Source organism: Tursiops truncatus, chromosome 12 (assembly GCF_011762595.2).
Source record: "Tursiops truncatus isolate mTurTru1 chromosome 12, mTurTru1.mat.Y, whole genome shotgun sequence".
In the NCBI taxonomy this organism is placed as follows: Eukaryota; Metazoa; Chordata; class Mammalia; order Artiodactyla; family Delphinidae; genus Tursiops; species Tursiops truncatus.
The window spans coordinates 74,755,399-74,899,577 of record NC_047045.1 but is presented as its reverse complement, the minus strand read 5'-3'; the positions used below and the strand labels follow the sequence as shown (position 1 = coordinate 74,899,577).

General features: G+C 43.5%; 2 protein-coding genes across 9 annotated transcripts; one reads left to right on the top strand and one right to left on the bottom strand.

Annotated features, from left to right (window-relative positions):
* The first annotated feature begins 1,042 nt into the window (after positions 1 to 1,042).
* Positions 1,043 to 24,804, top strand: ZBTB2 (zinc finger and BTB domain containing 2). 5 transcript variants are annotated; one of them, XM_019951836.3, is made up of 3 exons: positions 1,043 to 1,178; positions 15,502 to 15,686; positions 22,033 to 24,804. In XM_019951836.3, exons 2-3 carry the CDS (start codon positions 15,514 to 15,516, stop codon positions 23,402 to 23,404), a joined length of 1,545 nt encoding a protein of 514 aa, XP_019807395.1. In that variant the 5' UTR covers positions 1,043 to 1,178; positions 15,502 to 15,513; the 3' UTR covers positions 23,405 to 24,804. The 5 variants fall into 5 exon arrangements, with proteins under 5 accessions (XP_019807395.1, XP_073645844.1, XP_019807396.1 ...); XM_019951837.3 differs by lacking the exon at positions 1,043 to 1,178 and adding an exon at positions 1,587 to 1,716; XM_073789742.1 differs by lacking the exon at positions 1,043 to 1,178 and adding an exon at positions 10,967 to 11,381.
* A 9,875-nt stretch (positions 24,805 to 34,679) lies between these two features.
* On the bottom strand, positions 34,680 to 134,250 carry AKAP12 (A-kinase anchoring protein 12). Of its 4 annotated transcripts, XM_073789740.1 has the most exons (5): positions 59,347 to 59,735; positions 50,814 to 50,861; positions 49,598 to 49,637; positions 36,768 to 41,751; positions 34,680 to 35,787 (listed from the first exon to the last, which is right to left on the bottom strand). In XM_073789740.1, exons 1-4 carry the CDS (start codon positions 59,581 to 59,583, stop codon positions 36,776 to 36,778), a joined length of 5,301 nt encoding a protein of 1,766 aa, XP_073645841.1. In that variant the 5' UTR covers positions 59,584 to 59,735; the 3' UTR covers positions 34,680 to 35,787; positions 36,768 to 36,775. The 4 variants fall into 4 exon arrangements, with proteins under 4 accessions (XP_073645841.1, XP_033723735.1, XP_073645842.1 ...); XM_033867844.2 differs by lacking the exons at positions 49,598 to 49,637; positions 50,814 to 50,861; positions 59,347 to 59,735 and adding exons at positions 78,867 to 78,969; positions 133,929 to 134,250; XM_073789741.1 differs by lacking the exon at positions 50,814 to 50,861 and having other exon boundaries at positions 59,347 to 59,730.
* Between the last annotated feature and the right edge of the window lie 9,929 nt (positions 134,251 to 144,179).

The following is a 144,179-nucleotide window of genomic DNA, read 5'->3' as shown; positions in this document are numbered from 1 at the left end:
GACTAAATCATACTTCTAAAGATATAAATAAAATTCTAGCAAAATGGCAACGACGCAAAAGTAAACTTTAACATGTTAAGAATGACCATCAATGAATATTAAACCCCATGCTTGCCCTGTTACCATGTTTCAGGACCTCACCGTTAAAAGATTTCAGGACCTCTAAATTTAACAGAATGGCCAACTCTGGAAGCCACTCTAACAATATCTCAGAGACCAAAGCTTAAAAGGAGAGTAAATTGTTCGTAAGTAACAAACACGCTTTGCAGACTTCGACTTTTCTGGACCAAAGCTTCATAAGCTAAAACCCAATTACTGAAATAAGCACCAAATTCAATCCTAACAGAAACGTCTTACATCACACTCATCTGGTCTGTAAGGAAGCACTTCTACCTCTACACACAGCACCAACAAGCATGTCTACTCCAGTATGCCTTCTCAATTACCACTGGCGGTAAAAAAAAGTATTAGTAATTTCACAACTATCTCCCTGGTTCTCAAGTCCAATCCATTTCAAGTCTTTCAAGGTTAAAATTTATGCTAATACGGGAAGCAGAGGGACAAAGCTATAGGCCAGAGATGTCAAGCACAAGCTTGCAGAAGGATCCAAGCAGTAATTCTCCATCCCTTCCCCGAGCATCTCCAGGATTGTCCTACCTAACACTTCATGTAAACATGGGGCTTGTGACTCAAGCCTCCAGCCCCAATAGGTGGAGAGAAGTTTCCTCGCCTCGGCTGCACATGGTCTGCAGAAGTTTGGCTGGAGTAGAGCGCGGAGCCTGGGTGGGAGCGGCAGCGTACTTAGTGCTGCAGGCGGCGGCGGCTGCGGCGGCGGCAGAGCAGCAGGAGGCGGAGGCGGGCGGGGGGAGGGGAGGCGGCTGGGGGGGCGGAGGGGGCTCTTGCCGCCACAGCTCTCTCGCCGCCTCTCCCCCCCGGCGGGAGCCGCTCTCAGCCTCTTTGCACTAGTCGCTCCGCTCTCTCGGTCATGTGACCTTAACGTAACCGGACAGGAAAAGCCCCGCCGCCGCCGCCGCCGCCGCGCCGGAGACACCGACCGCGGCGGCAGCAGCAGCAGCAGCAGCAGCGAGAAGCAGAGGCGGCGGCGGCGGGGAGAGCACGGCCAAGGCTGCCCAGCGGTGCCTCCTCCACACCCCCCGCCGCAGCGACACCGGCGACAGGTAAGCGCGCACCGCCTCCTCCTCCCGGGGCCGGTGCCCACGTGCCGCCCCCGGCCCGGGCTCAGGGAAAGCGAAGGGGGGGGGGCGGGGGCCACCGGAGCTCGCAAACGGTTCCGGCAGCGACGGTGGCAACAAAGAAGACGAATGACCCCAGTCCCGGGGCTTCAGCTGAAGGCAGGCGGAGGGCCCGGACCACACGGGGACCCGGTTCTGGGAAGCGAGGGCACGGGCGCCCCGCAGGGGCGGGGGCGGCTGCGCCTGGCGCCGGGGCTCTGGCCGCCTGACAAAACCATCCCCCGGAGCCAGGCGGCGGCGAGTCGGCAGCAGCTCCATCCGGGGCTTTGCGCGAGGGGGAGGGGACGGAAGCCGAGAGGGCGGGCGGCGGAGAGGAGGAGGGAGGGAGAAAGGGGAGGGGGGCGATTCGCGTTCCGTTCCCCGTCGCCGGTCCCTCCCTTCCCGCCGCCACCGCGAAGCGCGTCCCGAGCGGCGGCGGCCGGTGAGCGTCCCGCGCTGGAGCCCCAAGAGGCCGGCCCGTCAGGTGCGTAATCCTTCCGTAATCGCCTCGCCGCCGCCTCCTGCTGCTACCGCCGCTGCTTCTTCGGCGGCAAGGCTGCGAGCTGCGGAAGTGGGTTTGGGGGAGGGGAGCGGAGAGGGAGGGGGAGGGGAGGGATCCGGTCCGACCGGAGCAGGCCCGGCCTCTCTGGCGCTTCTCCCAGCTGCAGCGGCTCCTACAGCTGCTGCCGCTACTGCTGCGGCTCCGCCTCCCCGCTCGCGGGCGGGGGCGCGCACGCGCGCTTCCGGCCTCCTCGGGTCTCGCGCTGTCTCCCGCTCTCGCGCGCGCTCTTCCCCTCGCCCTGTCTGGCCACCCCCCCCGCCCCCGGCGCCGGAGCTGTTGCGCCGGCCGGGGCGTTGCGCACGGCGTAGGCGTCGGCATTGTGTTAAACTCCGCGGGACTTGGGCGAGCGCGCGCGCGCACGCGGGACTGAGGAAAGCGGAGAGCGTGCGGCGCGGCCCAAGTGCGTCGCTCCTCCTCTCCCCTCAGCACCTCGGGGATGGGGGCGGGGCCGGGGTGTGCGGCGCCTGGCCCCGCCCCCGGCCTCGGCGCCCGCCCTTGGCGGGGCGAGGCTGGCGGGACTAGGCTGAGTAGGTGGACGTTGAGCCGCTTTCTGGCAGAGGGTGGGGGGAAACGCTGGCCCCCGCCCGTGCCGCGGGGGTGGGCGCGCTGAGCGGCGGCTTCCAGCTTCCGCTCCACGGGCGATCTACGCCTCCGGTAAGGCCGAGGCTAGCCCAGAGCTGCGCTGTGGTTGCTGGCTGCTTGGCCTTGAGGCCGGCCTCCGAGCCGCGCTCCCGGCCGATGCGGCCTTCACACCCGTGTAGGGCTTCGCGGAGGGGAGGTTGGGGCGCGGAGGCTGCTTCCTGGGGCCAGAGTCGTTTCCTCGGTGTAGCGAAACCCCCAAACCATTCTTTTTTTTTTTTTCTTTTTTTTTTTTCATTCATTTTTAAACAAGGCTGCAAAGAGACATGGTGATGCAAAAGGTGCTTAGGAAGCGAGGTTTTTGTTCCTTTTAGCTGGTAGTGAATTAAGACGGCAGTAAAGAAAGCAGGGGTAGCAGAGCGGGCAAGAAAGTGGTTGGGCAGAGTGAAAATGTAGTTATTGCTACGCCATTTACTGCGAGAACTTCAACTGCTGAACTCCTAATTATGCCGTAGGGAAATAACCCAGGCTCGTTGCCCCGCCCCCAGTTTGCGGTGTTCCTTAGCTCTTCATCATACAATGGGCCCCCTTGGCGTGTGAGTCTCAGGTCTATTCATTTTCATAGGTTATTGTTTTAGTAAAATAAAGCATTAAAAAGATCGGAATCACGGGCTCAAGCAGAATTCCAAGGTGCTCTGGGTTTCCTTAAACCCAGTCCTTCCTAGGACCGACCCTCTATGTTGACCCCTAATGGGTCACTGGAGCAGGGTATAAATATCACGAGCATTTTAGTCTGAGGGGCCTGAGATTTTATTAGGAAATCAGAACTAAGACATTTTAAACCCTAATTTCTCTGATTTATTACAAGCCAAAATTAATTGTTAAAGGAAATTTTTATTTTGCATTCTAAGTGATCTTGGTATGTGTCCAGGGCATTTCCAAACTGTTAAAAGTAATTTTGAAGAAGGAAGTTTACGACTAATAATACATTCCTGTAAACTGGGCGTTTCTCACTTAATAAATGTGTGGTTTATATAAGTTTATTTTCTAGCCAAAGACTTGACCTGTGTTGAAACCATCACCAGATCTCAAAGTACAAGAAGTGGCATACCAATGGTATCGGTGCCACAGATAGTCAACAGTGGAGGAACCCTGTTACGGGATGGCAGATAAACCACCCCTAAAGCTTTGCTGTACAGTCCAGCTGCTTACTTGCCAGTTTCAAAGCTTCTCTTCAGAGAGGACGTAAATACCCGGTGCTCCGCCACCTCTTCCCGTGGAATACACCAGCAACAGAGAATAAACACTAGATGTATTAGGTCATAGAATAAAAGCTATGACAGTTTCTTTCTTATCTTAATGGTTAATATGAACTTTGCACTGTCCTCCAAAATCTGCACTTTTGTGATATAAAATTTTTATTAAATTATATAAAATTGCATTTACCCCAGTTCCTCCAAGAAGATACATGTCCCTGTGTAAGGGGATATGCTTTTTCCCCGGCTTGAGAATCACCAACATAGAGGTGGGAAGTGAAGGAGATGTCTAGGGCTGACCTGTGGCATTGGCTTGGGGTCAGCTGCTTTGGAGTTGGGAGACTTTCCTACCATTTCTTACCTGTGGCTTGTGGCTTCATCCCTAGACCCACTCACCTTTCTGTGAAGTAACTTTTGAGACCGGGCAAGTAGTGTAGCGCCAGGCCATCACAGTAAGGGAGGAACTGCTGGTCAGCCGGAGACTTTACCATAAATTTCAAAATCCACCTGACAAAAGGGCATTGGTCACTTTTCCTACTTCCTTATGATCTTTGGGTCACAAAGCATGACCCTGAAAACCAAAAAGGGAATTGAGAATTTTTTTTCCTCCTAGAAAAAGAAATTTAACATTCTAAGCATTAGGTCAAGAATACTTCTTAACCTTTTTTATGCTCAAGTAGGTTGTAATTTTTATTAACAAATTAAACTTAAATAATTAAATATTTCTTTGAATCCATAGTAAATACGGTTGTGTTTTACAGTGCTGATATGCCCTTGGTGCAGTCAGTAGCCACAGAAAGAACACTTACAAGGAGTTGGCTGGCCAAGACGGTGAAGACTTTAGGCAAGTTTGAGGCTGGTATTTATGCTCAAATGCAGAATCCCCAGCTCACACGCATTGAGGTTTGCATCATGTGACATTCTCACATCAAGAAAGCTCAGTATGCAAAGATAGGAATTTGTAAAACACTTTACTGTATCTGGTTAAGTACTTATCAAACAAATCTTTTACTTTACAAGAGGCTTTCGTGTACAGTTTCTTTAAATATTGTGCACCCCTAAGTTCTGCATGAAGCAAGGGTGAACTTCAAAATAATGTGAGAACAATTTCAGAGCGTACACATGTTCTTCTATGCCCCGCCTAGTCATTTAGATTCTCCATGTCCCCAGAGTGATTCTGAACAGGGATTGTCTAAGTGTGGTCTACGGTCCCTTGTGAATCCCCAGGACCCTTTCAGGGTTCCATAAGGTCAAAGCTATTTTCCTAATGATACTAAGATGTTACTGGCCTTTTTCACTGTTGACCAAATGTGTCAACATTGGGGAGATCTGCATAACTCAATGAACTGACATTTTCCAAATAACCAATAGGCAGTGTTAAAAGTCATGAATGGGTAAACGATCCATTCAAAGTGTAAGAGACAGCAATGAATTTTACTGTAATTGAGCAGGTAAATTTCATTCATTGATGTATAAAACTTTTAGATCGCACAACTAACCTTTAAGAAACTACCACTTGTCAAGTTTTGGTGTAATATCAAAGAAGAATATCCACAATTACCTGAAAAGTCTACTTAAATGCTTTCTGTTTTTTTTTTAACTGCGTATATGGGTGAGACTAGATTTTCTTTAATACTCAACCAAAACAGACATCACAGCAGAGTAAATGGAGAAGCAGGGTGAATGCAGAATCCAGTTGTCTTCTATCAAAGAGATTTGTAAAAATATAAAAAGATGCCACTTCACTATTTTTTTGTTATTTTGGAAGATATAATTTTTTTTCACAAAAATGTGTTATTTATATTAACATGCAACGGGCTTGTTATTGCTATGTCTAATTGAACTAATAAATGTTTTTAAATTTCTCAGTTTTAATTTCTAATATAAATCTCAATAGTTATATTCCATATAAACAAAAGCTCTTGATATCATCAGTAATTGTAAAGAGTGTGAAGGGGTCCTAATACCAAAAAGTTTGAGAACCCTGAAATAAAATATTGAAGTGAATTAGTCAGTTAAGTCTTTGAGTTAAAATATATTTGGAGCTCCTCTCTGGCATACATGGAGCTGCACCTATAGGTGATTATGTTTTCTTCAGATTCATTTTACTAATCAATCATACAACATATGAAAAAGGAAGGCAATCTCTACTTTGGAGGGTTATTAGAAGCAAATTAGGTTAGGTTTTAAATTTTGCTGTGTGGTCACATCCACATCTACGTTTCCTTAAAGTTGGTTGTAGCATAATACCTTTCAAATTATCACTTAAATATCAACTCTTTTTAGCCATAAATCTCTGACCTGCTTCTCCTTGACATCTGAACTATCCCTGAACTCCCTCCTTCTGACCTCAACTTATACTCAGAAATTAAAAACTAATTTTAATGTTAACTTAAGCAAAATACAATTAAAAAGAAATCTTTTACAAATGCAATGCTTTCCAAAGTCAGAATAAGTGCCAGTGGTAAGTGTATGTCCCTCCTTTTCCTAATTACTATGGGGAGGATTGACTAAAGAAATGTTAAGAAAACTATGTCAACCTATCATCACAACTAAAGACATTTCCTAGCCTCGAAGTACGGTTTTAAAATATATTAAAATTCAAACAACCAGCCTCATTCAAGTTTACTTTATAGGCCCTCAAATATTAATTATTAATAATACTAATTGAAAAAGCAGTTTTTTCCTCCTGGTAAGTGGTCTAAACTACTACTTGAAAGAATCAATCTTACTTGTGGGTAGTGCTTTTTCTATTACTGAGGTGTCCTGTGCATTACAATATTCATTTATGTTTCACTTAAATAAAATCAAGGACTCCAGAGGACCCTTTTAGTGCCCTTGAAATGGGTAATCTAAGTGGTATTTAGTATCTTAGAAGGGCTATTATCTTTAAAAAGTGAATCATCAATTCCCAAAAGCTGTTTTGGTCTCCTGTTCTTATACCAAAAATGAAGGAGGAACTTGGGTTGTCAAAATATAATGTGATTACATACGTCCCATTCAGCTGTTCCTCCAGAAGATGAGTCATTTACTTAAGGATCAGCCCACCGTGTGCTGTGTGATGGCAGCTGACAGCACTCGACATCTAGGTAGTAGCCCATTTTCAGAGTGATACAGTGGTGAAGGCAAAACCCAAAGCATTAAATAATATAAATGATTCTTTGTATTTGGCTTTGGAAAGTGTTTTTAATTTATTTCAACATGTTACATCTTACAGTCTCTGAATTTGCTTAAGAAAAAAGCCACTTTGTACACCTGTACGTACATAAGAAGGCATTCTGTGCAATCTCACTTTTAACAATTGACTCCCCTCTTTATCTCTACTTGTCTTCAGTTCCTCTCTGCTCACTATTCTGATTTAGGAAAGACAAATGATTTTTTTTTTTAACGTTCCATTTATAGTGTTGAATGGGTGGGGGCTTTATATAGGTCTTCAGTTTTATGTCAGGTTGTTGGCCCTCTGTGACTACGACTGGTAAGAACTTTTAGGAATGACCTGTAGAGCAAGGTAGTGTCGTGGAAGGAGTGTGAAATTTACACCCAGAAGACCAGGGTTCAGTGGACTCCTGTTAGTTTTAACCTCTTTGAGCTATCATGTAATGATTTAAGGATGTGACTTCTAGAGTCAGACACACCTGGCTTCTCCAAAGACTCTCTGACATAAATTACAGACAAGACTTCGGAGTTCCAGACCAACATTACTGACCGACAAGTACCCTACATCCCTACCTGGCATGTCTCAAAAGCATCTCAATCCCAACGTGTCTGGACCTAACCTCATGATCTTCCCCCACAAAACTGGGTTTCTGCCTGTGCTCCCACCACTGGGGGGAGCCCCATGCTCTATCCAGTTACACAAGTTAGAAATCTGGGGATTACCTAGGACACCTTAATCTCCCCCACCCTCCTCCATTGAATCCACCAACAACCAGTTCTGCTGATTTTTTTATCTTCTGTTTTTCAAATTCTGTCCATCTTCATCGCCACCACCCGATCTGTCATCTCTCTTCTAAACCACTGGAAGACCTCCCCTCTCAACCACTTCTAACAGGCCTCCCCTTGCCCACCTCTTTGCCACCATCCCCTGTTTGGTTGGCCCTTCAGCTGCAGCCATCTGATCATGTAGATCAGCTCAGAATGATATTTATATCGTACACCTCTGGTCATGTCACCTTTCTTCAAATTCCCTTTGGGAGCTCCTCACTGCTCTTAAGATATGGACCAGAATCCTTAACAAAACCCGAGTCTTCAGCTTCACCTGCCTCATTCGTCTCTGGCTCTTTGCCCTTCAGCCACATTGACCTTCTTTTAGTTCCTCAGTTGCATCTTGTTCCCTCCTGCCTTAAGGCCTTTGCAAATGCTGATCCCTCTGCCTGGAATACTCTACCTTTGCCCAGTTAACTCTTCTCGTTCTTTAAATATCTTCTTAACTTGTATTTCTTCACAAACACCTTCCCTGACCCACAATCCCCAAATTAGACCCTAGTTTTATGACCTCATAGTTCCTTATATTTTTCTTTGATAGTTCTTATCAGAGTTGGCTATTAGAAATCTGTGCACTTACTTGATTATACCCTTGAACTCTGTGTATTCTTCATACTTGTATCCACTGCCCCTGGCACCTTAGGAAGCTCTCATCATGTGCATGACCACTTCCCAGGTCTGCTTCTTAAGAGCTGGCTCTGCATGTGGGCAAGTTACTTAACTTCCCTAAGTCTAAATTTCTTCTGGAAAAAGGCTAATTAATCCTTGACACACAAGTGGTCATTTATTATTAATGCTGTGGTTATTATTATAATTAATAATGAAACAAATAGTAAAAGACAATATACCATGGTATTGACCAGGATTAAATGATGTGTGTGAAGGGTTATTACAAACTATAAAGCACTATTAAGAACATAATTATTAGCATGAAGAAACACGAGGTGACATTTTAAAATTGAAAAATTGTTCCAAAGTATAGCACACATTAAATTGATGAGAATTTTGGAGTTAATCTAGGAAAAACAGAAACTGAACTTTTACCCCCAAATCACCCAACTAGTCAGGGGCCAACCGATGATTGGAACTCAACACTCTTCTCCTCTCTAAACATGTAGTTTTTAATTTATTTAACAAATATTGAACCTCAGACAGTATGCTTAGGCACATGGGATAAAGTAATAGATGATAAGTAGCACTCAATGCTGGCTTTCCAGAAGCATCAGGCAGGTTCGCAGAGGCTCTGGAGGTAAGAAGACCCTCCAGTCTTGAAGGTCAGGGAAATTTTGCAAAGGACAAGTGGAGCTGGGGGGGAGGGGCAGGCGGTCAGTGGTGGTCCCTCTGCAAGTGGCACATTCAAAGGTCCTGCACAGAAGTTCCAAGGCCCAGTTCAAACAGGCCCCGTCTCCTGACCATGTGAGTAGAAATCAGGTTGCTGAGCTGCTCAGCTTTGAGAGGGAGGCCCCTGAGCAGTGAGTGTTATGTTCTGTTAGGAGCCCAAGAATGGCCTGGGCATTCAGGACATTTTCTGGGCAAAGAAAACTGCAGTTTATCTGTTCACCCAGAATTTCCCAAGTGAGTGAAATACATCATTCTGTCTTCGTTATCGTCAACATACTCAGATAAAACTGGATTTGTGATCATACCTGGACTTCAGAACAATGGGACACTTGTTGATCGCTTGGTAAAGACCACCAAACGGACAGTCTTGTATCAAGAAAACAATTAGGCACAACTTAATGTCATAAAGTAAAACTTTATGTTGTAATTTTTTTTGCATTAGAAAAATTTTTTTTTCCATATGTTGAATGTAGTGCCACTGTACTTCCTCTAGAAGTATATTCTGAAGTTATGTCCTGTCTACCTTTTTATGTTGAAAAGCCCTCCATTCCTAGCAGGTATGTAAATATTTTATGTCTTTTCTTTCAAAATAAAGAGGGAGCACACTCTGTTGGACCCCCAGTTTCAAGGTTGCTTGGTTTGTTTTTAGTAGGTCTTGGCAGCCCAGAAGTCTGGAAACCAATAGTTTAGATTAGCACTAGAGCATGGAATGCAGAGTGAGCAGCGGTGAGGTCACCTGTAAGCCATGTTGAGGAATCTGGGATTCATCCTGAAGGCGGTGGGGAAACAAGAGGAGGATTTTCAGCAGGATGGTAACATCAGATTTGCCTTGAAAAGATGGTTCTAGCTGTTTCATACGGATAGGTTGGAGAGGCTAGAGCTGGAAACGGGGAGATGAGTAGGGAGGTAGAGTTAAGGCGTGGGGTGGGATAAAGAGTTTAAATTGGTGGCACGTGGGTGGCATATGGGGAGTGAGAGGTAGAGGGCTGAAAGGGGAGTCGGGGTTCCTGGCTTGGTCGAGGGGTAGATGATGGAGCCATGCGCTGAGCTGGGGATACAGATGGAACAGGTTTATGTCTATCGCTTTTATTGTCCCTTTGGGATCTGAGTTGTTTTGCCTAGACTGAATTTAAGGTTCCTTTGGGACAGCCAAGTGGGAGTGGACCAGATCACCGCAGAGAGTCTGCAGAGTGAGAAGTGGGCTGTGGACCAAAAGCAGAGGAGCAAAAGAGGAATCTTGATGGGGATTAAAATAGAATAGCCAGAGGTGAGATGAAAACCAAAGTGCGGCGGCCTGGAAGCAGGGCCCAAATATTTATGGAGCAGGAAGAAGGGTATTAAATGCGGCAGAGAGGTCGAATAAACTACTTTTCCATTGGGCTGGGGAGCAAGAGGCCATCAGTGACTTTGGTGGGCAGTGCAGGGCCATTTCAGTGCTCGCGGGCAGCAGCAATATGGTTGGGTGAGCAGTTGATGGCGGTGGGAAGAGCAGATGTCCATTTCCTCAAGGGGGGGGTAGCCTGGAGCAGAGCCAGCCCGTGAAGACGCTGCATCTTCAGCCTACGCAGCACTGTGCAAGCAAAGCCTCATGGAAATGATTATGAAGGGGGCCGTGACAAGGAAAGAAGATTGGTGAAAGGGCGGTACTGTCCGCTGGATGGGGGTGGGGCAGGAGCTCCCTGAGATGCTCCAAGCCCGGTACCCTCTCCTCCCTCTACCCTCTTACCCCGTTTTCTCAGGTTCACTTATATATGTGAGAATCTAGGGGGTTGTTTTTCTTTTTCCCACTGAGAAAGGCTTTTTGGTCTCTAGAGTAAAGAAGATTTTCAAAAATTGATCTGTATGGGATTTTCCCCCCATGTGAAATATGAACATATGACACATTTTCTTTGTTTCTCCTTTCATTTGGTTTTTCCACTTTTCAGAGACTCCAGACATGTGTTCCGCCTTCTGTATTTGAAAGACACATTCAGTTCATTTCCTATTCTAGATGCCCCTAAATTGAGATCCTAAAATAACTAGTAGACCCTCTTTAAAAATAAACGTTTTGCAGTTTTATCATAGTTTTATTCTTATGATCTGAATAAGATACTTACGTTAGTCCGTTTTGGAACAAGGGGAGAGCCATACATTTTGCTAAATCGAAGAGATGATATATAGCCATTCATGTAAAAATCCCAAACCTCAAAATCGTCCTATAAAATGCTGATAAATGTGATGAAAATTTTATATGTCAAAAATCTCTCTAAAACAAAAGAGAGAAAAATATTAGCAACATATGTGACAAAGGGCTCGTTTTCTTTATATACAAAGGGTTTTACAGATAAGAAAAAAGAACAAATAACCTGATAGAAAATGGGCAAAGCTCATGAAGAGAAGCAAGAGGACATAAAAATACACTTCAGCTCATCATTAAATCCATAGAAGGTAAAAAGCGATATTGGCAAAGATTCTTTAAAAAGTGATAATACCCAGTGTTGGCCAGAGTGTGGGGAAATGGGTGGGGTGGATGGACACTATTGTGTGTCCATAATATTTGAATCTCTTATAACAAGTATATACACTTTAAAGTAGACATTAAGAATCCCCTATTAATTTTAAACAGACATACTTGTATGTAGTGCGCTCCAAAAAATCAAATGAACCCCAGTTTAAACCCTACTTCTTGTTCTTAGGTATTCTATAATCTTGGGCAAGCTACCTGACTTCCCTAAGCCTGATTCCTCATTTGTAAAATGTGGTTAGCAAAACCTCAAATAGCTCAAGTCAGTGTGAAAGTAAATGAATGACATATAGGTATTATACTTTTTGTAGAGAAAGGCAAGTTAGTAAGATGGGAAAGGAAGTGTTCTGGCGCTTTTCAGAGAACAGCCTTGAAGGCAAGTTTCTAAAGTTATATCCTGGTGGAGGTCAGATGAGAGCGATATTTCTTAGTCATCCCGGTTACTTTGCCACCTGGCAATGTCCCTGTCTCTCCTTCCTGATCTTCATGCTTTCGCCTTCTCTGACATACGCAGAAAACACTGGGGAACTAAGTTCCCGATCCACGTCACTGATGTTCACCTGCAAGCAAGACTACAGTCCAGGTCTCTTCACACTCAAACTCCTGCAAACAGGGATGGCTCTCCTGCCCCTCATGCTTGGATATATAGCTCTTGGTAGAAAACACGGTACTTGACATTCTGGAGTCTTGCTCTGTGACCAGATCAGTCTCTTAAAGAATCATTCCACTTTGTTCGTTTACTTTAGGGCACACTTGTCAATTTCTGTATCTGCCAGCTCATCCCCAGAACCTAACCCTAACCCTAGAACAGGAGGGTGAGGCGTTGAGCACCAGCTGAGTAAGAATCGATGTGTTTCTGTTTCTATATTTGTTTTGAAGCTTACCGGTAATGCTCTCTCCACAGTCGCTTCCCTGATTCTGAAGTTAAGCATCGTGGTTATCCATTTTTAATCTAATTAATTAATGTGTGATGGGCTTTCCTTTTTTAACTTTTTATTTTGAGATAACTGTAGATTTACAAGAAATAATACAGAAAGATCTCATGTACCCTTTACCCAGTTTCCTCTAATGGAAACATCTTGCAAAATTCTGCTCCATCACAACCAGGGTATTGACATTGACACCGTTGAGCTGCAGAACATTTCTGTCACCACAGGGCTCCCTCCTGTTGCCCTTCTATACAGCCAAGCATCATTGTCCTCTCCCCTCGCCCCTCCACCACTAATCTGTTCTCTACTTCCATAATTTTCAAGAATGTTATGTAAATGGAATCATACAGTATGTAATCTTTGGGCACATAATTCACCCAGGTTGTTGCCTGTTTCTGTAGTTCATTTCGTCTTAAGGCTGAGTAGTTTCCTGTGGTTTGGGCATACCACATTGTTTTAACTGTTCAGCCATCGAAGGGCATCTGGGTCACTTCTGGTTTTTAACTGAGGAGTAAAGCTGCTGTGGATATACAGGTGCAGATTTTTGTGTGAACCTAAGTTTTCATTTCTCTGGGATAAACGTCCATGTGTGCAATTGCTGGGTAGTATGGTAGTTACATATTTAATTTTTAAAGAAACTGCTTACTTTTCCAGAGCGGCTGCACCGTTTCACCTTCCCACCAGCAATGGCATGAGCAGTCCATTTCTCCGCATCCTTGCCAGCACTTGATTGTTGTTCTTTTATATTTGGCCACCCTGCTAGGCATGTGGTGAATCTCACTGTGGTTTTAATCTGCTTTTCCCTAATCGCTACTGAACTGTCTTTTCATGTGTTTGTTTGCCATCTGCATATCCTCACTTCAGGTATTTTGCCCATTAGGTTTCTAATCCGATTGTTTTTGTACTGTTGACTTTTGAGAATTCTTTATATATTCTAGATACTAGTCCTTTATCACATTCTTTTCTCCTACTTTTTAGCTTGTCTTTTCATCCTCTTACCAGGGTCTTCCTCAGAACAAAAGTTTTTAATTTTTATGAAGTACAGTTTATCAATTTCTCCTTTTATGCTTTGTACTTTGGATGAATCCTAGATTCTCTAAGATTTTATCCCATTTTTTTCCCCAAAAATTATAGTTTTGGTGTTCTACATTTAAGTCTGTGATGCATTTTGAGTTAATTTTTATGTAAGATATGAGACTTAGAGATCAAAGTTCTTTTTCTTTTCTTTTTTCCTTTTCCTTTTTTTTTTTTTGTCTATGGAAGTCCAGTTGATCCAGCACCATTTGTTGAAAACTGTTCTTTCTCCAGTGAATTATTTTTGTGCCTTTGTCAAAAATCTACTGTACATAATTATGTGGGTTTCTCTATTCTGTTCCATTGATCTGTGTGTTTATCCCTCCGTCAGTACCATACAGCCTTGAATACTGTAGCTATATAATACATCTCGAAATTGGATAGACTGATTCCTCCCGCTTTATTACTCTTTTTTAAGAACTGTTTTAGCTATGCTAGTTTCTTTGCCTTTGCATAAACATTTTAGAATATTCTCGTCTGTATCTACAAAGAAAATCTTGCTGGGATTTTGAAAAGAATTATATCAAACCCATATATCAATTTAGAAAAAATTGATTTATCTTATGTGTTCCTAAACATAAATACAGTATGTCTCTTCATTTATTTAGATCTTCTTTGATTTCTTTCACCAGCATTTTGTAGTTTTCAGTATACAAGTCCTATATGTGTTTTGTTAGATTTAAATCTATGTATTTCATTTTTTGTATGATTATAAATGATATATTTCTAATTTCAGTGTCCACGTGTTCAGTGTTAGTATATAGAATTACGATTGGGTTTGTTTGTTTGTTTTTGGCTGCGTTGGGTCTTTGCTGCTGCGCGGCATGTGGGATCTTCCCGGACCAGGGGTCGAACCTGTGTCCCCTGCGTTGGCAGGTGGAGTCTTAACCACTGCACCACCATGGAAGCCCTACAATTGGTTTTTATATGTTTATCTTGTATCCTGTGGCATGGCCAAAGTCGTTTAGTAATTCCAGGAGGTTTTGTAGATACCTTGGGATTTTCTGTGTATATAAAAGTCATGTCATCCACAAATAGGGACAGTTTTATTTCTTCCTTTCCTGTCAGTGTGCGTTTTATTTCCTTTCTTGCTTTATTGCTCTAACTAGAATATCCAGTACTATATTGAATAGTGAGAATGGACATCCTTGCGTTGTTCTCAGTCTTAAGGAGAAAGCATTCGCTCTTTCTCCCCATTAAGTACACTGTTGAGTATAATGTTGATATTTGTGTGCTGGGCTTTTATAAATGCTGTTTGCCTGTGGGAAGGAACACATCAGGATTTGATACACCGGCTCCCCCAGAGGCAGTTCCCCTACTACAAATAGATTGAGGCCATGTGGTTTGCTGGAGTGAAGTATGAGGAATTAAAGAGGTTAGAACCTTGGAGTCAGAACATTCAGATTTAAGTTTTGACTCCCCCCACCTTCTGGCCAGATGGGCCAGGCTAACTACTTGCACCTCTCGAAGCCCATTTCCTCCTCCACAGAAGATGGAGAAGAGGACCAGTCCTGAGCCCTCACCCTTGAGGAGTAACCATGTGGGGTTATTATAGCCCTGCCGGCTGCAGCTCCTGTCCACGGCAGGAGCTGGAGGATTGTCCAGACTTGGTGAGATCTTGGCCCTACCCTGCTGTGGCCACACCCCAGCACCTCAATTTACTTCTCTCTCTGGAAGGTTGGACAACTTCTGATGGATCATTAGAATTTGCGTTTGGAATCTTAAACTCAAAGACAAAAGATCCAGGAATGTTTGCTGTCTGGCGGGCTGACGGCTCAGGCCCATTTCCTGGTTCCTCCACTTACCATCTGTATAAACTTGGGCAAAGCACGCAGTCCCCGAATTCACCATAAATTTCATCATCTGTAAAATGGGAGTAACAACAGAACTACTTCACAGGGCTGTTGTGAAGACTGAGTGAATTTATGTAACGTTTCTAGCAGTGCCTGACATATTAGCCGTGACCATTACTGTTGGTGACTATAAAGACACTACTTATTTGTGAATCATCTTTCTTAAAACAAAATTGTTTGCTTTGCAGATTTTTTAAAAAATGGATTTGGCCAACCATGGACTTATTCTTCTGCAACAGTTAAACGCTCAGCGAGAGTTTGGTTTCCTGTGTGACTGCACGGTTGCCATCGGCGATGTGTACTTCAAGGCACACAAATCAGTTCTTGCTTCATTCTCCAATTACTTTAAGATGTTGTTTGTCCATCAGACCAGGTAACTAACGTGGTTGATAATAATCTAATGACTGTAGACTCTGAACTTCCGTGGCCCTCTTTCCCGTGAACATGCGCTTCGCCCTCATCACCACCGGGGGTCTCGCCGCCTCTCCCCAGGTTCCAGTCCCTCATCACCTCGCTTGCCCAGAGCAGCCCCTCCACCTCCGGGTAGCCACGCTGGGGGTCACCTACACAGTCAGGAGCGGCAGGGTCGGGTCCACTACGAAGGCAGCTTCCTCTCACTCCTCCGGCCCCGTCCCGGCTGTCCCCCAGGCTTTGAGTATTTATCCTTGTCTCCTAATGAGAAGCTTGGCGGCCTGAATTCCCACAATTTCCTTCTTTTCTCTCTTAAAATGTCTCAGTCTCCTTATCTTTGCACAGTTTTTTTCTTCCCATCTCTCTGTCTTGGGGAAAAGGGCCCCTGGTTGTCTAAGGAAACAGTCTTCCTCCTGCCCTTATGCTCCCAGATCCTACCCTGTAGTTTTCATTCTGTACTTTCCATTTCATACTTGTGCCCCCATTGCCATCCCCAAGCCTGTGGAGGCTCAGCCCTTCCGCGACACGGCTGTCTACCTGAGAGATGGTGCTGCTTTTCCTTTGTTTCACTGTGAAAGTTCTACAAAGGATGACCGATGGCCTCGCTTCCGCTCTCCTCATCCCACACTCTTCCTCTCCGTTGGCACTGTGGTTTCCACCCATCGCTCCACTGGCATCATTTTTCCAAGGTCGCCTCTTCATCAGAATCACTGCCTCTTCCCAGTCTCTGTCGTCCCTGACCTCTGCAGCCTTTGCGACTGTTTTCTTCCTTCTGAAGGGCTGTCACCTGCATTTTGATGACTCTGAATCCCCCTTGTTTTTCTGCCTTCTCCACAGGCGCCTCCTGCACTTTTGGTGAGTGGGGTCTCCACGCTGCTTTCTCTCTGCCTCTCCTGATGGGCGCTCATCTTTTCCTGGGTCTTGCCTCTGCTGGAAACCCGTTGACAGCTCTGGGCTTGATCTTTCTCTGTCTCCAGAACTCTGTTTCCCAAGGCCACAGGCTGCCTGCTGGACATCTAGAATTGAATATCCTCTTTTATCTCATTTTGCAAGCCTAAAACTGAATTAAGTCTTCCCTGAAGTCCCTTCTGACTTCCCTATTTTTTTTTATCTTCAAGTAAACCATACTAAAAATCTCTCTAAAATCGTATCCTGTCGGTGCCCAAATCATGTTTTCTTCATAATTACCTCTCACATTAGTTCTTTCCTTCCCTTCTCACTTCCATTTCCTAATCATTTTCCACGTTACTGTCAGATTAATATTCCTAAGCATTGCTTTGATTGGAGTGTGCCTTTGATCCGAAACCTACCAGATTGTGTTACTCCTTTGATTGGAAACCAAGAGGACACCGATCACACATCAAAATAGCACACAGATTCCTCATTCTGTCTTTCAAAGCCCTGCAGGCATGAAGCCTGACCTCCTTCCAGCCTGTCTCCCGACCGCACGCCCCACCTGGACCACGCTTTGCTGGCCTTCTGCCCACTCCCTGAGTTCTAGTTTACACATCACCTCTTCCGTGACCTCCGCCCCCTCAACAGTCAAGTGAGCGGAAATGATGAAAAGCAGTCTCTTCCTCTCTCAATAGCGCTTTATTTATGCCGTTTTGTACGAGCAACGTATTTTCCCTTTGTTGTTGTTATTTGCGTACTTACTTACCACCCCTCCTCATTTGTAAGATGCTTGAGGGCAAAGACTGGGTTTTACAAATGTTTTTGAACATTTGCAGCCAATAGTTCGGGGATTTGTACATAATAGACACTTGATAAATGTCTAGAGGAGCAGAATGGGGGATTAGTAGGATTAATGGCAGGCGGAGCTTGCTTTATCTTGGGACACTAAGGATGCTTCTGTTTCCTTCATTGTCAGAGACATCACAGCTAATAGGCACTGGAAGTCTCTACGCAGTGAATGAAATTGTCTTGCAAAGGGACAGGTTTTCATTTTGAGGCATAAAAGAATATAATGTAACGAGTTTTAAATAGATGCAGGAAACTTAAGTGTAGAACAGTAAGCAAATACCTTTCTAACAAAGGAATGTGATGTTGGTGCAGAGAGGAGCCAAGTTTCAGCAACAGTGTGTTATTGCCCCAGAGCTGGCGCGTGCCATTTGGGCTGCCTGAGGCCTTGACCACCTCTGGTGAGAGGAGAATACTGCGCGAAGACCACAGCCATGCTTTTAACTGCTGGCTACTGTAGAGATAGACCAAGAATACAGTTTTTTCACACTTAAGAAGAATGTTTTATGTCTGCAGTTACCACTAGATGTCTCTGTCTTATGGACACTCTCTAAGTGAAAGTTGTAAATCATGTAGACTTGGAGCTCTCAAAAATAAAACAGAGACAGGCCTTGCTAAGTACAACCTCTGACAACATCTAACGTTATTTTAAAATCTTTACTTTCAAAGTTCTTTAAGCCCAACTTTTACTTGAAGGGTCTAGTGAAGGAAAGATTGAAAATGTAAATGACTGTGAAAGTTTACAGGAAGGGCTTGTAGCTGTGCTAAAACTATATTTTTCCTCCATAAAAGTGTTACGTCAAACAGACATCTGCAAATCAAACCACTTAGGTGTAAGCATATTGTAGAGAGCTGTGTCCTTCCCAGAGCACTTGCAAATGACCAGAGTGGCCCAGAGCAAGCTTGAGAGAATCGACAGGAGGTCTGGCTGACTGGGAGGGAGAGCCGTCAAGGACAGCAATGGCTGGAACGTAACATAAGGAGTTTTTGGGGTTTTTTTTAATTGGTTGCTAACTTTTTTTTTTTTTTTTTTTGGCTGCGTTGGGTCTTCGTTGCTGCGCACGGGCTCTCTCCAGTTGCGGCGAGCAGGTGGCCACTCCTCGCTGCAGTGTGCAGGCCTCTCATCGCGGTAGCCTCTCCCGCTGCGGAGCACGGGCTCCAGGCTCACGGGCTCTAGAGCGCACGCTCAGTAGTTGTGGCTCCGGGCCCAGCTGTTCCGCGGCATGCGAGACCCTCCCGGACCAGGGCTTGAACTCGTGTCCCCTGCATTGGCAGGTGGACTCCCAACCACTGCGCCACTAGGGAAGCCCTAAGGAGCTTTTAAAATAACTTCTGAAGTGTCTTGAGTGTGTCTATGTGCTTCTGCTTTAAGAAAAGAAAAAAAAGTGAACAAATCAGGATAAATTGGCATCTGGAAACCTCCCAGAGCCCTGGGCACTTGCAGTAAACCCCAGGGACACGCCCTTTCCTCTCCCTGGGGGCTCCTCACTAGCTCTGCGGCCCCTGGAGTCCTTCCTTCTCCCTCTAAGCCTGGCTGAAGTGTGGACGGGGCCTCCCCAGCCCCATCCCTTCTTTGCCATCAGAAACTGTATGAAGTTCTTTAAAATTTGAGAGATTTACTGTCCAGTCACCTCCATTCACAGTCGTAGACAGAGGACAACCTATACAATAACAAATAAGGGGAAATTATAAAACTTACAACAGAGTTTTTCTGGAAAGGGGCCCTGCTTTGTATTTACCTCTCATGGATGCTGAAAAATGTAGCCCTGCTTTGGATTTCTGCCCTTCCCTCTTCTCTGCCCTGGGGGCAGCGGGGCTCTCTCTCCCCTCCTCCTGCCCGGAGGAGCATTCCTACCCACAGAACAAAAGGTGCCCTATGGTCTCCTGGGGGTGATTTGCATCTCTGAAGGCCTGTGGCTTTCCGGTTCATTAGGCCTTTGCCTGGCCCTGGAAAGATCCCCAGTAGTTAAGTCTTCAATCAGGAGTTGACTGCTTACATTATGAAAGTGTCCTTCAGCACACCTAATCCCTGCAGCTTTATTTTGAATATTGAATTTCCCTAAAGCATCTAAATATGTTCTAGTATTCACATAATATTGTTGGCACTTACCTTGTGCTTAAAGGGAGGCCCACCCAATAAAGACACGAATGATCTGTGTGTCTTTTTTAAAAACAGAGTGACATAAACTCTTCCTCTTTCTACCGTCAAAGGGGTGCTGGTTTTTAGGCTTGATCTTTATTCTTTGGCTTCCATACTTTATAGTCAAACATTTTCCACATGATTATTTGTATGCCGTCATGTTGAAATATACACACATTGATAGCGATGCAGTAGTTATCCAAATCTATTTTGTCACAAATTGCTATTAAAGTCACTTCCCCCCCTTTTTTTAACAGAATAAAATATTAAATTTAGAAGAGCAGCATATACTGATACTATTTTAGCATATTGGAAAATATTTGTTAATAAGATAAATAGCTTAATAGTAATAGTAAATCATAATAGTAATAAGTGGTATAATAAAAAATGATTGTAAATTCTAAAGGAATTCAAGGAAGGTGTCTTTAAAGTTTAAAAATGCACTGTCGGGCTTCCCTGGTGGCGCAGTGGTTAAGAATCCGCTTGCCAATGCAGGGGACTCGGGTTCGAGCCCTGGTCCGGGAAGATCCCACGTGCTGTGGAGCAACTAAGCCCGTGCACCACAACTACTGAGCCTGCGCTCTACAGCCCATGAGCCACAACTACTGAGCCCTCGTGCTACAACGCCTGAAGCCCGGGTGCCTAGAGCCCGTGCTCCACAACAAGAGAAGTCACCGCAATGAGAAGCCCACGCACCACAACGAAGAGTTAGCCCCCGCTCGCCGCAACTAGAGAAAAGCCCGTGCACAGCAACAAAGACCCAACACAGCCAAAAATAAATTAATTAAATAAATAAAATTTTTTTTTTAAATTCACTGTCTATAGAATATATTCACTCAGTGTGTGATAGCACACATACCTCATAATATGTAGATATACATCTCACTGATTGATAATGATGCATTAGCGTTTCCCTAAGGGCCCAGGGAGAGTTCTTGGGACCTTTTTATTATTGTTGCTTGAATCAGAATGCTGTTTCTGGGATGATGCAAACACTAAAGTCTAAAAGTTCTAAAATCAATTTTGCCACAACTGCTTTAGCTACCTCAGATAAATCATTTAACTTTGGGGGACCTCAGTTTCCATGTCTGTCAGATGGGAATAGTCAGATCTGCCTCATCTACTCCACAGGGTTGTCTTCATGCTCCGAAGACTCTTGGTGCTTTGGCTTAGGAGTTAGACTCAAATTTAAATCCCAGTTCCGTTGCTTACTAACTCTGATACTGAGCAAGGTATAAATCCCTTTGAACCTTAACTCCTTATCTGTAAAATGAGAATTAATGGCAATTAAATGAGAAAATGCCTATAAATCCCAGCTGCAGGGACTTCCCTGGTGGCGCAGTGGTTAAGAATCCTCCTGCCGATGCAGGGGACACAGGTTCGATCCCAGGTCCGGGAAGATCCCACATGCCGCGGAGCAACTAAGCCCGTGCGCCACAACTACTGAGCCTGCGCTCTAGAGCCTGCAAGCCACAACTGTTGAGCCCATGTGCTGCAACTACTGAAGCTCACGCACCTAGAGCCCGTGTTCTGCAACTAGAGAAAGCCCACGCGCAGCAATGAAGACCCAAAGCAGCCAATAAATAATTATTAATTAATTCTTTTAAAGATAACTGGAGAATATTAGAAACAATTTTTTAAAAAAAATCCCAGCTACAGTTCTAATGATGAGGATGATTACATTTGTTAAGGAACTGAGTTGTCCCAGAGCTGCTTTTCATGCAATCTGGCAATGCTGGGGCAGTGATCTGACTCCATTCGAGCTAGAATGTGCTTTGCCGTTCCTGTTCTTCCCAGCTCTACAGCACCCCATCCCCATGCTGGCGAGAGCAGAGGGTTGCAGAGCGGGGGTAAAATGAGGTTTTCCTTTTTCTCGCTTTTGTTGTCTTGCTCTTAGGCACTAGTCCAGCTCCTCCATGTTATATTGTTTGACTCTTACCTTGAAAGATCTGCTGAGCTCTGGATGGCCCTGGATCAATACAGAGTCCTAGACATTTAGCTAAAAGATCTGCAGGTCAGTGGTTCTTAACCATCTACTGGGTCACAGGCCACTCTCAGATAGAAAGCAATGGATCCTCTCCATAAAACACAAAGTTTTTTATATATGATATAATTTTATGTAGATTACTAGGAGAAAAACTGCTTCAAGAGTCTATGAGTTAAGATACCACATTTGTTTAACATGAATTTTCCTTTCTCGGTCCTTTAAAATATCTTTATTGTATTTCTCTCTGTTCTTAATAGGATTAGAGTTAAATTATATAGGCTCCAGTATTCTAGTTCATGAAATGAACAGTAAGATATACGTGAGATGGTCTTGTTTCTTTTGCCTTTATAAGTACCGGGTTTTTCCCCCAGGCTTTATGTTGTCGTTTGAGTCATGAATTGACGTTCACTCACAGGCTTGTTTTTGGCCTGTTTCTTGCAGTGAGTGTGTCCGTTTGAAACCCACTGACATCCAGCCCGACATCTTCAGCTACCTCCTGCATCTGATGTACACAGGGAAGATGGCCCCTCAGCTGATCGACCCGGTGCGGTTAGAGCAGGGGATCAAGTTTCTCCACGCTTACCCGCTGATCCAGGAGGCCAGCCTGGCCAGTCAAGGAGCCTTTTCTCATCCTGACCAGGTCTTTCCGCTGGCGTCTTCCTTGTATGGCATTCAGATTGCAGACCATCAGTTGAGGCAAGCCACCAAGATTGCTTCAGCGCCGGAGAAACTGGGCCGAGAGCCACGGCCACAGGCGTCCAGGATGAGCCAGGAGCAGGTGCCTGAGGCCTCCCAGCTCTCCCAGCTGCCCTCGAACCTGACCCAGGTGAATCGGACACACATGACCCCCTCGGACCCGCTGCAGACCTCACTGTCGCCCGACCTCGTCTCCACTCCTGTTCCTCCCCCGCCCCCCGGGGAGGAGACCAACCTGGAAGCCTCTTCCTCGGACGAGCAGCCTGCGCCCCTCACCATAGCCCACGTCAAGCCCAGCATCATGAAGAGGAACGGAAGCTTCCCCAAGTACTACGCCTGCCACCTGTGTGGGCGGCGCTTCACCCTCCGGAGCAGTTTGCGGGAGCACCTCCAGATTCACACGGGGGTCCCCTTCACAGCCAGCCAGCCCGGAGAGAGCCGCGTGCCCCTGTCTCTCTGCAGCAACACGGCGGACCTAGGAAAAGACGCCATGGAGGTGCCTGAAGCGGGGATGATCAGCGACAGCGAGCTGCGGCACATCTCGGACTCGCCCATCATCGACGGGCAGCCGCACTCGGAGACGCCGCCGCCCTCAGACATCGCGGACATTGACAACCTGGAGCAGGCCGACCAGGAGAGGGAGGTCAAGAGGCGCAAGTACGAGTGCACGATCTGCGGTCGCAAGTTCATCCAGAAGAGCCACTGGCGGGAGCACATGTACATACACACCGGGAAGCCTTTCAAATGCAGCACTTGTGACAAGAGCTTCTGCAGGGCCAACCAGGCTGCCCGGCACGTGTGCCTCAACCAGAGCATCGACACGTACACCATGGTGGACAAACAGACTCTGGAACTCTGCACCTTTGAGGAAGGCAGTCAGATGGACAACATGTTGGTACAGACGAACAAACCCTACAAATGCAACCTGTGTGACAAAACGTTCTCAACTCCCAATGAGGTTGTTAAACATTCATGCCAAAACCAGAACTCAGACGTTTTCGCCCTAGACGAGGGGCGGTCCATTCTCCTGGGCAGTGGGGACTCTGAAGTGACGGAGCCCGACCGCCCAGTGTTAGCTTCCATCAAAAAGGAGCAGGAAACAGTGTTGTTAGACTGAATGTTACTTATCTTTTTAAAAAACTGTCATTTTTACAAAGACTATCTTCCTTCCCTTCCCCCAAGTCAGAACTCTTGTTCTCCGTGGCATGATACAAACAGGTCCCTGCCCCTCCCTCCCCCTCCCCCTGCCCCGTCCCCAGCGCCCCCTCCTCCGTAAAGGCTTTGTGCATTATAAACCTGGAACATATTTACTTTAATTCAGGGGATATTGGAAAGATAATGGTCAGTAGTACTTATAAGCTCAAATAGACTTCGAGAAGTTTTGGATGATTGGAACTAATGAAGGGTATATAACAAAACAAAACAATTCGAATGCAATTTGGTAAGCTAAAATTATGACTTTCCCTGGGTAATAAGTCTTCCTTCTCAGAAAGACAATGTCTGAAAATACAGCATGCTGCTTAGAGATACAGTGGGGCTCTGTGCTATGCAAAATCTAGAGGTGTGGGGAAACTTTAAGTCCAAGAAAACGTTGTTAGTATTTATCCTCCAGAGGTCTTATTTCAGAATGCATCCTTTGAGATTATGTCCAGTTAAGAAAAATTATTAGTTAAGAAATCTACTTGAACAAAACACAAAAGAGAAAAAGTAATAATGTGATGGCAATCTTAATTTTTGGATAAAACATGACAAGCTGTGAGTTTGTGTGTCTGGAAGAGAAAATGTGTGGATACTTGATGTAAACAGGTGAATTAATGCAAATGCCTTATCTAATTGCTGGCTTCTTTCAAAGTTGAACAACAAGAAAATACTGTGTTTTAGTTTCTGACAAATGTGTCAGTTGTTTTAAAAATCACATTTGAAAGTACTGTTCTATAGATTGTCTTTCTGAATAGAAAACAACATGCCATTCTAGCAGTTGCCAGTGGTAAATTTGTTTTTAGCACCAGTCAGCTGCTTTTAAATCAGTGTGTGTATGTGGGGAAAAGGATACAGGAATATGCATCTTACAGGGAAACTTGTGAGCAGATGTAGCAACTTCAATGACTTTAAATGTTACTGCTAATAGTTTACTGGCAACATTCACTGAAGCATCAAAAATGGCAAAGAGAAATCAGGACAAAACACTTAACTGTGCTGTTTGGGAAAAAACTTAATTTTGATGTTTAGTCTCCAGTTGTTTTTTTTTAAACACAAGTTTCCTCCATCTGCCTGAAAGCAGTAAAAGTTGTCCATTAATCTTCCTTTAGGCCAGTAACAGAATGGTCTCACAGGATAAAACAGGAGCCAGAAATAAGGACCGAAGGGGAAAGGGAAGAACAGTTAATAACTGTGCTGTACGTATATGTTAAAAACTGAATATCCCGTCATCCTATTTCATGTATAGTTGAGTTCTCAGATTTGTAAGTTTTTATACATACTTTCATTGAATAAACATTTGACTAAATGGGTACATGATTTTATCTATGCATTACTTTGTTTACCCAAAAAGATGCAGGAAGGCCAAGTAGAGAGCATTGCTCCAAGAGTCAATTTCTTGCTGTGTCTCCGCCTCTCTCTATCTGTTGAACTTTGGGCAATTCCCCTACCCTGAGTGGTACTGTCTCTACTTGTAAAATGAAGACAATAACTCCATTGGATCATAAGATTGTGCGAATCAGATGAGTCAACGATATAAGAAGATGCTATGAAGAATCAGGGTTTGACCACAAATGGGTCTAGATATTGTCTTATCCAACTTTTTTTACAAGGAGGTAGAAAAGAGGCTAAGGTGTTTACCTAAAGATGACACAAATACAGACTATATAAACCTAGATTATTAAATATTAAGAGGTTTCTACCAATTTCATCTTTTTTTAAAAAAACTACTGTAGTCTCCACTTATCTTCAGGGGATACGTTCCAAGAACCTGAAACTGTAGACAGTACCAAACCCCATATACCCTATGTTTTTTCCTATACATACATACTTAAGTTTAATTTACAAATTAGACACAGTAAGAGAATATCTAAATTGCCAGCATCACTGCTCTTGCGTTTTGGGGCTATTTTTAGTAAAATAAGAGTTATTTGAACACAAGCACCGCAATACCCTGACAGTCGATTTGATAACGCAGACGGCTACTAAATGACTAAGAAGGGGAATATGCTAGGCAAAGGGGTGATTGACGTCCCAGGAGAGATGGAGTTGACGGCACAGTATTTCATCCTGCTACTCAGACGGCCACAATTTAAAACTTATAAATTGTTTATTTCTGGAATTTTCCATTTATTCAGATGGAAGTTGACGGCAGAAAGTGAAACCTCGGATAAGGGTACTACTGTATATTCACATCTCCCAACTTAGATGAGAGTCTTGTGCCTCGTTAACTCCTCTGAATATCTGAAAGGGATAATCAAGGTGTGCCTCCACAGCCCTTCAGGCAGACGGGGTCTTGAAGACCAGAAAGTCATGGGAATCACAAAGGATCTGGTGGATGAAGAGAGAGGGGTGAGTGCCTGCACCCTGATGGAGAAGGAAGGGTAGGTGTTGTGTTCACCTACTCATGCTGGGGTGCAGGGGCTCTTAGCAGCTTGCGGCCACCTCCTCCATGTGGCAGACCTGGACAATGCCAGTTGCCTCCCCAAACCAAAAGCTGAGTACAGATAAGGAAGCCCACCCTACCCTGGGATACTCGGTACCTATTTAATCCCAAGAGGTTATAAACTAATAATTTATTCTGAATTTTTGATGGTACCAGTTTAAATAAGCTTTGGACATTTCAGTTGATGGTATCGTTCCTGGTGATTTTGAGCTTCTTGACGTCTCGTCGCAGAAAGAATTCAATGAGAGACAGAGTTACAGATAGGAAGTGGATTTATTTAGAGAAACACACTCCACAGACAGAGTGTGGGCCATCTCAGAAGGCAAGAGGGCCCTGAAATACAACGTCGTCAATTTTTATGGGCTGGGTAATTTTATAGGCTAATGAGTGGGAGGATTATTCCAATTATTTGGGGGAAGGGGCAGGGATTTCCATGAATGGGCCATCGCCCACTTTTTGGCCTTTTATGGTTGGCCTCAAAACTGTCATGACGTTGGTGGGTGTGTCATTTAGCATATGCTAATGTATTACAATGAGCGTATAATGAGGTACAAAGTCCTCTGGAAGTCAAATCTTCTGCCATCTTGGACCTAGTTTCTTCTAACCAGTTTTTGTCATGTCCTATGGCTATGTCATTCTTTTAAAGGTTGTGCCCTTCCCCCTTTCCTCCTGTTTCATTAGGAGCAATCTGAACACCTAAGCTTTAGAATTAATTCGAGTGTCCTTCTCCATGCTTTAGCCCTTATTAACCCCACTGGTTCTATTACTTTTCCTTTCTTAGGGAAAACAATAAACGACTCATTCAACCGATGTTGCTCAATGATAGATTCATAAAGAGCTGTAGGATTTTATTTTACCATAGGAAATACGGCTTTAATAGGAAGAAAGCATTCCATTAAAATATATTTATCAATTATTCTTCAATAAAGCTGAAAAATAAATAAACAAGGTAGCTGGATAATGATAGAAGAATGGAGAGTAGAGTGGACCCCAAACCTCCTTGTTAAAGTCATAAGAACTAGCCACCATTCTTGTTTGTAGTTTCACCTTGCAAGAGAGGGGAAGAGCTGAGACATCCAAAATAAACATTTCAAGTTCAAAACGTCAGACCTCAGTCACGCGTTTCAGCTAAAATACTAAATTGCTTCGTTTAAAAAGGTATAGGGGGCTTCCCTGGTGGTGCAGTGGTTGGGAATCCGCCTGCCAATGCAGGGGACGCGGGTTCGTGCCCCGGTCCGGGGAGATCCCGCGTGCTGCGGAGCGGCTGGGCCCGTGAGCCATGGCCGCTGAGCCTGCGCGTCTGGAGCCTGTGCTCCGCAACGGGAGAGGCCACAACAGTGAGAGGCCTGGGTACCGAAAAAACAAAACAAAACAAAAAAAGATATAGGCACTTAGAAGGATGATTGTGGAGGATGGTATGTGCGTGGTACCTCCTGAAATTTGGCTAGGAATTGAGATGGGCGAGGGGGAGCCCTCTCGTACTAATTCACTAGGAGTGAATTCTAAGACAAAATTATGTGTACAGTGAGTACAGTTTATTGTAATGAAATTTAACTTGCTCTTCGGGTTGACTTTGCATTTTTATGACAATTTTTGCTTTGGTTTAGTCCTCCATTTTGGTCTAGAACAAATTATTGCTATATATCACTTGCGGGTAAGCAAGATTTAGGCTTGGAAATCTTTAAGTAAATAAAAAACTAATTATCTTAAGATATGATCAATGAAACTCCTTTTTCTAGAACTAGCTCGTAAAACACAACTGGAAGACTATCACTAACCTGTGATAATCACTAAACTGTGTAATAGCTCTCTAAATAAAAGAAAGACTAGGGGCTTCCCTGGTGGTGCAGTGGTTAAGAATCCGCCTGCCAATACAGGGGACACGGGTTCGAGCCCTGGTCCAGGAAGATCCCACATGCCGCGGAGTAACTAAGCCCACGTGCCACAACTTGAGCCTGCGCTCTAGAGCCCACAAGCCACAACTATTGAAGCCCACGCACCACAGCTACTGAAGCCCCCGCGCCTAGAGCCCGTGCTCCGCAACAAGAGAAGCCACCGCAATGAGAAGCCCAGGCACCGCAAGAAGAGTAGCCCCTGCTCACCGCAACTAGAGAAAGCCCGCGCACAGCAACCAAAGACGCAATGCAGCCAAAAATAAAATATTTTTTTAAATTAAAAATAAATAAATAAAAAAAACTGAGACTGAGAATCTCAGTGTGGGAAAAAAATGGATCAGGATGAAATGATATTGTGGCTTCATTCTCCTCAGGCAGATCAAAAAAGAAATTTTTTTTTGGCGCCTTGTGCGGCATGCCGGATCTTAATTCCCCCACCAGGGATCGAACCCCGGCCCCCTGCCGTGGAAGTGCAGAGTCCTAACCACTGGACCACCAGGGAATTCCCAAAATATTTTTTAACGTAAGGAATAGTTATTAAATTTTTGACTCAAGCTTGTGCTATTCTCTGGAAAATATTCAAAACCTACCCTACCTAAATTCCCTGGTTGTTGTGAAGATCGATCCTTATGAAGAAGGCATTACAAACTGAAGGACTGAACCTGGGGAAGCAAGATCCTTATTTTTATTTTTATTTTTTTAACATCTTTATTGGAGTATAATTGCTTTACAATGGTGTGTTAGTTTCTGCTTTATAACAAAGTGAATCAGTTATACATATACATATATCCCGGTATCTCTTCCCTCTTGGCTCTCCCTCCCTCCCACCCTCCCTATCCCACCCCTCTAGCTGGTCACAAAGCACCGAGCTGATGGGGAAGCAAGATCCTTTATAGGGTGTCTGTGTGCTCCTCCCAACAACACTGTCAGACATGTGTCCCATGTTTACAGTTGAGGGAATTGAGGCCCAAAGAAATTAACTAAAATTTCTGAGGTCACCCAGACAGGATTCAAACTCCCATGTGGCTCAGATGCTATATTCCCCAATGTGCAAATATTTCTGTGGGCTAGAAGCAACTGGGGGGAAGGTATGTCAGGAGAGGGGTGGGAATCTGGAAGGGGAAACCTTTTCCACCTGTTAACCTATTCATTCTGCTATTGAGGCGATTAACTTAATTCTGTTTTATTGCCTTTACTACAGTAGTCCTAAAACTTCAGCACATCAGAATCTTTTGGCGTGCTCGATAAAACAGCCTGCAGAGTGTCTGATTCAGTCGGTTCAGGGTGGGGCTGAAGAATTTGCGCTTTAAACAGGTTCCCAAAAGATGATGATGGAGATGATGATGCCAGAAGCAACGTTTTGAGAACAACAGCATCGCTATACAATTTGTGTCGTAGTGTTACTGCCTTTTCTTGGTTCTACTTTCTTCTCAGAATTGAAATAACCAGGGGAGGGACTTCCCTGGTGGGCCAGTGGGTAAGACTCCACGCTCCCAATACAGGGGGTCCAGGTTCGATCCCTGGTCAAGGAACTAGATCCCGCATGCGTGCTGCAACTAAGAGTTCACATGCCGCAACTAAGAAGTCTGCGTGCCACAACTAAAGATCCTGCATGCTGCAACTAAGACCCGGCGCAGCCAAAATAAATAAATAAGTAACCAGGGGAGCTAATAAAGGGCCAGAAAGGGGTCTGTGCCATGTCTAGCATGCTTCTCTCTTTGAAGCAAAGTGCTCCTTAATGAGATGTGTGCAACGTACAGATTGGTGCATGAACCCTTAAAAATGCATGTTTGAGAGGCCCTAGAATTTATTTTAAACCTCCCTGTTCTCATTCTAGATGCCTTTGTAATCTCTGAGTACAGAAAAGATCATAGCCATAGTAACCAAATACCCTAACTAGCTTTTGAGGAGGTCACCTAGACCATCCTCCTTACTCTAAGAGAGGCAAGGATCTGGATGAGGAAACAAAATGGTGGTAATTACAGAGTCCACGTCTCCCAATCCAGGGCTCTTTCTGCTATCGTTACTCTGCCTAGGAAACCCTTCCTTGCCGTCAGTCATTTAAATTCATTTCTATAATTTTTTTGATTAGCAAAAGAAAAAAGACTAAAGAGTCCTTTTATCTTTCCATTCAGATTAAGATGCCCAGAAGCAGACAAAGGTCACAAGGTAGCCAGCCAGAGAGAAGTGGGCGCCAGGAGGATGCATGGTCTAGGGAGTCCCGGGAGTGACCGGGAAGAGACTGCAGGTTTGGTCCCCTCCCAGCCAGAGTCCCCTACCCCACGTTGCATGCGCCCCACCCCATGTTGCATGCCCCCCACCCCAGTCTCCCTGGGGAGATGTGCCAGCAGGCCACAAAAGCTGAAAAGGCAACAAGGAGAGGAGGAAAGTTAAGAAATGCAGATGACACACAAAGAGAGCATGTCTGAAAAAGACGTTTATGATATTTTTAGAAAGATCAGTATCATTACTCTGAATCTTCCAAAATACTCAAGGGCACAACAGTCATCAGGGTGGTTTTACTAAAACTTCTCCTCTAATTACTAATATTAATGTACTATGGTGGATTTTGCTTTTTACTTTGTCAAGCACCTTCACAAGAGGAAAATCTTGTGAAGCACCTTGTCATGGATTCTGAAATGAGGAAACGGCTGTGACAGGGTAAGTGAACGCAACAGCCTCACCTTTCTTAGTCACCAGTGTTGGTGCATGAGCTTTTAGGAAATGTCGTAGGGATCTGTGTAGGTTATCTCCCCCTCTGCGTCTCCAAGGACGTAGAGAGGACAGAAGAGCCATTGATGTCTCTGTTCTGAACCCTTTTCTGTTTATAAGACCCATATAGCCAGCTACTGGTCCTGCATTTTCCCTTGGGGATCTCACAGGCCTCTCAAATTGAACATTACCCAAACAAATATCATCACCTACCTCTACCCATGTCGGTACATGGCTCCACACCCAGGCTGTCAACATAGAAACTTCATTTAAAAAAAAAAAAAGTTTGTCATTTTATTGCTCGGGGGACGGCGGTGTGTGTTTTGGGGCGAGGGGTGGGGGTTGGTTGTTTATTTGGGGTTTTTGGCTGCACTTCGTGGCTTGCAGGATCTTAGTTCCCCAACCAGGGATTGAACCCAGGCTCCTGCAGTGAAAGCGCCGAGTCTTAACCACTGGACCACCAGGCAATTCCCCGGAAACGTCTTTCTTCAGGCCAAGCTGATCCTATGACAAATAATCAGGTATCCTGCCCTGAGGCCACCTCCTAACATCTGTCCACCCCCTCACACCCCTCCAGCCAAAGTGTCGCTACTTTAATGTAGGCCATTTTCAGCTCTTGCTAGGTTATCATAGTAACATGTTAGCTAGTCTCCTCCCAACCTCTGGTCTTTCATTCTCTAGAAGCAATTCTCTAGAATGCTTGGCATTTTAGGTAGAAACTCTCTTTTTAAGAAGGGCTGTTCTGGACCTTGCAGCATCACAAGCGTTTGGTCCCAACTCATTAAAATTCAGTAATACCCTAGCCATTGCGATAAGCAAAAACTCTACAGGGGAGTGGGGCAGAATCACAACCGCTAACACTGCCTTGGGAATGGCAGAAGGATAGCATCATTTCTCTACTAAAGTAATGATATCTTAGGATAAATCCCACTCCTTAAAATGGCCCGCTGGCCAACACTGTAGTACCCTTTCCAAAAGGCCTTTACAAAGAACCCTAACTGTATCCAGGCCTCAAGTCCTAGAGGCAACCCCACCTGCTTTTCCAGGAATCAGGTGAGCTCCTGAGGCTGACAGTGGTTAAGTAGCATCAAGCACAATGTGGGGTTTTTTGTTATTTTTTTCGGGGGATTGGGTACACGGGCCTCTCACTGCTGTGGCCTCTCCCGTTGCGGAGCACAGGCTCCGGACGCGCAGGCTCAGCAGCCATGGCTCACGGGCCCAGCCGCTCCACGGCATGTGGGATCTTCCCGGCCCGGGGCACGAACCCGCGTCCCCTGCATCGGCAGGCGGACTCTCAACCACTGCGCCACCAGGGAAGCCCCACAATGAGGTTTTTAAATTGGCCTAATTTAAAGGATTGTCGTTGTACTCACAATTATACCAAGTTATTTGGGATTATTAGAACAAACAAGAAAACGCACAGGGGTGAGTTAGAGCTAGGACTTAGCACTCAATATCCTGTTGTGGGAAAATAACACCTTGGGTCCTAATTTCATCATTTATGAAACGTTACTCTACCTCTGGTCTCCAAATATGAGTACTATCTATAAGGAAGCTTCTCTTAAGTTACATGTTATACTTCTCTTGTGTTAAAATTTTTCATGTCAACAAGAAATGGGAGAATACGCAAAGTCATGAGATTACCTCAGTCCTAAGTGTAGGATACTGTACAGATGGCCTGTTATATTTAAATATCAAAAAAGGGGGTTGATTTCTAAGCTGTGACAGCACTAAAAAAAAAAAAAGTCATGATTATCTTTATCTTCACCACCATGCCACCCCCACGTCCTGGTCACCTTAGCTAAAACCTGTGCTATCACATAAGGGCCGGTGATCTATAGCTCAACTTCCTCATTTATAAAAGGAGAGCCAGGTCATTTTCCTAATTGTAAGAGATGGTAAGGAATTCGGTGGTGAGGAGGAAACTTGCATTTGCACAAAAATTGTGCCAGGCTATCCATCAGATTCATCTCCAGTGTCACATTACAAATGAAGTCATGTGACATTGGTCACGTTCAGGTGCCAACTTCTTCCTGGGAATCCTTGGACTGTGTCCATTTCCTTTCTTGCAGTTGGATGAGGGGTTTCTAACTCTGGTTCTGGTTACCGTTGGGATTTCAGAGTGTGGCTATCCAAAAACGACCTGAAACTGTGTTCATTTTAGGGAGTTGGAGGTGAGCCAGAGCTTTAATGAGAGTCTAATTAAAGGGGCCCTGACCCAAAAAGGTGAAGAATCACTGATAGAGACTTCTGTGCACTCAGAATCCCAGATACATTCCAAACTCCCACGAAGCTTTGTGGCCAGTGTCTCAAAGGATGATTAAGTAGTTAAAAGTAGAAGTGAAATGTGTGATGAATCTCATAACAGTTAAGAGCAATCAAAACGGAATTATGGTGCAATTATAGAAAGAAAATCCATGGCATTTAATTAGGTTGCATTTTATTTAGATAAACGAAAATTTACCCCCCAAACAGAACTAGGAATCAAATACTGTCTCAGATTAAAAAGGAAACTGCTAAGCTTGAAGCTTACACTGAAAAGCTAAAATTTCCAGCCCTTCACTACCTGTAGTTCCAAACATCAAAGGAAAATACCGGAAAAAAGTATCTGTGTGACAGAGAGAGGCAACTTGGGTGTACCATTAGCAAAAGAACCTGAGGGGGAACATTTTATATTCTTCGATTACAAGAAATGGCGAGAGTTTACAAGTCTTGCATTGCTTTCTATTGAACATGTCTCCACAGTAATGCCAAAAATAGCAAAGTTTAGGCACTTGCTCCAACTTCTGCAGTTTGCATTTGATTATTATGTACTTCACAAATTAACAGCAGCTTTACAGTTATAATACAGAATTGTATTTCATGCTACTGTTAATAGCATTCCTCCTGTTAATAAAACAATGATGCTTAATGGACATAGGTCCAGAGCTTGTACGGAAGTAATCCAGGGCACATCGAGGGCACAATCATGAAGCAACCACTACTGGAAGACCAATCGTGATGGCCAGAATGACCTGGCCACGTGTAATAAGACAAGACCAAATACAAATGGGATGAAGTGGCAGGATGGAATTTAAACCCCCCAAAAATGATTACCACAAACTACACAAATCTTTAATCTGTTCAAAATAGCACGAAGTTACTTCCTGCCGTAGAAAGGAAGTTAGTTGATATTTAGAAGTGTAATGAACTCCTTAAAAACTGCTACCATCTCCAAATTTCAGTTGATCTTCAAAAATTGACACCAGCATTCGGATTTTTTTAAAGTATCAAGTTGGTGAAAAGAAATATCTTTAGATCAGAGGGTGATTTTTTTAATTTGGGGATTTTAAAGTTTAGTAATTAAGCACAAGTAAGTGGCTATTATATGTGTGAAAAACTCCCAAAAAGATACTAAATGTTTTCCAACTACAAGATACTAAATGTTTTCCAACTACCATATGCTCTTACCATGAGGGGGTCTTTCTAATAATGGCCAATTTTTTATCGTAGTCAGGTTTGTTGGTTTATGAGAAACTACTTTCCAGTTTTGACAGAAAACTGTCTTTCTGCTAAAAGACTGTTCTAGTTTTGCTAGAATGTTATACTTCAAAATAAGTTAATTGGCAGTTGAAATTTAAGTTCTCAAACTGGAGTACTGAGTGTGAGTACAATTTAAGAAGTGTGCACACCAGGCCAGTGCTACCCATGAAAAAGTGGGACTTTCAGGTAGATGGGGGACTGTCCTTTGTGTGGCACCTGTCTGACAGAATCCTTTAGGTGTTAACGTGAATCAGAAATCATTTTGACACTTAAAAATTTTTTTCCAAGATCACCTGTTAGGTAAGGCATTTTTACCACTAAGCCTTCTTAAAATGTCATTCTAGAGACATTTGTCATGAACAGATATAACAAAGAAAACTGACTTTTTCAGGAAGGCACCACCAGATGGTAGCATTGTTTCAGTACCGTCAATCTAAAACGCTCCTGGTTTATTCCAGCGGATCCCCCTCTGCCTTTGACTTCCTCTGATCCCCAACTCAAACTGGTGTAAAGTGGTGACAGCGTGTAGTGACTACGTTAGAAACTTCTAGCTTCTCTGCTTTTAGAATGCAGTAAACATATGTCCCAGGCTTCCTATTATCTAATAAATCCAACAAATCTAAGTGAAGCAAATGTTTTATTGAAATCAGTTGTCAAATCACAATTTATCCAAATGACAATGCTACATTGTTCTTAAAAGAGTGGGCACAAGTATGGCACGGACACAATCCAGCATCTATCAAAATACCATCTGTAAAGAACCTGACTTATTTCGTGCTGTGTGTGGATGTGGTCCAGCATAGAAGGTAGACTCAAAACCAGTCGTTTTTTTTCTTGATAACATGAAAAACATTTCACTATTCTGCCTCAAAACCAGTCGATTTGTTTCTTGATAACATGAAAAACATTTCACTACTTTGCCTCAAAATTAAGCACACTCATCTGTCCGTAACAACCGTATAACAATTAGCGGAGAAGACTTTAAATTAATCTGCTACTGAAGAAAACTTCCTTCCAACCTCCACTGGGGGATAGAAAGAAAAATTTCCCAGTAACAGTGGAACATTCTGTATGTTTCCCTCCAAAAAGCACTTTCTATTTTTAGTGCACTGTGCATAATAGGAAAGTGACCAATTGCAGAGTGATACTAAACACTCTGAAAGGACCTAATTCTTAGTGAATTTTAAAACAAGAAGTGTAGCTTCTGATCAGGAATGTTATTTCTAGGAAGCTCTGTTTTCAAAGGTTGTAACTGAGGCAGACAGCTTCCTGAGACTTCACCATGGTTGCATGCCCCGTCGTATATTGTGTGATACAGAAGGAATGCACTATACTGTAATTTCCTTAAACATTAAGAAAAAAAATATACAATAGATACAGGAGCATTACTTAAAACATACATATAAATACATAAAGAATGATACTCCAGTTTGAGAAGCAGAACTAGGTATTGCCAACTCCAGTTCCGGGCTAAGAATTAAGGACCTTGAATCAGAAACATTATATGGTACCGAGGGAAAATATCAGGGTGGTCTTGAAAGGAAGAAATGTTATCTGGCTACAGCTCCCGATGAAGCCTCAGGATTGTCAGGGGTTCTCTAGAAATGAGAGCAGTTGATGTGTCTGTTCTTCCGTTCCCAAAGTTCTGTAAGATTGGTCTCGTCAGCAGCATTCGTTTTCTTCTCCCACTCGTCTTCACATTCCGGTCTTGCAAATACACAACAGTAACTGTAGGAGGAAGCCAGAATCAAAAGTAAATAACATATCCTTCACCTCCCTCATTTATTCAACAACAGAAGAGCTGTGAAAGTGAGTTGCAGCCAATGGGAGCCCTAGTGAGAACCACGGTTTAACTGTGTGAGAAAGAAAGATGGTGAAGGTCCATAATACAGCATCCTTTGCTACTTGAACACCAGTAGGCAGGATCTCACATGCACTGGAAATTTTTTTAAATGCTTCTTACTACTGCGGGAAGAAATCCAATTTTTTCCCAGTGAGCTATAAACTATAAATTTCAAGCACTACTTTATAAACCTACTTTGGACTTCTAGTTATTAAAAAAAATGCAACAAAGCAGCTGTGAGCACAACGTATTTCTTATGTCTTTGAGCCAAACACACACACAGTCACACTGGGGGTAAAACGAAGTCATTACTTTCAGGACACCAGTAAGACTGAAGAGCATGTCAATGACAAAAAGGAAGCTAACCCTGGGGGCTTCCCTGGTGGTGCAGTGGTTAAGAATCTGCCTGCCAATGCAGCAGACATGGGTTCGAGCCCTGGTCCAGGAAGATCCCACATGCCATGGAGCAACTAAGCCCGTGCACCATGACTACTGAGCCTGCGCTCTGGAGCCCACGAGCCGCAACTACTGAGCCCGCGTGAAGCCCGCACGCCTAGAGCCTGTGCTCCGCAACAAGAGAAGCCCGCGCACCGCGACGAAGAGTAGCCCCATTCGCCGCAACTAGGGAAATCCCACGCGCAGCAACGAAACCCAATGCAGCCAATAAATAAATAAATAAATAAATAAATAAATTTTTAAAAAGGGAAACTAACCTGGATCTCCTAGTCTGGTTGATGGTTATTTCCCCAGATGTAGGTTCTGCATAAAATCCTAATTATTTGAATTCCTGCTTCCCTCAACAAATCTGCCACCAGATGACAGAAAAGAGGGCAAAATTACTTTTAAAGGAAAGGAAGTTACTTACGTGACATTTTAGGATTCTGTGGGCTCGGGTTTTGCCGGTGCTCTCTCTTGGTCCTGTGTCTCCTCCTGTGTTTGTGTTTTGATCTCTTTTTCTGACTCGCTCTGCACTTTTTCTTCCTGAAATTCTACTTCCTGGCCATCTCCCTTCTCTTTCAGTTTGGGTCCAATTGTATCTGGAGGCTCTTTGGTCGAGCCTCCTGATGCCTCAGCATCTTCCGGGGCTGAGGTTTGGTTCCCGGGGTCAACAGCAGCATCACCTTTTTCATCTTCTCGGGATTCAAACGGTGACTTCTCTGTTCTTTCTCCAAACCCGGCACCACCGTCGTCTTCTGGCACAGACTTTGTTTCAGGGGCTTCTCTCTTTTCCTTGGATGGGGAAGCTACCTCTTCAAGCTGCTGGCCATCTACCGGGGAACTTTCTACCCTAGTGGCCGCCATCTTCTCTAAAGCTTCATTCACATCTCCGGAAACATCTGGATGTGCGTGTTCCCCGGCACTTAGCGGGGACTCCTCTTTGGCTTCGACGGTTTGTGTTTCACCCAACGTGCAGGGCTGAAGTTTGCTTTCTTCTTTCTCGATTTTCTGCCCAGCTTCCTGGCTGTCCGCTTCCGTCAGTTGAGCCTGGGTCTGGAAAGCAGAGGCCGTTTCTTCTGTACTCCCCAACTGGTCAACAACTGTCTGAATTACGTTTTGTACAAGCTTGCAGCTCTCTGTCTCAAGTTTCAAAATCTCATCTTCAGCCTTTAAATCTTCCTCTCTTGTTTTGCTTACACCACCTTCCTGACAACCAGCCTGCTCACCGTCTCCATCTGACTCCCATTTCTGTGATGTGGTTTTATCTCCTTCCAGGTCTGCGCTGATGCCTTTTTCAGGCATAACAGATACTATTACCGGGATTGGTTTGGCCTGAGACTCAGTCCCTGTGTGCACCGCGTCTTCCCCTGGCTGAGCAGGAGAGCCTTCGTCTTTTTCTGAGGACTTTTCTTCCGGTACTAAACGTGCCTCTGCAGATTCCAAAGTTTCCGCTGTTTCTAAAATCTTGATAGCTTCTCCTAAGACCTTCTCCCCCACTGCTGCAGCTGTTAGAGCTAATGGTGCCTCAGAGCTCTGAACTTGAATTTCTGTGCATGCCTCTTCCTCGTGAACGGGCAGAGAACTTCCTTCAAAACTGATGACTTCCTTTTCCCCGTCTATGACGGTTACATTCACTGCCTGAACCAGTTGCTTACTGAGCTCTTCACATGTGGTAACAGCTGGTTTGCACTCAAGTTTCTCTTCATTTACTTGAGTTGGCTCTAATTCCGTTTTGTCCCTTTCCACTTGAACTACCCTCTCTCTCTCCACTGGGGTTGGAAGAGACTTAGCAGGTCTCTGGAGTTTGAGATCATCATTCTTTTGAAACTCAGCTTTTTTCGTAACTTCATCCTCAAGGGCAACTTCAGTTATCTTTTTCTCGGTTGTTTCTGTGTCAGCGGACACCACAAGTCCTTCGACAGATGGTTCCTCTTTGGCTTCCTCATCAGCACATCGGCCAGCCTCTTGAATCACCTCAGTCTTTGAAAGGATGGGTACAGTTTCCACTGTTACCTCTTTATCTGTACGTTCTAGAACCTCTTCCATTTTTGAACGCTTTTCTTCCTGGGATTGAAAATTGGAAGGTTCTGGAGGCATCTCTTTCAGTTCAGGAAGTGCCTCACCTTCTGTGACCTGGTATTGGGTACCGGATGGAACTTCACCATCTTCATCGATTTCCATGATCGTGGTCTGCTGGCTTACATTTGTAGCTTCAAAATCTGCTACTGGGGTGCTTCCATTGGTCTCACTGTCTGTGAGGGTTTCATTTGAGTCAGGAGCAACAGCCTCTTCTGGGACAGTCTCTGGTTTTACCGCAGTCACGGTTTCAGCTGGACAAGTGCTTGTAAGCTCCCTGGCCTCTGCACTCTCTGTGCCTGGAGGAATTTCTTCCAAGCTTTCCGGGGTGGCCTGTACCATGGCGGTCCCCTGTGTCAGAGTCTCAGTTTTCGTTTCTTGTACACGTACTCTGGGTGCTCCATCCATTGCTTCCTTCTGATCGAGTGCATGAGAATCCTCTTCTGCTTCCTCCACCTGCTCCAGTATTTTCGCTTGTCCTTTCTGGGTTGTCTGGATGGTGTCGTCTAGCCCTCTGGCGTCAGGCAGCTGTGATTCCTGTTTAACTTTTTCTGCAACGGCCTGCAGCACCTCTCGGGTCCTCTTCGCCTGGGCTTCCATGTCGGGCATGCTGCCCTCCACCTCCTGAACCGGTGTTGCTTCCTCGGTGGTATCTGGAAAGTCGGTTAACTGGGAAACAGCCGAAACCATGTCGGTGGTCTCTTCAGCACCAGAGGCTTCTGTGGCTTCTTCAGCACACAACGCCTCTGTGGTTTCTGCGGCCGTCAGAGCTTCAGGGGTCAATTCCACCTTGCTGGCGACTATGTCATCAGCGGCCTCCTGGCTCTCTGGCAGCGTTTTGGTATCGACGGGGATTTCCTCTGCAACGACTTCTTTTTCAAACACCTCCCCAGATGGTGGCTTGTCTTCGTCTTCTGCTTGTTCAAGAGGTTCTGTCACCGAAGCAGAGATCCAGGAAGGTGCCCTTTCTTCAATGCTAGTAACGGCCCTTGTCCCGTCCATGACAGCCACAGTCACGGTGTGAACCAGACTCTTACTGAGCTCCTCCGACACGTCGACAGCCACCTTCTGCTCGGGGCCCTCCTCGCTCTTCGGAGCCTGCTGTGCTTCTGTTTTCTCCCTTTCCACCGCATCGTACTCGGACAGAGGCACCACGGCTGGGACGTCTGAATCGTCCTCGTTGACCTCCGTTGGCCCCGTATCTTCCATCGCCGCTTGTTCTTGTTTCCCATCCAGCCTTTTCTTCCTTCGCCCAGGAATAAACTTCCTGATTGAAACCCAAGACTCTTCTTTCCCCAGCTCAGCATCTGAGGCTGAATATTCTAGGCTGGACCCAGCTACCAAGTCTTCGTTTTTCTCTTCCACTTTTGACTTCGGTTTTTTTCTTGAGGTGACTAATCTTTTAAATGACTCCCAGGTGGAGACCCCCTCCCCTTCGGAGGGGCTGCCGGCCTGCTCGGGTGAGGAACTTCCTGGGGGTTGGTCGTGGTCTTGGGAGCCGGCAGGGGGCGCGTCTGGGCCCGACTCCCTGTCTCTCCCTGCTTCCTCTGGTTTTTGGCTGTCTCCTCCCGGGGGTTTTGGTCCCCCTTCGTCGTCAGAAGAGGATGCTTTCCTTGCTCTTTTCTTGGATGACCCCACACAAATCAGAGCTTCCCAGGACACAGAGGTGTCAACCTTGCGCTTTGGCTCTTCCGGCTTCTGCTCCTCTCCGTTTCCTTTCCCCTCCTCCTGCATTTCAGAGGTGGTGCTCTCCGTGGAGGACAGAGTGGCGCTCTTAACCTTGTCCACTTCGTCCTCCTTGTCACTTTCAGAGAGCCTTCTCACGCGTTTCTTGGGTGTCACCATCTTTTTGAAAGATGCCCAGGGGGTAACACCTTCCCTCTTCTTCTCTCCGTCGGAAGTGGTCCCTTCCTCCGTCTCCCCGTCCTGGGGGGCCTCGGCCACACCTTTCTCCAGGCACGTGATCTCCTCGGGCTCTTCGGGGGACGAGGCCGAGCTCTCACCCTTGGGTTCGTCTGGGCTGTCGGGAGAATCCGCTGAGGCTGGATGCTGCTCCCCGGACTCCTCATCTCCTCCTCTTTTCCCTTTCTGTTTCTTTCCAGAGAGCTTTTTTAAGCCGCTGCTAGTGAACAGTTTCTTTAAAGGGCTTCCCTGCACCTTAGTTCTCTCCTGCGAGGACGGCACTTCCACCTCCCCCGCGACGCCCTCAGGGGGCGTGGGAGGCGCTTTCGCGGCTGCGCAGAGCTCCGGCTGGGCGTGGTCCCCGCTGGGGGCGCCCGCCTCTTCCTGCATCTTCAGCAGCGCCTCCGGGGGCTCGGCGTCCGGAAGGTCGGCGTCCGTTTCAAGCGATCGCTCAGGTGGCGAGGGCTCTACTGCCTCTTCTACCTCGGCTTTCTGCGCCTCCGTGCCCTTCTCTGCAGTGCTGACGTGGACCTCCGCGACAATCTCTACTTTTTCATCGAACACTTCTGTTGCTAACGGGGCGGGTTTCTCTTCGGGAGGTGCTTGCCCTTGGTCTTCGGGGGGCAGCTCCACCTTTTCATACTCGGCCGACAGCCTGGCATCCTGGGTGCTCTCGCGGGCCTCCTGTGAGGACGGCTGCTCGGAGAGATCTTCCGTCTTCTCGTTTTCTTCTGTGTCTGCCTTTTCTGCCTCTTGTTCCTTTTTCTTCTCTGAAGCCTCCAGCTCATCCTCCCGGGGCTTCCTGAAACTGGTCTTTTTTCGCCAGCCGGCCCAACCTTGAGTGAAGAATTTTTTGAAGGGCGATGCGGTTTCGCTGGCCACTGGACTAGTCGGGGAATCTGGAGATCTGGCGGGTTCTTTCTCTTGTTTTTCTTCTCCTTCATCTTTGCCTTCCTCGGCTGGTGGACCGGACTCCGCCTGAAGGGAGACTTCCGGGCGGCTCAGCTCGTGTCTGGGCGTCTCTTCAGGCTTCTCTGTGGACTGTTTGAGTTCAGTGTCTGTGGGTGTCGCGTCCCCCGTCTCCCGGCTGGGCTCCAGGCGGTCACCAGCCTCGTCGGACCCCCCTGGCCCTCCGCCTTCATCCTTTTTGACGGTGAGAAGCTGCACAGTGTCAGACTTCTCTGTCTTATCCTTTCTCACAGTGAATTTGAAGCCGACAAACTTAAACACCTTCTTAAATCCTACGTCGTTAGCCTGGGGCTCAGCGGGTTGCATCAGCTCGTCTACACTGCTTTCTGAGCCAGGGATCTGTTCCGTCATCTCAGGCATTTCCTCCTGCCCCTCCTTCGTGATGTCTTGAACCGCCGCTGAGTTAGCAGCCATGTCTTTGTCTGAGTCCCTTTCAGTCACATCTTCAGACTCTCTCTGTCCAACTATTAACAGAAAAAAAAAAAAAAGAGGGGGTGGGGGTGGGGAAGAAAAAGATTGAAAATGATTACAATTCAAGAAAATTAAATATTTAAAAAACACGGCCAATGAATACTTTCTTTAACATCAGGCAGTTCCAAGATCGGGTAACGGTCTTACCAGTATCTGTAAATCTCAATAGATTAGGCAAAAAATTAGTTATAGGTAAGTGGCCACAACATCACTAAGGGTAGGTCAACCAGACGGCGTATGCAAAATGGAATCACACATCACACCTAGGATCTAGAATCCATCAAGCTTTAAAGATGACTTCCACTTTATAGGAAATATAGGGTTAGAGAAACTAAGCTAAATAAATACCTAGACAAATCTAAAGGAGGGGCATTCTATGTGATAACTACCTGGCCTCTTCAACAAGTCCCCAAAGGCGACCAGAGCTCCTTGGGGAAATTCTGGACTAGGTCAGGGAAAGTACAAGGAACATTTTATTGCGACAAAAGGGGGTGCTCAAAAGCTTGTGTGTGTGTGTGGGGGGGCATATCCAAAGGACACAGGAGCCAGCTTGAAAGGGCTCCTGCTGGCCAAACATTGAAGCGTAAAAAAATAACAATGATAGGTTATAATACATTGACTAAAAATAGAATCTATGAACCAAGAGTGACACTACAAATACAACATTGTAAATCGACTATACTTCAATTATAAAAGAGTGATACCAAAAAATTAAGTGAGGAGTAGGGGATACTTCCTTATGAGAAAACGCCAATCAATGAATTTAGATATAACTTGCACTTTGATCCGTAGGGCTATTTCTTTAGAATTTAGAATTCTACCACATCAAGATTCATATTTATTAAGGACGAGAGTTAAGAAAAACGGTTCTTTTATAGACAGTTGTCCAGGCTCTTCCTAGGCCACAGCAAACAGCCGTTCAGCCTTGAAAACGCAGAGCATCACTGTCTCTAAACACGTATTTGTATCATTCATCAAACAATTAACTTAAAGGAAATAATATAAGTGGATTTTCGCTTGCAGTTAATTTGGAGAGGAGAAAGCCATGTTTTAATTCGCTTCAACTGTAGGGTCAACTGAACTGAACTTTTTCAATTGCTTAGAAAAATAAAAATAATTTCTCATTATATAAAATAAATGCAACACTGTTTCATGGCCAGTGAGGTTACTCTTTTGAATGTGGGCCTGACTGAAGGCATTTGGAACTAGTCATATCACTATTAAAATCAGCTATTCAGAAACACATTTTAAAAAGACAGGAATTAGGGGGAAAGTTTTTAATAGATGAGACTTGGAAGCAAAGCAAGGAAATTGGCTGTAGCTTAAGCGGTTGCCTTATTTGGTAAAGCCTAGTTGGCTGTTCATCAGTAGACTTAGAAAAACCACGTTTACTAATAACACCATTCTAATAACTCATTCAGTCAAGAATCAAGAGATGCTAAAACTTTGGGATGAAAGGTTTCCAGCACACTTACAGTTTTAGAGTATCAACACACAGATTACTTCGTTTCAAAAGCAACAACTCCCTTTATAATGCAGAAACCTGCCAGGCACCACCTTAACCAAGCGATCAGAATTAACATCTCCAATAATGGGACAAAACTGTCATCATGCTTCATGATGTGAGGCACTGAGAAGGCCAATAAGTCAGCTACACAGTACTCCTGACAAAAATGTTTAACAGAATTGAATCGTGTGGAAACAGTCAGACAACAGCCCACATGGAAGCCTGGCCTGAAATATAAATGTCGCAAAGGACAAAAATCAAACATAAATACAAATGGATTGTCTGCAAGTAACTTTCAAAAAGTTTAAGGGGAGAGAATGACGGGGTACGGCTAGAGGAGAAAGAAAATGTGGTAAAGTATCAGTGAATGGTGAATAAAGTCAAGTGTATATGGGTGTTCACTGTATTTTTCTTTAGGTTTGAATTTTTTTCTGTTTTTTTTTGCGGTATGCGGGCCTCTCCCGTTGCGGAGCACAGGCTCCAGACGTGCAGGCTCAGTGGCCACGGCTCATGGGCCCAGCCGCTCCGCGGCATGTGGGATCTTACCAGACCGGGGCACGAACCTGTGTCCCCTGCATCAGCAGGCGGACTCTCAACCACTGCGCCACCAGGGAAGCCCGGGTTTGAATTTTTTGTGTGTTTTTTTTTAACATGTTTATTGCAGTATAATTGCTTTACAATGGTGTGTTAGTTTCTGTTTTATAATTTAGGTTTGAATTTTAAAACTTGGGGGTTAAAGAATCAAGTCAATGTTATTTAATAAAGGGTGGGATTCTGTGCTAAATTTAAAAATTTAAGAAACATAACAACCAGAGACACCAGGCACGGTCCTGGGTTGGTATTTGTTAGGGCAAGGCAGCTTAATGACATTTTTGGGTCTACTTGGGATACTCGATGTCAGATTAGAGGAGATGAATTCTTACCAAAATGAAAGGGTAGAAATTTTGACTGAAGAAAAGCAGGTTACCAAACAGTGTATGTACTATGACCTCATTTTGGTTTAAAAACTCTCTCTCTCTCTCCCTCTCTCTCTAGGCTCCAGCAAACAGCCGTTCAGCCTTGAAAATGCAGAGCATCACTGTCTCTCTCTCTCTCTCTCTCTCTCTCTCTCTCACACACACACCCCTCACATACGACTTCTGGAGGATGGGACTGTGATATAGTTTAGTTTTGCTTATCTGAATTTTTTCATTTTCTATTTAGTATTGCTTTCTGTAATAAACAAAAAGGTCAATTAAAACTGACGCACAAAAAGGTCCCAATAATGTTGGAACAACATACTTAATGCCTGCTGCACAAAATGAAGCTTAATAATTATAACCAGTTCCAATACCAGTGCTTAGAACGTGGCAATAAGTATTTGAAATACAGAACAATGTGGAAATACAGAAACCATGTGCATATCCAAATCCATAAATTCCTCCAAGAAAATAATTTTATACTTTATGTGAAATATTACAAACCTATGTCTACAAATTTCCATTTTACTATTTATTGGGTTTCATTTTGAAAGCGAAGCCTAGAAAGTTCACTGAAAAGCTGTCCAAAGTACCACCCAAGTGAAGACCAGAGCCCGCGTGCAGAGCCCTGTTTGAACATGCCTTGTACTGTGCTAGAAATCAACCTAAAGTCCTTTGCCCCTTCCTTTTTCTTTTCTAACGTTACCAGATTTATGGATAATCACAGATAAAACCTGTGACCATCTGGACCTCCTTTTCTGCAGAGAGGAAGGAAGGATACTGAGGAGGCGCTCTAACGCTACCCACGTACTTACAGGGCTGGGCGGGGCCTCGGCTTTGGTGACAGTGCGTAGCTGTCTCTGTAAGAGTTTTGGGAGTTTCAGCCAATTTTCATTTTTTTCTAACTGATATCAGCATCTAAGGTAGCATTAAAAAATAATAATAATAAAACCGAACTGAACATTTATATACTTTTTTGGCCTCGCCACAAGGCTTGCGGGATCTCAGTTCCCCGACCAGGGATTGAACCCAGGCCACGCCAGTGAAAGCTCGGACTCCTAACCACTAGGCAACCAGGGAACTCCCCAAACTGAACATTTTTTTAAAAAATTCATTTATTAATTTATTTATTTTTGGCTGCGTTGGGTCTTCGTTGCTGCCCATGGCCTTTCTCTAGTTGCGGTGAGTGGGGGCTACTCTTCGTCGCAGTACACGGGCTTCTCATTGCAGTGGCTTCTCTTGTTGCGGAGCACAGGCTCTAGGAGCATGGGATTCAGTAGTTGTGGCACACGGGCTTCAGTAGTTGTGGCTTGCCGACTCTAGAGCGCAGGCTGAGTAGTTGTGGTGCACAGGCTTTAGTTGCTCCGCGGCATGTGGGCTCTTCCCAGACTAAGGTTAGAACCTACGTCTCCCACACTGGCAGGCAGATTCTTAACCACTGCGCCACCAGGGAAGCCCCCCAAACTGAACATTTTAGATAAAGAAGGTTTGAAGAAAAACCAACTTGATTACTTTCAAGTATGCTTCTTAAAGGGAAATTTTTCCTTTCCTTTTTTAAAAAAATCAATTTGAGAACCAAACACTGAACTCTAGTTAGTAACATGCATGGTGAAGTGTTTAGCGGTGAAGCATACTGATGCCTGCAGCTTACTTTGAAATGCATAAAAGAGAAGTAAGACGGACTCATGAACAGATACAAGGATGGATAGTTGAAGAGATATGTGAGAAGGCAATTATGGTAAAACATTAATTATACAATCTAGATAAATATACATGTCTAATATTCACTTTTCTTTCAACTTTTTCATATCTTAAAATTTTTCATAAATAAATTTGGGGGGAAAAGCTCCCCAGGTGATAAAAAAAAATCACTTTGAAATACACATTTGTGACCAACTTTAGACTTTATAAACAATAAAGGAGGACTTCCCTGGTGGTGCAGTGGTTAAGAATCCGCCTACCAATGCAGGGGACATGGGTTCGATCCCTGGTCCCGGAAGACCCCACATGCCGCGGAGCAACTAAGCCCTTGCACCACAACTACTGAGCCTGCGTGCCACAACTACTGAAACCTGCGCGGCTAGAGCCCGTGCTCCGCCACATGAAAAGCCACTGCAATGAGAAGCCCGCGCACTGCAAAGAAGAGTAGCCCCGCTCGCCACAACAAGAGAAAGCCCCTGCCCAGCAACGAAGACCCAATGCAGCCAAAATTAAATTAATTAATTTTAAAAAAAGACCCAACGCAGCCAAAACTAAATAAATTTATTTTTAAAAAATAAAGGAAAAATTACAACCCACATTAAATACTGAGGCAAATATCCCAAGAGAAAGAAAAATTCAGACATATGTGATAGACTGTTCAGAGTATCCAACCCTGACATTCCTTTCCTTCTGGGAACACTCTCTCCCCATTATTTATTTAAAAGTATGTATAATCTTCTGAAATAAGAATATGCTGTTTATTTATCTCTTGTAAAAATAAAATACAGTGTGTGTGAAAAAAATATGCTGTAAGTTTCCATTTGTTCCTATTATAATCCAGTTTATACAGTTAAGTCTAAGGGTTTCTTGAAGTTAAGTGCATTTCGATGAACTACTTTACAAATTTTCCCAATTATAAAAGCATACTCTTCAGAGAACTTTCTGCAAACACTTCTAATGCAACACAAGAGATGTGACCTTCTTTTTTTTAAAGATGGATGATATCATTGGAAATACACTAGAGGAAAAAGTCAAAGCCCAAAAGTAAACTCTATTCTACTATAAATTTACTAGTAATGCACACATATAAAAATTAAATTTCCTGCCAGCAAGCAGGAGGTAAAAACACTCATTAACTAACCTCTCTAGAAACCATTAGAAAATGCAGAGACATTTTGCTAACATAGTAGGAGAAAGTAGGTGTAACACACCATTTCCCCCATTTCCCCTCCAGGCTCCTAAATCTGTGTTTCAATTTGAAACACCTTTTATAAAACTCTGGGATGACTGGAATGTTTACAGTCAAAGCTCGGGACACAAAGCTGAACAGCTGCTAACCGGTATCACAAAACAACTACTGGTGGTTCCTTATAGCTTAGCAATATCCAGATGTTCTCTTTAGAGTGTTATACGGCTGAACCCATTAAAAAAGAAAAGTATTTAAGATCACAGGAAAATTTAAAATCCTAACTGGTCAACTGGTCTGCAGTCTCTTTTTACCTAAGTAATCCTAGGAGCTACTATTGTCAGAACAATCTTCCAGACTGGGCAAGGCCCCCGCGGGCCCAGATGGCGCCTTTGTGCTTTGTGCACAAGGCTGGACAAACCCAACTCAGCCCTGATTTCCACTTGCCTTCTGTACCAGCTAGACCTGTACAGACCTTACAGAGAGGCCCTGTTTCCTAAAATACCCCTTGGATCACACCATGCAGCTAGCTACCAAACATCCCTAAGCGTTCCAGCATCTAGGGGAGTGTCTTCTACACTACTAACCTGGCAGCCAAGGCTGTCTAAATTACATTCTAACATATAAGCCAACTTAAAAAAAAATTTTTTTTATCGGATATATGCATATGTATAACTGATTCACTTTGCTGTATACCTGAAACTAACACAACATTGTAAATCAACTATACTCCAATAAAAATAAGCCAACTTTGATCGCACACTTGCACTTTAGAGGTCTGTAACCTGCCTCAAACCACGTGCGACCACGTGGCTACCCACTCAGCTGGGAACCCGCAGGTAGTGAAACTTAGATCCTTTTTTTCCAGCCTCGTTTCCGATGACTGGGCCAGGCGCTCGGCGTGCTGCAGCCCGAGTAGCAAGGCCTGCTCCGTCCTGTTCTGCATCCCCCATTTTGCTCGCCTGTCTCTGGGCTCTTGGGGAGGGGTGGGGGGCGACTTTCTGGTCTTGGCTAAATCCTTGTGATTTTTCGAGGCCTGTATCGTTTTCTACCTCGCCCGCCTGCCGGGCAAAGACCTTCCCAGGTGACCCCAGCCCGCACAATCTCTATCCCAATCCTCACGCCCCTCCTTCTAGGTCATTGTCTTCCCGATGTGCCTCTTTCTGGCAAGAAGCGACGTGCAGCCTAGGGCCTCCCTTGAGCTGCGGTTCTGTTTTTCAGTTTCCGGGCGAGGTGCTGGCTCGGAGAGCGCAGGGTTCGGGCACATGCTCCACGGGCCTCAGCGAACCGTATGGAGCCCAGAGGGTGGCTCTGCAGCCCTGGGCATGGTGTCCTGTGGTGTCCCTCCCTAACACCCCCCCCACCCACCCTGCGCGCTCCTGTGCCGGCAGGGTGATGAAAGCAAGGGAAAGGAGGAAGGATGGAAACCCACACACCCATCTAACTGACACTTCAGGGGGCGCTCCCGGCGATCCGGCCCGCCAGGCCCCGGGGCGAACCGCCGCTGGGGGCGCACGCTACTCACAGCAGAGGATACTCCACCAGGGCCTGGCGCGCGCCGCTGGCCGGCAGGGGCAATCCGACAGAGGCCCCGGAGGCCCCAGCCTTCCTCTGCCGGCTGCCCCATCGCTGCATGGAGACGCCCCTGGGAGAGTCGCGCACGTCTCAGAGGGCTCAGCCTCCTCGTCAGCCTGCAAGGGAAAGCCAGGAGGCCCTGAACATCACCCCCAGGGGCCCCTCTTCCAGGCGAAGCACACTAGATGCCGGAAACCAACCAAACCTCCCTGGCCAAAGGCGGCCAAACCTCACTGCCGCAGCGTTCCTGTACTGCCTCTCTTATCCGCACAACATTCCATCGAGTAGTTGATCCAAAACCCGCATTGCCTATCAGTGGCCCAGGGCATGGCAGGCACCTGTGCCTGGGTGAGTTTGTTTGTAGGTACTTTAACTTCCTAAGTATTAGAATAAGAACTGGGTTCCCATTACGAAGCTATCATCTCCAATCATAGAGCCTTAGAGCTGGAAAGCAGAGGTCACCTGGTCCCCCCAGCTGGTTTACAGGGGAATAAACTGACTTCAAACATGGTTGTATGTGGGAAATGCAAAACGGTATAGCCACTTGGGAAGACAGTGGGGCAGTTTCTTGCAAAACCAAACACACTCTTACCATCTGATCCAGCAATTATGCTCCTTGGTTTTTCCCTAAATATTCTTGGTATTTACTCATACCCACATTTGGTATGAGTTGAAAACATGTCCACACAAGAACCCACACATGGATGTTTATAGCAGCTTTACTCACAATTGCAAAAACTCGGAAGCAACCAATCTTCATAGGTGAATGGATAAATACACTATGGTGGTATATCCAGGCAATAAAATATTATTCAGCACTAAAGACAAGCTAGCAAATCGCGAAGACATGGAGGAGCCTTAACAAGCGCATAGGGCTAAGTGAAAGAAGCCGAACTGAAAAGGCTACATACTGTACGATTGCAACTCCACGGCATTCTGGAAAACGCACAACTGTGGAGACAATAAAAAGATCAGTGTTACGGGGGTAGGGAGGTGGGAGGGATGCACAGGCAGAGCAGGGAGGACTTTTTAGGACGGTGAAATACTCTGCATGATACTCTAGATACATGTCATTATACATTTGTTCAAACCCACAGAAGGTACACCACCAAGAGTGAACCAATGTAAACGAACCCACACCAATGTAAACTATCGACTTTGAGTGATAACGATGTCAGCGTAGGCTCATGGATGGCAACAAATGTACCGCTCTGGTGTGGGACGCTGATAGTGGGAGAGGCTAGGCATGTGTGGGGTTAGGGAGTGTATAGGAACTGTACTTTCCACTCTTTCTTGCTGTGACCCTAAAACTGCTCTAAGAAATAAAGTCTACGTTTTACAAAATGGTAAAAGAAAAATAAACTCCATGTACTCTCAAAGCATTAAAATTCTTATTCTCCAAACACTGTAACTTTACAATTTGTAAATGCCACTTATGACAAGGAAAATTATTTAGACATGTCAACACCTACACTTAAGAGAAAAATTGCTATATGTCTGATGTGGACAGCAATTCAAATTCTATTTCAGTGTAAAAAGCGTTTTTTTCATGGTTACAGTCATGCTTTAAAAAAAGAAATAACACATATATCCTATACGCCCACTCAAAGATAATGATTCAAAAGATCACCTGAGTACACCTGTAACTTATATAACATTGTACATCAACTCTACTTCAATAAAAAAATTTTTAAAAATGTTGTAAGATCACCTGACCATCATTTTGTCACTTTGTCAAGGTAAAGACTGGATAAAAGCAAGAATCAATGGGTGCTGGACTTCCCTGGTGGTGCAGTGGTTAAGAATCCGCCTGCCAATGCAGGGGACACGGGTTCAATCCCTGGTCCAGGAAGATCCCGTGGAGCAACATGCCGCGGAGCAACTAAGCCTGTGCGCCACAACTACTGAGCCCGCGTGCCGCAACTCCTGAAGCCCACGAGCCCTAGAGCCTGTGGTCTGCAACAAAAGAAGCCACTGCACTGCAACGAAGAGTAGCCCCACTCGCCGCAACTAGAGAAAGTCCGCATGTAGCCACGAAGACCCAACTCGGCCGTAAATAAATAAATAAATAAAAAAGAATCAATGGGCGCTAAATGGGGGAGAGGGGGAGTTGGGCTGGATACTTACATGGCTAATAGTCGAAAGGGTGGTGAAATCGAACAGCTCAACATCAACCTACGAGGGACAGATGGACATTGTGTACAATACCTTGAGAAGGAAACAATGTCATCTGCGGCTAAGAATGCACAACCTAAATTCAATTAGGAGAAAACAAACACAAAATAAGGAATGTGGTAGAAATGGGAAAAGAACTATATGCTTGGAACATGCCAATATCTAAAAGACAATGGTTATACAGATGTTCCAGATTAAGAGGCTAAACAGATTATGATGTAATACCTGACCTGAGGACGGCTCTTGCAGTGCAAGGGGAGAATGCTAAGAAGGACCTTATTAGATAACTGACAAGATGGAAAAAAGAATGGTAGATTATAAAATAAGTATTGTGATAATGTAAATATCTGACATTGATAACGGTACTATGATTATGAAAGGAAATATCTCTATTCTTAGGAAACACACACTGAAGCATTTAAGAGTGAAGGACCATGATGTACATAACCTTTCCTCAGATGATTCAGAAAGCTCCACATCTCATGCCTACATAAGACATAACAGGAACCTGTATATTGGTTTTTTATTTTGTTTTGTTTTCCAACATAGAGCGAGAGAGTAAATAATGAAACAAATGAGGCAAATGTTAAGAAGTGAATCTAGGTGAAGAGTACATGATGTGCCCTGTACCATTTTTATTTTTGTTACTTCCTCTAAGTTTGAAGTTATTGTTTTAAACAATCAGAAGAATGAACGAGTGCAGATGACTAATGAAAATATAGAGAACAACAAAAATGGAGACGGTAACGATTCACCCTACCTGATTTTAGCGGCTCTTTGCCTCACATTATATACCATAAAACAAATTTTTACCAATGAATTAAATAACAGAAAAACTCTTCCCCTACCCCTCAAAGAAGAGACAGAATTCAGGTAGAAAGGAAGAAGATTAAAGACCAGAAGTTCTAGAGACAGACTGGTGTTTAAATTTCAACTGCACCACCTACTAGCACTGGGCCCTTGGGGCACATCTCTTGAAGTTTCTGTTCTCAGTGCCCTCACCTGTAACATAGGTCCCCTCCGCTACTAGCAAAGGTTAGTTAGGAGGGTAAAACATCAACTGGCAGTCTAGAATAAAAATAAAACAAAAGCCATTAGAACGGCTTTTTTTTTTTTGCTTCACGTTTTCCTCAGAACAGAAATACTTGCTTTTAATTACTTTTTACCAATTCCAACAGTGATCTATATGAATTGCAGAAGATTTAAAAATACAGAAAATTGGGAGTAACATCCATAAAGACTATGTCCAGTGATGACGGCTATTAATATCTGTATTTTCTTCTGGATAAATTATCTAATAGTCTTCACAACTATGACATACTGGTTGCATAATTTCTTTTTATGTCCCCTTGTTTTTAGACAATTTATGTTGGTCCAGTTTTTCATTATCACACTCACATGTATAAAGCCATTGCCCAAACCCGGGAAGGAGTTTTTGAACAGAAGAGGGCAGTCTTGAGCAGCCTTCAGCTCTCCTGGCAGCCTTGAGACACTCCTAGACCTTCAGCACCACAAGACGCTGCAGAAACCCATCAATACATGAAGTTTAGGTGCTCTTTCAAGTTCTGTGAAGTCATATCACACCTGTTTTTACCTCTTCGACTCCCAGCATAAACACTTCAAGGGGGAAAATGGGCATTCTGAGTTAGCTCCCTGTCTGCTCTCTTCTTGTTTATTTGCACCCAGATCTAGATCCTTTTCCCCGATTTTGGACCAAGTTAAGGTCACACGTAGATGAGCTCTACTTTCTGTCTGGAACTCCCTTCCTCCCCTTCCCTGCTTTCCCAGCCCAGCTGTACACAGTACAGCAAAATCACCCCACATTTCCCAGGTTCCGGCTGAAGGCAGAGACTCCCAGACCATCATCCGTCCCACCCACGTTCCAGTTTGTGGTTAGCAGAAAGCTCTTTAAAGGTGTTTCTATGAGCTGTCTGCATGCAGGTTCTAAGTCAGTTCAAAGATCTCAGCTTGGTGAGCAAACAAGGAGGCTGTTAAACGCATAAAAGAACAGATAAATAAATATCAGTGTAAAAATGTAACAATACAGCTTATAATCCATGAAATTATAATCAACTTATCAAAAAAAAAAAAAAAGAAAAAAGAAGAACAGCCAAAAAATGTGGGGTGGGGCTTCCCTGCTGGCGCAGTGGTTGAGAGTCCGCCTGCCGATGCAGGGGACGCGGGTTCGTGCCCCGGTCCGGGAAGATCCCACCTGCCGCGGAGCGGCTGGGCCCGTGAGCCATGGCCGCTGAGCCTGCGCATCCGGAGCCTGTGCTCCGCAACGGGGGAGGCTACCAACAGTGAGAGGCTCGCGTAGCGCAAAAAAAAAAACAAAAAAAAAACGTGGGGTGGTAGGGAGGGGCGGACCACGCCAGCAGGTCCAGCTGTTGGGAGTGGAAGAAGCAGATGAGTGACAGGAAGCAGATAATAATGGTGGAGACGGCTTTCGGGGAAGATAGTCCAGTGTTCACCTGTTCAGACTTAGCATAGCAGAATCTACTCACAACCACACTTACAAGCATTTCATTAATACGTTTACTTTTAAATGACTTTAAAACCTCCTCTGCTCTAATCTGACACATCAGCTCCCTATGGAATTGCTGTCTGCCTTAGATTTGTCCAGTTGGATAGGAAGAGGAAAATCAAAAAGCTTCATCATCTAAGCATCACTGATTTGGGGATGCACTTTCTTGGCATCCAAAAAGACCTTCCACAAAATAACTGGTTTAGGGTGGGCCTTTCTGATACAATGTATAATTATCCCGCATGTGGGGCTTTGAATTATCCAGCCATTTTGCAGAACGCTGCTATTAATCCTGCAAGTTTCTCAGATACCCATAAAGTCCAAACACAGTGCTCACATATTCAGTGATGCTGCGGTTTACCTAGAAACTCCACGTTCTCGCCAGTCATCAAAGATGGCCAAAAGGTTGGGAAAGGGAGTCGGTCAATGTGTCAACTGGGAAAGCTCTAGGAGGCGGAACCAGCAAATGCTTCATCTCCATGCAGTCCTGCTCGTCACTGGTCCTCTCCCCACCCGCAGACACTTCAAAGGGCAAGAAAATACTACAGTTCTTGCAAGGATCCCCACACTCATCGGCAGCACCCTAAACATAGTCTTACCTGGACACGTGATTTGTGTCAACATGGTTTTCCACTAAAACCGTTAGTGGCATCAACATCATAAGTCTTGCTTCGTAAATAAACATCAACATAGAAACCAAATATTTCTAGTCTCTTTTTCTGGGAGGAGATTCTAGTCATATGCCTTTGTGAGTGAGTGTTACTACGTTGGAAACATTACTTGGAAAAGAAAAAGATGATTTAAAAATGACATAGGAAGTGCTTTCACTCACTTAATTTTCTGCATATGCCCCAGAAGGAGCCTCTTTAGGGTGGACATAGAGCTTTATAGATGCAGAAAAGATAAAGGCGAGTGACGGGTGAAGCGATGGTGCAGCTTCTGAAGTTTTATCAAAGACTTTGAATAAGCTTTTTGTTTGTCTTTATGTTTTTCTAAGACAAATGAAAGGTCTCCTTTTCTTTTCTTTTTTTAGTCACACTGCGCCGCTTGTGGGATCTTAGTTCCCCAACCAGGGATCGAACCCTGGCCCCAGGCAGTGGAAGTGCGGAGTCTTAACCACTGGACCGCCAGGGAAGTCCCGAAAGGTCTCCTTAAAGAAAAAAGTGTGGAAAGTGAAACGGAGAAGAAAAATGACAGCTGGTAGTACATACTTTCTGCCCCTATATTTTTACTTTTAAAAGTATAAACTATCCTTAGGTACTACATAATAGGAAAACTTATAGCATATCTGTAACAGTAATAACCTATGAGTTGTTTAATGTTTTGAACAGCTTAACAAGCCCTTCCAAGGCTAAAAAAAACTACCGAACATTAATGAAGACAAATAACTGTGAAAATATACGAATAGTTATACCTTCAGCAGCGTCGAAAGAAACCAAAACTTGAAAGCATTTCGTGGACAGAAATTCCACTTTGGAAGAGAATTGTCAAAGCTTTTCCTTTTTCGGTGTTATCGTCTACTAAACTATGCTTATCTGCAGATAAATGTCCAGTCAATGCCAATTTATAAAATCAAGCACAGGAGATCTATGAGTATGGGTGAATATACATTTTCCCTGTGAATAATTTCATAATCCTCCACCTTCCAAGTCCCAAAGGGTCCATGATCACAAGAGGTTAAAGGTCCTGTACTGAACCCTGCTTCCCATGCAGACACCCTGCTCCCAAGCTCCACAAAATGCAACAACCATTTGTGGGTCCAAAAGCTGCAAGATCAGCATTCTTTTCTCACTCTTCCAAATACTCAGAGATTAAGAGATAAAAGTATGACTTGTTTTCTTTTACTTTAGAGGTTTAAAAGAAAAAAAAAAACCTTTAAGGAACATGTCATATTATAGATTACAAAATGTTAATGTTTTTATCCAAACTTAGATATGTTTGTCAAATAAAAAGTGCAATATTGTAAACAGCTATAACATTGATTCTTTTTTTCAGTTTAGTATAACCCATGCTCTCCGTTCCCCACGCAAATTGGGGCTGCTTGCTGTGACATCTGGAACTGGTTAACTTTCCCCCATGATTTGCAGCGTTGCCCTGAAATTTTTCCAGGAATTCTCCACATTCTAAATCCATCTCTATATCTTACACACCCAACCAACTATTCTCATTCTGATCAACCACGAAACCTCCAAGGGGAGACGTGTAACTGGGGTTGAAACTCAGAGAAGCAGAACCCCACACAGGAGCATACAGGTGATGCTCATCGTCGGCCCTGGCCTTGACAGTGACGTCCCGTGGTCGCTTATACACCTGGGTAGGCACGTAAAACTGTGGGCACCACGAAGTCAAATCAGCATCCGTTACACAACGAGAAAGAGGTCCTTTACAAGCTATTCTACAGCTGTGCTTTTTTTTTTTTTTTGCGGTACGCGGGCCTCTCACTGTTGTGGCCTCTCCCGTTGCGGAGCACAGGCTCCGGACGCACAGGCTCAGGGGCCATGGCTCATGGGCCCAGCCGCTCCGCGGCAGGTGGGATCTTCCCGGACCGGGGCACGAACCCGTGTCGCCTGCATTGGCAGGCGGACTCTCAACCACTGCGCCACCAGGGAAGCCCACAGCTGTGCTTCTTAGTAGCTGTGGAACACAGAGAAACTTAGTTTTCATGTTAAAAAGAGGGTTACAAAAACCACTTTTTGCAGGATTTTTGTGGGAAATCATGATAATGGCCACCTCAGAGTGGGCACTCAGTACACGGCAGTTACTGGGCCAGAGTTGTGAGGGTATTAATTTCAGGTCTCACAAATCCCTTGATAACTGGTCTGCCTGCACAGCAGAGAGAAGCAGCCATGTGGGGGGGGGGATTTTTTTAATCTTGTAAAGTGATTTGCATAAAGAAGTGCATTATCAATCATATAGAACTTTTGTGAATATTGGAGGATTCTTTCGTCCCAGTTTACTTTAGAGATAAAGAATACTGTTGCCCTGATTCCTCATGATAACTCTATATTTGTCTCAATACTGTGTGAGTTAGGGAAAACAGGAAAGAGATTTTCCTAATTCAAAAAGGTGGCGTTTTTTTGGTTTTTTTTGCTGGCATGCCACTGATACAGGGGTGGGGGGGGATACCTCTTTCATCATCGTGTCCAATCACTTATTTTCTAGTTCTTAAACTAAGCTACTGCTAACATGATGTGAGGGAAAGACTTCAGTAAAGGCAACAGAATGTGATGTGAATAATCGACCATCTCCTACTTGAAGGTCTGCTGTGTTCACTTCAGGGGGTTGTGCGCACAGGGTCTGAGGAGGGGAGAATAATGGTCAGTATTAGGTGACAGCTTTCTGTGCTTCACAAAATGAAAACTCATTCCTAAGCAGTTCTACAAAAATGTCATCAATCCTGCTCCCTTCCTATTAATTGTGAAACTGAAACACATTCTCACGTAAGGCAGTCCTACTAAAGCAGCCGAGAATAACTTTCTCCTATATTATTTAAAAAATATTTTTATTTATTTATTTAGGCTATGCTGGATCTTAGTTGCTGCATGCGGGATCTTTAGTTGTGGCATTCAGGCTCTTAGTTGCAGCATGGGGGGATCTAGTTCCCCTACCAGGGATGGAACCCAGGCCCCCTGCATTGGCAGCGAGGGGTTCTAACCACTGAACCGTCAGGGAAGTCCCTCTCCTACATTATTTAAATGAGCAATCCCGAAGTTACAAAAACCTTTGCTATTCAATTAATCCTGAATGCCAATTTTAAAAGCCTTCATTGCTTTTCAAGATTCTGACCAGTTATTTAAAGACTATTGATTGTAAATCTTCCTCATCAGAATAACTTGCAGAGGAAAAAAAAAAAAGATGGTTGAAACTCCTTTTTAATTTTTACTTCTTCCATTATGAAATGTTTATTTGCTATGAACCTTTTGGAGTTTAAGATTTTCTGCACACGTTCTTTTTACCAGGAAAAAACGCAATATTTTGCCACATCCTTCATACCAACATTGTAATAAAACTCAGAAGGCAATTGACCCAATTATTTAAAGCTGCCTTAAAAATCAGACAGCCCTTGCAACTGTTTCCATTCATGTAGCATCCCATTAGGATTATCTGAACCAATTTTTTAAAGCCCCCAAGTATCTCAAGTTTGTTAACTTCTGCTTAAAAAGGATCACCTTCCTTTCCCATAAGAAACTGAGCATGTGCTAAACTCATCAAATAGTGAATATAATAAAGATTATACTGTACACAAAAAGCACCCGGAAAAAGTCATGATCATAGAAGCCCCACCCCCAGCTGTGACACCGCACAAACCACGCCCCCAGGCAGGTTATCTCAGGGTTGAGCATTTATGTATCTCACTCACAGAAAAATTAATGATCTGGGGAAAAAATGAGTTTTGTGTTTTTAATTTTTAAGTTTTGTGTAGTCTAAGAATACTTTCTAGGTATCGTGTAAATTTTCATGCTACGTACAGGGTAGAAAGGCAAGTTGAGTTAACTTGGGGAAGGAATTTTAAGGAAATTTCCAAGTAAACAAGCTCATCTATAGGACGTGAGAGATACGGAGAAAAATTTTAAGTCCTAGAAATTCTATGCTGCCCTTTTAAGAAAACATGTATTTGGAGAACAAGGATTTCAAATATTTAGAGAAGAGCTGGTCTTATAAACCTAAATTAGCAAATGGAGTTGAATTTTGATGGGGGCAAAAGGCAGAAAGGAGGAGAAAACAGGCAGGTTCCTAAGGATTCAGGCTACAGTACATCAGCATGAGAAGATCACATGACAAGCAAGAGGGGCTCTGAGTACGTGCCACAAGTTTGATGTCTGTAACTTATTTGCTGGAGGTAGGTATTAAATATTATCATTCACACTCAACAGCCAGATTTCTAGAAAGCAAGCTTAAGAAACACACATTTTATTATTCACTGCCCAAATACTGTGGCCTGTTAGTCACCTATTTTACAGTAACTATGGCTTTATGAGAACCACCACACAGGCCTTTCTCAACTTCTGAGATGGGCCACACTCTGTCTTGTGGAGTGTGTTTCCCTCTAAATAAATCTGCTTCTTACCTATCACTCTGTCTCTCACTGAATTCTTTCTGCGATGAGACATCAAGAACCTGGGCTTCATTAAGTCCTGAGACCAGGCAAGACTCCAGCCTCCATGACCTTCCCTGAGTTCCAAAGGGTGGATTCGAACAGTTGCTGATCAGCACAGCCAAGAAACCATCCGAGGCCAGATTGAAGGAACCAGAGAAACTCCTCAAGATTAGGAAACCAGCCACCCGAGACCCTGCGCACACCCTCATCTTGTCAGCAGCCCCGCTCGTGAAGTATCCATGAAGCTCCTCATTAAATTCTGTCCCGGGTTGGGACACAGTTTTTCAAGGCAAGACCTGATGTGTCCCCTTTTGCCTACCAAAGCAATAAAGCTATCCCTTTCTACTCCCCCCCCCCAAAAAAACACCCACCACACAAACCAGAGAGAACATTTTCATCCCCTAAATGGCCAAGTGTACCTTCGTTGCCAGTTCCTAATAAGCAGGTCAAAATGTCAAATACTGCAGGAATTTACCTTTTTTAAATGACTATAGCAAGCAATTAGGCTTTCACAACCTGTTTTCAAATTCACCCCTATCTAACATGCATCTGTTGGGGTGGGGTTGTCGTTCCCCTCCACCAGGGGAAGAGGTGCAACCCCTCCCAAAATGCATTCCAGGTCTCCCTTGGGCCCGGATCAGGAAGATTCCTGCAGAGGCAAAAAGAAAACGTTGGGTTTGCTTGCTGCCTGCTCAGCCCAAAAGAGAATGATCTTCTGATCAAAAAGTCAGCACAGTGAGAGCGTTAAACGCCCATCAGGATGTCCAGCCGCTGCCCTGCGGCCCCCGACCCGCCCGTGTCCAAATGCAGGTTCCTCCACCTGCCACGGAGGCAGGACACAGCTGACCCGGCTTCCGCCTTACCTGTGATGGTGATGATCCCCAGCATCCTGGACGGCGCACTCCGAGCGGGAAGAGCGGCCGCTCTCGGCCTCTTCGGGCGGTTGGCTGGGGCCGCACGGGGTCTTGCCGGCGCCCCTCCCCCTCCCCCGGCGGTCTACGCTGTGATCCGCAAGAACGAAGCGCCAGGCCACCTTCGGAAGACCTGGGAGAGCCAGAGGTGCCTGCGGAGCTGCAGCCGGAAGCGGACTGAGGCTGCATTTCCCTGGCTAATTATGCAAGGACTCACCCACCCATCCGGGCCGGCGGGCTGGGGGCCCGGGGCTGGCCCGCCCTCCCTGCGCTCCGGGACTGGGCTCGGCGCTCTCCAGTCATGTGTTTCGCTTTAAAGGAGAGGAGCCCTCCCTGTAGCCGGCCTCTGTTCGTGGTCAGTAAGGCTCTGCAGAGAGACCCAGGGAGGGTTTCCGAGTTGCTGGGATGAATAAGACCAGAGTCAGCGGCATGTTATCTAAACCGTTACTTCATTCCTGGCACCGACTTACTTGTCTCTTAGCTCTTAACATTACTTAAAGGAAATAACCACACAGATATTAAATCCCACTGCCATTAAAAAAAAGACTGTGTTCCGTACCCTTATGTTTGTTTAGAGGCTGATGAGGTGGAAAAATGCTCTTTCCTTTTTAGTACCTATAGCTTTTTATATTTTCACCACCTGCTTCTCACACAGGCACACACACTGCGCTGATCCGGGGTTGGCAACCCTCAGCTGCCCTGTTTCCTGAACTCTGAGAAGGGCTGTTACAAGGCGAACATGTGTCTTCAACACTTGGTCCAGGCAACTTTTTCGAAGTCCAAATACATGAGCATTACGTCTGTTCCCCGCCCCTCCCCGCCCCACGCCAAGCCATGGTAGAAGTTAGTTAACTTTCAACCTACGCCGTATTCCAACTTAGAGACACCATGGCATCTCTAACATACAGGCACACAGCATGAAAATCAGTCAGAGCCGACATTTAAAGTTCAGAAATTTTCAAGCAGCCCTAAATTTGTAAAATCTTTTTTTCACTAAAACTTCAGATTTGTTCTATATAAAGACACAGGATACGTTGGGGGGTTCTTACGATTTTGACACACTATTTCCATGTAGGCCCTCCTGGGTTTGTTTCTTTTTTCATCCTTTTTCTCTTTATCTCTTCATGCTTTACCTGTCTGACCCCATTAGCACAGGCTCTCCCCCTAAGTAAACAAAAGAAAGGTTTACTATTGCTTTTTTTCTTCAGGCAGTGAAGATTTTGTTCATCATTGCTCGGGGGCAGGGAGGAAGGTGGGGAGCTTGGAGTGGACCAGAGTGGGCACAGGAAAGAGGAGGGGGGAGGGGAACAGAATTATCAAGAAAGGCTAATAAGGGCTTCCCTGGTGGTGCAGTGGTTAGGAATCCGCCTGCCAATGCAGGGGACACGGGTTCAAGCCCTGATCCGGGAAGATCCCACATGCCGTGGAGCAACTAAGCCCGTGCGCCACAATTACTGAGCCTGCACTCTAGAGCCCGCGAGCCACACTACTCCCACGTGCCACAACTACTGAAGCCTGTGTGCCTAGAGCCCATGCTCCGCAACAAGAGAAGCCACCGCAATGAGAAGCCTGTGCACCGCAACGAAGAGTAGTCCCCACTTGCTGCAACTAGAAAAGGCCCGCGTGCAGCAATGAAGACCCAACGCGGTCAAGAATTAAAAGAAAAAGAAAAGAAAAGAAAAGAAAAGAAAAGAAAAGAAAAGAAAAGAAAAGAAAAGAAAAGAAAATGCTAATGAGGACAGACTTGTTGGCTGGCATGGCACGTAGTTGCTCCCTCTGGCCACCAGGGGTCGCTACGCACCCCCTATCAGGCCTACACCGAGCAAGGTTAAGGCGGCACCGTTTCTGGCAACCAGACCTTGTTACAGAAATCAGTTCAGCCTCCATAGATTGGATTTCCCTCATGTTCTGGCGAACGCCCAGCCTGGCCATACGTCCAAGTGGGAACAGGGAGTGATGCGCCTTGTCCTGAGGCCTGGGAGCTGATTCCCAGAGTGAGCCACTTAGCAGTTTCCTAACCTTTATCTTCCCTAGCTGAAACATTGCTGGTGTTAATGGTCCCTGTGCAGTCCATAGAGTTAAGGGGTCTGGGCAGCTCCACATTCCTCTCTCCGCCACCCCACCCCCAACTCTCGAGAGTCCTAGCTGTGCAAATCACGGATAAAGCCGACCCTGAAGGCTGCATTTAATGTAGACCACTGTACATTAAATGAGTGGTCTACAGCCTTCCCAAGCGCGTGTATCAGCCTGGGCTACCCTCCAGGATCTGACCTCCCAGCTCTGCATCATTTCTCAGCACCAGCAGTTGGGGACCACAGATGGCTATCATCCGGCGCCGCCTGAAATACACATATTCAAGTTCTGGGTGCATCTGTTGATTCTCCCCTTGCTTGGCTGTGCCACCAGCTCCTTTCCTTTCTAAAAAGTCCAAATTCTAACAATAGGACAGGCATCAGCTGTTCGCCTGAGCTGAATGGAAGAAACATCACTAGTTACAAATGCAAGGTCCAGGGCTTCCCTGGTGGCACAGTGGTTAAGAATCTGCCTGCCAATGCAGGGGACATGGGTTTGAGCCCTGGTCCCGGAAGATCACACGTGCCGCGGAGCAACTAAGCCCGTGCGCCACAACTACTGAGCCTGCGTGCCCAGAGCCTGTGAGCCACAACTACTGAAGCCCGCACACCTAGAGCCCATGCTCCGCAACAAGAGTAGCCACTGCAATGAGAAGCCCGCACACCGCAATGAAGAGTAGCCCCTGCTCGCCACAATGAAGAGTAGTCCCTGCTCGCCACAACTAGAGAAAGCCCGTGTGCAGCAACGAAGACCCAACGCAGCCAAAAATAAATAAATAAAAAATAAAATTAAAAAACAACAACAACATTTAAAAAGGTAAATGTATCACTATTCAGCTTTGGTGCATAAACTTTCTGTTTCTTTTCAAGACATTGGTGAAGACAGTGACACAGCCCGTTTGATATTCTTGGAGTGGTGGTTTAAACCAGAAAGCAGAGCAAGGGATCACGTGGCAAGTTGTTGCCTCTCTTAGCAGACAGTCCTCCTTTGACCTCCATCCACCTTGAAGAGTAATCAAGGACAGGGCATGTGGCAGGCTGCCCGATAAACCGCTGTGTGTCTTGGATTTACAAAGAAAGGTCATCAATCAGGATAAAAGCTGGAGTAAAGATCAGACGTGAGGTCAGTGTACAATGCAGGCAACTTTCTCTGGTTACTACTTTCATTCCTTATTTGCTTGTTTTTGTTATATCAGAATTTTTAGAGGAAGACGTCATCACCCAAAGCAAAAATGATGGGAAAATGTTTACCAATATCATAAATAGGTGGATGACAAAAAACGTGTTTTCCCAAAACTTCATGGTTCATTCAACAAATATTTACCAAGTTCTTACTCCATGTTAATTATGCTAAGCCCCTAGGGATACAATTGGATACTGTCCTTGACCTCGGGGAGCTCAGTCTTGGGTGGTAGACACACCAAAGGAAGAAGCACGCGCGCTCCAGTTTAACCCACCTCAGGTATCATCTCTGCTAGCCTCTGAAAGGATGGGGGATGTGAGGGGATAGCCCTACCTGAGGCACAGAGGAAGGCAGTCCCACAGAGGGAACGAACAGCATGCGGAAAGGCACGACGGAACACAACATTTAGGGAATATAAGTGAGTTCTTTATAGCTACAGGCTCAGAGTCTACTTGGGGAGACCAGGAGAAGGGAGGGACCGAGGTGATAACCGGAAATGAGACAAGAAAGATTACATTGGAGGCCAGATTATGAAGGGCTTTGAATGACATCTTAAGAACTTTGTAACAAATAACCAAATTAAAAAATGGATCAGGAATTCCTCAGTGGTCCAGTGGTTAGGACTCAGCGCTTTCACTCCTGTGGCCCGGGTTCAATCCCTGGTCAGAGAACTAAAATCCCACAAGCTGTGCGGCGTGGCCAAAAAAAGAAAGGATGAAGGATCTGAGCTAATGTTCCTCTAAGGTAGATAACACAAATGACTGATGAGCACGTGAAAAGATGCTCAACATCGTGAGCCATTAGGGAAATGCAAATCAAACCCCACAATGAGATACCGATTCACAGTCACTAGGATGGCTGTAATCAGAAAGACAGACAATATAACAAAGAAAGGAGAAACTGGACCCTCATACATTGGTAGTGGGAAGGTGAAAGGTGCAGCTGCTTTGGAAAACAGTCTGGCAATTCCTCAAAATGTTAAACATAGATTTACCGTATGACCCAGCAATTCTACTCCTAGATATATACCCAAGAAAAGTGAAAACCTACGTCCACACAAAAACTTGTACAAGAATATTGGTAGCAGCATTATTTATAGCAGGCATAAAAGTAGAAGCAACCCAAATGTCCATCAACTGATGCATGAAGAATAAAATCTGGTTTATCTTTCCAATGGAACATTATTCAGTAACAAAAAGAAATGGACTATTTATACATGTTATAACATGGAGAACCACTGAAAAAATATTGCTAAGTGAAAGAAGCTAGTCACAAAAGAGCACACAGTGTCATATTATTTAATTCCATTAGAAACAGGCAAATCTATAAAGACATAAAGTGGAGTAGCAGTTACTCAGAACCAAAGAGTTGGAAAGACTGCTAACAGGTAAGGGGGCTCTTTACGAGGAAATGAAAATGTGCTAAAATTGATTGTGGTGATGGTGGTACAATTCTGTGAATATACTAAAAACCACTGACATGTATACTTTTTTTTTTTTTTGGCCGCCTTGGGTCTTCATTGATGCATGCAGGCTTTTTCTAGTTGCGGCGAGCAGGGGTTACTCTTCGATGCGGTGCGCAGGCTTCTCATTGTGGTGGCTTCTTTTGTCGTGAAACACGGGCTCTAGGTGCGCAGGCGTCAGTAGTTGTGACACGTGGGCTCAATAGTTGTGGCTTGCAGGCTCATTAGTTGTGGCGCACGGGCTTAATTGCTCCGCGGCATGTGGGATCTTCCCGGACCAGGGCTTGAACCCGTGTCCCCTGCACTGGCAGGCGGATTCTTAACCACTGTGCACCAGGGAAGTCCCAGACATTATACTTTAAATGGATCAATTGCATGGTATGTGAATATTTCATTAAAGCTGTCTTTTTAAGAAAAAAAAAAAAGAATTTTGTATGAGTTCTGGAGGCTGCAGGGAATCATTGGAGGTTTTAGAGTAGAGTTGGTGGCACAAAATTTGAACTGTGATTTAGAAAAAGTAAGCAGGCAGTAATGACAAGGAGGAAGATGCTCTAGAAATAAAATTGATGGAAACCGTGGTGACCAAGGAGAGGAAGGAGTCAAAAGTTACATCACCCACTGTTGGATGCAGGAAGGCAGCAGCAGCCACGTGCATCTCTGAGATCATCGGAATGGTATGAGGCAGGTGAAATCAAAGGTCTGGAACCCTGAGGAAGAGGAATCTGAAGAAGCGCTCTGAGAATGGACAGAGATTAGTGGCCATCAAGGAGAAAATGGCATCAGAAGCCCAGAGTGGAGAGGATTAGGAGATGGAAATAGTGGAAACATTCGGACACAACTCACAAAGTGGTGACTCAGGATGAGAGCTGAGGAAGCCTCGCAGTCAGGGGAGGCTGGACTAGTGGACAAAACGCTGCAATAAAGACAAGGACCAAGACACCAGGATTAGCACTGACACTATGTTCATTAACTTCTTCCAAGGAGGCGTGAGTACTTAACCCAAAACTGAGCATCATCGGGAACTGTTGACTTGGACTCACACCAAATCCAGCCCCCGCCCATCACCCCATCCTTCCGTTTTCTTTTCACCCCAGTTTTACACTCGGAGGAAGATAAACCCAAACCCAGTGAGGTCACTTTTCCTCTGGCTGCAAAGGGCAGGCGAGATCTAAAGGAGCATCTATGCACTGTTACCCCTTTAAAATGCTTCAGAGATAATCTCAGGTTGAGTTAGAAGCTGCTGCAAACTAATAACCATGAAGAAGATGAATATATACACTGAATTAAATGCATTGGGCAGGTTCTCCTGGGCTCAGTGTATTTTCAAGTCTCTGCTGCTCTGCTATGAACACAGACAAATACCAGCTAATTGGATTTTACGGTCCAGTTGAGTTGGACATGTTTGTGTAGACATGGTTATTTTGATTCAAAATCCTCAAGACAAATAATCTGAAGACTAGCTCCTCAAAGGGACTATTGTAATACAATAGAAAAGCTAAGGGGGATTTAAAAGTCACTTAAGATAATTTACCCAAAAAAAAGAAAAAAGAAGAAAAAAAACGAGTCAAGGGGAAAATTATTAAAAAACTCAATCCAAGTAATAAAAGTGATGCAGAATAAGTTTATTTCTCCTCTTACTGAGTTCACATGTTTTTATATTTTTTGCTTTGGCAATTCTGCTTTTATTAGCTATACCAAATGAAAGTATAGATTTATGTATGAAAATTTAACTGCTTGGGACATATAATATTTAAAGAACCTAAGTGTCCCAATACTAGGAAAATAGCACATTTAACTCTTCAGTGGACTATCTGGCAAAGCAACATGTTTGAAGCAGTTAATGACAAGGAGAAATGCTTACATGGATATTGAAAGCCACACACCTCTTTGTTCAGTATATAAACTATATATTCAATAGAATCTTTGCTTTCTAAAATGCATATATATCTGCACATAAGTGAGGGTGAGGAAGAAAAGAGCCCAGAAGGAAGACTAACAAAAGCCAACCACAGTGGAATTACGGGTAATTTCTGCCCTGATATTCTCCAACACTTTACACATCTTCTACAACAACCTCTGTTACTTTCACGGTTAGAATGCAGGCACCTTTGACATCCAGCATGGGGTTGCACGGGGTGGTCCAGCACTGCTGGACTTTGAACCTTAGAGCAATACCTCCGATTTTCCATTAAAAATGCAAGGCAGTCTAAACCATGATCAACTCCCGATCATGGAATATATAAATTAGCAAGCAGCTTAAAGTCAAAGTGTGATCTTTTAAAAATTAGGAAATAAGCAAAAAGATGTTTCACTACCAAATTTGGTCAAGTAACTGCACAGATTTCAAATTCTTTCCTGAGTGCTTTGTGTTCAACTCTTCTATTCCTCTTAGGACTCTGAACTCTCATCTTTGGTTTAGTCTAAAGAAGATTCCAAAGTGTTGAGAAACTAATTGTAGTTCTGGTTCTTCTGATAGCAATGTGGCCGGGGTAAAATATTCTTTTAAATCTCTGGGCTCTGGGCTTCAACTGACGGGGGAATAAATACACCACCCATGTTAATGTTATTCTGAGGTGCAAATGAAGTTTAGCCTCAGCACTACTGAGTGTATTCTAAACGCATAATAAATGTTAGCTATTGTGCTTACTTTAAACTATACATTCTCCCATGGGGTAAAAATTAGTTCATAGTTCATCTTACTCTTTATATATGAAGCACAGATTTTATATATATATATATATATGTATATATGTGTATGTGCGTGTATATGTATATATATACATACATACATATTTAGATAGATATAGATATAGATATAGATATTACATAAACTGATATACAGTATATCTCTTCTATTAAAATTTTAGGTGGGGGGCAGGGACCGTTAGGGAAAAAAATGTCTGAAAAGACTCAGCAGGGCAGGGCAGCGGTAACGAAAAGAAGGTTGAGAAATACTGCTTTAAATATAGTTAAGTCTCATTTTAAAAAGTCCTTTGAAAAATACTTCTATAAAAAGCAAGAATACCCTTTATCATCAATTTCTCAGAAATGCATCCTAATAAGAGAAGCATCATCTTGCATTAAAAGTAATTAACCTGAGGCTCCCTCTCGATTTTTCAGAAGAGAATGAGACAATCTTTGATTTGCCTGAAGTCTTTCTCAAAAGGAGTGGGAGCGAGGGGCCAGCTGAAGGTTCACACTGGGAAGAAATAATGATAATTACCTACCCAAGACCCACTGACATTCCACAGCTGTCCATCTGAATTGTGATGTGAGCCCGTCAGCGAGCCACATGCAAGGCTTTAAATTTTCTTTCTTTTTTTGGGCGCCCAGCATGACTTGCAGGATCTTAGTTGCCGCCCGGGCAGTGAAAGCGCCAAGTCCTAACCACTGGACTGCCAGGGAATTCCTGACTTTAAATTTTCCGGTAGTCACATTAAAAAGAATAAAAATAAACACTTGAGGTTAATTTTAATATATTTTATCAAACCCAGTATGTCCGGTTACGTCAATAGGTACTCAATAAGAAAAATTATTAGGGAAATACTTTCCTTTCCTTTTCTGTACTATTTCACATGTAGAACACATCTCAAATAGGATCAGCCACATTCCAAGGGTTCAACAGCCACATATGGCCAGGGCACAACTTCTAAAACTACAGAAATAACTGAACATCCCTCCTTTAGGCTAACTCATTTCCCAATGACAATTCATGTGGGATCTTAGTTCCCCGACCAGGGGTGCAACCTGCACCCCCTGCACTGGAAGCGTGGAGTCTTAACTACTGGACCACCAGGGAAGTCCCCCACAATGACAATTCTAGCCCTGCTTCCATCTCCTTGCCTCCTGGACAGAAACAACCAAGCTATCCAATCACAGAATTGCCCTTACTTCAGCATCCAATCTAGAGATGACTCCTTTGTTTTCTCAGAATCATCCAGCATAAGCCCAAATCCTATAATAAAAGTCCTCCCACCTCCCACATTACTCCATTACTGAGCCACCCATGCCTAGAATCCTCCCTCGGTGCAGCAGAGGCTAAATAAACCTAACTTGGTTTGACTACACATGAGTTCCTGCTGGTCTCTAAGCGGCAAGGAATTAAATTGCCATTGATAGATTTAATTGGTACATCTGTCTCTTTCATTATCTCTTAATTTGAGTGAATATATTTGAATCTATTATTTTCCCAGCAACTTTTACTGTAATCATACACAATGATAAAGTGCTTAAAATGACTTTCTTTTTTTTAACTTAAAAGGTCAGCTAGTATATTTAGACTGGCTTCAAAAATAATTGCAAAGCAAAAATTTACACTTGCAAGAGTAATACATTTATTTAACCTGTAGTCACATGAATTAAAATTTACTTGTAAAGACAACTTTTCTGCAAATCTAGAGTGTGATCTTTAAAAGTATATCTTTTTTTAAAGTCAAGGTGGAATTCACTGCCTAGACAAAGAGTAAATTCTGGATGACAGAATTTACTTCTAATCCCTCCAGAAAACATAGTTCTGCTCACCAAAATTTATTGCATAAACTCCAAGGTCATGGGAATTCCCTGGCGGTCCAGTGGTTAGGACTCCCAGCTTTCACTGCTGAGGGCCCAGGTTCAATCTCCCTGGTCGGGGAGCTAAGATCCCGCAAGCTACTCAGCATAGTCCAAAAAAAAAAAAAGGAATGAATGTTTAGAACAAAAAAATCAGTTCTTAGAAATTAAAAATATAGTGACAAGATGAAATCTATTCTCGAGGACGTTCTCCAAGAATAAAGAGATACAAACTAGAGGAAAAAAAAGTTCTACTTAGAATCATTCTAGAAGTTCTAAAATCTGAGCAATAGTAATCTCGAAAAGAGAGCAAAGAAAAAGGGGGAAATGGAAGACATAACTTCCTACAAATGAAGTGCTTGAGTTTCTAGACGGAAAGAGGTCACACGAACCCAGCATGTTGAATAAGTGGATTCACGTGAAGATCCATCATTGTTAGATCTTCCGAACACGGAGGACAAAAAGGACTCCGTGAGATAATGGGCTATCCAAGGGATTAAGATCAGAATAGCATCAGATGTCAATAGTAATACATTTATCAAGATGACACTGATAGAATCCTACTGTGTTAGAACACTGATCAGAAATTAACACAACTGGGGGAACGGTCAGGGCCAAGATTTGACAAGCGTGAGGAAGGCATCACATTTCCATACACTGAGCTTTACTAAGTGAGGCCACAGGGCTTGGGATGAATCCCGGGGGCTCTCTGCAAGAGGCTGCTTAGGGGCAAACCGTGGCTCTGCTAAGGGGACCTTTTCGACCTTCCACTTTATTTACAACTAACAATGACTTGAAAAGTGGGGTTTCTCTTATTCTTATCTCTAGCTACTGTTATCATGTAAAGGCTGTCTGCTTATGATCATGCTGGGTGAAGTACCGAAAGGGTGACTAAGGATTCCAGCGTTAGAAATACCCACGTGTATGAGTATTTTCTTCTATTGTCTTCATTCTATGTGGCAGTAGCTCCTTTAGCAACATCCTTGATAGGGGAACTCCTTTATATACTTCTGAATCAATTTACTTCTGGCCTCCAATCAATTCCTCCAGTACGTAATCCTTGGTTTAAAGCAAACTAAGCTGTTCTCGTGTTTTAAAGAGTCTGAGAAATAAACTCTTCTTTAAAAGTGGGAATGTTGAAATTAATACCCCGTTATGCTTGGCAAGCTTCCATCAAGCACATCCATATCTGAAATATATATATCAGCCCTGGCATTTTTCTTTGAATGTGAGACAGCTTGTCTTCTCTGGGGAGGTGCTGCCTAGAAGAGAAAAGATTAAAGGAAAGACACGATAAATGTTTTCAAATACTCAGAGGGCCGCGATGTGGAAAAGGGAGGTGAGTTTGTTCTATGTAGCCCCAGAAGGCAGCACCAGAAGCAGGGAGCAGCTGGAGGAGGCATATTCTCACTCCAGTGGAATAACTGGTTTCCTTTTATGGAGAAACTCCCCAAACCTTCCCGTGTTTAAGCAGAAGAGCCTTCTGACTGGGGGCAGGAGCCTGGCGTAGACAGCCTCAGACTGCCTTCCCACGGAGGCTTCCTGGTCCCAAACCTGGCTTTCCAGCTGACAATCATAAAGGCAGGTGTCCCGGGCTGAACTGCATCCTCTCCAAATTTGGATGTTGAAGCTTTAAGCCCCAGCACATAAGAACGTAGCTGTATTTGGAGAGAAAGTTTCTAAAGAGGTGACTAAGTTAAAATGAGACTGTAAGGGTGGACCCGAATCCACTCTGCCTGGTGCCTTATAGAAGGGGATTAGGACACATAGAGACACCAGGGATGGGCACACACAGAGGAAAGACCAAATTCTGGATGACAGAATTTACTTCTAATCCCTCCAGAAAACATAGTCCTGCTCACCAAAATTTATTGCATAAACTCCAAGGTCATGGGAATTCCCTGGCGGCCCAGTGGTGAGGACACAGTGAGGACACAGAGAGAAGCCGGCATCCACAAGCCAAGAAGAGGCCTCAGAGAAACTAAACCTGAGGGCACCTTGATCTTGGTGAGAAAATAAATTTCTGATATTCAAGCCACCCATTCTGTGATATATTATTATGGCAGCCCGACCAAACTAATACAGCAGGATAACTGCCTGGTACTTGGTGTCAGTCTAAATACTGCATGTCCGGTTTAAGACACATTAAAGCAACCAGTTCATTCAATTAATTCAATCCAGCATATATCAATTTTCACCAAAATAACTAATGCATGCATTGTTAACTGGGGGGCAGGGGGGTCTACTTGATATCACATTGTACCGACACATTAATTACGAAAACAGTTTGTAAAAATTCAAAGTATGGTGCTCAAGAATAAGACTCAATTGATAGGCTAAAAAGTTGTAGAACTTAAGCTCAGAGAATACACGTTCCAGAGATATACACAAATATAGATCAGAGGATTTATGTTATCAAAGCATCCTTCCATATAATATAGGGACATTGTGCTCTAGAATATACATTGCCAGGACCATTTGGGGGTTGCTGTATTAGGTGAAACTGGAGCTGTTTTAAGAACGTCCTTCGGAACTAAATGTCAAAAACCTAAAATTTTTTTTGGCTGCGCTGCGCAGCATGCGGAATCTTATTTCCCCCAACAGGGATCGAACCCGTATGTCCTGCAGTGGAAGCATGGAGTCTTAACCATTGGACCGCCTGGGAAGTCCCCTAAAGGATTTTTATTAAATAAATAAAATGCTAAATTTAATGTTTCCTTTCTTGGCTTAGTTACCATTAGAAAACCATTAACTGCCTCGATCCCTCCAAGGGAAAGGGTCTGAATCTTGGTATGTTACTTGGACAAGCTATAGGCCCTCTTACCTATGCTCCTCAAGGGGGCCATCCATCCTATTCATGGGTGCCCTGGAGTAGCCTCAAAATTACAGCCGTTTATAGGTAAGTCTTTGCAGTAATTTAAGATTGACTGACAGTCTTTACGGCACTTATCAACATCTTGCACTCATTCTGGGCCAGAACCAACCCCTATTACATGATTCTGATCTCCTCCCATGTAGGCAGAGAAAAACGTTACTTTGTGGCCACATTTATGAAGCTCCTTATCTTTCTTTCATACCTAAATAATTACATATGGAGACATTCTTGAATGTTTTCCCCTCCTGAACTTTTTTTTGTGTTTTAATGTACTTATTTTTGGCTGCGTTGGGTCTTCGTTGCTGTGCGCGAGCTTTCTCTAGTTGTGGCGAGCGGGGGCTACTCTTCGTTGCGGCGTGCAGGCTTCTCGTCGCGGTGGCTTCTCTTATTGCGGAGCACGGGCTCTAGGTGCGTGAGCTTCAGTAGTTGTGGCACGTGGGCTTCAGTAGTTGTGACTCGCGGGCTCTAGAGCGCAGGCTCAGTAGTTGTGGCGCACGGGCTTAGTTGCTCCGTGGCATGTGGGATCTTCCCGGACCAGGGCTCGAACCCATGTCCCCTGCATTGGCAGGCGGATTCTTAACCACTGCGCCACCAGGGAAGCCCCTCTTTTGAATTTTTTGTTCATTAAAGTAAAAACTTCAAATCTAGAAGATGGCTTTTAAGATCAAACTAAAACGAAAAAATGTAAAAGTGTTTTTATAAAAAGGCATAATGAAATTGACAAGTAGATTCCCACCTGCCTAAAGTCACTTGCATATCTTCAACAGTTAAACCATCATTGTTTTTTTTTAATGCCTATATTACCAGTACTGCTGATGTGACTCAGTCACAGAATTTCAGAGACGGACAAGGATGTTCATTTTACAGATGAAAACTGCTGCTCAATGAGATAAAGGGATGTATTCAAGGTCAGACAGAAAACCACTGAGAAAAGCAGTCTCACCAGTGTTTTACTCTCCTGGAATGAACTGATTATAAAAGGGAGGGAGGATGGATAGAAGTCTTACTCCTTCTTCCTTCACCCACCCCACCCCAAATTTTCAAGTTAGAACAAAAATAAAGGTTCATTGCACTGTCAGACTTAAACAGACTTCAGAGGGAAAAAAGCTCTATATAGCTTGGATGTTAGTTACTGAAAAATAAATCTGTGTTTCTTTAAAGATGAAAGCAGTAGAGTATTTGTACCAGAAATTTGTCAATGACATAACTAATTTCAGAGAAGCACGCTAAAAATATTGCTGTGGAGCAGAGGACTGAATTAAAACCAGTTCCCAGAAAGTGCAGACTGTAGGGCTTTTGCCTAAGTTCAAGGCCTATTTTGTGAGTGTTTCAAAACATTACAAAACAGGATACAGCTTGAGACAATGTCATGTATTAATATTGTATTTGAAGTACCAAAGTGTTGGAAGGGAGACCCCTCTCTGTCTATCCAGCCCTCGTATTTGGTAGCATCACTGGGCGTTCTTATTTAATTGCAGGCAGGTCAGGGTCTGATTTCATGTTCCCAGGCAACAACACCTGGATAACCAATGGTGGGCACCTGTGACAGCCCAGCACCGGAAAGTACCAGCTTTGTCAGTGCTGATGCAGCAAAGGAAAGGGAGCCTCGGATACATCTAGAAAGCTCTGGTATTTACGTAGGGAATGAACTGATATAAAGGGAAAAGCAAACAGATCCTCCTCTCCCATATGAGTGAAAATGTAATATTGTGAACTCTAATTTAAAACTGTGTCTTCACTTATTCAAAATTTTTTTGAGCACTTACTATGTGTCAGACACTGTTCCAGGCTCAGGGGATTCAACACTGAAACATATAGATCCCACCCCGACCCCCCCATCCCAAGAAATCTCTGCTCTCTTGGTTCTTATATTTTAGCAGAGGTGGGAGGTAAGAGACAGGCAGACTGAACGCCAGATGTTGACAACTGATGTAGAGAAAAATGAAGGAGGTATGGAGGGTAGTATTTGTGCAACACACATGTCTTCATGAGAATACTAACAAGGTACCAATTATGTCACAAATTGAAGGAGAAAAGGGATTGACTCATAAAAACATTTCTTCCCAGTTGGGAAAACTGTATCACAGAGAAACAAGTGTTTTGGAGGGTCATCTTTTAACAGCATCCTAGAGCAGCACTTGGGGTACTCATTCTTCACATCAAGTTTTTAAATGATCAAAAAGCAAAGAAGAACAACTTTTAACTCCCAGATGGATTTTCTGTAAGGTAACAAGATCCACGGGGAGGGCTGTGATCATATCCCAAAGGCACTGTACACCAGCAAATTCAATAAAGGCCAAGACAATGACATTCAGCACCGTTAGAAACATGAAATTCTCCACAGTGCTGCAGACTCAGCTTCTAGATAACTGAGCAACGGATCCTCCATTTTTGTTACTGTATCTGCAGGGAAAATATCAGGATGTAGAAAAGTAGAACCTTGAGAAGGATAAGGAACACACTCTCTTAAAGACTTCTGCTTTAAGTGACAAGAATTTTTTGGCGCGGGGGGTATTTTTTCTTGGGGGTGAGAGGATGTTTTCCAGGCTCGCCTCCCAGGTCAGAGAAATCACGTGCAGTGATTCACGTGCACAGTTCCTTAAGCAGCCTCCGCACAGTTGTGCTCAGCATAGCAAAGCCTGTTCCCCCGGTTTGCCGGCTGATACTTGCGGCTGACCCCAGAGTAGCAAATGCCAAGGGCAGAGCTCTCAGCTGCAGCTCCATCGCTGCTGGTGTAAATGCCCTCACTCAGGGTATGCAAATAGTATAAGGCATATGTGTGCAAAAATTCAAACACCAAGGAGAGGACCACCATTGTGTGTTTATTCTTTCATACAAGCAAATGTGACCTGTGACGGATGGAGAAAACATAACATTCATGGTTTTACAATGTTCGCTGTAGCTACTCTGCAGAAAGACAAATCTCAAAGAACCCCAAAAGTAACTGTCTTGTAAATGATACATTCAAATGTACTAAGATCACAGTCACATGATTAACTCGTATATGGCAATGAGTTCAGTAGGCACTTTAACAAATATGTTATTATCAAAATAAAGAGGTCTTGGGACTTCCCTGGTGGTGCAGTGGTTAAGAATCCACCTGCCAATGCAAGGGACAGGGGTTCAAGCCCTGGTCCAGGAAGATCCCACATGCCGCAAGCAACTAAGCCTGTGCACCACAACTACTGAGCCTGTGCTCTAGAGCCTGCAAGCCACAACTACTGAGCCCGCATGCCACAACTACTGAAGCCCGTGCTCCTAGAGCCCATGCTCCACAACAAGAGAAGTCACCTCAATGAGAAGCCCACGCAACACAATGAAGAGTAGCCCCAGCTCGCCCCAACTAGAGAAAGCCCGTGTGCAGCAACGAAGACCCAACGCAGCCAAAAATAAATAAATTAATTAATTTTTTAAAAAAAGAGGTCTTAAGTTTTTTGATTTTGTAATCCTTAATTTCCCCATCTGTTTGGAAAGAAAATAATCTGCCCAACAGATACTAAGACTGAATCAAAAAAAGAAAAATCTAAAAGTTTTAATTTGCAAAAATTTGAAATCTAAAGTTGGACCCGGACTGAGATATAATGTTTTTAAAATCATTCTTGTTCAGGCACCCATAGAAACTCATAGAAAACCATATAAACGATAGACTATAGAACAAATGACAATCTGGGTTGGGAGGGGTCTTCCTTTTCTTTAATCTTTCCAGCAGAAGAGATTAAAATCAGCAGAAGCAGATTTTCCACAAAACTAACCGCACTTCGTGCGGCCCCTGTGAGTGTTAGGCGTGGCGTGGCTGGATAGAACCTTCTGGTTCGGAAAAGGCTGTATTTCTGTATAAGCATTGTGATAAATACTAAATCGCCTAAAAAGAGCTCAGAGAAAAGGGACTAACTCCAAGGCTAAAGTAATTTGTTGTGAATTCTTTTTTTTTTCATTTTAATAAATATTTGTTTTCATGCCTGACTGTATACTCTCTAAAAGATGGTCCCTGAAATTATATAATCAATCTTCAAGCTCCCTCCAAAACACACACACACGCACACGTGTGTGTGTATCTATATCATCTATATCTATATATGTGTGTATATATATACATATAGATATAGATATATATGTGTGTGTGTGTATATCTGAACCCTACCTGCATAGTTTTGAAAATATTTAGTAAGCAGATCCCTTTTTCTATCATTGAAAGAAAGTTTACAAGGAAATAGGATTTCATTTTCATTATAGGAAGAGGACTGGTTCTGAATTACCAGGATTTCTGGTTTCAGAAAGAGAGTAAGTCAAGGTAGAAGCACATTTTGCATATTCTACATTTGTCTAAATATTGTCTGTCACTTTATTTATTTTTTTCTTTTGCGGTACGCGGGCCTCTCACCGTTGTGGCCTCTCCCGTTGCACAGCACAGGCTCCAGACACGCAGGCTCAGCGGCCATGGCTCACGGGCCCAGCCGCTCCGCAGCACGTGGAGTCTTCCCGGACCGGGGCACAAACCCGTGTCCCCTGCACCGGCAGGCGGACTCTCAACCACTGCGCTACCAGGGAAGCCCTGTCTGTCACTTTAAATTAAAACCCCTCATGCAGGAATGCCCCTCATTTGTAGTTTTCTCCCATCCAACGATCCACCTATGGCAGGACCAAGTTCCACTGCTGGCCAATCCTCCCAGGGACCAGGGTGGCTCAGGTCTTTCCTTACTGAAGTGGGCAAGAGTAGAAACCAAGGCCCACCAAATCCTACAAATAAGCATCACATACCAAATTATGCCTTCATTTACATTACAGTAAGCCGCCATGTAGGACACGGATTCCTGGAAACACATAAAATCTAACCTATGTCAAAATAAAAGCATGAAAAAATACTGTTTAATAATTTAACATAGAGAATTTTCTGCATTTGCATTGCAGACAAAATAGGAAAAGAAAACATAATAAAAACAAGTGTACCAGGCTGCCTCAGAAACACCCTAACAAGCCAAAGCAACAACAGTTCTGCTTAAAACAGTAAAAGCTCATCCCAAAGGCAGAGCCTCCGGAAATGCCTCCGGGGGGAGGGGTGGCCTCTGCAGCCCTGGGCCACACGGGGGTCCTTTCTAGGCCCGCAGGCCTTTTCAGGATCTTGTGAAGGACAAGGTATATTAATCACCACTCTTCCTGCAAGAGGCATCTGTATTTGCTCAGACCCCCAAGGCCATGGTAGGCTCAGGGAGACAATGGAATAATCACAGGGTGGGAACAGAATCACTTTCCATAAAAATCAGTGTTTAAACACATGGCTGAAAAGTGAAAGAAATTACATCTGGACTAAAGGAAGACAGCCAGCGGATCTCCAGTAAACAGGCCACAGATTAGACAGGATTTTCACGCTACCTAGGATTGTATGGAAACAAGGGCGTCACTGAAGCCCCTCCCTTCTCTTATCAACACTCCACACCAGATCAGATGAAAAGGCCTGGCCCGACACTCCCTTGGGGGCATATTTCAGTGATCCCACGTTGCCAAAATACTTTCCGAAGCCACTCGCCTTTCAGAAGAGCCCTCCAACCCAGCGCACTTTCCCTTCTGGGTTTTCATTCTACCCTTGCTCAGAAGATGCCATCCCGGTGGGCGAGCCTGTGGACATGGCCCGCACAGCGGGTGAGAGCTCGAGCTTGGAAATCTGCTGATCTGGGTTTGAATCGAGATAGGACCTGTCTCACAGGGTTACTGCTAGAGGCCATAATGCACAAAAAGCACAGTTCCAAGACCCACAATAAAAGCTTGTGAAGTGTTGGCTGTTCTTATCCTCCCTTCCGGCTGGCAGCCCCTGTCCCAACAAATCTAAACCTAACCTCCCCTCAGTTCCCCAGACCTTACCCCACACCCTGACCTCAAACGAGGGCTCCTCCAGAACTCTGAGCAGCTCTCATCTCTTGCAAAATTCATTAGATAATCAACACGTTGCCTTGTCTTAACCTTTTTTTTTTTTTTGGCCATGCGGCATGTGGGATCAAACCGACCGAGGATCAAACCCGTGCCCCCTGCGTTGGAAGCCTGGAGTCTTAACCACTGGACCACCAGGGAAGTCCCCCTTAGTTTCATCTTAGGGAGCCTTCCATAGACTAGCTTGTCTCCCCTGGTGGACCGTTTCTTAGCTTTCTTCACCCTCCCCAAAGCACAGGGCACGGTGGCTTGCCCATCCAGGGAAGGCTCCAAATCGGCTGTGGCTTGATTTGATTCAAACGTTATCATGGGAAGGACAGAGCGTGGGACTCTGGAATTTGGGTTGGGGCCGTTCCAATTACTTTGGTAGAAATTATTTGAAACTCTCGCACTAGGTCGTGCAGATCCTCTTTCTGTGAGGCTGTATGTACTTCTAGCTTTATATGGTGCCTGTGGTGCTATAGAAAGATCAGGATTCCCACCAACTTCAAAAGCAGCCCCCTGCTTGCAGCAGCTCCACAGGGGCATTGAACACGAGGAGAAACAGGTTCCACATGTTAGAAGAATCTCATCTCACCGAGGCAATGGCCAGTCTCCTTTCACAAGACTTTCCCTTCATTTGTCTTATTCACATTACATGTAAGCGTGAGTTCACTTATGGAAAATGATCATTCTGTGCCTCGTCAACAGCAGTGGCTAAATGATTTCTTTATGACTAAATGGAACAATGAGACAAGAAACAGGAACAGAGGAAGGTTCTTCTCCAACACGTGGCCTTCGCAAGAGACCTACTTGTCAAGGTGCTTGATTCTGACCCCCAGGTGTGGTCCCCAGCCCCTCCACGGGCTGACCAGTGATAGCGTGGTCACAGATTTGCTTTCCAGTAAACACCTCTGAAGGATCTCTGGGCTCAAGAGCTATAACACATGCGCATATCATAGTTTGGGCAAAGAGGTATGCACCTTGAAATGTACGCTAGCAGAAAAAGCTTCGCAAGGCCAGTAGGCTACTCTAGAGTGAGAGATACTGACTCTGAAAGCAACCAAGACTTAAGCATTTCCAACAAGAATTCACGTTCGACATCAGACAAGTAGTTGGAATAAGGCAACAATAACAACAACAACAAAAAGATCATGAAGTTTCAGGTAAGGATGCCTAACAAAAAGGAAAAACAACTTCACTTCCATGCTCAAGTGTTACTATAAGCTCCCAGGGGCTATGCAAATGGCCAGATAAATACTTCTTTTTGCAATCAATTGACTGCTTTTGTTGTCAACATCACCCACCCCCAGGTAGGATGACAGTGCCCATTCTATCCAGGCCTGTTTTTATTGTTCTGCAGGGATCCGTTGCAGGTGTTGTTTGTCCTCCAGCCCCTGGTTCTGCCCAGTCCCCCGCAAGGCGACTTACCATCTGTGACAGTTTCCTCCTCCTGGCCATTCAGGGCTCCCTCCTGGAGGCCTTGCTCGGCTAAGCCGTTCACAGTGGACAGCTGACCATTCTTCTGTAGTAGCTACGGGGAAGACAGAACCATGTAAACTTAATTTCAATCTTCACAACCAAGTTAGAAACGATACTGTAAGTTCGAGAATATAAATCATTTAGAGGAGAAATACAGAGAACTGGAGGGCTAGTAACAGTGAAGAGTTAAGTCTTGTGTGTGTGTGTGTGTGTGTGTGAATGATCCAGCTATCTTACAAAAGATACAAGGAGCTATGAACAAGCAGATAGGACTCTGTATCTGGATAAAGGTACCCACCATTCATGCATTCGTTCACTCTTCTGAAAAACCAGACATAGGCCTGACACACAACACCCATCATTCCAGGCCTGTTTGAGATTTCACAACGACTAAGTCAGGTGTGGTCCCAGACACTTTGAGCTTACAAACTACTGTGGAAGGCAGACAGCCCTCTGAAAAATATTTTTTACTTTAAAATAATGTTTCCTTGTGATTAGACACAAGATATGCATATTTGGCTGGAATATATATCTAAGCGACAATGTGTCCTTCTCGGGGAAGAGGGCAGACATTTAAATAAATAATTACTGAATTGCAGCTATGGAAACGGTCACGAAGAAGGAATACATACAGCAAATGACGACAAACAGAGGGCCATGACCTAGGCCAGGGTGTCGTGAAGGCTTCTCGGAGGAAGGAAAGGTAAAGCTAAGATCTAAGATGCCAGCAAGGGGTATGTGAGCAAAAGGTAAAGGGGAGGCAAGTGAGAAGGCCCCATGGTTCAAACGCCAGTGGATCCAGAGCCCAGTGAACAAAGAAGAGACGCCTAACATGTGTGTTCATGACTCATTGTATTTTCCTTAAAAATATTACTAAAACGGTGGTTTACAATCGTCCCCATAGGGTAGCCCATGCAATTGACGTCATCAGATGCAAAAACAGTAGACACATAGACATGCCCAGTCTTTTTTTTTTTTCCGCCCCAGGGCTTGCAGGATCTTAGTTCCCCAACCAGGGATTGAACCCCGGGCCCACAGCAGTGAAAGCGTGAGTCCTAACCACTGGACTGCCAAGGAATTCCTAAGACATGCCCTAATTTTTTAAATCCTGAGAATATAGGTTAAAAGTTTTAAACCAAATAAAAATCGTACAATAGGGCTTCCCTGGTGGCGCAGTGGTTGAGAGTCTGCCTGCCGATGCAGGGGACATGGGTTCGTGCCCCGGTCTGGGAAGATCCCACATGCCTCAGAGCGGCTGGACCCGTGAGCCATGGCCGCTGAGCCTGCGCGTGTGGAGCCTGTGCTCCGCAACGGGAGAGGCCACAACAGTGAGAGGCCCGCGTACCGCAAAAAAAAAAAAAAAAAAAAATCGTATAATAACCGCTAGGAACCTAAGGATTTCAACAATGCTTTATGGTCCACATACATTTCTCATTTTCCTTAAAACCAACTTAGCGAGGTGCTACTGTTTCCATTTTACAGATGAAGACACTGAGACTCAAAGTGATTACAGAGGGGAAGGCTGGCCGGCCACGGGTCCCACAGCTCAGCCATGGCCTGAAGGCCAGGGCTCACCACCAACTACTTCCAGAGATTTTTCTTTTCTTCTTTTTTTTTTTTAATACACAGATGGTTCCTTTCTTCCTTTCTTCCTTTCTTTCTTTCTTAGTATTTATTTATTTGGCTGCACTGGGTCTTATTTGCGGCACGCGGGATCTTTAGCTGAGGCATACGGGATCTAGTTCCCTGACCAGGGATGGAACCTGGGCACCCTCCATTGGGAATGCAGAGTCTTAACCACTGGACCACCAGGGAAGCCCCCGGAGATTTTTCCACAACACAACAAAGTGTTGGAGGACCTGTTACTACGCACAATGACAAAATGCCTTAAATAGTATCCCACAGTACGCAGACCCGATCATGCCAAAGTAATCTCAAAGCTGGACACTCTGTTTGGCATCATTCCATGCCGTTTACAGGCCAATGGAACATGCTGGCCAAACCATAGGCTTCCATCACAGCCTTGAAGGGAGTAGATCCAATTCAAGACGATCAATCCAGAAGGTTCGAACGGTGCTGAAACGGATTTCACCTGGCTGTTCCCTGCTCCCAGCAAAGATGCCCTGCAACTGCAAAAGCTGCCTTCTGAAATACCAGTCACTGTACTCTAATACTCTCACTACAGATGGGAGAGCCAGATTCAAAATGCCCACGCTGAGTCAGTGTATTAGAAAGGACGCTCAGATTACACTTCCACTTAAAGTCTTCTCTTACCAAAATATGAAAGATGGGAGTTTTAAATGAAACCTAAAGACGAAAGCACAGGAGATGGGGCAGGGGGATATCCCCACAATGCTCATCAGCAAAAATGTCAACGTTTAGGAGTATTTTAACTAAATTCCACTAGTCTTACGCACGAGTTAGACTGAGATTTCATTAATAATGTGATGAAGAGCTAGTGGCGGAAAGCAGGAAATGCATATTCTTGTGGGCTACATGGTCAACCAATGAACCTTAAACCTAAAAAATTTAACACAGATAGCATGGCATGGCAACCTAAGCAGGGGAATGAAAGACAGCCATTCTAATACCTCGATTTCAAGTCAAAAAACGTTGGTCAACTGTGCTCCTAGTTTAGGACCCAGAACTCTGAACTTTATCATAGAGTCTAGAGTTCTACAGAGTTTCTATAATTCTTGAGCTATTTCTCACAATTCTTCGTGAATTGTCAAATCCAAGACATCTTTAGCAGGAGTCAAATTGAGTATTTTCAAACTTGAGGGATCTATAGGACACGGCACAAATTTTCATCTACTCTTTTAGAATTGTTACACGTATACAATGATGTATTACATTAGATGATATAAAATAAAATGAGTCTTTGAGATCACCTGCCAGCCCCCTTTATAGTCAGCGTGATAAGTAAATTGTGGATTAGTTATTCCCCGTGACCACAGGGCAACTGTCTTTACCTCAGAAAGGCACTTACTGACTTAGCTTTGGTGACAATTTATGACAGCGACATTACTGAAACTGAGTTTTGAGCTTATTTTATTATATGTGTAGCCTGGGTCCAGCAAGCGCGCCCAAGCTCTGACCCATGAGTGATGTCTTGAGCACTCAAAGCCCGTGACACACCAGCCCTCCACACAACAATGGGACGTCATTCCTTTCAGCCATCTCAGACACTTCCACCATTCTGTGTTTCACTTAGAGATGCTTTTTACAAAATCTCATGTGTTCTTGTACATGGATAATTCACTTTTTGACCAACCCAATCTATGGTGTTTTTGTTTTCCTTTTCTCCCATTCCCAACCATCTAAATAATTCATACTATTGTTAAGGGTTCAGGTGCTTCTGAGAGTTATCAGCACGTTAAAGTCACCTCAAATGGCAAGGAACCTAACCCGCAGTTCCTTAACGCTTACGTTCTTTCTGTCTTTTCTATGTGTTTACACGCACACAAGCTTTCTTTTTTTAAAAAACAAAAATGGGGACTTCCCTGGTGGCACAGTGGTTAAGAATCTGCCTGCCAGTGCAGGGGACACGGGTTTGAGCCCTGCAGGAAGATCCCACATGCTGCAGAGCCACTGAGCCCGTGCGCCACAGCTACTAAGCCTGCGCTCTAGAGCCCACGAGCCACAACTACTGAGCCCATGTGCCACAACTACTGAAACCTGCGTGCCTAGAGCCCGTGCTCCGCAACAAGAGAAGCCACCACAATGAGAGGCCTGTGCACCGCAACGAAGAGTAGCCCCTGCTCGCCGCAACTAGAGAAAACCTGCGTGCAGCAACGAAGAACCAATGCGGCCAAAAATAAATTAATTAATTAAAAAAAAAAAGGAGAATACATGCTTTTATAATCTGATTGCTTCGTACACTGTGGATGCATTTCTTTGTCACTAAACACACATCTGGCTCGTCCTCAGTCTTTCTCTCTTTTTTCTGTAACTCAGACACCCACAGAAGACAAGGATTTCAGTTAAGCCCAGATAGACCCTGAAAGATGTACAGACACAACTCAGTGACACACGGGGTGGGAAGGGCCGGAGCCAGATGAGATGCGAGGGGAGGAAATCGGTATAGGATTGAAGTTTCCAAACGCGTTCATGCTGAAGCTTCCTCACATAACTTCTTTTTTTTTTTTTTTTTTTTTGCGGTACTTGGGCCTCTCACTGTTGTGGCCTCTCCCGTTGCGGAGCACAGGCTCCGGACGCGCAGGCTCAGCGGCCATGGCTCACGGGCCCAGTCGCTCTGCGGCATGTGGGATCTTCCCGGACCGGGGCACGAACCCGTGTCCCCTGCATCGGCAGGCGGACTCCCAACCACTGCGCCACCAGGGAAGCCCTGTCACATAGCTTTATCCATCCACCTTGTTCTTACTTTTATAAACAGTTAGGTCTTTTGAGATGAGAACTAGACTTCAAAGGCATGCTTTTTGCACTGAAACACAGCTAGCACCAGGAAACTTATTTTCCCACTGGATTTCTGCTTCAAAAACGGTAAACGCCCCCTTTGAGCAAATCAAAACCCTAAATGTTTTCAAGCTTATCTCCCTTGAGTGGGTCAGCCAGAGTTTATTCCCGTAAAGCATTACCACATTACAACTAAACAAGCTTTAAAAAAAAAATCTTGAATGCTTCCAGCAACAGTGTTGTCCTCTCATTCCTCTAAGGACAACAACAGAAAACATCAAAATAGTAGCTAAGGCACGGCAGAAAAGCCACCCGATGTCTCTGTCCCCTTTCCTTCTCCACAGGACGGCCCACAACTTGCTCTGAACCCCTTTGCAGAGTAAGCTGTAGGGGTATCAAGTTCTTTAATGAACATGCTAAACCATGAACAAAACGGGTGAGCTCCTGACATGTGTCAGGATGCTGGGGAAAAAGGAGGTGAGCCTGCGAACTATTTCCTCACAGAGTGATGCTCCCGGCTCCACCATCTCACTGCAGGACCAGCACGGGTGGGAGCGGCCAGAGCCCTGCAGTCCACACAGCAGATGAGGCTCTGAGCAGTGCCACTGGTCCCAACAATAACAGCAAAACCCAAGAAGCAGAACTATTACGTGGCTGTAACCAGGAAGGAACCAGAACCTTGTCAATATAAGGAGAACACATGCACAAATGATGAGAATAAAAAAGATAATCTGGAAATGATTTTAAATCCCATGACAGAACTTATAAAGAAGACTCTTCAGGGACTTCCCTGGTGGCACAGTGGTTAAGAATCCGCCTGCCAGTACAGGGGCCACGGGTTCAAGCCCTGGTCCAGGAAGATCCCACATGCTGTGGAGCAACTAAGCCTGTGCGCCACAACTACTGAGCCTGCATGCCACAACTACTGAAGTCCGTGCACCTAGAGCCCGTGCTCCGCAACAAGAGAAGCCACTGCAATGAGAAGCCTGCGCAGTGCAACGAAGAGTAGCCCCCACTCTCTGCAACTAGAGAAAGCCCGTGCACAGCAACAAAGACCCAACGCAGCCAATAAATAAATTAATTAATTAATTTTAAAAAATGGCATCAACAAAGCACATGTAATAGTGTACAGATGTATTTTATGTTGTAATATTAAATTTAAAAAGCAAACTAGGGGCTTCCCTGGTGGCGCAGTGGTTGAGAGTCCGCCTGCCGATGCAGGGGACACGGGTTCATGCCCCGGTCCAGGAAGATCCCACATGCCGCGGAGCGCCTGGGCCTGTGAGCCATGGCCGCTGAGCCTGCGCGTCCGGAGCCTGTGCTCCACAACGGGAGAGGCCACAACAGTGAGAGGCCCGCGTACCGAAAAAAAAAGGCAAACTAAACAGTTATAGGTACAATATGATTACAAATATATATAAGAACATACCCCAAATAGCTAAATAAGTGGTGATAACAATATTACCAAATTGTTAATATCACAGTATACCAAATAATCGTCGGGGAGGGAACTATGAATTTTTCATATCCTTTGTTTTTCTACTTTTCTGTGTCCTGTTCCTTGTCTAATACACCTGATTACTTTTATAACTGGGTGGTGGGAGAGAAGCTTTTCCTTCACACACAGTGTGAAGCTTCACACACAGTGTGAAGCTTTTCCTTCACACTGTCTTAGTTTGCTTATTGTTAGTATGGCTGGGAGTTCAGAAAATTCTGCTTCACCGATTGCCAGTCACATGGGATTTTCATGGGAAACGAGAACTGCTTTAAGACAGGAACCTGACACTGAGATCATATTTCAGGAGGCTTTTCATACAAACTAACTTTTCATACAAACTCACTCTTCCACCGTGGAGGACATGGTGGACTCAGAAGCAGAGCGGAGGGCTGGGTGCTCTGGGGCAAGATGAAATACTTCACATCTGGTGTTTTATCACTGTCGTAGGCTGAAACTTGGTAATTCCAGGTCAGCAAACAGAAGGTGGCTGGGAGAGCAGGGTCTGATCTGCCATCTACTTGATCTTTGGCCTTGGGAACATTATTTAGCTTCTCACAGCCTCCTCTCTTCTTCTGTAAGCTGGGGTAAGAATTCATTTTCACCTACCGTAATGAATAACTGCAGCTTCATCCCACACATGTTAAGTGGCTAATAAGTCAACTACTAACGTAAGTTTTAGCAGTTTTTGTTCTACCATTTGGTCAACAACTGCGATCTAATGGGAATGAATTGTCCTGTGCCCATTTCCCCTCTAAAATGAAACCTCCAAGACTTCCTTCCTGTTGCCTCCAAGCTCTGCACCCAATAGAACATCTGGTGTGAAGACTCCTAATTAGACTTCTTCTAATTTTCTAATGGTCTGGGTGGGAGAAGAGAAGCAATGCAGTTTATACAAAGGTCTAAATGGAGGGGAGCCACCTGAGTTTTTTCTTTTCTTTGTTCTTTTCTTAACCCTAGAAGGTACAGGGGAAACAGCAGACAGAGCACAGTCAGGCTCCTGTCAGCCATGGAACCTTATCTCTGAGCTCATTTTCCCAATTATAAATTGAAACTAATACCATCTCTATTTTCAGGCTGGTTGAGATTCAAATGAAATATTTGGGAAAGTTCTCTCTCTAAATGGAAAAGCTCTCAGAAGCCATTTTATGTCTGTCCACTTGATCAAATCAAGGCAAAGCTTGGACTCCAGTATTTTTCCAGCCCTTATATCACACTAAGGATGCCTTTTAAAAATTGTCCTCATGTTTGTGTTAAAGAAGGTTTCTTTCTTTCTTTCTTTTTTTTAATGTGATTGGATTATAGCTGATTTACAATGTTGTGTTAGTTTCAGGTGTACAGCAAAGTGATTCCATTTTCAGATTCTTTTCTCATACAGCTTTTTCAGATTCTTTTCTCATATAGGTTATCACAGAATATTGAGTCGAATTCCCTGTGCTATACAGTAGGTCCTTGTTGGTAGTGTGTGTATGTTAATCCCAAACTCCTGATTTATTCCCCCCCGACAACCCCCGCCGCAAGGAGGGTTTGAAAGGAGGCAGCATTAGATGTGAGACGATAAGAAATCCAACAAAATGAGACATCTGTGTACAGGGACCGCATCTCACTACACCCACTCACGGGCACTTGAACAGGGTTGTAGCGCAAGACTCAGGCAGCCCTACAGTAAAATGGCTGTAGCCTTGCTTGGTCACAAGAAGAGAAAACAATGGCTGGAGAGAGGTAGCCTTTTCTGCCTAGGATTCCTGCTTGGTTTGACCCTCAGGTAGCAAAAGCAACTTATGCTGCTGTGGGAATGGGGCTGTAAATGACATACCACGCATCCATACCTCCACACCCAGAGCTGCGTGGGAGCTGTGAGGGAGCCCATCCATCAACACCGACTAAAAAGCTGACCATCCTTTTGGCTGAAGACTCACTATGTTCAATAGCCACAGCTCCAAACAGTATATTCACTCTAGAGCCACGCTGTCCAAACGGCAAACATGAGGACCATGGTGAAAGCATTTCATTCCCCCTTTTATTTAAACACAGGCACGCAAAGCATTTTCCAATGTATTTTAAAATTTCTAGAAATAGGCTGAAAATAAGAGGCTAAAGGCGGAAACTGATGACTCCATCAGCAGTCCGTGTTTATAAGAATTTTAGAGGGGCAACAGTCCTAACTGTTGTGAGCAAACTGGATTGAATTCTTTAATCCCTCTATGCCTTCCCCTACACAGCCATGCTATCCAACGAGTTAGCTTTAAGATGCTGTGTCTTGATATGAAACCTCTCTACCACAAGGACACGTCTCCTCTGAGATGCAGAAATAAAACCGTATGAAAACATCAGTTGTTAAAATAATTTTTTAAAGATTTTCTTTAAGATTCTAAAAAATTATTGTTAATTCTATAAAGAGTGACAATAACGTGGTTAGGTTTTTATAAAGTCCTCAACTGGGGACTTCCCTGGTGGCGCAGTGGTTAAGAATCTGCCTGCCAATGCAGGGCACATGGGTTCGAGCCGTGGTCCGGGAAGATCCCACAGGCCTCAGAGCAGCTAAGTCCGTGCACCACAACTACTGAGCCTGCGCTCTAGACCCTGCGAGCCACAACTACTGAAGCCCACGCACCTAGAGCCCATGCTCTGCAACAAGAGAAGCCACCACAATGAGAAGCACGCCCACCACAAGGAAGAGTAGCCCCCGCTCACCGCAACTAGAGAAAGCCTGCATGCAGCAACGACGACCCAACGCAGCCAAAAATAAATAAATAAATAAAATAAATTTATTAAAAAAAAAGGTCCTCAACTGTTAGAGATATATAATAAGGATCTATAGATGACATATCTTGTATTTGTCTTAAAATAGGCAAATAAAATTTAAAAATTGAAGTTAGACAAAATAAGACTGGCAAAATGTTGATTACAGTTGCAGCTAGGTGACGGGTACTTGTTATTCTCTACTCTTGTATACATTTTGAAATCTTCCAGAATTAAAAGAAAAAATAAAATTTTCTTTCGTGAACCTTCTCACAGAGTTAAATTTTGGGGTGTAGCCGATGAAATCTGTAGACTCAAGAAAACCTCAGTGCAGTCGAGAAAATTTCAAAATTTTTATATTTTAAACAGTAAAATGCTTCACCCCTTGGTAATCATCTAATTTCTAATTAGCTCAAGATATACAGTAAGCAGGGCTAAGGCAATTCTTAAATATTAAGAAAGATATATTTCTAGTCTATGAATTTGAAAAAAGATTTTAGGCAATCTATAAAAGAAAATTGAGAACTTTTAACTTGCAAAGCTTTTCAGAGAGACAGAATATGAACTACTTATCAAGTTTCAGAGGTATTGTCAAAACATCGGGCCAAAAGCTCTCTCAAACCACATGAAATTGAGAAGAGCATGTACCCCAGGTCAGGGGTGCTTTTAGCAACCTCTAAAACGGAGAAGTCCTTGTCTCCAAGAAACTGGCCTTTAGAGATCTCTTTCTGATGCCAGTTTTCCTCCTGAAAAGGAGGACAGACCCTCCGGTCAGTGTGGCAGCTGCCCCACCTCTTAAAATCCTGGTGCCCTGAAGCCTCTGATCTTTAAAGAAAACCTCTGTTTATTTTTAATTTCATGCTACATTTTTTCCACTCGTATATTCAGCAAAACAAAACCGACAAACAAAAATACCACCTTACTGGCTGGTAACTTTGCTTTAAACATGAGTGAGTTCATTTGAAGGACCAGAAAAGGGGGCAGCATCTCATCACCATCACCCAGAGTCAGTGTGGCCCCCTTCCTTCCAGCCCCACCCAATGAAAACAGTGGTCCAGCTGTCTGACCCTGCACATACCACCAATTTATCCTGCTGGTCTTTACTTAGAAATCTGACTGTACAGTGCTGTTCAACTAGACAACATCCCCCAACCCACGGCCAGAAGTAAAACTATTGGCCAGAAAGCCACATTTAACCAAGTTTATACCTAACTGGCTGAGAGCAGTTTTGTTGTGCTGCTGTTTATTTTATTAATTTAATTTAATCAAAGTGGAAAAAATTCTGATGTTCAGAATACAAAGATTAATCTTATTTTGCTTTTGAAATTGCATTGCTCCCTATTTATGGAAAGTTTCTGGAACATTATCTGCACAGCACATGAGGGTCCTTAAATGCCACTTGGTGAAGGGTGTACATACCAGATAGACAGTCTCTGGTCATTGTCTCCAAATCACTAATTTTCCTGTTTCTCGTAGTTTTCAGTAAAATTTGTGAAAATTACTTAATATAGTTTTAGGAGGAATAACACAGGCTCACCCCTAGACATGAGAAAGAATGAAAACTAGGAGATATCCATTAAAGTCCCTAGTTTGCTTTTAGCCTGCGAAATTAAATTTCAATTCAATTGAATGTTTCTACTCAAATATTCAAATTGTTGAGTGTCTTAGAAAGTAATATTTCTCATATTATTTATTTAAATCCCAAGGGACTTGGCCACTACAGGTGAAGTCATTTTATGAGGAATGGTGTCTACAATTTAGGCCTGTAAATCTCAAAGATCAGCATTTTTCAAACTGGTATCCAAGAATATCAGTATACGAGGTATATCAACACCTGTGTATTAGCAGGCTTCTCTCAGAAGCGTTCTGGGCTCAAAATCAGCTTGTGAAACTCTGACCTAGACAGTTAAGCAGATTTAATTAGAATTTAGAGACTCTTGAATGTGCATTCTGAACCTCTAAGGAACAAATCATTACAGCATTTTCTCAAGTGACTTGCCCACAGAACCCTTTTTGAACCACATCCATTAACATCTGCCATAAGTAAAGACACAAAGATAAATGCAATATGTTTTAACACACAACATTTCAGTCAAATATTCCCCTACATTAAAAAGTTATAGTTGTTTTAAAAAGTATTAAAACTCCTGGGTTCTCTGGGAAAGTATGTAAAAGAAAACAAAGAGCTCTAAATCTGGTGAGGTAGGAGATCAGCCATGCTGATTTCAAGCAAAGGGAATTTATAAGATCTCTGCTTGAGATGAAGGAAATGAAAAGCACCACCGACCCAAGATAGCAATTCACTGAGTGAAGATAGGTCACCACAATTCCATTACGTGAAACGCCTACCTGCATTGTTTGGAGTCCTCACACAATTGAGGTCTGTATCATACTTAGGACAGAGAGGTGCTTGATAAACACAACTTAAGAAACCTGTGTGGACAGCTAAGTCGGAGGACTGATACTACCTAACTTAATATAAAACTACAGTAATCAAAAGACAGTATGGTACTGGTGAAAGAATAGACAAACAAATCATGGGAACAGAATAAATTGCCCAAAAATAGACACACACAGATATAATTCTAATCTTTGACAACGGAGGCAACTTAATGGAGAAAGGAGAGTCTTCTCAACAAATGATCCTGGAAAATCCTGATGTCCCCTTGCAAATAAAGCTGTGTGGACATTCATGTACAAGTCTTTGTTTAGATACATGCTTTCATTCCTCCTGGATAAATACCTAGGTGTATTTCCTAGGTATTTATATATTTATATACCTAGGTTATATTGTCGGTATATGTACAACTTGTTAAAAAACTTCCAAACTCGGAGCTTCCCTGGTGGCACAGTGGTTAAGAATCCGCCTGCCAATGCAGGGGACATGGGTTTGAGCCCTGGACAGGGAAGATCCCACATGTCACAGAGCAACTAAACCCGTGAGCCACAACTACTGATCCTGCACTCTAGAGCCTGCAAGCCACAAATACTGAGCCCACGTACCACAACTACTGAAGCCCACAAGCCTAGAGCCCGTGCTCCCCAATAAGAGAAGCCACCGCGGGCTTCCCTGGTGGCGCAGTGGTTGAGAGTCCACCTGCCGATGCAGGGGAGGCAGGTTCGTGCCCCGGTCCGGAAAGATCCCACATGCTGCGGAGCGGCTGGGCGTGTGAGCCATGGCCGCCGAGCCCGCGCGTCCGGAGCCTGTGCTCCGCAACGGGAGAGGCCACAACAGTGAGAGGCCCGCGTACCACAAAAAAAAAAAAAAAAAAAGAGAAGCCACCACAATGAGAAGCCTGCGCACCGCAACAAAGAGTAACCTCTGCTTGCCTGCAACTAGAGAAAGCCCACACGCAGCATCAAAGACCCGACGCAGCCAAAAATAAATTTAATAAATTAAAAAAAAAAACAACTTCCAAACTGAACAACGTGGATTAATTTTATTTTATTTACTTTTTCTTAAGTTTTTTTTTTTTTTCATGTAGACCATTTTTAAAGTCTTTACTGAATTTGTTACAATGTCGTCTCTGTTTTATGTTTTGGTTTTTTGGCCTGGAGGCATGTGCAATCTTAGCTCCCCAACCAGGGATCAAACCTGCACCCCCTACACTGGAAGGCGAAGTCTTAACCACTGGACCATCAGGGAAGTCCCAACATAGATTAATTTTAAAATAATTATGCTGAGTGAAAAAAGCAAGAGAAAATTATACATGTGGTATATTCCATTTATATACATTTCTAGAAAATCCAAACTGATCACAGTAACAGAAAGAAGATCAGAAGTTACAGAAAGGAGGGGGAGATTACAAAGAGGCATGCAATTTGGGGATGTGTTTGATATGCTCACTATCTTGATGGTGACGATGGTTAGACAGAGGTAGATATGCGTCGAAATTTATCCAACTGCACACTGTCAATTATTTCTCAGTGAAGTTGTTAAATGCAATGAGAAAAAAAAAAAGAAAGAAAGAAACCTGGGAATCCTAGGCCAAGTCTCTGAATCACCAGCGTCCTCCTCTATGTGGAAACTATGCAGAGGAAGTAGGACATGAGGCTTCCCTGATGGTCCCCACAGCACACTCACGTGTGCCATCTCTCCTCAGGGGGTAGTGCTAACACTCGTTAAGAACCAGCCAGTCCTCAGCCTCATAGAATCAGGAATGAACTCTAAGCATTGAACTTGAAGAACTGTTTTTTTTTCCCTCCACCAACTTGTCCTGAACTAAGAAAACACAATCCTTCTTCTATTATGTTGGATCAAGGATACGATCCATCTTACTTGAGTGAACTACGGCTGAACTGAGGTGTCCAACTGGGGGAAAAGACGAAGCACAAGCAGCCCAACTCGAAAGATTCTTGTGTTAGGACAGGGAACACGTCCCACTCGGGTTACTCTGTAAGCTCCCAAACCTGCTGAAGTTCCCGGTTTTACAGAAAAGTGAGCACCTACCATCTGTTGGTTGGTTATTTGACTGTGGCCCCAGTAGGATGAGGCTCTACAGCTCTTGTCAAGTTAGACATCTCAGGATACAGACCCGGAAAGCTTATATGCTCGTGTTATGACAGAGCACAAATGTCAAGTTACTTTCTTCCCTTTTGACCTGTTGCACCTGTAAGATGTACAGGGCAAAGCACCTGCCTCCACAAATCCCAAATGCAAAGTAAGAAAAATATTACTGTGAAGAGAACGATGAAAATGAGTAGCCTAAAAACACAAGATTGGTGTTTTGAAACTCTTCTGACAATTGTCGCATGTCTAGTTCCTTTTGAGCCCTTGCACCGGAGTTTCATTCTTGTAGATTTAGAAGTCACGATCCCAATTCCCACCTAATCCCTACACACCATGTCATATTCCGGGAATTATTCTCTTGTTAAATGGCTGCTTCTTTCAAAGGATGTGCGTTCGGTAGTAAAATAATGACGTCACATCCTTGCTTAGGAATTCGATAATACAAAATGTTCTGAAATCCACCACATGCCATAGGAAGGCTAAATAGTTTCTGAGCCTGACAGATAAACAATTTTGACAAAGGAGGAAACCAGCGTTATCTCAAGTAAAGTTTAGATTTTAAGGTTCAAAAAATTGTAGATGCTAATATTACTTCTCTTTTTTCTTTTTGGCCACGCCCCACGGCTTGTGGGATCTTAGTTCCCCGACCAGGGATTGAACCCAAGCCCTCCACAGTGAGAGCGAGAAGTCCTAACCACTGAACTGCCAGGGAATTCCCTAATACTACTTCTTCTGATGAAAGACTTGTCCCTAAGACACAAGCGTCAGAAACTTCACCACGGAGGGAGTCCCAAAAATACACAGTGCCCAAACTTTGCACAATAAACTCCAATCGCCAATACAAGATGCACATCTGGGATTGAGTACGGGTCCAGTGGTAGAGGCTCATCATTACCTGGTTATAGGAGAGAAGGCAGAGATGAGAAAAGGGGAAACACAAGAAAGTCTCTTAAAAGAAGCTCTTCTCAGGGCTTCCCTGGTGGCGCAGTGGTTGAGAGCCCGCCTGCCAATGCAGGGGACACGGGTTCGTGTCCCGGTCCGCAAGGATCCCACATGCCGCGGAGCGGCTGGGTCCGTGAGCCATGGCCGCTGAGCCTGCATGTCCGGAGCCTGTGCTCTGCAGCCGGAGAGGCCACAACAGTGAGAGGCCCGCGTAACGCAAAAAGAAGCTCTTCTCCTATTCTGAGATGTTTATTTGCTCGTTTAAGTAGCCCAAGGGAGCATGCATCACCTCCGTTGGCAGGTACTTCTACACCATGTTATTGTGGTAGAGAGAGATGGAACAGATGTTTACTCCAAATTTTGCCCAACACAAACAACATACTTTTTTTTTTTTTTGGCCACGCCGCGCGGCTTGCAGGATCTTAGTTCCCCGACCAGGGATTGAACCCAAGCCCTCAGCAGTGAAAGCACCAGGGAACTCCCAGCGACACATCATTTAATTAGGAATATAATTGAGACCACCGTCAAAGTTAAATAGCATACTTTATCAGTATGCAAATTTAGTGGCCATACTGCTTTTGAACCACATTGCTTAAAATGACTGCTGATTTAAAAAAAAAAAATCCAGTTAGAGAGAACATATTGATCATCTCGTTGCTACTTCAGTTCTAAGCTTGTGATCCATTTGACTGAAAAAGAAAACAGGCAAAGTTGCTTGTCTTATTTTCAGTAAAATGAACTTAATTTGCAAAGATGGCCCATCTAAGATAATATGATTTAGAATCAACAATTGCTATCCTATAATGTTCTACCCTAAATATTTCTAGCACAATCACTGGAAAAGCTAAGATACAGAATAGCAAACCTGCCAATTGCTACTCCACAAAGAGCCGCGCTGCGTTTGCTAAAAAGCATCTATTGCTTCCTGGCCTGAATTCGAAACTGCTTTTTGATTGATTAAATGTCTGCCTCACATCTGCTTCTTTTTGAAGCCTGCTAAGCAGGGGGTTTCACTGCTAGAACCTCTCCTGCCTGAAGCTTTTAGGAGAGAAGGCAACCCAGCAAGGAAGGAAGGGGAGGGGGCCAGCCAGCGGCCAGTGAGAGCTATGTGAAGCCATCCCCAGGGACGTCCAGAAATGCCTCCTTCTATGTGAAAGACACTAAAGAAAGTTTCCTATACTCCGTGGCATGGATTATTTCACAAAGTTATTAAACATTTAGCTCTGATAATGGGCTTGCAGATGCCATTCTGGAGGAATCCATTTAGGGTCTGTGATGGTTAACAGCAGAATTAAAATGATAAATTGAAATGGGTTTCTCTGACGTGTGTGCCTGGCCCTGTACTCCCCGGAATTCAAATGGCCTGCTGCATACCAGAAGAAGTGACGCGATCCAGTCCTGCAGCAACTGCAGCATGGCTACTGTTTATCAGTAAGTCTGGTCGGACTGAAACAAGGCCTTTGTCTAGGCCCACGGATTCATAAAGGCAGTTAACGGCAGAACCCTTCCTTAACCGGTAGAAATGCTACAAAGCTTCCCTGGAACCACATAGCACAGTGCAGCAAATGAAAAGCGGACATTACAAGCAGACAGATGGGGAGGGGTGCCCAGATCCGTTGCTTATTAGTTGTAAGAGCTTTGAGCACATTTGCCATCCTCTGAGCCTCTGTTTCTTCACCTATACAATGGCGATAACACTATGCAGAGTTGTCATTGTGGCCACACCCCAACTCAGTTAGGCCAGCATCTCTGGGAATGGGACGCGGGAGTATAATATTGACAAAGGAAACTGATCATTGGTGAATGGGGATACCGGGTTCAGTCACTGGCAGAGACTGGAACCCAGCTCTCAAAAGGAAAACAAGGGGTGAGGGATATTAGCAGATACACACTACTATATATAAAACAGATAAACAACAAGGTCCTACTGTATAGCACAGGGAACTATATATAGTCAATATCCTGTAACAGACCATAATGGAAAAGAATATGAAAAAGAATATGTATATATTACTGATTCACTTTGCTGGACACCAGAAACTAACACAACATTGTGAATCAACTATACTTCAATTAAAAAAGTAAAGACAGGGGTTTCCTTGGTGGCGCAGTGGTTGAGAGTCCGCCTGCCAATGCGGGGAACACGGGTTCGTGCCCCGGTCCGGGAAGATCCCACATGCCGCGGAGTGGCTGGGCCCGTGAGCCATGGCCGCTGAGGCTGCGCATCCGGAGCCTGTGCTCCGCAATGGGAGAGGCCACAACAGTGAGAGGCCCGCGTACCGCAAAAAAAAAAAAAAAAAAAAAAAAAATTACTCAATAAATGTATGTTATTTACACTGCACAGAACACCAACTTTCTTATCAGGATCAAACTCTACCCAAGGGAAAGGGGAGGGTGTTTCTAAAGAAGTAGGTATCGCACAGAGCCTTTCCACTGGCAAAGCCCTGTAAATACCACATCAACTACAAGGTATTTGGAGAGTTTTGCATTGGTTTGACTGGTTTTTGCTACCAAATCTATTCCCTCACGCTTCTGCTTCTGACACATACAGGTGGTCAGCACATTCACGAATATACAAACACTCTAAAAAGCATCACGTAATGAAAAATGCATTCACAGTCTAACCAAGCATCATGGTGAATTTGCAGAGGAACTTAAAGCTGTATAACGCTCTCTCTCAGCATTTGGGGTGGAGAAGATCAGCTTGAATCTCTTAACCTGCACTCAAAGAGAAGAAAAAAAAAATGCCCCATGCCTAGTAAAAAAAAAAAAGTCCTCCAGAATAATACAAGCCTAAGAGGGGAAAGCACTTGCAGTAGGTACTTACTACTACTTGAATAAGTGATCTTATACAAGTGCATTTCCCATTAAAAAATATTCCATTAACCTAATTTATAATTCATGTTATACCTGTCAAAATAGCTTTTAGAGCTGCCAGTTATTACAGAGAACATCTAGTAATGCCATTAATACTTCTTCTTCTTCTTCTTTTTTTTTTTTTTTGCTTTATCAGTAATACAGGGGAACACAGAGTGGGCTTAATTTTGCACATAAACACACTCAAGGAATCTGTCCTAATTCAGGAAGCAGAAGGTATTCATTTGGGAGAAACCACTCTATTCTCCGTTCTGAATGAGGGGTGGGAACAGTGAGAGGCAATTCAGGTGCAACGCAAAGGCAACAAAAATATGAATTAACTATTTCAGGAGATCTCTGTCATCCTGAGTTATAACTTCCAAATTCAGAATAGCAATTAGCTTATCACAGCAGCTACTGTTGAAAAGTCAGTTTGAAGAATGTGCTCCTGATTCTTTTAACCTAGGAAAATATATTTACCCCCAACTCAGCTAGCCTGTCCATCCCAACAACGGTGGTGTCTTGATCAAGTCAACAGCTGCAGTTCTGGTTCTTGTTTGATTGTTTTGTTCTATAAAATATATAAGCCCTGACCTCCTTTGAGCTCTGAGCTCTAACCTTATTCGAATCCGATCTTATTCAGGACTCAGTCAAAAGGAGCAAATTACTCTGTTTTGAGACCTGGATAGACAAAGAGTAGGAAAGGGCTTGTTTCCTCCACAAGTGCTTCAATAAATAAAAATGAGCATCTAAGTGGAGATGGCTGATTCTTTTACCACTTGGCAAAAGATGTGTAAGCAAAGTAAATGGTTTCCAGAAGTACAGACTTTTAACTGCTGGTGAAATAGTCTCCAATACTCCCATCTGAGTGACTAGAGAGGGAAAGCTCCTTTGTTTTTGCTTTTTTAGAATGCAAGCAACACCTTGTCTAACTAGGGTGGGGACTCCTCATGAAGCAGTGAGGGCTTCTGGGAAATGCCTTGCCCACCGTGCCATTGATCTTGAATCTTGAAAGCAAGCAAGGGAGAAACTACCTGGCTATCAGGACACAGAGCTGGGCAGACAGGTGCCAGCCCTCCCTGCTGACTTTATTTGAAATACGAACAAAATCCTTTCAACTTGATGCTATTCTTCCACAAGTTTGCTTCCCCAGGGAAGAGAGCTGTGTCTAAACAGTGTCCTATCAGCGGCCCTCTCTCAAAATTGCCTTCATTGTTTCTAAATTACAGCCTACAAAAGATGATCGTATTATACATGTCAATGATCACAAAGGCTTTGCTCTTTTTGGACTAAATGCTGACTTAAATGAAACAATTTGCTTTAAATTCACAGCATGCAAAAATTACTAGAGGGCTTCCCTGGTGGTGCAGTGGTTGAGAGTCCGCCTGCCGATGCAGGGGACGCGGGTTCGTGCCCCGATCCGGGAAGATCCCACATGCCGCGGAGCGGCTGGGCCCGTGAGCCATGGCCGCTGAGCCTGCGCGTCCGGAGTCTGTGCTCCGCAACGGGAGAGGCCACAATAGTGAGAGGCCCGCGTACCGCAAAAAAAAAAAACAAAAAAAAAAATTACTAGAAACTGGAAAATATATATGGCTTTCTTCACCATATAGACTGTCCAAACAATTTCCCTTTCCCTCTACAACTCACCCAAACAGTAAACAGAAATACTTTGAATATTTTTCTGTTTTCTTTACATAATCGACTCCTCCCTTTTGGCATGAAACTTTTTTTTTTCCCTAAAAAAGAGTAAATTGCTACTGGAGAAGTTAGTATTAAAAAAACACTTTTGATTGTCCTCAAATGATTGACTCATTTGTCTCAAACTTGTGCATTGTTCTTCTAAAAAAATCCCCTTTTCACCTTTTCCATAAACTCTCCATTGAGGATCAGAAGCTTTCTGGTAATCAGTAGTTTGAAAAAGACACACACAGAAAATGAAATGCAGTTTTCTCTGATGGGTACTATTACCTCCTGGCAAGGAAAAAATAGTTCAATAGCAAACAATAATGTGAATCATTGCCAGGATGGGAAATTATTTGGTATCCATTCATATAATAATGGGGAATTGTTTTGAGATTGAAAAGTTTTTATATCAATTAGGTTAGCAAATATCCTATAAAACTGTCTCTAGTTACTGCCTCTGGGAAATAGGGGACGACATTTTGCTTTAATATGTAAGTTTTTACGATGGAATAGTATTACTTGAACTCAGTAGACTCCCCACTCTGTTGCTTCATAAATTATGTTCTTCACAGTAATTATTCTTTCTTTAATATAAATTTATTTATTTTATTTATTTATTTTTAGTTGTGTTGGGTCTTCGTTTTTGCACGCGGGCTTTCTCTAGTTGGGGCGAGCGGGGGCGACTCTTGGTTGTGGTGCGCGGGCTTCTCATGGCGGTGGCTTCTCTTGTTGTGGAGCAGGGGATCTAGGCACGTGGGCTTCAGTAGTTGTGGTTCGTGGGCTCAGTAGTTGTGGCTCGTGGGCTCTAGAGCACAGGTTCAGTAGTTGTGGCGCACGGGCTTAGTTGCTCCACAGCATGTGGGATCTTCCTGGACCAGGGTTGGAAGCCATGTCCCTTGCATTGGTAGGTGGATTCTCAACCATTGAGCCACCAGGGAAGTCCCACAGTAATTATTCTTAAGGTCACAGAATCTCATAACTTAGACCACTACACACTCACATCTTGCACTGCAGTCTCCTGACTGACCTAAGTTCACTCTCCAAAGTCAATTGTATGAGTCTGCTTGAGCTGCTATAACAAAATACCACAGACTGGGTGGTTTAAACAGCAGAAATTTATTTCTCATGGTTTTGGAGGCTGGGAAGTCTAAGATAAAGGTCCTAGCCAATTTGATTTCTGGTGAGGGCCTGCTTCTTAGCTTGTAGGTGGCCACCTTCTCACCATGCGCTCACACGGCGAAGGGAGAGCACTCCCTGGTATCTCTCCTTATAACGACACAAATCCTTTCAGGCCCTACTCTATGACCTCATTTAGCCTTAATTACCTCCAAATACAGTCACACCGTGGGTCAGGCCTTCAACACGTGAATTTTAGGAGGATGCAGTCTGTCCACAGCAGGAAGTAATCACTAGAAGGGGCCACAGGGAGATTTCTGGGACGCTGGGAATGGTCTACAAACTGACGTGGAAGCTCTTTACACACGTGTGTTCATTTTGTAAGAAGGCATCAAGCTATACACTTAAGGTTTGTAGGCTTCACTGGATGTAAGTGGACCATAAGCAAACAAACCTAAAACCCCCTCAAACCGCAGGACAGGAATAAAGATGCAGACGTAGAGAATGGACTTGAGGATATGGGGAGGGGGAAGGGTGAGCTGGGACAAAGCGAGAGAGTGGCATGGACATATATATACTACCAATGTAAAATAGATAGCTAGTGGGAAGCAGCTGCATAGCACAGGGAGATCAGCTCAATGCTTTGTGACCACCTAGAGGGGTGGGATAGTGAGAGTGGGAGGGAGACACAAGAGGGAGGAGATATGGGGATATATGTATACGTATAGCTGATTCACTTTGTTATAAAGCAGAAACTAACACACATTGTAAAGCAATTATACTTCAATAAAGATGTTAAAAAAAAAAACCCTCAGACCATCAATCTGGCTGCCCAGTGGACAATGGAAAGAAGGAGGCCAAGAATAGAGGCAGGGAGACTGCTGCTGCTGCGTCCAGTGCAGAGCTAGAAGCAGGGAGGAGACCCTGGGGACAGGAAGGATCAACCTGAACTAATGGACATGAAGCCAGCAGGACCTGCCAATGGAAAAAGAAGGACTCCCAGACTTGAGGCTGGGTTATGTCAGTGACAGTTCCTAAGTTTAGAAAAAAAAACTTGTCCCTGTTCACTGCTTAAAACCCTGAGCTTTTAGTCTTTATACTGAATTTCTCTCTCTTTCTCTCTTACACACACACACATTCTCTGAGCCAGAATGTCTATTCCTGACAAGAGACCCTAGCTGCATGGTTCCTTAATCTCTACATAGTGCCTGTTTCCTCATTGGTAGAAAGAGGATTTACAAGTTTACTTGTACAAAGCACTTAAGACAACACCTGACACGTAGTACACACTCAATTAATGTTAGCTATTAGTATTACACAAATGACAAATCATGCTTTTGTCACCCCTTCCCTCTGTTTTGCTAGCCAACAGTTCATTCATGTCTTTTCTCGACACTGCTCTCTAGGAGAGGAATAACATCTCAGATGCAAGAGCCTAGACACTTGGGGATCACCTTGGGCTTTTCTGCTTCTCTTTCATCCCCAAGTGCCATTCCACCAGCTGCCATCATTTCTTATGTCTTCAGTGCTGTCTATGCCCATTCCTTGATCTCTGCCCTGGCTCAGGCTTCAACGTTTCATTGAATCAATGTCTGATTTAATCTCTTAAAAGCTGATCTCCCTGACTCTGGTTAGTTCTCCAACTCAATCTGTCACGCCAGTCTCCTTTAGTTCCTAACCGTAATTCCCCACCATCAACTACAGAGGCCCTGTCTCCTTATCTAAGAGCCTCTGCCTTTCCATGATTTCCTACTACCCTCTTTCTTAAAGGCTCCGCCCTGAGCTAATCAGGAAGAAATTCTCAACGTTCTTCACCAGTCACCTCTGAATTTTTATACAATGCAGGCTATGCTGTGGGAAGCTTCAAGGGCTAAGCTAAGATAAAAAATCTACTCCGTGAGGATGGGGGACACACCCAGCACCTTCCACATGATACGCTTTAGGTAAATAGTTATTGAATTCAAGTGTGACTAGCTTGAACAGAAACTGGAGGTAGACAGCAGGGAACAAATCTAGTCAACAGACAAGAGGCAAAAGGGAAAAAGCAATTACATCAAAGAATCCCTACGAGCAATAACACCATTAGACCCAGGCCAAAGAGCCTCTCACTTTGGACAGTCCATTCTGGCAGTCCTCTGGCCCTTCCCTCCCCTACAGGAAGCAAGAGGGCAAACCTACCTGAAGTTACCATCCCACCCGCCCGGGGACCCAAGACTGTGGAGTTCCCAGGGCACCCCAAGGCCAGGGGCCTGCCAAAGGCTGTTTGTTATGATGGAGTTTGGGGGGTAGGGACAAAGCTTGGACAGTGGGCTGGTTAATCTCATCCATGTGCTGAGGCCTCTCAGGGGCGGCCAGGAGTGGGAAGAAGGCAAGCTGGAGGCTGGCCCTCCCTCCAGCCTGCCTCCTGTCTGGTAGGGAAGGTCTAGGGGTCTAAGAGTTCTAAACTCAGATCTGGCCTTCTAGGTCATTATGAAGGTATGTTTTTCAAGATAAGACAATAGCATTTCATTTAACAATGTGTTAGCTTGATTAATAGTTTTTAAATATTTTGACATGTAGTACATGTGTCTTCATTTGTATTCTTGTCCTGGGCCCTGCAAACAGGAGGGATGAGCTATGAGAACCAAATCCGGGTTACGAGCAGCCCAAGGCCTAAAGCGGAAAAACCCAGCACCATCCATTAGAGTCAGCCCAGAGGAGTGAAGAGCCAACCTCCAGGATTCTGCTCAGGCTCTGCTTCCTGGAGCTGGGTGACCTTAGCTAAGCTGCTTCACCAGTCAGCCTGTGCCTCAGTTTCCTCATCTGTAAAATGGATCTAATAGTACCTACATCTCAAAAGGTTGTTGAAAGGATTACATGAGTTAGTATTTGTAAAGCTCCTGAAACAACCCCTGGGACATAGTCAGCACTATGTAAGAGTTTGTTAAAGAAACAAAACGTATGTGGAGAAAAGGAGCCACAGGAAATCAGGTCCCAACCTCACAAAGAATGCATTAACCACAAAACCCAAGACTTAAAAATCCATGGTATCATTAGATAACAAAGGGTTAAGTTCAGGATTGGGGGCTTGGCCTGTAAACCCAATCCTTATGTGTAGGAAACTTCTAAGGGAAGACACTTCCAGCAATTCAACTCACCAAAAATATTAGAAAAAATTGTTTGCCGAGGGACTGCCCACAGATGTGAAAATAGAAACCGTGAGTTTTGAAGCATATAATAAGACCCCAATAGATAAAATGGGCAAAGAATACCGTTCGTAACATGAAACTAAATCAGTAAATCAACACATGGAAATATATTCACCTGCTCTAATCAAGTAAAAGAATGCAAAAACCAAAGCAAACTTAAGATGCCATCCTTCACCTGTCTAAGTAAACTCTACCAGTATCAGTGACATGGCAGCAAAATCTGAACACTTATTTGTTCCCAGCGGCATCAAAATTAGCATCACTTGTGAAAGCACGCCCTTAACCACCAATTTGTAGAGGAAGGCTCACAAGGTAAGCCACTTATCTTGGGTAAGTGGCAGACCGAGGATTCAAATCCATATCTTGATGACAAAACATTTGCTGTTTCTACCATTCGTGAAACCTGGGAAGTTTACCCTCAGGAAATAAGAGAAGAAGGTCACAGAAACAAAGACACTCCCTGCAGAATGGAAATCAGCTGTCAGTGTGTTCCCTGGCAAATAAAAAGAATGACTTCGTTAGCTGTAATGTATTTTTTAAAATGACATGGAAACACAGGAAATTCTATAAGTGAATGCAAAATGGGAGTGTTTTCAAGCTAACTGCAACGCAATAAAAATTCATATGCTTATGAATCACAAATTATGGATTAAATATATTGAATACATATAAATTTAAAATTCTTATGCCAGAAGGGAGGGAGTGTTCTGAGTATTTTTAAAGTATCTAATATTATAATATCTTTAAGAAGGAGGGAGACAGAATACGATTATGAAACATTAGAGCTTGACATGTTCATCTTCGAGACCATCCAGAACAGTCTCTCCATTACACTGCTGAGAACCCAGCCCTGAAAGAATGCTATTTGTCCAAGGTCACAGACCTCATGAGGAATAGAAACCACACTAAAACACTCTCGGCTTCAAGGCCACTGTTCCTATCTCCTTCTCTGTCTCTACCTTTCTTTTAAAAAGGTAACATTGGGCTTCCCTGATGGCGCAGTGGTTAAGAATCCGCCTGCCAGTGCAGGGGACACGGGTTCAAGCCCTGGTCCGGGAAGATCCCATATGCCACGGAGCAACTAAGCCTGTGCGCCTCAACTACTGAGCCTGCGCTCTAGAGCCCGCGAGTCACAACTACTGAAGCCCACGGGCCTAGAGCCTGTGCTCCGCAGCAAGAGAAGCCACGTGCACCGCAATGAAGAGGAGGCCCCGCTCACCACAACTAGAGAAAGCCCACGCAGCAACGAAGACCCAACGCAGCCAAAAATCAATAAATAAAATAAATTAATTAATTAAAATAAATAAGTAAATAAATAAATTTAAAAAAAAAGAAAATAATAAATGGCTCTTGGATTCTCCCTTATTGTGAGTCTATCCACATTCATACATTACAGACCCAAAGATTTCCTTCCACATAGAAATTAATATGAAATTGGAATTCCCGGGAAGTCCAGTGGTTAGGACTCTGAACTTTTACTGCTGAGGGCCCGGGTTCAATCCCTGGTCAGGGAACTAAGATCCCACAAGCCATGTGGCGTGGCCAACAACAACAAAAAGAAATTAACATACAATTAACTCATGAACTTTTCAAATACTATCTGAAGTGATACATTTCATTTTCATCATTGTAGGTGTTAAGTAAAATATGAAAATCTGAAAGAGAAGATGAAGTGTTTACTATCCCCCTTTCACAGTAGTAAGAAAAAAGAAATGCTTCTTCTCTACTAGGAACACACACACACAGACACACACTCACACACACACCTATTAGCTGTTCCCTAAGGATCTGAAAGGGAAGTCTTAGCAAGTCTCATATATTCCAGTGATTAATGCTTTATTTAACATTACCAAAAATACCAGTACCAGGCAAACCAATGCAATTGAAGAATAAATTCTTACAAAGTCCACACATTACTCCTAAAATTTGTTCCTATGTATATTCTTATTAGCATTGAAAATGACTTTTATCTCTGTTCAAAAAGAACAGAAGGGAAATGTTAAAAAAGTAGGATTTATAGCCCTGTTAAAATACAGTATACTAAAGAAAATACTTAAATAGGAGGCAATAGTCTACTTGCAGGTTAAGCTTGCTCATTTTATTAAGGAAACAGGTTATTTTTAAGACCTAAGAATTAAACTCATTCAATAAATACCTACTGAGTGTCCATTACTTATCAAGCATAAATTTTCAGTTAAAGAAATGTAACGGGAATATTTTCAAAGTATTTCAGTTCTACAAAGTTCTCTCGTTGTAAAACTCTAGATGCTTAGAAACTATATGTGTCCTCTTTCCACCCATTTTGCATTTTAAAAACTCTCCTTCTTCAAGGAGTAGATCCAGAAAATGAGTTTTATCTGTCTGGGTGTGGTTATCTTAGGAGGATTCCACCCCCAAAGAAAAACTCAAGGCTTTCCCTTAACTTAGGAACATACACATTGCTGAGGAAAGCACTCCAGTCTATGTAACATTTACAATTGACAAATGATTCTTGTAGCCCCGTGGATTAATAAGTGATCCCCATCTGCTCCAACGGAAATCGGGAGCCCCAGCGTACAGAACCCACCTTGAAACAGCTGCAGAAGCAATTACCCCTAGGAAAGGACGGATGCATTTTCTTCTGTATCTTCGAGATTTTATAAGTCGCTGTATTTGTTTTTAGGTTTGTTTTCGTGTTCACTGAATGACCACAAGCAAGATTTGCTTAAAATGGCTTAAACTGAGTATGTGCCTGTAGAAATGCACACACAAGGAATTCCACCTCAAAACCGCCAAGAAAAAGGCAGTCCTTCCATATCAATCCACGAAGGATAGTCTTTTAAACAGCAGGTGCCCTTGTATTCTTACTAATTGGATAAATCAACAAAAAGGGCTATCTAAATCTTTCACAAAAAGATAAGATTGTGATCAAACACAATCAGAGACTTCCTAGGAGGAAAAGGTAAAATAAACGATAAGTAAATAAAATAAGTTCCTCCAAATCTTCGGATCTCCCGGTGTACTGTGCTCCTGGAACCACTCCCAGCCCCGCTGGCTTCCCTTTGTGTGAGCCACCGGGAAGCTCTGTCCACAGGGAGAGGCGACGCAGTGAGTGTGAGGCAGGTTCAGCGCTGGGAGGGAACCGTATCCCTTCAGCTGCCCGGACCGCTGACAAAGTTAACTTGAAAGAATGCTCAACATCATTAATCATTAGAGAAATGCAAATCAAAACTACAATGAGATATCATCTCACACCAGTCAGAATGGCCATCATCAAAAAATCTATAAGCAATAAATGCTGGAGAGGGTGTGGAGAAAAGGGAACCCTCTTGCACTGTTGGTGGGAATGTGTACAGCCACTGTGGAGAACAGTATGGAGGTTCCTTAAAAAACTACAAATAGAACCACCATATGACCCAGCAATCCCACTACTGGGCATATACCCTGAGAAAACCATAATTCAAAAGGAGTCATGTACCACAATGTTCATTGCAGCTCTATTTACAATAGCCAGGAGATGGAAACAACCTAAGTGTCCATCATCGGATGAATGGATAAAGAAGATGTGGCACATATATACAATAGAACATTACTCAGCCATGAAAAGAAACGAAATTGAGCTATTTGTAATGAGGTGGATGGACACAGAGTCTGTCATACAAAGTGAAGTAAGTCAGAAAGAGAAAGACAAATACCGTATGCTAACACATATATATGGAATTTAAGAAAAAAAAATGTCATGAAGAACCTAGGGGTAAGACAGGAATAAAGACACAGACCTACTAGAGAACGGACTTGAGGATATGGGGAGGGGGAAGGGTAAGATGGGTTGAAGTGAGAGAGTGACATGGACATATATACACTACCAAATGTAAAATAGATAGCTAGTGGGAAACAGCTGCATAGCACAGGGAGATCAGCTCGGTGCTTTGTGACCACCTAGAGGGGTGGGATAGGGAGGGTGGGAGGGAGGGAGACACAAGAGGGAAGAGATATGGGAACATATGTGTATGTATAACTGATTCACTTTGTTATAAAGCAGAAACTAACACACCATTGTAAAGCAATTATACTCCAATAAAGATGTAAAAACAAAAAAAAAAAGCTAACTTGGTTTCATTAGCCATCCTTTCTCAGTTCCACTAACGCCCTGAGCAAAAACAGAAACAGCAATCCAAGGCATTGGCACCTATGAAAATGTCTTCATCACTTTGCAATGTGTAGCGAACATTTGGAGGAAGAAATCTACATTTTCAATTCCTTCCTGGCTCTGCTAGCAAGACTTTGCAACAATGACTAACCAGCAGAACACCATGCTATTAAACTGAACTTTTACAGCTATAGCTTTGCTACATTTAAATTCTGTGCAAGATTTCAAAAGTGTTCGGGAGGTCCAAGAGGGAGGGGATATACATGTACATATAGCTGATTCACTTCGTTGTACAGCAGAAACTAACACAACAATGTAAAGCAATTACACTCCAAAAAAAAAAAAAAAAGTGTTCCAGGAACATGGAAAGATAAAAAAAATAGGAGATTCATTGTTCTACACTGAAAATTGTATTTCAAGGTCTCTTTAAGCTCACCACTACCCTAATGACGTTTATACACAAAATTTCAGTCTGATCAATTTGTTACCCAACAATTGTTAGACCAAGAAAAATTGTCAGGGGTGTCATCGATTAATATTATGGTCAATCTAATTTTTATCCTTTAGTAGCTATTTTCTTCCTGCAAAGGTGAATGCTAATAAACACTTAAAACCAGTCTAGATATCTAGATAAATAGAACAGTTTTCCAAGTCAATGAGGCATTCTGATGGTTTAACCTGCATAAAGTCATTCAACAAAAATAAGACTAGAAACAGTCCTGCAATCCCCACAGTGGAGTGAAAAATACAAATGCACAACTTGCAGGCAGACAATGAAATGCAGGTGGTTTTTTGAGACAGATGCCAGGAAAATATTTAAAATCTTACTCCTTCCAGCGATAGTCATAGTATAAGATTTCTTGTTTTTAACATTCAAAGTACTAAATCAATATAAAACGTATAAATGTATAAATGTTCTGATTTTTTAAAAAAGACTGTTACTGATTCATTCAAATGTCTCCTACAACAAAAATACAAGCCTAGGAAATGTGGCATCTCCTATAATGGAGTTTCTAAGGGAAGGTCTCAGTCAGGCAGTTTTTTGGATCACCTTGTTGGAGGGTAGATTCATTTTGCAAACATCTAGTCTTCAACAGGGTTTCCCCTTTTCTAGATGTAAAATGTACACGCATTCTTCAAGGATTACTCTGAGGGTTCAACATCCAAAATGCAAATAACATAGGAGACCTCAAACTTGACACAAGGGACGCTACCCAGTTCTAGGTTCTCTCAGATGCAAAACCTCTGCCCTTTCCAACGCCTTCCAAACACAGCACGCTAAGGAGCTAGGAAGATGACGGTTCAGGCACCCTTGCTGCGAAGCTCAAAATGGCCGTCAGGGTGATCCATCCGCAACACTGCTGGACCACGTTTGGGTCAAACAGGTTTGTGAGAACTGGCTTGGAATTCTAACCTCTGCTTTCGTACATTGTCTCTATGAACCTGAGTTTGTGTGTGTGTGTGTATTTTTAAGGCTTTTGAAGTTAGAAACTATAAAATTGTGAAATGGCACCCAGTCACAAATATTCCTTTTTTCTAAGAATATGCAAAAGAGATAACGGTTGTGTTAACTTGGAATTTCCACTTTTTTCCCCTCTGCTACTTTTTAATCTTTCTACAGTTTCTAATTTCCTTATTTATAATACGGAAAGACCATTACCTGGTCAGGGACAGAACTTTTTTTTTTTTTGCGGTACGCGGGCCTCTCACTGTTGTGGCCTCTCCCGTTGCGGAGCACAGGCTCCGGACACGCAGGCTCAGCGGCCATGGCTCACGGGCCCAGCTCTCCGCGGCATGTGGGATCTTCCCGGACCGGGGCACGAACCCATGTCTCCTGCATCGGCAGGCGGACTCTCAATCACTGCACCACCAGGGAGGCCCGGGACAGAAATTTTTTGTTTTGTTTTATAATTGGCAACTTCCTCCGGAAAAGAAAAAAAAAAAAAGAACACTTCTGACAAAATATTTCTAATTCATTTTAATGAAATTAAGGCCTATTATTCTAGTCAACTGCCTTGCTTCCCTGCTACGCTACCCCTCCCTCGTCTTCCATAACCACCACTCACACCCAGGTGATCGTCAGGAACTGAGGGTAACGACCATCTTGATCCCATTTTTTTAACCAGTCTAAGCAATAACTATCTAACCATTCTCTTGTTCTGTTAAATAAATATGCCCATAACGTTTCTACGGGGAAAAATTTTTTTACCTTTAAGAGGAAAACGAAGGGAGAGAAGAGGATACAAAGGAAAAGCTCTTCTCTACAGAAGAACGCCAGATGGAGAAATGTAGAAAGAATGATGGATGAGAACGTTACCATTTTGTATCTCCCAATGTGATTCAGTCGAGGATCATCAACGGATGCTAAAACACTGTTTGGCAACAGAATAATCAGCATCGAGCTCTCATATTATCCCACAGGGAAAAGCATACCTTCCTAATGAAGAGATCTGGTGGGAACCATTAATCAAATCATCAAACTCAGCATCGCCTATTGATATAATCGGGCAGCCAGGCGTTATATGACTCCCGGGGTGATGTAATAGTAGGTACTCAGTAACACCTAGGTGTATTCTTGCTAAGACTGTTCAGCCTCAATCTAATCATAGAAAAACAAATCCAATGAGCCCACTATCCAATAAACTGGCCTGGGCTCTTTATAAAAAAAAAAATCCCACAAAAAACAAAAAGGCAGGAGAAGTATTCTAGTTTAAGAGACTAAAAGAAACATAACTGAATGCAATATGGGACTTTTGATTAGATCCCGGATCCAATTTTTTGAAATGCAGGTATAAAATATGTTTAAGGAATAGCAGAAGTTTGAATACGGACTCTATATTAGATGATATCATCAATTTTATGTTAAATTTCTCAAGTGTGATCATGCTACTGTGGTTAAGTAGAAGAATGCAAGGATTTATTCTTAGGAGGCAGGGCTAGACTCTTTAGAAGTATTTTGATGTGTAAAAGAGTTCAGGAACCACACATACACACAAAAGTATACAAACAAGACAAGGGCAAGCAAATGTGGCAAATGCTGATGACTGGTGAATTTACACAAGTAACTGCTACTATGTTATTTGGTGAGAAACATATTTAACCAACAGAAATTCTCACCACCTTCTCACCATGGAAACATTTAATTATTCCATCAACTCCCCCATCTAGAAACAGTATTTCTTATCTATTAAGTCAGGACCGTAAGAACCATTTTTCAGAAGCCAGAACGTGCTTTAACTGCCAAGGATGCACAATGCATACTGTTCCCTTGGATCCGCTGTGCTGTTTGCTGTACAAACATTGATTTCAGAAGGCATCTTTAATTTTTAGCTTTACTTGGCTGTATAAGAATACCAGATATTGGGCTTCCCTGGTGGCGCAGTGGTTGAGAGTCCGCCTGCCGATGCAGGGGACGCGGGTTCGTGCCCCGGTCCGGGAAGATCCCACATGCCGCAGAGCAGCTGGGCCCGTGAGCCATGGCCGCTGAGCCTGCGCGTCCGGAGCCTGTGCTCCGCAACAGGAGAGGCCACAACAGTGAGAGGCCCGCGTACCGCAAAAAAAAAAAAAAAAAAATGCCAGATATTTATTTCACTAAAAACAAATGGGATCAACATGATTGGCCATCAGGGAAATGCAAATCAAAGCCGCAGTGAGATCCCACTTCACAGATTACAAGTACTGGAGAGGATGTGGAGAAACTGGAACCCTCTTATATTTCCAGGGGGAAGGTAAACGCTGCCTTGGAAACCAGTCTGCTAGTTAACATATAACCCAGCGATTCTACTCCTAGATGAATACCCAAGAGAAATGAACACATACGTCTAAGCAAAAACTTGTACGCTAATGTTCTTAGCAAAAAGTGGAAACAACCCAATGTCCATCAACGTGGATGGATGCGTGGATAAATAAAATGTGGGGTAGAGCCACACAGTACAAAACTATTGGGCAATAAAAAGAAATGAAGTACTGCTACACGCTGCAACACGGATGAACCTGGCAAACATTAAAGTAAGTGAAAAAAGTCGGAAACAAAAGGCCACATACTATGTGATTCCATTTATAAGAAATGTCCAGAATAAGAAAATCTTTACAGATAGAAAGGAGGTTAGTGGTTACCAGGGACTGGAGGGAAGGGAAATGGGGAATGATTGCTAATGGCTATGAGGTTCATTTTGGGGGTCAAAATGTTCTAAAATGGACTGTTGTGATGGTAAGTGTATACAACACAGTGAATGTACTAAAAACCACTGAATGGTACACTTTAAATGGTAAACTGGGGACTTCCTTGGAGGCGTAGTGGTTAAGAATCCACCTGCCAGCGCAGGGGACATGGGTTTGATCCGTGAGATCCAGGAAGATCCCACATGCTGCGGAGCAACTAAGTCCGTGTGCCACAACTATTGAGCCTGCGTTCTAGAGCCCGCAAGCCACAACTACTGAAGCCCACATGCCGCAACTACTGAGGCCCGTGCGCCTAGAGCCCGTGCTCCGCAACAAGAGAAGCCACGACAATGAGAAGCCCGTGCACCGCAATGAGGAGTAGCCCCCGCTCGCCACAACTAGAGAAAGCCCACGCGCAGCAACGAAGACCCAACGCAGCCAAAAATAATAATAAATAAACAAATAAATGGTAAATTGTAGGGTATGTGAATTACATCTTAATAAATTCTTCCAGCAATTGAGACTAGGAAATATTTCAGAGGAAAAGTTACCCATGGATGTCTTCCTGGGGTAAATATATCTGTTCATTTCCTATTAATCACAAGCTAAGATCTACAATGTTTCTTGAGCAACAGTAAAATGTCATGACAAATCAGAGTTAAGTGGTGTTGATTCCTGAAGGAAATAAAATACATCCTTTTAATTATGTAAGCCTCCTCAGATGTTTTGGCCAGTTCTCAGGGTAGAAATAAGCTCCTTTTCCACTACATTTGGAGGGGAAGACTGAATAGGATGACAAATGAGTCTAAAGTGCCATTGAAAGATATTCTGCACTAAATTTTAAAAATTTAGGAAGGATATATAAAACAAAAAAAAACCCTTAAAACTCTGGTGACATTTTGGGATTATCATCCATCTTTGAGTGGGCTGTCTGACAGGCCATAGGTGTCTTTAAAACGACAGTGAAATCTAAAGAAAGCCACCTGTAGCGTCTATATTCGTACGCCTCCAGAAATCTTTTCACCTAAGATCGAACATCCTTCATCCTGACCATGAGATTTAGTTATTAGACATTAAATATTTTCCACACCTAGTACTGGGGACAGCTTCCTTCCAGCATTCTTAACACAGAACTCATATTACACTAAACTTCGATATGCCCCAAGTTCTAATTTTCTTTCTGTAATATTAAAACAAGGGTTTGAAAGCTGGTCAAATACCCTGCAAATTATAAACATGGGTCTGTTCCAAAATTGAAAGTTTCCATATAATGTAGGTATTTGATTAGATGTCACACCCTCTCTTGTAAAGCAAAAAGAACAATATTGACAGATTCACATTAAATTTCGTTAGATATATGTATAGCTGCTAAAGTTTTAGTTTTGTTTTAAATACACATATTTGAGAACATGCCCCATTGTTTTAATAATGGCTACTTGCTTGGTCCCATATGAAGATTCCTGGATCTCACTTAGTAGAAAAGAAAAAGATAAAGTGGGGGTCTTGCAGGGGGATAGGAGTGGGTGGCATCAGTCAGGCAGAAAGGTGATGCCCAGTGAGTGTGGGTAGGAATCAGAGTACCTGGGGAGGCCTAAAGGATGATCACTTAGCTCTCTCCATCAGCAATACCTGAAGAGAAAGTTTCAGAGAGCCCAAAGAATGGATGTCTCCCTATTGGCAATGGAAAAAACTGGCAGCCTGGAGACCTTGCCTTTGAACTATCTCAGCTGCCACTAAAAAGAAACCACATCCCACACCTTCCTGGAACTTGTCACACTCTGTTCCTGCCATTATCCCTGTTATGTTTGCCTGTGCAAAAGCCTTATTAAATTAACAGTGATATGTTACCTTGCCAACCTGTGAGAACAGTTACGGCGTCTTTCCATGGTTGCATTCTGGACGTTTAATAGGCCCTGATAACAGGAATCAACAATGGTATACAGTGACTACAGATGCAACAGCAGGGCCCTTGTTCTGCAAATCTATAACTTACTTGCAAAACTTATCACAGGAAACAAAGCTGGCACTCTGAAGAACACTCTTTTCAAAATAACCCTGCTCCCAACCCTGCGTTCTCTCTGTTCACCAGGGTTTTGTGGATTCTGCTGCGACAACTGTCTCTCAAGGCCCTGAGAATATTCATGAGTCTTTTAAGGACCAAAACCTACACTTCTGGCTTTAATGTAGCATATCTGGCACGAAAATGGGACTCTGAGGACTAAGTGCTATACTCCAAGTAGACATTGACCAGTGCAAACCACGGTACACTATTTCTATTTATATAGCATAAGAGGGACTTCCCTGGTGGTGCAGTGGTTAAGAATCCGCCTGCCAGTGCAGGGGATGTGGGTTCAATCCCTGGTCCAGGAAGATTCCACATGCCGCGGAGTGGCTGGGCCCACGCACCACAACTACCGAACCTATTCTCTGTAGCCCATGCGCCACAACTACTGAAGCCGGCACACCTAGAGCCTGTGCTCGGCAACAAGAGAAGCTACCTCCATGAGAAGCCCGCGCGCCGCAACGAAGAGTAGCCCCCTCTGGCCACAACTACAGAAAGCCCACACCCAGCAACGAAGACCCAGTGCAGCCAAAAATAAATAAATAAGTGAATTAATTAATTACTATATATATATATAGCATAAGAGTATATTTGGTATGTATTAGCCACCCGCTCTCATTTAATACTATAGTTAACAGAAAATCAATTAAACCCCCAGTGTTTTACTTCCCTTCTGTTTGGGGTTTTTTTTAAAAAAATTTTTGGCTGCATTGGGTCTTCGTTGCTGCACGCAGGCTTTCTCTAGTTACAGTGAGCGGGGCCTACTCTTCATTGCAGTGCGTGGGCTTCTCATTGCAGTGGCTTTTCTTTTTGCGGAGCACGGGCTCTAGGCACGTGGGCTTCAGTAGTTGCAGCACATGGGCTCAGTAGTTGTGGCTCGTGGGCTTTAGAGTGCTGGCTCAGTAGTTGTGGTGCACGGGCTTAGCTGCTCCGTGGCATGTGGGATCTTCCTGGACCAGGAATTGAACCCGTGTCCCCTGCATTGGCAGGCGGATTCTTAACCACTGCGATGTCAGGGAAGTCCCTCCTTCTGTTTTTAAACTAGATCCTCTTTCATCCTAAATTCTCTCCCATGTTGATCTATCTGCTGGTTATTCAATAAGCTTAAAAAGGGAAAATATTAAAGAAAGTTTTTAAAAGTTGACCTAAAACACTGTCGTCCTAGCACCTCTTCATTTTCATGTGCTCCCTTCAATTTTTAGCCACATACATACACTTGGATTATATACGGTTCCGCATATTTTCCCCAATTTGAAACCATAACCGTTTTCCCAAGTTGCTACCAATTCTCTTCACGTATCCTTTAACGACAAAGGATCAGGTGTATGTACCACACATAATTCACTTAACAGGTCTTTCAAAACCGATAAACATTTGTAACACATTTTATGTAACATAGTTTACCTTCCTTTATATTATTTATTTGCTGAATTTCCAGAACCAGGTGCACTGGCAAAAAGGATGTGAACACTTACATGGTTCAATGCATTGCCAAATTGCTCTATAATTTTTTCTTTTTAAGCACGGGAATGGATGCATTTCATGGATGTTTCAAAGATGTTTTCCTTCTGTCGTATTAGAGGCCCTCCTTGCTCCCCATTCTTCCACAGATCCAGTGCCCTCCTCTGTCTCTACTGGATGTCCTGGGTCTGCCTGCTCCAGTGCACTGAGCTAAACTGGCTCTCTTCTTGATCCCATAACACTGTCACCATACCTACGTTTGAAAAAAGACGTCATCCAGCGTTTGCTTTCTATCCTAACTTTTAAAAAAATCTTTTGTCAATTTGAGACATCTGCCTTCAGTTCTGCTGCAAGGTGATGAAATAGCAGGCAACTCTTACCAGGATGATCAATCGATTATGTTTATTCAACTGTATGTGTGACTAGACCACATTTATAACAACTCAGTTTTGTCAGACCTCTCTCGTGAAATCCAGAATCACCATCAGTCCATTCCCCTGAAATCTTATAGTTCAGGAACCTGAACAACAATAAAAGACCAAGAAAGGAAGGAAAAAAAATTAAATTAATTTGATTATTAGGTTTATTCTTTATTAAGTGAACCCAAGCTGACCCCTAATGATCACCAACTTTTTCTCACACAACTGTTGAGCAATCCATTCTAGGCTGGGAAGGATGTTATAATCGCCATTATCTGTGGTTCCTTCTGATAAGGAAGACTGACTGATGGGGGGGATGGATGGGTAAGGAGAAAGAAGGGCTTTTATATAGTTATGTATGTACTATCAGATTTTTAAAAGCACTATTATTCTTGAATTTTAAAAACATGAATTTAAGTGGGCCTTTCTCCAGAAAGGTAATATATTCAAATGTTTGTCTTCTGCTATAGTCCTCTACTAGATTTAAAATACAGCAGAAGAAAATGAACTTGAAAGCTACTGGGTTGAAGTTGTTTTAGCTAACTGATTTAATGGGTCATGAAATCCCTACAGTGACTAAAGTTCAGACAGTAAATAGGAGTTCCCTTCCTCTACTTCGATTTTTGAAAAATTTTTTAGCAGGGGCCAACTGGATTCCTATGAAGGAAAGTACTAAACAGTCGTAAGGACCTAAGTCAGATCAGTTAACAAATATCACTTCCTTTTAGTCATTCAGCAATAACATTTTTTCAGTAAAGAATGTTTTGATTACTAAAAACCATTGAATTGTACACTTTTTTTTTTTGGCCGAGCCTAACCACTGGACCACCAGGGAATTCCCCTGACCTGTAACACTTTAAATGGATGAAATGTATGTTAGGTGAATTATATATTAATAAAACTGTTGCAGAAAGAAAAAAATGCTTTCATTTACATGTATAAATTTAACTTTGTCCTTAAAAACGTAAGCTTTTACCACAAATTCTATTTACTACAGACAAATTCGGTCTGTATCATCCAAATAAATGAGATTTTTGAGTCTGAATTTACTTTTTTTTACCAGAAATATTACATACATATTTATATTATATAAAAATCTATCTTTAACAGGCATTTGTGATCCCTACTATCTTGATGTAGAATTTGTTGGCAAAAGAGCCACCTAGAATTTTGCATTCAATATAGATCTTATTCCTTTATGATGTTAGCAAGCAAAACTAGTAAACAGCTTTCAACACGTATTTTAGAGCTAATAGGTTCTTGTCTATTGTCCTTAAGGCATTCAAGCCTCCTTGCAGGACCACACTTTGCTCGAGCTTTCTTCTTGGTGCACTTAGACTGTTGGGCCATCTGCCAAGCTGATGTTCTCTGTTCCCTTCCTCTCTGTCACTCAATCCCTTCTGTGTACCACTGGCTTTTCTCCCAGAAGTCTCCTGTCCACCTGCCCCAAGCTGGAGACTGCATGGACCATCAGGGAAGAGAGCAGGGAAGCTACAAACTTGGGGTAGGTGGGCTCAGCTTGAAGGGGCAAAAGACAACAAACTAGAGGTGTTCTTGGCAGAGAGATGGCTAGTTTCAGGATTCGGATTCGACAGCATGTAGTTGTATCAAAAGCCAAGATGGTGCACAAGATATCTCCCGAGAGCTTGTGGAGCAAAAACAACTGAAGAAATAGCAACAGGAGTTTAGTATGTGTTGAATGGATGCCCCAGTGACCAGTTTTGCATGGATACAGCTAAAAAAGAACTGAGTTAGAGAAAGCCCATTAAGTAAGTGGTGATTCTAGTTCAGGAAGTAATGATAATTCTCCTGCCATTAAGTTATCCAGACTCTCAGCGAATCACCATGTGAGTCAAAGAGAAAATTTAAGAGAAGACTCTGAAAAAGTCACATGAACACATTTTTCACCTGTAAGGAAGAAATCTAAAGGCTAACAACTTCAATTAATAAACTATCTTTTATATCCAGGCAAAGAAAATGGGCTTAAGCTCTGAAGAAAAAGGAAATTAAGACCCAAAAAACTTGTTAAAGCCTTAGACTTGAAGTTGTGAAATGTCTCTTTAGCTTAAAAAAAAAAGAACTGTTAATAGTGTCCTCCTGGGAAATAGTCCTGATAAAGAATGGCTTCAACTGTTTTATGACAAAAATTATAAAAAGCTTTAGGAATTTTCTCTTTTTTGGAGGTGGGAAGAGGAGAAGGAAAACAAAGAATTTCTAAACTTTATTTAATTCATACCAGATACCTGCTCGTTGAAAATGAAAATGCCAATAAATCAAATGCTGGAACATTTTAAGTCAATTGGCCACGTTTCTGCTTCAGATAGAATTCCAAAAATAAAAACCAACCCAAGAATGGAATAAATTTATAGCCCAAACTATGTTTCTATACAAATATGATGAAGATACCATAGTTTTCATTTATCTTAAGATGCCCGCGGTGGTAGAAAATTGACTTCAGTTATGTAGACATTTCTCGGAGGCCATGTTACTGCAGTACATGGAAGAGTATTTAAAATCAAACAAAGGCAATGAAAAGAGCTTCCATTTATTGCTACATTCACTGACTGAATGGGAAAAAAATATATAGAAGAGCAAAAGAAAGCATCTAACCAACCACCGGTTTTTATCTTCTCTCCCAACCCTCAAGGTGCAACCTGGGGACTGAAGGGTAACAAATACATAAGTGCGTGACTGGAGGCAAAGAGGAAAAGTCTGGAGAACCCTCTCAGATCGCAGGGTTCCAGGTACTTCTACCACCTAACTATCTACGTCTATAAAGCAGTCATACACAGAGAAAAATGGCTAGAAGCAGGAAGACTAGTTTGAAGACTAATGTTGCAGTATATTGCATGAGATAATTAAAATTTGGGAATGAGAAAAACATCTGAGGAAGCAAGTGAAAGGAAAAGCCAGTAAGACAAAACCATTCTATAAGATGCTAAAGGCACCAGAAGAGAGCTCTCTTATGGCAGGGGTCCCCAACCCCTGGGCCACGGACTGGTACCAGTCCTGGAGGTGAGCGGCGGGTGATCGAGCAAAACTTCATCTGTATTCACAGCCGCTCCCCATCGCTCACATTACCGCCTGAGCTCCACCTCCTGTCAGATCAGTGGCGGCATTAGACTCTCACAGGAGCTCGAACCCCACTGTGAACTGAGCATGTGAGGGATCTAGGTTGCGTGCTCCTTATGAGAATCTAATGCCTGATGATCTGAGGTGGAGCTGAGGTGATGCTAGTGCTGGGGAGCAGCTGCAAATACAGATTATCATTAGCCGAGAGGTTTGACTGCACAGAGACCATAATAAATCGATTGCTTGCAGACTCATATCAAAACCCTATCAGTGGACTTCCCTGGTTAAGGGACAGTGGTTAAGAATCCACCTGCCAATGCAAGGGACACCAGTTCGATTCCTGGTCCGGGAAGATCCCAAGTGCCATGGAGCAACTAAGCCTGTGCGCCACAACTACTGAAGCCCGTATGCCTAGAGCCTGTGCTCCGCAACAAGAGAAGCCACCGCAATGAGAAGCCCGCGCACTGCAAAAAAGAGTAGCCCCCGCTCGCCGCAACTAGAGAAAGCCCACGTGCAACAACAAAGACCCAACGCAGCCAAAAATAAATTAATACATTAATTTTTTTTTAAAAAAGAAAAAACAACCCTATCAGTGAGTGGCAAGTGAAAACAAGCTCAGGGCTCCCACTGATTCTGCATTATGGTGAGTTGTATAATTATTTCATTATACATTACAGTGTAATAATAATAGATATAAAGTGCACAATAAACGTAATATGCTTGAATCATCCCAAAACCATCCCCCTCCGCTGGGTCCATGCAAAAACTGTCTTCCACGAAACTGGTCCCTGGGACCAAAAAGGTTGGAGACCACTGTTTTATGAGAAGAGGAGGCAGGCAAAGGGGACAGAAGAGAACACTGTTCTTGAGGTAAACTTGTCCAGTACATAAATGCATATGTGGGACTGAAACTTGGTGGATATAATTGAGTATTAAAACCCTGGGAGAGGGCTTCCCCGGTGGCGCAGTGGTTAAGAATCTGCCTGCCAATGCAGGGGACATGGGTTCGAGCCCTGGTCCGGGAAGATCCCACATGCCACGGAGCAACTAAGCCCGTGCGCCACAACTACTGAGCCCGCGCACCACAACTACAACTACTGAAGCCTGTGCACCGCAACAAGAGAAGCCACCGTAATGAGAAGCCTGTGCACCACAACGAAGAATAGCCCCCGCTCGCTGCAACTAGAGAAAGCCCGCGTGCAGCAACGAAGACCCAATGCAGCCAAAAATAAATAAATAAATATTTTTTAAAAAGAGAGAGAGAAAAGAATCAAAATAAAATTAAATTAATATTTTAAAAAACAAAACAAAACAAAAAAACCCTGGGAGAGCACAGTATCCCCGAAGGACAAAGCCTTGATCTGGGCTGGCATATCCTTAGAGAGGAAATAGAATGGGGTTTACACGGGTACAGTAGGATGGATGATGCCCTGGGAGGTCTGGTTAGCAGAGCAAAATGGGAAGGGAGAAAACGGTGATTGTAAGTGCCTGGCATTCAGTTAAACCCAAATGAAAGAGAGGAATGAGTGGTATCGATTCTTTAGGTCCTGTGACTTGCCTCCAAGCCCAAGAAGCCCTTACAGCCTGGCATCAGCTATCTCCCCTCTCAGATGGGATGGGAAGAGTGCGGACAGGGTCTGAAATAACTGGTTGGCCCACAAAGATGAATCGTTTGCCATTTACTTGACAGCAGATGCAGTGATACATCCTAAAATACCTAGAGAGGCAGAGAGTCCTGGGATCTGAGGAGGGTCTAGTGTGTCAGAAGTTATTAGGAGCCGTCTTCTCAGCATCACAGCCAAGGCCCATTTCACATTGCAGTGGTCTCATACCCAGCAGTCCCAGCCCGGGAGCTGACCAAACCGGGGGAGTGCGGGGAGGGGGGTACCCTCAAGAGCTAGTGAATCCTCCCAAATGTAAACTAGATAGCTAGTGGGAAACAGCTGCATAGCACAGGGAGATCAGCTCGGTGCTTTGTGACCACCTAGAGGGGTGGGATAGGGAGGGTGGGAGGGAGAAGCAAGAGGGAGGAGATATGGGGATATATGCGTACACATAGCTGATTCACTTTGCTATACAGCAGAAACTAACACACCATTGTAAAGCAATTATACTCCGATAAAGATGTTAAAAAAAAGAACCTGCTGTATAAATAAATAAATAAATAAAATTCAAAACAAAACAACAAAAGAAGAGCTAATGAATCAGAAGCTCCATAAGTATTCACTTTGTTGGCTCCTTTTTTTTTTTTTTTTTTTTACGGTACGCGGGCCTCTCACTGTTGCAGCCTCTCCCGTTGCGGAGCACAGGCTCCAGATGTGCAGGCTCAGCGGCCATGGCTCACGGGCCCAGCCGCTCCGCGGCATGTGGGATCTTCCCGGACCGGGGCACGAACCCGCGTCCCCTGCATCGGCAGGCGGACTCTCAACCACTGCGCCACCAGGGAAGCCCTGTTGGCTCCTTTTTTAAATGGGGATGCCACCACTTAGCTCATAGAAGTTATAAGTGACTGGTAAGGTAGGAAAAAGCATGTACACGTGCCCCCAAAACTGTCTGGTACCTGGTAGATACTCAACCCGACAAATGAGCTGACAGTCAGTGAGAGAAGGGACTATATTTTTTAATATTTCTACATGTACCTGACCCTTAAGGCTTTGGCATCAGTTCATCCCCTACAGCTTTCACCCTTGTAATCAACCCAGAAACACACAGTAAAATAACTGTGTGAGGAGCCTCGGACATGGGCAGAGCACACAAAACTGGCACAGCCAGGCTCCTCTTCCACTCACAGAAAGCTCATGCTTTGTTTGAGAATAAGCACAGAAAGTTACACTGAAGAAAAGGGTCAATGCGTGGGTATATTAAACATGTTTCTATATGAGCTAATTTTTAAAGTAAATGCAGTCTTACTAAATGTTTACTAAGAAGCAGGAATCATTACTTTATGCCTAGATTGAGTCACTCCCACTTAAAAATGGCCTAAAGCAATCTTACAAGAACAGCCCTACATTGATTTTTAGGTTTTCCAAAGGAGCGACTTACTTAAAAATTTAGCTTCGTTAACAATCCCAGAAAACAGTTATTTGCTTTGATTTGCTTTGATGAGACTCAAGGAAAAAAGAAATCAGTGTGCGTCCCAGCTTCTTATCCAAAGCCAAAATAAGCCAGCTGGTCAGCTCATAGCAAAGGAATCAGAAGCTTTGGGGATTTTTTCCTTCTTCATGACCATAAAAAGCAACAAATGGGTGACATTTCCCTTTACTCTTATTTGCCAGAGGAAGAATTTGCAACTCCATTCAAGAAGGCTCTGCTTTGACCTTCCCCTGATCTTCGTTCAAGTTCACATACAGTTACAATACCTCCAGTATTCACTGCAGGAGCTGGAAAGGGTTTGAGGAACACAATAATTTACAGCATTTAACTCCACAGTAGTCCGATTGTCTTTGGCCCCAGAAAATCTGGTTAAGGGAAAGTTTCAGGACATAATGTGGCTTGTCCCAGGATGCTCAGCTCTACGTGCAATTAATTAAGTGCCATAGAAACTGAGTCAATAAAGTTATTGGACTCAATGCACAGCGAAAATGAAAACTAAACCTGATATGCAATTATCTGGATTATCTGAACAATGAAATAAATCCAAAGTATATTCAATTTCCAAATTTTTAATCATCCTTATTGTTGCTCCACACAACCCCCCAAAATACATCAGAAACTCTAAACATAACTTAATGAGGATGTAAAAATATGAAATATTTCATCTCAGGATAATCTGAGGCATTTCCCAATAATGTACATTTAAAAGCTGGGCTATATTCCATATTTTTCCATTTTAATCTGAGAGTAAGAATCTCTCTACATGTGGTTCATTTAAAAATTAGATATGAAAATGCTATCATTTTTATATGAAAGAAATGAAAATCCATCCTCCTTGCTCCCCTCCTCCAAAAGAGAACAAATTTCCTTAATATCTCAGAATTATTCTTTGTCTCAGATTCAAAACAGAAAGTTAAGTCCCTGCCTCCACCCTAACAGACGTAGATCCCAATTAATTATTGGCTTCACACTGCCAATTACAATAAATGTAGAAGTCACACTCTGGTATTCAGATTCTCCATGGCAGAGCCACAAGATACCTCTCCTGGCTTCTCAGTCACCACTCTCTAATTGTGCTCTCTTCACTAGCCTGGCATTCCCCAGTTGTATTTGGGTAAAGATGCATACTATATGTCTCCTTTGGGAGAAGCATAATCAATAATAACGTATTAAAGGTTCTGGGACTTCCCTGGTGGTCCAGTGGTTAAGATTTTGCCTTCCAATGCAGGGGATGTGGGTTCGATCCCTGGTCAGGGAGCTAAGATCCCACGTTCATCACGGCCAAAAAACTAAAACATAAAACAGAAGCAATATTGTAACAAATTCAATAAAGACTTTAAAAGTGGTCCACATCAAAAAAAAACTGTAAAAAAATAAAATTAAATATAATAAAGGTTCTGGGGGCTTCCCTGGTGGCGCAGGGGTTGAGAGTCCGCCTGCTGATGCAGGGGACACGGGTTCGTGCCCCGGTCCGGGAGGATCCCACGTGCCGCGGAGCGGCTGGGCCCATGAGCCATGGCCACTGAGCCTGTGCATCCGGAGCCTGTTGCTCCGCAACGGGAGAGGCCACAGCGGTGAGAGGCCCGCATACCACAAAAAATAAAATAATAAATAAATAAATAAATTAAATAAATAAACGTTCTGCAAAAGTCCTGCAATTAATAACCAAAATCTTTAACCCAATTTTTCCTAGACTATTTTTCACTCAGTATTTGTCCCAACATGATGAGGTTCTCTCTTGCCTCCTTATTTCATTATTTATTTTTATTATTTTAAAAAATTACTTAATTATTTTCTTGCCTCCTTCTCTCAAGCATCTCCACTCTTCAGCAATTCACCATAAATTCCATTTCCTCTGTCTTAGTTCAAACTGCTATGACAAATTACCATAGACTGGACAGCCAAGACAACTAACATTTATTTCTCACAGTCCTGGAGACTGAAAGTCCAAGATGAAGGTGCAAGCTGATTTAGTTCTTAGTGAGAGTTCTCCTCCTGCTTTGGAGAGGGTATCTTTTGGCGGGTGGGGAGGGCAGCAAGCTCTCTGGTGTCTCCTCTTATAAGGGCACTAATTCCTTAATGAGGGTTCCACCCTCATGACTCAATTACCTCCCAAAGACTCCATCTCCTAATATCATCACACTGGGGATTAGAGTTTCAACATATGAATTTTGAAGGACACAAACACTCAGTCCATACCATCCTCCATGCCACCTTTCCTGCTACCCCAGTATGTGCTCTCTCTCTTGCCTTTGAACCCTGTCATGTTAGTGTCTCTTTGTCCAGCACTCAGCTACAATTCAGGGCAAGATATGGTTTCCACAGGCTTAAGTCCACAATAAACTGTGGGCACTATGGTCACACTTAGGTAGAGCGGACTCAGCTGGTTCCTGCAGCGCTTAATCTTGGCAGCAAAGAAACACCCCCAGTTCACTTAAAAGGTACTCTCTAATTTTCCTAAGTAAACTTACACATCATCTGCCTATTTACTATTTAAAAAAAATTTTTTTTTTTTTTTTTTTGCGGTACGCGGGCCTCTCACTGTTGTGGCCTCTCCCGTTGCGGAGCAGAGGCTCCGGACGCGCAGCCTCAGCGGCCATGGCTCACGGGCCCAGCTGCTCCGTGGCGTGTGGGATCTTCCCGGACCAGGGCTCGAACCCGTGTCCCCTGCATTGGCAGGCAGATTCTTAACCACTGTGCCACAAGGGAAGCCCACGTCTGTGGTTTTCCAGTCACTAGTCTATAGCCCTAACTCTTTTTGGTGTTAGAAGTACAGGCGCATGTGGTGAATCTGTTACTTTTAGTCCAGACCTCCCAGAAACTAACAAGTTAATTTAGCCACCTAATTTGCCTAAGACTAAAGAACCCTGAGTACGGAGTTAGCGGGGACCCAGCAATCATAAGGACTGCTTGAGAAAAGTTCTCTGACAAATGTAAGGCTTTAAACCATGACCTACTTCCCTGAAGTAGAATGCATTCTTCGCATTCCTCCCTGTCCCGGAGGACTGTTTATCAGGCACAGTTCCAGAAGTGACTTGAAATCTCTGTCACTGTTGCAATTCTAGATAACATTGTAGGTTCTCTTAGCTCCATTTAGGACAAAAATCTTTTCAGCATTCTTTCAGCATTCAAAAGACCTTAGTGTGCCTTTAATTAATAACAAAAGAACAACCAATCTGCATTGTAATTGAAGTAAAACAAATTTCCTATATTGCAAACAAAACGGACAGATCTAACACTGCCATCACACTGAATTTAAAGGAAACTTAAACTCCTGAAGGTTTAAAAAAAAATCAGATATAAAATCAAATCAATTTGAGTTTTGCTCCCGGTACTGTCAAGAATTTTTTGTTTAAATTTTATACACTTTTGTCAGGATTGGAGAAAGGATCTTAATAATCAGGACTGATTTAGTAAACTTTAGTGGTGACATTTTCCACTGCTTTTCAGTAACTTACTTCATATAAAACAGAGCAGAACAAGAACAAAAATTTCCACTCAAATATTTAGATTAACATTATAGGAGTCAGGAACTCATGTCTAAATATTGGTTAAACGTGTCATTTCTGAAATAATTAAGAAAAATTCGTCATAGGGAGACTGTCTAATTTTTAGCAATTTCCTGTAGATTTCAATCCCTTCTCCACCTCCCCCATCCCACCCCAGTTGGTACTGCAGTGTATATCAATTGTAAATTCAACCACATCTAAGGTTGAAGTTTGCATAGCATTCAACGTTACTGGTGTGGAATAGACTGTTTTACATACATACCCAAGTGAAGGATAATTTCAAACAAAAGTTTCTTAAAAAGCATTATGCAAGCAGTTTGTTACCTTAGTGAAAAATTAACACCCAGAACTGAACATGTAAAAAAAAGCTAACAACCATAACATACATCAACAATCTTGTTTTATGCATCACAACAATATGTATTTCAAAGAGTAAGGAAAACCATCAAGGACATGATGGAGCATGGCTTCAATAAGGGTGGTCAATATCTGAGCAAGGACAGAAAATTGATCATGAAGCAGACAAAAGCCAGAGCCTTATGTAATGGTTCAATTCAGTAAGAAATCATACGCTCAGACATGAAGAAAAATAGCAAACCATAAATCGTCCTCCGAACGACACACCAAAGGGCATACACTGGAGATGGAAAAAATTGCGAAGAAGAAGTATCTGCTTTGAAAGTGAAGATAAACCTTCCCCAAGCCACCTAGATTCTTTGCCTACAAATGGAAGAAATGCTAGTCAACCATCAGTCTCTTTCATTTGCAGGTGGACCCAGATGTGCTGGGGTAAACCAGTCACTGTTGCATGATGAAGCGGTGACCCAATGGCTGGTGGAGCCAGTGCCATCTGTCTTCTCCTCTATTAATATTCACTGTTGGTTCCACCTTCTCCCCAGCCGCCACTCTCAGCCCCTTCGGTGTCATCATCTCTTATCCTGTGATATTTAATCTTTCCCTGTGCCCCCGACTCTGCAAGCCTGGATTGCTCACAGTGCCAGTGATCTGGGCTCTGAGCACATCACTACTTAGAGAAACCCTATTGATCTCATGGATGCCCTCTGTCATTCCCTAGACTCTGCTGCAAACCTCTTCTTTACATTAAAAAAAAAAAAATCCCAAGCTGTTACTATCAAGTGATGTTCTCTCTTCTAAAGATACTATCGGTTTGAGCAGTTGGTTGGCACAGTTGGTTACACAGCAATAGACAACTGAAACCGACATCCTGAGGGGAACGTCCTTGTCTACTGGAGAAACTGAGGCACTCCGTATTCCAAGTCTTGAAACCTCAATTGTTTTTGGCTGCCCCTGTGCCGAGCCTACACCCTATACCCATCCCACCGCATGGGCTAATATCTGCCCCCCAAGCTCCTAGGGGTGTCCTCTCTGCCGAGTGTGAGAGGGTCTGCCTCTTTGCTTTGTTTTTTATCGGAAGTCTTCACTTCACTGGCTCTCTGGTGCCTGTGCAGCTCTTACCATGATTGGCTGCAATTCTATCGGCATCTTCCCATTATCCTCTTACAACATTCAGCTCTTTCATATGCCCTGTACCTCCTGGCCTCCCGACTAACGGTCTTTATCTGCCTGCAACACTTGCCAAGATCTTCTTTTCTTTGTACATCAGTTATCTGGACAATTCACTGAATAGACATGTACCAACTAATGGCAATTCTTCTATTGTCTACCCAACTTATTTGAATCTTTCTTATTGAATCTTTTCCTCTAGAGGGATCCAATACTTCAGCTAGATCCTGAGGTGCTCAAGGATAATGCTGTGTGTAATTTACCTCAGGAAGCATCTAGACCAGGGCCTTTCATAGGCTAAGTGGTTAGGAAATACTTGAGTGACTATTTTTAATGCATAATGTTATCACATGCCAAGAAAATAAATTCACTTCTGAAGACAACACAGGCTCCCCACTTTTTTATATTTATGTGTGTATAAACTTACGATAGCCACAAGACAGAGGTGAGTCCAGAGATGTGAATATAAAAGTATTTTAAACCAAGGGTCTGCCATTAGAATCGATTACATTTTTAGCCACTCTGTTAATGCTTTTAACTACGTGTACAAATAAAGAGTAGGAAAAACTTTTTAAGTAAAAAGAAATCAATAAACATATATGCATACGGAAACTCGAGTTTTAACCGGAGGGACTATTTAGTCAATGGTACTGGAACAGGCAACCAGTATGGAAAATGAATTAAATTTCTCCCTCTAGACAGAAAATAATACATTTTAGTGCACTGGGAACACTTTAACCTTCTTTTTAGCACCGAGCTCTTGGATTTCTCTCTTCTTCAATCCCCAGTTCCTGGAGTACAGGAGCCAGTAAAGAAATGTGAATGAAATCAAGTGGTGGGCAAAGCCACACAGCCCTCTTCCTCTTTTTTTTTTTAATTAAAAAAAATTTTTTTTAGACAGCCCCCTCTTCTGACCTTCAGCAACTTGGTTAGGTGTTAAGATTTCTTCACGGATTTTCGGACCAGCCAAAGGCCATAAACTAAGCCATCAGCTACTGTCTACTTACCCAACACAAGTGACGTTTTAAATTGATAAATGAGGGTTGAGGATTAAGAGGCAATCAGGTGGGAACGAAAAGTGAACTTTGACAAGTAGCTCCTGGCTCAGAAACGATGAGAGCATTTGATTCCACACCTATTTACCCTGAAGAGCACATTCCATTAAGAAAAAGTCTCTACTAGCAGCACACTTGGTTTCAAGAGAGTAGAATAGGGACTTCTCTGGTGGCGCAGTGGTTAAGAATCCGCCTGCCAATGCAGGGGACATGGGTTCGAGTCCTGGTCCGGGAAGATCCCACATGCCGCGGAGCAACTACACCCATGCGCCACAACTACTGAGCCCGTGAGCCACAGCTACTGAAGCCCTCGCACCTAGAGCCCGTGCTCCGCAACAAGAGAAGCCACCGCAGGGAGAAGCCGGCGCACCAGAACGAAGAGTAGCCCCTGCTCTCCTCAACTAGAGAAAGCCCGCGTGCAGCAACGAAGAGCCAGTGTAGCCAAAAAAAAAAAAAGGCAGTAGAATAAAGGAGGGAAATTATGTAGGAAATGTTTCTGTTTATTTTCTCCTTTGTTGTGAGGAGGGGAAACACCTAATTCTTCTAGCATCATCTGAAACCCTCCCTCCCACCCACACAAGCACCAATGTCAATCAGTCTGTGCTGCTGTTACCTCTGAATGCCTCGCCCAAGTCTACACCCCAAACCGCTTCCTCCAGGCAATAGTGGCCTAACTAGGCAAATTAGGATCCCTGATGAGCATCAAGGCTACAGAATCTCAGACGCTGGGGTGGCCTGGGATTCTGACTGAATAATCTAGAAGGGGGCCCAGCGGTGTCTTTAAAAAGCTCCCCAGGTGACTCAACTGCACAACCAGGTTTGGGAACCACAGAAAATCTAATCTCTCCAAACTCCACAATTTGCAATGTCTGCATATGACGGACAGAAGATCTGCCAATGATTTATAGTTATCTCCCCTTCTTAAAAGTTGGCTTATCTCATTTACATAACATCATGAAGAAACTGTAGGGAAGATGAAAATCTTTGAACTTGAATGAATACTTGTATTAAGAGAAGCCTAACAGTGTCTGGGAAAGACCCTGTAGTTTCCAGTGCTTTGAACACCTACGTTTTCCTGGGAAAACACATTTATTCCAGTTAACAGAGCCAGGCTGTCATTTGTTATGAGAACTGAGAACAGCACCCAGGGGAGGGGACTACTGTTTTCCCAGGAGGTGGATTTCTGCCCACAATCCCTGATTCCAACATTTCATGGATCAGATGTATGAAGAAATTTCTGGCAACTGGATGATTTTAGATTGTTCCCAGAGGAGAAATTTTTAAACTGATAGCTAAAGAAGTAGGTCATTGCAAAGTCAATCCAAGCAAATAAAATTAAAGACAGTTTGCTAATTTGGGAAGGAAAGGGAAAAATACCTCAGCCCCCTTTTTACTCTAAACTTGCTTTTCCCCAATTTTGATTAATGTCTGGAGGGGAAAAAGTCTTTTAAAGTTAACTAACAATAAAATAAACTATACGCTTTAATGCTCTAAAAGCCAGTCCAGTTCCTGATGGAGTGGTGCACAGAAAAAAAACATATGGTCAATATACCTGACAGGGCACCCAACTTCATAATTAAAAATGCATCGAGGAAACTGAGGTGCCAACTGAGGTACAGATTGGCAAATACCAGAAAAATCTTCTATCCACTGAGGCAAGGGCAAGGGAAAGTGAGCGCTGCTCTCCACAGGGTAGGGATACAAAGTGGATGAATCTCTTTGGAAAGTAAATTTAGCAAGGACTATCAAAATTTTAAATGCATGTAAATCCTGTGATCCAGCAATTCCACTTCCAGAAATATATCCTAGAGATACATTCGCACACATACAAAGATGTCTGAACTAGGATATTCCCTGTGCCAATTTAATATAACAAAAGACTAGGAAAACCTAAATATAAACACAGGGGGATTGCTTAAATCATTATGGTACTTCAATCCATAAATGAGAAATTTATGTAGCCAATAAGAATGAGGGTAGATCTTTATGTCCTGATATGAAAAGATATCCAAACTCTAAAGTTTCAGAATATATGTTATGATCTTATTTGTTGAAAGCAAAAGATAGAGCTATTCTTATCTATATACTTGCACATGCATAAAGGTTTTAAAAGAATATGCTAGAAACAACCAACATTGATTTCAAACTATTGTTAACAGTGAGTACTTTAAGGGGTGGGGAGGAACACGAGGCTTTCCCTTTTTACCATACTCTACAAATTAAGGTTCTCAACCATTAACGTTTTTAGAAAAATAAACATTAAATGAATCCTGTTTGCTATGACTTTAAATAAAAATCATTTTAATAAGAGTAAGCAAGTGCTTTTGATCATCCTTTTATAAAGCCTTTATTATTCAAGAATGATGATGTCAGGTCTACAGTCAGGTTTAAATAAGTAAACTTAATTATTCACAATAAGAAATAAAAATGTATATATAATCAAAATTATTACAGATTAATATCTTCACCTTAATCCTTTTATTAGATGTACTAACAAGTAAGAACATAGGTATAAAACCCATACCCATTCTCTAATAAGGTGCTAACTTACAGGAAAATAGCCCCAAATCTAAACAGACAAGACAAATAATTATAATTATAGATTTTTAAAGAATTTATTGAAAATAAGCTTGCTGGGCTTCCCTGGTGGCGCAGTGGTTAAGAACCCACCTGTCAATGCAAGGGACAGGGGTTCCAGCCCTGGTCCGGCAAGATACCACATACTGCGGAGCAACTAAGCCCGAGCGCCACAACTACGGAGCCTGCGCTCTAGAGCCCGTGAGCCACAACTACTGAGCCCGCATGGCACAACTACTGAAGCCCGCGCGCCTAGAGCCCGTGCTCCGCAACAAGAGAAGCCCGCGCACCACAACGAAGAGTAGCCCCCGCCCACCCGCCCGCGTGCAGCAACGAAGACCCAATGCAGACAAAAATAAATGTAAATAGAATAAATTTTTAAAAAAGGAAAGTAAGCTCGCCTATTTACAAGACATAATGCATCTCCCTCCCAAACCCAGCTTTTTCCATATTTTTCTATTGTATTATTTTAAAATGAAACTTCTTCTAAATTATAATTTTTTAGGTTATAAGAGAACTAAGAATTGGCTTCAAGAAGTTTTAGTTTTATATATATATATATATTTTTTTTTTTTGCGGTATGCCGGCCTCTCACTGTTGTAGCCTCTCCCGTTGCGGAGCACAGGCTCAGCAGCCATGGCTCACGGGCCCAGCCACTCCGCAGCATGTGGTATCTTCCCGGACCGGGACACGAACCCGTGTCCCCTGCATCAGCAGGTGGACTCTCAACTACTGCGCCACCAGGGAAGCCCTTAGTTTTATATTTTTCATGTGATAAAAGTACTGATATATTTTTCTCACAACGCTAAGTGCTGTAAATTCTAATTTCTCACTTCATGAATGACTACAGCAGTAAAAATTATAGAGGCCAAGGACGAGCACCATTTAGCTGGATTTTCTTTTCATTGATATTCCTGTAACACTGAACAGGTGTTAAAACTGGTAAAGAAAAAGAAACCATTTCTTAGTGCCTTTTATTTTATTTTTCTTTCATTAAAAAAAAACCATTTATTTATTTATTTGGCTGTGTAGGGTCTTAGTTGCAGTGTGTGGGCTTAGTTGCCCTGCGGCATGTGGGATCTTAGTTCTCCAACCAGGGATTGAACTCGCGTCCCCTGCATTGGAAGGTGGATTCTTGACCACTGGACCACCAGGGAAGTCCCCTTTGTACCTTTTAAAACAAAACATTTTATTTCCATTTTATTAATTATCCTGTAAGATACCAAGCTGGAATCATCCTTTTAATGTAGTTTAAAGCTATCCCGGCACAGAGATTAGTCAAGGCACAGCAAATTCAAAGAGGACGCATGTTTGGGGCCTTTTCCTCACCAAGGGAAGTATTTTAAGTGGAAATCTTCACTGATCTCACAAATCTAAGAGCTTAAAAGGCTATAATGGATTAAAGGGAAGGCACTGCAGTCCCCACAGGTTATCGGTACCCTAAACGACCATCTTCACACCCACAGCTCCAATTTCTAGACTGTGTTCTAATCAGAAAGTAGTACCTCTTATAATCTGAGGGAAAGCCATATGAATACAGGTAGTCACACACACAAAAACCCACTCTGTTAACATATAATTCTCTCGAAATCATCTTAAATTCTGGCCCTTCTAGTGTAAAACTGGTGGCAATCACATTACAGCCATCTCCATTCCTATTTTGTAAACACAGGGTAAATGGGAAACAGCACATACCTTGTGTTGGGAGAGGAATTATGAAATGCAGCTGGCCAAATCAATTGTCTGTTTTAATGCACAAAAGGTAAGGGCGTCCTCAACTTTATTCATCGGGACGGTGGATTCTTCTATATGAATACATCTGTTTGAGTCACAGCTCTTATAACCAAATGGAATCACAGCTTGAAAGACTGACAAGGGTCCCAGTCTCCCCACCTGCCGGGGACCCAGGCCTCACACTGCTGCAACTGAGAACTGTTCCATTTCTAGCTCTGAGTCACTGAACAGAAAAGACAGAAAGGCTAATTTAGAGGATTGGGATTGTTCAGATTTAGCCTGAAGCTTGGCTCCAGAAATCAAGATTTGCCAGAGATAGGGAAGTTTGTCACTGGCCACCCCACCCTACACTGCTACCTGAGTGAAAACAGGCTTTTCAGCTTTTAAAAGCAGATGACTTCAAATGTTTAAAAGCAGATGACTGAGGAATACCACGAGGCTTTGCTTACCACCTGTGTTCAGGTGCTCTAATCTTCCTGCACCCTGCAGTGGCCAAAATGGCAAACTCTCAAAATTAAACCTGGAAAATAACTGATCAAGCCATTTCCCTTCAGAATTAACATACAAAGATTGTAAAAGATTGACTGGAAGATAAGACTCCTTCCATTTCCATTAAAATACATCACAGATAAAACCAGGACTTGTCTCAGTGCATCTAAACTGTGAGGCTTCAGTAATCAAGTTTTACCAACAGGGAAAAAAAATCTAACAGCCTTTAATTAATGATCAGCATTCTACTGGGGGGAGGAGGGAAGCATTAGTCTAAACCTCCCCAAATGTCCACAGACCCAATCAAAAAAGCTCAAGATGTAATTCATCACTAATCCAATGTATGAAGTGGTCTCCTCTGAGTAACCTGCATTTATAATGCATTTGTCTATCTGAGATTAAAGGCAATTTGAAATTGCAACGGTAAAAAGCCCTTCTAAAGAAACAGAAATCAGAGTCCCCAAATCTTAGTTTCTTGCTAGATATTCACCTGGTCTGTGAATAACCAGACTCACTTTGACTTAGTCACTATCTGATAAGTGACACAGATCATGATGAGAAAGTCAAAGAACAAGTAGATGGGCCAAGGTGTTCCCCAACTTGACCATCTGCAATCAAAATCAGGGAGCCAGCCTCATCCTCCTGGCCAGCCACACATGTCACACATGGGGCAACACCTGTTATGAGCCAAACCAGATATGGTCCCTGCCCTTGTGGAGCATTCAGAACAGCCAGAAGAACACAAGTCACTAAACCCACAAATATGGAAACTGCTGGAAAGAAGGGTCCGTGGTGCTGTGGGAACCTAGAATGGCAGATGAGATTACTCAGAGGTCAAGAACTGGGGCTGAACAGGGCAAGGAGGGGAGGCAAAAGCTATGTGCGGAATCGTTCTTAATTAGACCATCCTTGTGAAAAGACTTAGGTCTTCAAAACCTGAGAAATAAATGTTGCTAGTTGAAATGAAAAACTACATACTTTCTAAGGATACATGTAAGTTTATTGATTTGTCTCCAAATTGATAACTGGGCCGTAGGCCAAAAAGTTCAATGATATTCCGGATGTCATTTAGGTAATTTTTTAAAGGAGGTCATCTGGCTGTTTCAAGATGGTGGTGACTAAGAAAAAGGGAGGATAAGGTTATGGAAGAAAGATAAAGAGAACAGAAAGGAGGGAATATTTTAAATGAACACACTGAAGTTATTGCGAAGGGAATCAGTACCATATCTCAGGGTGAACTGTTGATAAGACCTGAAGGACTGGTAAAAGCCAGGGAAAAAGATATTCCCCAACTGCAAGCTTTTAGCAACGACACCTTAAAATTGCTTTCATTACTGGACTCTAAATACTGGTTATACAGCCATTTTGACAGTAGTTGGCATCAAAAAGTGATGTACAGTAAATATTAAAACCTAACTGAGATCTCAAAAGGATAGTACATTTCTTAGGCATCTCAGAAAATCTAAGCATTCCAGGCACAGTTGGTACCTGTGAGCACCTACAGCTCTAGTACAAGTAGTTATGTTAACGACTAGAGGTAATCTAGTTAAGAGCGGTCTCTCAGCCCAAACTAAACTAAGACAGCTAAAAGGTCAAGGCGATTAGGTCATATAATTCTGTGATTTTTACCTAGATTTCAGGGTTGTTTTTTTCCCCCCTGCACTGTAAACATCTATACTTCCTGAGATAACTCCTAAAGGTCCTCATGTACTCCGTATACCCTCAAATTTGACACAACGGGTTTTCTTTTTTCCTTTTAAGTATTAAATGTGGTTATCCACATCTTCTATAAAAATATCACAAAAAGGGTTGGGTGAAGCCTGGCTAAGGAACATAGATGCTGGAAAATAGATCTAAAAGACAACGATCTGAACAAGTCACAATCTTGGCGACTGTAGTCGCCAAGAAGAAATATTTCAGCCTTGAAGACTACGACTATAAAATGCAAAATGTCTAGGAGGTTCAGCACTGCCTCCAGAGACCAGAGTAGAGGGAATGCTGGCTTACGCCTCTGACCGCATTTGAGAACTTCTAACTACTCCTCCAGTATTTGTTTATCCAACTGAGTGCAATGAACTGAGCAAAAAGGAGGACGCCGCCGTGTTTGCGAAACCTGTCATTCCTTTTGGAAATGCAGCGTCGGCTCAGATTTTCTTTGGCTCCGAGCGAGCTACACCCCAGGCTTTCTCTGCATCAGGAAGGCGGTGTCTGCTCGAGCCGCTGCCTCAGGAGGACTGGGTACCAAACCCGGGTCTCTCCAGACACAGCTGATATCACGGACGGTGCGCTGCGGGGAACCCATGGGTGGAGGGCTCGCCAGGCTGCAACACGCGTCAGGGCCCAACAGCGGACTTTCCGCTTGGGGAGATAGCGGGGCGGGGGCTCGACACGCTCGGCTCGGGGGTCAGTTCTCCGCGGACTCCCCCAAGCAGCTCGCCGGTATCGGGCTGGGTCGCTCCCACCGGAAGAGCGTGGAGAAAGGCTCAGTTAGCGGCGGGCAGCCGGCGGGTTTTATTACTGCGGATGGCGCAGTCGCCACCCCTGGAGACCCACTACAAAGATGCAAGCCCCTCGCCGCGCTCGCCGCTGCTGTGGTCCCGCCCCGGAGCTAAGGACCCTGAAAAGCCTAGAAAGAGGGATTCATGCTCCCGAGTTTCCAGATGGGCTGGACCGGCCGGGAAGTTATCGCAGGCGGAGATCAAGGGACCCCCCCACACACACCCACACACACACCCCACCCTCCGCCACCCCGGGGCAGGTGGCTCCGCGCGCCGGTACCTTGGTGGCGGGGTCCGCAGCGGCGATGGTCGCGTCCGCCGACGATCCGGGCGCCGCCTCCGCCGCAGAGCCTCCGCCGCTGGGCTCGGGCTCGGGCTCGGCCGGCGTCGCGCTCCCCGCCTCCGGCTGCTCCGGGCTCCTCTGTTCGGTGGAGCTCCCGGCGCCCATGGCTTGTCTGCGGTTCTCCCGCGCCCAGCAGCCGGGTTACGCCTTCCCCAAATAGCAGGGACGGGGAGAAGAGCCAGGAGCCGTGCGCCCGCGAGGTCTCAGGAGCGCCTTCCTCTCCCGTCGTCCTCCTCCGAACCCGCCCAGACAGCGAATGAAGGAGACGCGCTCGCTGCAAACTCCTTAAAAGAAAAAAAAAAAAGCCACCTCTTTGCCTCCTCCTCCTCCCCCTTGTTTTTCCCTCGCTTCATCACATGAGCACAGCCCCAGACACGCCTTGCAGCAGCATCTCCTGCTAGGCTGCTAGGACCCGAGGAGCGGCCAGAGCCTCGAGCCAAGGGCCAGGCGAGCCGCCCACCCCGACCCCTAGGACCCCTCCCGTTCCTGTACGGGGACAGGAGCTGGGGGACCACCACCCAGGGCTGCCTCCACGAAGGGGAGGGGAGGGCGAGAAAGAGGGCAGGGCAGAAAGCCCCCCGAGGAGATCGGATTCGCTGGGGGTTTATTAAATGATTGATGACCCGAGGCAGGGCTTCTGCTGCAGCCCACTTTCAGCTGGCCCAGAGGCGAACCCAGATCCCCGTTTGCTTACCTTCAGAGTGTTTGCTTCCTCCCCATTAGCAGGAGAAAGGCAAGCGCTCCTGGGCTCCTGCGGAGTCTGACCATATTAGGACACCTCACGTGGCAGGAGCCGGGAACCGAGAGGTTAATGCAGTCAGACCACGGATGAGGTGGCCCAGGCAGCCCCACGCTCTCCTATCACCCGGAACAAGTGATATCAGGCGATGCCGTGGGCAACACCGGCTGCCCTCATTCCCCGGGGAACCTGGGGAATGGAGCCTGTTACTGGAAATGTGCCTGTCCTTAAGGGCCTGATGCTGGAGGTCCAGGCCACCTCTCCCTCACGCCACCGCTGAAACAGGATGACATGGATCTGCTCGTCGTTTGCTGTCAGTATTTCTCCATAGATAAGGGCTTTCAATAATAACTGCCTAAGTGGCTTGCATTCTGTCCCTTCATACTCTTGAATATAATACTTGTCATATGAACATAGCAGGCAGTCACTATATACTCGAACTAAATTAAAATGTTAGCTGAATTATCTGGACGTAAGCATGAAGGTAGTGGGGCTGAAAGAAAAATTATCCCAGTTTTAACCGACAACTAAGCGCCTTAGTTTTCACAAACAGAAGCTCATTAAAAATGAAGAAACTTTTGGAATATTGCCACTAGATGCCAGATAAATATCCCATACCCAGATTTAGGACAATCTAGTAGAGAACTGGTGTAAACAATAGTTCAGCACCAGGATATTTGTGCCCAACTAATTGCATGTGGTAAAAGGGCTCCTTGGGAACCATAGCTTAGTTATCCAGCATAAAATTTTTCTGAATTTATCATTTTTATTTGAAAGGAGTACAGGACGGCCACCTTCTCTGGAATCTATCCCTTAAGAAGCAGTATATTTGGAAAATGGTTGGTTTTCCGAAGTTTTAAGCATTTCCCCCATTTTGACTTAAATATTTCGGAAACATTTGAGTACTTACTCAGTACCAGACATTGTGAATACACTTTGTGTGTATAATCCCATTTCATCCTTACAGCAATACTGCCATGCTGATCCTATTGTTCTCATTTTACCAATGGAGTGGGGGAAAGTAGGCCCGGAGAGGTTAAATCAGGCCTTCAAGGCTTCAGAGCCGGTACATGGAAGACAGATTCCTCCCTGGCCAACCACTGGGCAACATTTCACTCCCATTCTGTGGGAAGCTTGGAATATGTTCTCTCTTCTTCTCAGGGATGTCAGTGAAAAGTGGCGTTTAGACCTCACCTGGGATGTTAAGAGCAAAACAACGCTGTTAAAACCTATTTGAGGGGCTTCCCTGGTGGCGCAGTGGTTGAGAGTCCACCTGCCGATGCAGGGGACACGGGTTCGTGCCCCGGTCCGGAAAGATCCCACATGCCGCGGAGCGGCTGGGCGTGTGAGCCATGACCGCTGAGCCTGCGCGTCCGGAGCCTGTGCTCCGCAACGGGAGAGGCCACAACAGTGAGAGGCCCGCGTAGCGCTAAAAAAAAAAACAAAAAAAAACCTATTTGAGAATGACTAACCTCAGCACATATGAAAATGTACCATTAAGTAGTACAAATACTTTCAAAATTCCCCATTCTGTGAGATTATATTTATTCAGTTCTTGGGAAATTCTTAAAGCTTTTCACATCACACTAGCCTTTGAATTTTCAGAAGAGATTGCAAGGTCAAAGATTTCAAGCTGGCAGTGTACACTCGCATGCTGAAGAAGACAGTGCCAATGTCTGATTAGATTAGCAATTGCTTGCTTTGTGTTTATTTTTCAGTGTGAAATGCTCAGATACTTATTTTTTAATTGCAAAGTCTTACTTTAAGAAATGTGCATGTGGGCTTCCCTGGTGGCACAGTGGTTAAGAATCTGCCTGCCAATGCAGGGGACACGGGTTCGGGCCCTGGTCCGGGAAGATCCCACGTGCCGTGGAGCAACTAAGCCCGTGTACCACAACTACTGAGCCTGAGCTCTAGAGCCTGTGAGCCACAACTACTGAGCCCGCATGCCACAGCTACTGAAACCTGTGCACCTAGAGCCCTGCTCGGCAATACGAGAAGCCACGGAAATGAGAAGCCTGCGCACTGCAACAAAGAGTAACCCCTGCTCGCTGCAACTAGAGAAAGCCTGCACGCAGCAACGAAGACCCAATGCAGCCAAAAATAAAATAAATTAAAACTAAATTTAAAAAAAAAAAGAAATGTGCATGTTCTAGTACTCCCTATTCTTCCTGAAACAGCACCATGATAAGGAGGTATTAAGGATAACAGGCTGCTTTGTAGATTCACACAAACACACACATTAAGTATCTTTGATTTTTAGACTGACCAAAGAATCCTTTCCATCTTACTCAGAGACTGTGGAATTACTCTTTATTTTTTTAAGATGCTTCATTCTTTCTTAAAAATATTTCTTTATCAGATCATGCATTCAGCTTTGTTGTTTTTTAATTTTTATTGAAATATAGTTGATTTACAATGTTGTGATATGTTAGTTTCAGGTGTACAGCAAAGTGATTCAGCTATGTATATATATACTTTTTTAGATTCTTTTCCATTATAAGTTATTACAAGATTTTTAAAAAAATAAATTCATTTATTTATTTTTGGCTGCCTTGGGTCTTCGTTGCTGTGTGCAGGCTCCTCATTGTGGTGGCTTCTCTTGTTATGGAACACAGGCTTCAGTAGTTGTGGCTCACGAGCTCAGTAGTTGTGGCACACGGGCTTAGTTGCTCCGCAGCATGTGAGATCTTCCCAGACCAGGGCTCGAACCCATGTCCCCTGGTTTGGCAGGTGGATTCTTAACCACTGCGCCACCAGGGAAGCCTGATCAAGGTTTTCTTTTCCAGAGTTTTAGAGACACCTTCAGAATTGCTTGCATCAGTGTCAGCGATGGAGAGGAAGGCAGCTGTTCTCTGTTTTCCACTTCTCAGTCCAAGGCTGTCAGTTATCCCGATTTCTCACCAGCAGCCCTTTCTCTTCCAAATAGCAGGACGCAGGTGTCCCCGCACATCTTCTCCCATGGGGCAGTTAGTGGTAGAGTCGTTTCCCTGAGAGAGTTAATGCTCTCATAAAAACAGAGATTTCTCAGAAACAAATACACATTGCCCATATAGCAGGCTGAACTTATATGTCTAATGCTTACTTCTCCAGAAAGGCAGGTCACGTGAGATTTGCCAATAAAATTTAGAGTCATAGCTGGGCATCTTGTGCATACAAAGCATTTTCAAATATGTTTGAAAATAATTCACATATGTTAATACAACCCCTTGAAAGCACAATAATAACTATAGTGATTAAAACAGAATCTAAAACCAACACTCTCCCACGGATTCATTCTCTTGATTACCTTCAGACAATTTCACTTAAAACTGGCAACTCTTCACCCTTGAAACTACCACTTATCACTTGTTTTCCCTAAATAAAAAGTCTACTTTTTTTCTGAAGCAATTACTTACATCAAGTTATCTAAGAGCCCAACTCTTACTCTCCTCTCCTGTATTTGCTGATTATTAACTAGAACACCAGAAAAATTAACAACTTTATTCAATTCATGAGTAGCTAATAATCCAATATTTGTATAGAAACTACAGAAAAAGTTCAACATACAGATTAAGTTCAAAGGTCATCTTCCGGTAAGTATACATTATGTATATAGGCAAATATTATTCTTCTAACTTTTTTTTTTTTTTTTTTTTTTGTCGTACGCGGGCCTCTCACTGCTGTGGCCTCTCCAGTTGCGGAGCACAGGCTCCGGACGCGCAGGCTCAGCGGCCATGGCTCACGGGCCCAGGCGCTCCGTGGCATGTGGGATCCTCCCAGACCGGGGCTCAAACCCGCATCTCCTGCACCGGCGAGCAGACTCTCAACCACTGCACCACCAGGGAAGACCATTATTCTTCTAACTTTTAAGGAATGTATTGCTTTGGGTTTAAGTATAAAGCCTGCTATTCATATATCTATTTCATTTACCAAGATTTAAAATTGGCTCCTGACTCAAATCTAAGATTACTCTAAGGTAACAAAGCGAGGGAGCCGAGTTGAGGGTTGCGGAGGTGGGGTGTTGGAAGGGGACAGTTAGTTCTTTCATTCATGTCATGTATATATACATATACCTTTGTTCCCCCTCCAGCTACTGTGGAAGGCTTTCCAGAAGCAATTATTTACAGAAAACTGATTTAACATAGCTCCCACCACTTTGTTCAAAATGTGTCTAAATGTAAACAAATAAATGAATACTATTGAAATGTAGTCCCCAGTAAGCCCATAGAGCTTTGGCTTCTCATTTTTCTAGAGTTGGGCTGCTCTCCACCTATTATGGAGTGACTAGAACGCAGATACAGTAAATGATGTGCCCAATATGGAGGGAGAGTTTCTCAGGATACATTTATGGAAGGTGCCTGAAGTTATCTGGAAGGTTTCTGCACTCCAGGGCAGATCAAGTTACCATAATGCAACAAATTCAAATCCCTTCACAAATTCTTCAAAGGGTCCTGTAAATATCCAACATTTAAAAAAATATTTTGACTTATTAATTCGACAAACTTTTATTGAGTTAAGTGCCAGGAAAAATGCTTGGGGGTTTTCAAAGCTGGAAACTGGTTTCATAAGTCAACATTGCTTACTGGAAAAATAGACATTATAGAGACATACATTTTAAATCATTGAGAGATTTTTATGTTCCCCTATTAACTTGAATACCTTTATGAATTTTTAATCTTAGATCTGTTATATGTTGTCTCTGACATTAAAAAATACTTCAGTTATTTTTTGCGTGTGATTAAGAACCCAATGAAAAGACCAATGCTTGATCTAAAGAATTACTAAAATTGTATAGAAGAGAGGTTGACTATCTTATCCCATGTTATAGAGCTCCCATCCAAATCTCAGATGTTGTCCTGAGATTCTGTATTTGAATTGATTTCAGTTGTATTGGGATTGATCTCAAGTCTATCAGCTGCTTTTTGTTTGTTTGTTTGTTTTTTAATGACTTCTGTCACTCCTACAAATGCAGTATTTATAGGAGAGGTAGTAGAGTCAATGGTAACTTTGAAAAGTGAAACAATCACTTGATATGTTGTTTTGAATGTTATTATGCTCTTTGACAATTCTATGGAAGAAATCATGAGTAAAATATTTGAATTTTCCTTTCTGTTGGAGAACTTGAAACACTCATTATTTCAGAGTGTGAAATTATGGGGTGTTTTCCTGAGTAAAAATGATGGGTTAGTGAAAATAATATCCAGTAAGTGACTGCAATATCCAGGATTTCAAGCAAAACTTTACAGAACAAATTCCATGACTGGAAGTTGCCAACAGTCCCTTATTGTTTTGACAGCTTTATGGAGGAATAATTGCCATAGAAGGACCTGCACACATTTAAAGTGTACAATTTGATGGGTTTTAGGACAAATGTATACATCCTTGAAATCGTCACCACAATCAAGTTAATAGGCCTAACCATTCACCCAAAAACATTTCTGTGCGTCCTTGTAATCCCTCTGTTCAGCCCCTCCCATTCCCCATCTTGCCTTTCCAGGCAGCCGTTTACTTGCTTTCCGTCACTATAGAATAATTTGCATTTTCCACAATTTTATAGGAATTCATAGAAATGGAATAATCTACTATATGCTCTTCTTTGTCTGACTTCTGTTACTCAGCATAATTATACTGAGATGCATTCATAATTATATAGAGTTGTTGCATCTAACAGTAGTTACAGGCGATTTTTATTTTTAAAAAATGTTGAGGGGGTTACTTCCCTGGCAGTCCAGTGGTTAAGACTCCGCGCTTCCACTGCAGGGGGAAGTGTGGAACTCGTTTCCACGGGTTCCATCCCTGATCGGGGAACTAAGATCCCACATGCCATGCAGTGCGGCCAAAAAGAAAAAAAATTTTTTTGTTGTTTATGACTTTCCTAAATATTTAATAGTGAATATGTATCAGTTTTTTCCCTTGTAATGCAAAGATTTAGGCATATGCTCATGATATATGCATACATATCTCCTCCCACTGAAATCTAGAGAATAAAAATTCAACTGGCATTTGAGTCTGAGTTAGAGGAACGCAATTCCATTCTGTATTTAATAAGTCACATTTAATAAACATATTCACTTTATATGCTTTTCCTGGTTCATATTCTTATTCTAGTCTGAGTAGTTGAAGGATTTAGAAAGAAAAATTAACTTTATTATCTTTACACAATAGTCATCAGTTTGGCTGGTAATGATGCATTTTTGGCATAATTCCAAAACTACATATGATAGCAGTACTTTGTCAACTTAGGGGGAAAATATTATGGGAAGTATAGTCATACGCCTTATATGTTGTTTTGTAGCAATGTAAAATGACTTATTAAAGGGTATGACTTACCTGCTTATATCCATGACCCAGATCAATGTGTGGGAAAGTGTAAAAATTATGACAGTTGCAAACCAATACTGATTTCACACTTTCTGCTATTGATACTAATTTTTGCATGTATTTATGAGATTTCTAAAATAACATATAAAGCTATATTTTCAATATCATCTCAACGTTGAAAGAATAAAAGGTGAATGTGTATATATATATATGTATATATATATATATATATATATATATGTTAATGTATGTGTATATGCCTAATAAAAAAAACTAGAATGTTACAATAATTCTTTCTGGATGATAGAATTTAAAATGATTTTTTACCCCTTCATTATGCTTGCCTGTTTTTTCCCCAAATTTTCTTCATTGAATATGTATTACTCTTGCCAACAGAATAAAAAGAATGTTAGAAATTTTTAAATTATCCAAGGAAGAGTGAAACCTAAAAGATATAAGTTCACATAGTATATTATGACAACCCAGTACACTGTATTCACAGTATTGAGTGATAAATTATAGTAATATAAAGTTTCATAAAGAAATAAACAAAAGAAGAGACCTAACAATTGAGCAGTATTCTCAGACTTGGCTGCATACGGGAATAACCTGGGAGCTTTAACAAATACTAATACCTGCATCCTAACCCCAGAGATTCTGATTTAATTGGTCCAGGGTGCAGCATGGGTATTGGGATTGTAAAAATCTCCCCAGGTGATGCTAATGTGTAGCCAGAGGTTGAGAACCGCTGCTCCAGGGCCTTGAAATTGAACCGATTTTCTTGATGCCACCTGGCTTCCTGATGGGAATTAATAGTCAACTGTAATAAGCAAGGATGTGGGAGAAAAGCAATTTCCTTTTAGCACAGTTTTTACATGACATTACGGGAGGCGAAGGTCTATGCTCTGGAATCATCATAATTACATATATTCAATCTAATCCTTCCAAGAAAATCAATCCACCTGAAACGGGTCCAACGTAGGGTTTCACGCCATAATGAATTTTGTTTTACAGTGGGAATATCTTATAGTGAGACTTTAGTTTTTAAAATCATGCCAAAGAAGATGGTTATTCCAGTATATAGTTACAGATAAATATAAAATTATCTATATTCAATTATATACTACTTATCATATTCCTAGGGAGAAAACCATTAGGTTATGAAATGTTGAATATTTTCTCTTAAATATAGAATTTAATCACTATAGAAAAGTATTTGGTCAGCCAAAACCCACATGCCTTTAGTCATGAAAATAATCAGAGTGTGAACTGATAAACATCTTAACTAGGAATAAATTGAAGAAAGGCAGCTAAGTTCATCTAACATTTCTTTTGTATTCTTTTAAGTTGACTTGCTATAATATGCTTTTAAAATAAATGTAAAATAATTTTGTAACAATTTCAGTAAACCCATCCAAATATGAACAACCTACTTTTTACAAAGGTCCAAAAGCAATTCAGTGAAGGGAAAATACCCTTTTCAACAAATGATGCTGGAACAATTGGACATTCACAGGTAAAAATATTAACCTTGACCTAAAGCTCATATCTTACTTAAAAAAATTAACTCAAAATGGATCGGGGACGTAAATGTAAAACATAACACTGTAATACTTTTAGAAAACAAAATAGGAGAAAATCTTAGGGACATAGGCCTCCGCAAAAAGCATGATCCATGAGAAGAAAAACTGATAAATTTATGCTTCTTCAAAATTAAAGATTTTGCTCTGCATAAAACCCAGTTAGAGAATGAAAAGATAAGCTACCGACTGGGGGAAAATAGTTGCAAACCACGTATCCAATAAAGAACTAGCATATGGATGTACAGATATCACCAACTTATGATGGTTCGACTTACTATTTTTGGACTCTATGATAGCGCGAAAGTGACACGCATTCAGTAGAAATTGTACTTCAAATTTTGAATTTTAATATTTTCCCAGGCTAGCAACACGTAGTACCTGCCTCTCTTGTGATGCTGGGCAGTGGCAGGAAGCTGCACTGACTAGACTAGAACTAAACTATGATATTCTGTAGGTAAAGTGTATTAAATGCACTTTTTTTTTTTTGCTGTACGCGGGCCTCTCACTATTGTGGCCTCTCCCGTTGCAGAGCACAGGCTCCGGGCGCTCGGGCTCAGTGGCCATGGCTCGCGGGCCCAGCCGCTCCGCGGCATGTGGGATCTTCCCAGACCCGGGCACGAACCCGTGTCTCCTGCATCGGCAGGCGAACTCTCAACCATTGCGCCACCAGGGAAGCCCTAAATGCACTTTTGACTAATGATATTTTCAAGTTACCATGGGTTTATTGGGATGTAAGTTTATTGTGAGTTGAGGAAGACCTGTATAAGGAATTCTCAAAACCCAACACACAAAAAACCAAACAATCCAATTAGAAAATGGGCAAAAGAATTGAAGAGACTTCACCAAAGAAGATATAAAGATGGCAAATAAATACATTAAAAAGTGTGCAACTTGCAGGCTTCCCTGGTGGTGCAGTGGTTAAGAATCCGCCTGCCAGTGCAGGGGACACGGGTTGGAGCCCTGGTCCGTGAAGATCCCACATGCTGCTGAGCAACTAAGCCCGTGCACCATAACTACTGAGCCTGCGCTCTAGACCCTGCAAGACACAACTACTGAGCCCACGCGCCACAACCACTGAAGCCTGCGTGCCTAGAGCTGGTGCTCCGCAACAAGAGAAGCCACCGCATTGAGAAGCCTGCGCACTGCAATGAGGAGTAGCCCCCGCTCGCCACAACTAGAGAAAGGCTGCGCGCAGCAACGAAGACCCAACACAGCCAAAAATAAATTAAAAACAAACAAAAAAAGAAACAGGCAACTACCACATGGTGCAGCAACTGCACCTTGGACCTTTACAGACTTATGTTAACACCAAAACCTGTACATGAGTGTTTATAGCAGCTTTATTTGTAATAGCCCCAAAGGAAAAACAACCCAGACATCCTTTAACACATTCAATGGTTAAATAAACTGTGGTACGTCTACACCATGAAACGCTGCCCAACAGTATAAAGAAATAAACTCCCCATATGTGCCGCAATCTGGACAAATCTCCAGAGAATTATACTGAAAGAAAACCAGCAATCCCCAAAGTTATATACTGTATGACTCCATTTACATAACAGT

Coding starts and splice junctions, on each gene's coding strand:
- ZBTB2 (XM_019951836.3), top strand. CDS start 15,514: ATGGATTTGGCCAACCATGGACTTATTCTTCTGCAACAGTTAAACGCT. Junction 15,687..22,032: donor TTGTTTGTCCATCAGACCAG/GTAACTAACGTG, acceptor TGTTTCTTGCAG/TGAGTGTGTCCGTTTGAAAC.
- AKAP12 (XM_073789740.1), bottom strand. CDS start 59,583: ATGCAGCCTCAGTCCGCTTCCGGCTGCAGCTCCGCAGGCACCTCTGGC. Junction 49,638..50,813: donor CCCTTTCGACTATTAGCCAT/GTAAGTATCCAG, acceptor TTGTCTCCACAG/TTGTGCGTTTTCCAGAATGC. Junction 41,752..49,597: donor CGTGGAGTTGCAATCGTACA/GTATGTAGCCTT, acceptor TTCTGTTAATAG/TTGGACAGAGAGAGTCTGAA.